This window comes from Ammospiza nelsoni, chromosome 2 (assembly GCF_027579445.1).
Source record: "Ammospiza nelsoni isolate bAmmNel1 chromosome 2, bAmmNel1.pri, whole genome shotgun sequence".
Classification (NCBI taxonomy): Eukaryota; Metazoa; Chordata; class Aves; order Passeriformes; family Passerellidae; genus Ammospiza; species Ammospiza nelsoni.
The window spans coordinates 93373601-93487502 of record NC_080634.1 but is presented as its reverse complement, the minus strand read 5'-3'; the positions used below and the strand labels follow the sequence as shown (position 1 = coordinate 93487502).

The following is a 113902-nucleotide window of genomic DNA, read 5'->3' as shown; positions in this document are numbered from 1 at the left end:
CTTCTGTTTAAAATCCCATGCCTAATGTCCTAACTTTCCATCCCATATTCCTCAGTCCTAACTTTCTGTCACGTGTTCCTATGTCCTCCAAAAAGCTTTTAATCTACTTTTCATTTGCTTCCTTTTTAAACCCTTCTGTCAGATCACATCCTCTGCTCTCACCTGTAAGAGGCTACTGAGCTGGCTCAGTCACTGCAGGCTACTGTCACAGGCAGGATTTGATACTTCCACAATGTCCAGAGAGTTTCTGCAAAGAATTAATAAGTGTGCTGACTGTGGTAGGGGCTCCTGGATGCACTTAAACCCTGTAAATGTAAAGTAAATGTGAAGTGTGTTTTTTTCTTGAAGGGATTATGCATAGACAAATCTGTGTGGGGATATATGTTTTTAATATAGAACAGCTGATACACACTGAAGGTTTTCAAATTGTATCAGACCTTGTAACATGAATGAATGAAACAAACTACTTTGCGGGACTGGTGAAAATCTGGGGGAGAGGAGGCTAATTGGATGTTTTGCTTCTCAGTGAAGAGGCAATTCTCTGCAGTGCTAATGCTAAACACAGGGTTCTTGTTGTGGATGATACAGTTGATTCAAATTGTCTTCGATGTTGAAAGGCAATTCAGTTTGCAGAGGAACTTCAATTATTCCAGTTTGCCCTTGCATTCTCTAGTGTATGATCTAAGATATACCTGCAAGGAGTGAGTAGAGGGATGTTAGGGAAAAAATGCTGAAAGAATCTGACAGTTTTCTTTTGGTTCTTATTGATGGAATAGTCCTCAGATAAGATAAGGTCACGCTGGGAGTGAAAATGTGACAAAACATACATTTTTAAGATGTTACTTTTCTCTTTTATTTCTTTTGCTTGGTGATGAATCTGAAATGGAATTCGATAATTTAAAAGTTGGAGTGCTTTTGGGGAAATTATTTTTTATTTCTGTTTGAACTTGATGATGTTAAAGATTTTCTTCTAAACAATTCTACAATTCTGTATAACCTTTGTTTTGGGAGAGCTTTCTAGTAAAGGCAGCAATAAATAACGAGAGAAAGTCTATAGACTTTTTAAATAGTTGCTTGACTTGGAGCAGTCACTTGGTTACAGTGTTCTGGTGAAAGAGGAGAAAAAAGAAAGGCAAAAGAGACCAATGGTGAGGGGCCAGGTTGAGATGAGGAAGGAAATGTGAAGAAATATGTGCAGGGAAGGGTAAAGAAAGAACAGATTGTAGCAGGGTCTTTGCAGAGGAACATAATAAGAGAAGAAGGTATAAGTTGGAAAGAATGAGAAAATGAGAAGACTAGTCAAAGACTACAAAAAGGAGTAGTAGTAGAAACTTATTTTAGAAAAAGAAGGTAGAGAGTATATTTAATAATGTCAGGTGTAGCATGAAAGGAACTGGAAAGTGAAAGATAACTTTAAACTGTATGGTTCTGATCTCTGAAAAAAGTACATGTACAGATGGAAAATGAAGATTAAGAGCAGGAACAGAACATAACAGGAAATTGTGATAGGAAATTGTTGAGGAAATCACTGGGAGAAAATACTGTAAGGAGATAAAAACTGGAGTTTGGTTTAAGAAAGATTAAATGATGGTAAAGGGAATGAGAATTGTTTTATAAGGGCTCAGTTTGGGGTAAAATGTGGCAGGAAAGGAATGTACTTTTAATTCCTTTACTTAGCCAGCACATTTTTGTGATATGAAGAAGAGGAAAAGAGGAATAGTGGCCAAGTGTGTATTTATGCCTCTGAAATGATGCTGCAGTTAAGTCCTGGGAGGACTGTGCATCTGTTGCCCTTTCTGAAGTGTTCCTGAGCTGTGAAAGACTGTCTGTTTTGGCATATGTAACAAGTTAAGGATTTCTCAAACTGTTTCACAAATAATCTGCTTTGCTTTTCCCATAGGATTTTGTCTTAACCAAAGAGAAGCAGTTATGACTTCAGAAACTGATGGGTTTGGTTTTTTTACTTGAACCTTCCTTCAACGAAAGGTGGCAGCTGTTGCAGAGAAAAAAAAAAAAGTAAATGTAGCTGATAGAGTACTGACCCTTGACAGATGTCCATTTATTTATTTGCATTAAAGGATGAGTATTTAATGACAGGATGTACTGTCACAAATTTCCTTATTCCTTAATTAGTGAATACATAGGTTGTCAAATCTTCATATGAATGAGAAATCTGAAAATTGGATGCTGCTTTAATGTAGAAAGGGCAAAAGTTAAAAAAGACCCCACAAAACCAACCAACATCATTCCACGCCAGTGGAATGATGACCAGTACAAAGGACAGCATATCTAGTTTTTCCCCAATAGATAATTGTTTACTGTTGGGATTTCCTTTCTCTTGTCTGCTTGTGAGAAGTGTAGTAGGCCATTTGTCTTTATGACTACATGACTTTATGACTACTTCTCAACCTTGTCTGCTTCCAGACATGAGGCTACTGTCACACACACTTTATTGTTGAAGCCTTAATTGTCATTCATTTACCAGGAAAAGCAAAGATGAGCCAGCACATTGAGAGCAGCCTTTTGCTGTTGTTATTTTCTGAATTTAGGATTTAAGATTTTTCCACGGTTTTTCCTGACCTTTGGTGTGCCCTTGAGCTTCCATGGATTCTGGTGGGTTACCCAAATGTTCATTGGGCTGGGGCAGGTTCTGTATGAGGAGAGGCTGAGGGAGAGCAGCTTGTTCAGCCTGGAGAAGAGGCAGCCTCAGAGACCTAATGGCAGCCTTGCAGTGCTGCAGGAAGGTTTTTGCAAAGGTGGAGCCAGTGCACAGGGGTGTGTGAGGACAGGATGGGCAGACAGCACACACAGGCTGAAATGGGAGAATTTCCAGCTGAGTGTGAGGAACAGCTTGGGATGGTCAGGCTGTGGAACAGGCTGCCCAGAGAGGTTGTGCTGACTCGATCCTTAGGGTTTTCAAGGCCAGACAGGAGAAAAGCCCTAAGCAATGGAGAGTCTGACCTCGTGGCTGAGCATGCTTTGAGCAGAGACTGGACAGGAGACAACCTGAGATGCCTTCCAGCTTGAATTACCTAATGGATGCCATAACAGAGAGGGAAAGAAAAGAAAGAACATGTTAGAAAATGTCAGTGTTGGGAACAGACTAGCAAATGGGTCATCTGGCTTGCCAGACTCATCAGAAAATGAATGGAAGCTCAGCTCATCTTCAGAAGCTGTCAAAAGGTACCAAACTGATGGAAAAGGTGCTTAAATGTGCAGGTAGAAGTGAAGACTGCTTCAAGATGAAGTTTCTAAGACTGATGCTGAAAGCAGAATGAGGAAGGGCAACAAGCAGCATTGCAGGGTGTTACTGACTTCAGACATTGGTTACACTGGAAATTCCTGTCTGGCGTGGTGATAGTTCTCACCTGGCACCATCTGCCTCTCACTCAGCTTGGACCTGCTGTCCTCACATTCAGTGAATGTCAGGACTTTGTGAAACAACAATTGGAGAAAATCATGATGATTATTGATGCACAGCTTAGCTGTGGTAAAGGCAGAATGTTCTGATGTGGAAGAGAGCAAAGAAGAGAGGCTGGTGTTAATTGAAAGTCACCCCTGTAATACCATTACAAATGCTTTTCTTTGTTCTGCCATGACCTTTTGTTAAATTTTTTGATGTTTTCAACATGTTGAAAGCCAAACTTAAAATTTTGATTTTATTTTATCAGATTGCTGTGTACACATCGTGGTACATTGCTATAAATTGTGCAGTTTCATCAGCCCCACCTGGTCAGAGCATCTGCATTGTAGCATGTTAAAAAGACAGAAAGGTTTCAGACTTCAGGCAAGTTCCTCTTCTTTATTCATGTAAACTTGAGAGAATTTATTAAAAATAAAGCAGAACAGTAAGCACATACTCTTAAAACTTTTAAGTGCTGATTTTTAATGAACCTTGAAATATTTCTTACAAACTAAAATAATGCTAGTGCCAGTTTTTGAAGTGTGGAAAAGTAAAAAGTGTCAAAAATGTGAGGAAATCCTATCCAAATGTGTGTGGTCTAGACAGCTTGAGATCAGCCCTGAATCTTGCATGAGGAAAACTGCTGAAAGAAACAGCTAGAAGAAAATTAGAAGCCTGGAAGATTAATTGTTAATGACAAAGTACAGAATGGATCTTATCAAATGAATATGGGAGGAGATTGCAAATGTTTAGCTGATTAGGGAAACAAAGGCTATGCTTCAGCATATTTAAACCTTTTCATTTCATTGCATTCTGATTTTAAATATGTTTTACAATATCTCCAGATTGTATGTTAAGAGGTTATGAACTATTTAGTGCTGAATCATTTTTGTGTCATCATTACTGACTGAACAGCTGCAGCAAGTTAGACTGTACTCCTGTTTAACAATTTCTTCAATAACCCAGAAGAAAATTTTAAAATATTCTGAAGTATTTTTGGTTAGAAAAGAAGTAAACAATGAAGAGGAGAGCTTAATGTGAATTGTTTGGCAAGCAGGTCATGTCCAGAAATGTTGTGGTTAAACTCCACATCTTGTGAAGAAAGAATTCAAGGTACACTTACAGGAGGAAAGACCATGCTGGAAATGTAGGATCCTAAAAATGACCCAGGGCGTCAATGTAGATTATAACTCCACATGTGTCCTACACTGTTTTGTAAGGAACTAGCTAATCTGAATTTGGATGTGTAGGTACAACTAGTAATAGATTGGAAAATGGTGTTACATCCAGATGCATTCAGTGAGACCAGCAGTGAGCAGCTGCATACTTGTTAGCATCATCATTTCAAAAGGATGTTGGAAAAATCAGGAAATAAATCAGGAAATAAGCCCTTCCCCCAATTATTTTATTCCTAAGGTCAAGATCTATTACTATGAGATTTAAGGAAGACTTATTTTGGCTTGTTTAATAAAAAGGGGGGAAATGCAGAAATTAGTGGATTTGTGTCAGGTCACACAAAAGATACCATTTTAACAGGCTCATCAATATCTGGGGGGATATTTAAGAACTGGAACTTAAAATCTGAGTAATTAAAATGAGTTACCTAGTTCATGATAGTAATAAATTGCTGGAACATATTTTTATTGGAATGATCACATTCCCACACTGGTAATAGTAGGACTGTTATAATAGTAATAAATATACACATTAATGAATGGTGTTATGCCAAGTGTTTCTCCAGAATTCAGTTCTTTTTCAGAGGTGTAGCAGGATCCTAAAAAGGAAATTTTCAGCCCAATTTATGCTCTTAAAATAATAAGAACTTTGGTGCATCCATTGTTATCACTCTGGTAAAAAAACACTGGAAGAAAAGTGAAGTCTTCCCTTTGAGAAGAGTCTTTCTAATCAAATTGAAAAAAAGGGCACCTTTTCCTTCATGCACATATGTATTTTAATTTAAACATAATAATCTTGTTGGAGCTTGAGCTTTTGTGCCTGAAAGAAATGAAGCTTGTGAAGGGAGTTGAGGTGCACAGCAGAAAATACTTTCTGCAAGCATTATTGATGTAGCTGTTACTTTACATCCAATTTCTGAAATAGCACATGGTTAGACAGCTTTATTTGTTGCAGAATCAATTTCTGCTTGACTTTTATTACAGGTAAGAGATTAAAAACAGCTCTGTGAAATGGTGGGAGGAATTCCCAAGTGTAGCAGCAATGGCATCATACGAGACCATTAAGCAAAGACTCAATTATTAATATCTAGCTCTGAAAGGTAGAGGAGGCTTTGAACCTGCTGTAGTCTCATAGCCATAGCACAAAGTCCTTTTTTCTCCACTCATTATTTTAATAACAGACATTAGGATTTTACACTTCAATAATTTACTACTGCCATGAATATTTATAAAAAGGAGGTGTGGAAAGTGCATCTGAAAGCAGCTGCTGTGTTTCTTTTCGCACTGATCTTTGAGCGTTTTATTTAACGCCTTTGGCAGATAAGTCTGGAAACTAAAACTTATTTGATATAAAAATTCATGGTGTTAATGTATTAGTTTCATGGCTTATTTTGCCTCCCCCATGCCTTTTCTCCACTGTGTGGTCTCTGATATTGCCTTCCTGGCCCCTGCACTGCTCCAGAGACATGGACTAACCACCCATCCCCATCCTAGCTGATCTGCATCTAACTTAACTCAGGAACTTGCATTGGCTTGCAATTTATTCTTAAATGTGCTGCCTCAGTTTCCCGTGTAGCCTGATGAGGTTTTTTCCCCATTTATATTGTTTGGTCTAATCAAATACTGCTACTATTGCAGCTGAATTTATGTATAATCTGTGTATATGATTGTATCTACATATACCTAGATATACATATGTATATATTTATATATGTTTTGAAATGCATGTGTATCTCTCTCTTAGGGAATTGGACTCTTGCAGTGAAAGTGCTCAAAAGACTGATAAAACTGTCTGGTTTCAAATTTGAAAACAAAGCTTTTAAATTAATTCCTTAACACACTTTGTGCTAATGTTAGCTCCTGCATAGCAATAATTATTGCTGTGTGTATACAACTGTTAGTCTGTAACACTTGTCAGTCTCTAAATTAACTGTGACTGCACTGGAACTTGCAGCTGCTGCGGTTCAGCTGGCGCTGGTGGCCAAGGTCCTCTCTGTCTTTGGGTGAAGGTGATGAGGCTGGAGGTCTCTTAGGGAGAGGAAATTAATTTCCTCTCTTAATTTCTTCCCTCTCATTGCTGGTGTTTCCTGCTTCTTGGCCTCCTTCCCCTGGATTCAGCTGGTTTTTAGCTTGTTTAGCTTTTGCCAGTCATGCTTCTTGTGCTTTGGGCAGGATGCCCTGCCTGTTTTCCTTCCCATGTGCTTATTTTGGTCTGTATCTCATAACTTCTGTCATTTGTGTTCCTCCAAAGTGCAGCTGTGCTCACTAGATGACATGCTTGTACACAGTGTGGGGCTGTGCCTGCAGTAATTAGTATTACAAAATATTTGCATGATGGGCATTCTGCTATTTAAGTGTGCCTGCATTTGGGGTTTAACTACACTTTTCTACTTCAGCTACACTAGCCACAAACCTTGCTCTTTGTTGTTTCATTTCCAATTTCAATAAAGAAAGGGAATAATCTCAGATGGCTGGAAGTTCAAGAAACATTTAACTTCAGGATGGCAATCTTTGTACTTAGAGAACCAGATTTGGTGGATTTTTTTTTTATGTCAGAATGCATCATCATTTGGTCAACTCAAGGACACTTCCCTTTCTCTGTTTATCCCATCACAGGACTGTGTGTGAAGCTGGTCTAGGCTGTTGTTCTGAAGCTGTGGTTTTACAGGCACATAATCCATAGGGAATTGTTCAGCATATTCCTGTGCTGTGGCTGTAGGGCTGACTGGACTGTGAGCTTGTGCCACTTCATTCACCAGCTCAGTGCAAGCTGTAGATACTAAAAACAGTCAAGCAGAGTCTGCCCTTGTTACAGCATCAAGGGAAGAGTTCTTGGTTTTCTTGGAAATATTTAAATGTTCTTTTTGTAGACAACATTTAACCCATCTTGAACATGACTTACTATTTTGTTATCAAAAGTATTTTATTGTTTTCCATGTCATTTTGGAATGATGCACAGAGGGAGACCTGTGTTCCAGAAAAGATATAAAATTGATTTTCATTGTCTCTCAGAAGAAAGGCAAAGCTGCACTGTAAAAATTGAAACAGGAAAGGCCTGGGGGGGAAAAGTTTTTATATGAGGAAGCATTTTCTTACTGGTTTTGAAATGAAGAATTTTTCTAGGAAAGGCTCAAATATAATTTGTGGCTTTGGAGATGAAATATTCCCTTCCAACTGGGCTCTGTCTGCAAGCTGGCTGGCTGAATGGTGCTGTGGGCTGTGGTACAGGAGGTGTTCTGTTACATCTTGCTTTCTGAAATGTTCCAGGCAGTGAAGGTGTAAAATGATTTCTGCTCTTGAAGGTTTTTGATGTTTGTTTTTGGTTTGTTTGTTGTTTTTTTATGTGCAGTGTTTATTTTCTGGCTGGACCATCCTGGACTTCAGGTAACATAAACCTACTATACAGACACAACAATGGTGTCTCTTTGTATTATATGTGATACAGTCAGACTTATCAAAGCTTGGATTCATTTAAAGATTTAGTGTTGTTTCAGCATCTTCCAGATTACTCCAAGTAACCCAAAATTTATCATTACAATACAGGGCTATTCTACTGGATAAAACAAATAAAACCATCACAAAAACAACAAACACTAAACAACAACAAAACACCAAACAAAAAAAACCCCCACAAATTACAGCCTCTAGTTAAATGCACAGTTTCCTGAATGTAACTGGATGTTACAGCCTTACCAGTCATTTTTATTAGGTTATATACACAGAGGTGAGTGGTACAGTGAAATCTGTAAGCTAGAGGACAGACTTCAAGTTCACTTCTTTTGCAGTCTTTGATTTGTCAACTAAAAAAATCTGGCTCAGCTGACTAGGGAAAAAAGCCAATGCATTGGGATATGGTAAACTTAATACTTTTTTATACATCCTATACAAGAGAGATTGAAAATTTAATTACTTCCTGGTATTTCCAAGTATTGATTTCCTTTTCAAGCTATCTAATTTCTCGATAACCAAGATTTAGTATCATACATCAATTATTTATTATGGTTTGAAAAGTGATTGAAAATGGTTGTTTAAGTCTATACTTATGTTCTTTGAAGGCACAGCTGCACCCTTTGGGGGAAACTTATTTTTTACAATTATTTGCATGAAGGCAGCAGCATCCTGTAGCCATGAAATATTAAGCTATGTACACTGAGAGGAGGATCTTGATTTTTAGGTCTACAGGCCATCCTGCAGTATAAAATGTCTCCTTGCACTGTAATTTATATGGGAACCATAGTGAGAAAATAAATATCAAAGAGTGTGATAATAGTTAAGTTTACTGTTCATACAGTTTCCAGAAGTGTCTCTGTTGCTGCTCAGTCTTCTATTTTCAGTTTAAATTCCACTTTGCCTTCATACGGATCATGAACATTGAAGGTAATTCCAGCTCCAATGACTTTGCACACTATTTTAAATTCTACATTCCTCGTAATGTTGAGAAATTTCACAGCTACCAAGGGATTGCTGTAGCTGGGCTAGAAGGAGAAATTAAAAAAAAATGTAAAAAGAAAATACTTAAATTTTCAAACACTACCAGTTTGAAAATAGCCTCTCCAGTCCTCCTAGGATTGCAAAGATGCTCCATATGTTTCACCTGACGTAAAGAGAAAGAAAAGTTAAATACAGAAGTATCGGAACCCAGGAAATTCCTCTGGCTGCCCTGGAGGACTCGAGCCCCTGCCCAGGGGGCTCAGAGACCAAGACCCCTGTGCCTTTGATTTAGCCCTTGGAAAAAACAATTACCAACCTTATATGAAGAATTACAAGCCACAGAAGTTTTAGTAGAATGACAGTAAATTTATCACAGGGTGAAAAAATAGGTTTTGGGGGTTTTTAGAATGGGAATTCAGGGGGCAAGATGGAGGCATCTGGGTGTGTCCAGCCTTTCTCCTTCTTCTTCTTGGCCTCCATCTTCTGGGTGACGTTGGCATTTTTAGATTGGTTTAGAGTAGAAGCTCACTGTCTAACATAGGTGATATGTATTGGAAAGTAATTGTAAATATTGTACACGTAGTTTTTAGTATATAAAGATAACACGGCCTGGGAGGCAGGCAGAGTGCTGAGCAGACCTCGGCAGGCCAGGAGAAAGAATTCTATAGATAAGATACAATAAACAACCTCGAGACCGAGCAATGAAGAGTTCTGACTCCATTGAGCACTGGGCTGGGAAAAGAGACTTTCTAATTTACCTCGGGGTGACTCTGACCAGCAGAGACACCGAGACAGGAGCAAGGAGCACCCACCTGGGCCTTTTTGCCGTAGTAGGGGAAGTAGTGCAGGCTGAAGGTGCCATTGCCAGGGTAGTAATCCGCGTCCAGCGGGCGAGACTCCTCCTCACCCTGGGAAAAACGAGACAGGAGGAAGCTCTGTGCTGAGGGAATCATCGGGAGCCCCAGGCAAGTGTCTCAGGGCTGCGAAGTGTGTGTTAAAGCTCAAGTTCAGCAGGCTGTTAACACCACTCTTATTTTTCAAATAAAAGTGGGAATCTCCCGCTGGTACAATTGCCAAGAAAAGCTGGCGAGTGTCCTCTGATAGCAGCAGGGAATTCAGTGAGCTGGAGCTGCTGAGGGCCTAAGGGAGCTGCGCTGAGGTGTGACCGTCACTACGGGGAGCTGGGAGCAAACAGCAAATGGTCCCTGCAGCCCGGAAATGCAAATTTTCAGGTGATTTAAAATAAAGCAAACGCGGAGGTTTTCTCCTTAGCATGTCAGTTAGTGAAAGAACTGGCACACAACTGAGAATATTCCAAGTATTTGGGATCTGATTTTCAGAGCTATAAGGGTTTTTTTCTGATCAGTGCTGGAAATGTGTGAGACCCAGCCCTCATAGCCTTACCACATATGTGCAGTTCACTCTTGGTGCAGTGCCATTGCCGGGGTAAAACTTGATAATCTGAAAAAAAAAATACTTTTGGTCATCTTGGAAATAGCTTTGAGATAAAACTGGGCAATCAATTATTTGAGAGCTGAGCTTCAATTAAGGTTTAATATGTTCTTGTGTAAGACTATCTCCAACAAATAATCTAATTTATGTAGGTGAGAAACTGTTGTGCTGGATATTTAGGCAGCAGGACTCGGCATTACCTGGGATGAGCACTGCTGATAAAATCTGGCCTGGCCAGAGCAAGCAGCACTGCCCCTCCTCTGAGTCCAGCTCATTACCCACCCATACCACCTGCCCCTGCAGCCAGGGCTCTCTTAAAGCAGTAATTGTGTATCACTTAAGGAAAAGCTGAATATCCATGCTCTTGATCTTATCTGTCTTACAAAACCTTGGTTTTGGCAGAAAAACCCTTGAGTTGGTTTGATGCTGCAAAACTAGTGGGGTTGGTTGCATCCTGTAGAGGCAAAATTAAAGGAGGTTAGGCTCCCTGGTCACTATCCACATCTTTTCCCTGCTGGGGATGGCACCCAGTCTTGCTAAAGAAGGCATTTCTGGAACGTGCTTGTTTCACCAGCCAGAATCAGGGGCACAGCTCCCCTCTCAGTTAGGGCTTGACAGATTTTTGGAAATGCCTAAGGTGCAAGCCAAACAAAAAATACAGTGGTTTTGTCTATCAGAAACTGGAGGGGAACTTAAGTTCTTCAGTTTCTACTGAAACTGAATCAGAAGGCTCAAAATTTCACCTAAAAAATATAAAGTGCTTATGCCTTTGTCTACATCCTGAAAAAAAAATTAAAGCATTGAAAATTCCATTTATTATTTTCCAAAAAACGTGTTTGTGGTTTTCCCTGAGAAAAATATCCACCAGGTTTGAATTTTGGTTTTATAGGTTCTTCTGAAGATTTTCTTTGCCGCCTGGAGAAATAAGATGTCACCTCTCTGAAACCACATCAGTTACTGCCACATCCTGGTGCCTCAGCTGAAGGCACAGGGCTGGGGTATTGCAGGAGGAAACTCTTCTAGTGCTCGTTTGTGGGATGAGAGCCCTGCAGAGGCACCAACTAAACTAAACCTAATCTAAGCTGTAGAGAGACCACGTTCAGACACTATGGTCCTATTTTACTTTTGTAGGAATGGTGAAAAAGTCTGAGGATTTCCCTGGTAACTCTAGTGGTCTGGCAGGGAACACCGCGTGATTTTTGGTTCCCAGTAGAAAGCAGGTTTAGAACCCATGGCAGCAGAGACACAGCAGCTTCCCAGTGGAAACTCAAGCTACTCTTAATTTTTTCTGCTCAGCACCTTGACCTTGTACTTACTCTGTTCATTTTTATAATAAAACAGGGTTTTCCTTCTGGATATCCAAAAGTTGGATCTGTGATGCCGGAGCAGTTTTGAAGCATGTCTGAGGTGAATTTGCAGGATAGTTTTGTGTTATTTGGGCCATCAAAGGTGTCCTGGATGAAGTAGGTATTATTGGTGCAGTTGATGTTCAGATGCTGAGCAGCTGGTGTATATGCTAGATGTGTGAAGGAAGAAAGAAAATAAATCCCCTCTGAAGCTTTTCATATGCAAATTATGCATCACAACATCAGGCTGGAGATTCTATCATGGGAGACTGGAACAAGGAAAGCTTAAACTGTTTAGGGGTTTGGTTCAGTTTTGTTGTGGTTTGGGGTTTTTTTTGGAATATCCAAGCAAAGCAAAATAAAAGAGATCGAATTGAGTTAAGACTAGCAGCTTGTGTTGATAGTGCCATATAAAATAAATTTCAAATATAATTTTTCTCAATATGTGTGTGAGAAACATGAAGAATTACAATATTAAGGCTCAATAGGAATATGCTAAGACATGAGCAGGCAAATGGAGCACATAACCTACTTTGACTATTTCCTGAAGACACCATGCATTATGAGATTTATTATGGCACTTTGATGTTTGTAGTCATAGACAAATTAATTAGATTAATTTAGATGAGATTAATTTTGAAGACCTTTTGTCCTCCCTCTTCCTTCAGACTTCCTATTGGTCTATTTTATTAAGGCTGTTTAGGATTAAGCAAAGTAAAAGCCCTAAAGCAGAGCCTGGATTTTAATAGATGTGTACATACATTTGATTTATAGATTCATGAGGTGATTTGCTCATCCCTTTCAGAAGATGCACTTCCCACTCAAAATCTGTGATTTGAGAAGGACAAATGTAAAATGGAGGTACTGACGTAAGGTTCTCTGACCTAGTATTGGAGATAAGGCAGCACCTTTCTTCAGTATCATGCAAGAAACTTCATTTTTACCTGTCAGAAAAGTGTGAAGAGTTGTCACTAAACCTTCCCAGGTTTTGTTGTCCGATACGTTGTAATAAATTCGCAGTCCTCTGTCCCCATAAACATCGGGTCGTAAGGTTACACCTTCAGGAGGAGGAAAGGGGAACACAAAGCAGAGGAGAGGTGCCAGGCACAGATTTGTTTATTTTAATTGACAGTACCAATTATACTGCATCAAGACTCATTCTAAGCATATAAGATCCTTCAGTCTTTTTGGGGAGGGTTTAACCATGTTCAGAAATCACATCAGCTTTGAGTTTTTCAACCAAAACCCTAAAGCCTGTGCTGCTGCTGAATTATTTTCTTTTCAGATATATCCATGCTGTTACAAGAACAGCTTGTAAAATCTTTCCAGAAATTGCACTGGATTTCCCCAGGACTTGTTAGCAAAAACAGTCACGTTGGGTTAAAGAAACAGATCATACAGCAGCATGAGAAACAGCTTTTGAAAAAGCCACACATAACATGTCACAGGAATTATTTTCCCAGCAAACACCAAACTTGCTAAATATGGGAGTGGAAACTTCAAAATACAAAAGCATCTGACAATCATTTTTAGGGCTGTTTTTTTCCCCTCCCATTGTGGAAACAGGCCATTGGGGTGGGAAGTTTTAGCAGTGTATGGTCTCTGATCATCTCCCCTATCTCTTTTCATGTCCCACAAATCTGAATTCCTAATCCCACATTTTCATATTATTTTTACTTTCTTGACTACTGGCACAGCACATCCTGCTGGCAAGGTATTCCTGCTCTCCCAGGGACTTTCCATGGTGCTGGCAAGCATGGAGATACACACCCCAGGCTGCTCACCCCATCGCCTCTACATCTTGCTGGGCACCCCAAAGCCCTCTGTGGTGCTTGGGGGTTTGGAGTAGAACCTAGGACTTCCCCAGGGACTGAGCCCTGCCCATGTGGAGAGAAGGTGACCTGCTACAGGCAGGCACTGATCGTCCCAATAGCAAGATGAAATAAATTTATATCTATATCTATCTATCTATCTATCTATCTATCTATCTATCTATCTATCATCTTCATTTCCCATATAATATATTAATAAATAGATTTATATATAAATATATCCATGTATCAATACGTAAATAAATGTGCAGATTTTCTTTTAAAGCCTGAAAGAGTTTTCAGGCAGAAGTTAAACTTTGCAGGGGTTGTGTGGGCAGAATTGACCTGATGTATTCCACGTTGGTCTGCCCTCAGCCCTGGGCTCTGGCAGTGCCTCTCAGCCCAGCCCAGCCCTACACAGCTGCCGTGGGACCCTGGCAGTACCTGGGGATTTCAGCTGGTCCTGGTAATCCGGCTCGTAGGGATTGATGGTCCTCATTAAGCAATAAATGGAGAGTGCGAACAGCCCCGACATCACCACGTAGAAAGCCAGGTAGTAGAGGCTGATCCACACTGTGGAAAAGAATAAGGGCAGAATTTCAAATTTTGAGCAAGGTTGTGCAGTCCTCTCTCTGCAGCCAGGATGATCCTGCTGTCTCCTTTTCACCCTTGTCCCCAGGGAAGTTCTCCCTGTAAAGGGACAGGCGCTTTGGAGTATTTTCTCTACACTCAAAAAATATTCTTCTAGAAAAAATTGTATAGTTCTACAAGGATTTTTGAAGGAGCTGGTGCTGAGCTCAGATTATTTAAAGCTTAAAGGTTATGTGGCATCTTGAAGTAGTTTCACATACTAAGATAATTTATCTACTTATTACATAAGGACTAAGCCACACAGATGATGAGGTGTTTCTTGACAAACCCAAGTTGCTCCTTGTGTTGTGTGGATGACAGATGGCAATACTTCAGGCATGTTGATTTTAGACCCATATCATTTCACTGCCTTATACAGCTGAAATCACCGACAGCAAGATGTGCCATCTTGCTACTTTATTCTGCTGTGAGATAATACAAGATTGACGTTGTGTTTCTGTCTGGATGTGCATGAAGTGTCTTACACATGGCTGGTGCTGTACAAGCAGCCAGTGGTTGTTTTGGAGGGGTGCTATTAGAAACCTCTACTTGTAATCATAGGTGTCTTGTAGCACCTTCTTCTCTACCAGCTGGAAAGGCTGAGATTCCAGTTGCATCATCTGTCAAATTCTGGTTTTAGGAGTAGCCAATAAACTACATGCACAGGCAGGAAAAAATCACCTGGAAACTTGCAGCTACTCCTACAGTCTGTGGGAAGAGTGTGGATCTTCCTTACAATGGCCCTGGCCGCCCTTCCCAGAACATAGATCATAATACAGATCAGCAATGTAGACACAAGTTTGGCTGTGGGAAAGGAAGCTCAGCTGAAAGATTTGCTAGTATGAAATACATGCTGGTATGAAATACCTGCTAGTATGAAATACATGCTAGCATGCAGTGATAAGAAACAAGATCTACTGAGCAGACAGTAATTCAGAAAGGAATTTCAGAAAAACAAAACTCGTTTCCAAAGAATTGGAAAAACTCACCGATTATGCAAATTTCTCCATGTACCTCAACCCCCTTTTCATTAACAAGGTCAAAACCACCCTGTGACCATCACCCCTAGCTACTAATAATTTTCCTGTTAATGTGTTAATTTTTTTTGAAGTATTTTGTTCAAAACCACTTTAAAATGATACATTTGCAGGAACTACATGGATCAATGTTTTGATCTACTTGATCCAGCTCACAGAGCTGCCCAAAAAGCGGCTTAGAAGCACTTATGAGAACTGCTGGCTTCAACACATTTACATTGTGTCCCACTCATTAGGATGACATCCCCCTGCCACAGTTTTTAAGCATACCAGAAGGAAGAGAAGAATCTTGCACATGAAAACCTACCCCAGTTAATTAAGGACCTTCCCATGAAGAGCTTTGTTTCTGGATTCCAGACAAAACGACGGAAATCTGCCATACGTTCGCTGCAGGTCTTCTTCTCATTTAAAGTTGCCATTTTCTCAGAAAAGTTCCCAAAAATGGGTCGTTTGTGGAAACTAAGAAATTCAAGCAGTGCCCAGACAGTCAACCAAGAAAAAGACTTTGGGTTTTATACCTTCTTTTCCACTGAAGGTGACCGAGATTGCTTCCTGTGCCAATGAAAGCCCCTGCTCACCACTATCAGCCTTTATAAAGGGTGCTGATAGTGCTGGCAAGGAAAAGTTTGTTCCTATCAAATGCCCTTCTCCTTTCTCTTGAGTGCCTTAGCAGGTCAGCAGAGTTACGCATTTTGCCAGTTGCCCGCAGGGTTTGTGATAGACTCTGTGTGATAGCTGTTATCAGAGCAGATAAAGCAATGGAGAACTTGTTTCTCTCTGTGTTTTCTTTTTTTTCTTTTTTTCTGAGTAACTTGCAAGTAGTAGATACAGTTCTCCTAATACAATGTGTAGCCATTTGTTGGGACATAGAATATTGCAGGGTGGATGGTTAGAAAATAAGTAATTACTTGTTAAATATGCAACTCCTTTTGGGATCTCTCTGCAAGCAGACAAGGAGGTGGTTGGGATTTACTAAGGGTGCACCACATCCACCAGTCTGAGACAAGTGGACTGGTTGGCAAACATGGAGGCTTTCCAATTCCACATCACCCAGTTTGACCTCAGCAGAGCTGGTGACACAGCAGCCAGGTGGGGAGCTGTGCTTTGGCTTGGGAAGGGCTGGGGGATAGATGGCAACTGCGTGACAGCTGGAACCACAGTGCAGCACTCAGCACGTGACATCCAGCTGCGACCAGTATGGAGTGGCATCCCTGAGGGGCCAGTGCTGACACTGGGACACAGCCCAGCTCAGTCAAGCCAGAGTCACAGAATCACAGAATGGTTTGGGTGGGAAGGGACCATAAAGATTACTTAGTTCCACCTGCCCTGCCATGGACAGGGACACTTTCCACTCGACCAGCTTGCTCAGAGATCCGTCCAACCTGGCCTTGAACACTTCCAGGGATGGGGCACCCACAGCTTCTCTGGGCAATCAGTTTCATTGTCTCACCACCTTCACAGCAAAGAATTTCTTCCTAGCATCTGATCTGCACCTGCTCTCCTTCAGCTGAAGGCCATTACCCCTTGTCCCTGAGCATGCAGTAGGAGTCCCCTGTTTCATATCACAAAAAGTCCTGGTGAGCTGTCCCCTCTTCCAAGACACAGACCAGGGAATGCATGCAAAAATATTAATTATGTCTTCAGTGAGATCCAAGTGGCAGCATGAGGGGCTCAGAGGGGACACTGGGTTGTGTGCTGCATTCTGTGTGTGTGGAGAGCCTGCTCCCAAGTCATGTCTCCTTCATGGACTTGTCCCCTGTCCCTCCTCTGTTTTGCAGCAACAAAGACCATGAAGAGAAAAGGGCCATCAAGAGCAGAACCTTCATAAGTGCAAGAGTTCTGAGTGTAGAATTTTCCCATTGGGAACCTGGGGATTTTCCACCACCTTACAAGCAAGCTGACTTGGAACTTGGTGAATTGCCAGATGCTTGGCATGGCTGAGCCATGGGCAGCATCCATGTGCAGCTGTGACAAATCTGGGATTCTCCTGGAAAGTTTGTGCATGAGTGAAAATGAACACTGCCTGCCTGAAGTGGTTCATCAAGGTAGGATGGCGCAATTGCTGTTCCATGGGCTCTGTTGAAGGGCTCCTGGACACTGCAGTAATTTGTCAGGGCACTTGTTACTGACCAGTGGGCAACTCTTCATGGCCCCACAGGAGGGCTGGTCTAAGCTCATTCTTGCTTTATAGTCCATTAGGATTCATCCAGTGCCCCCTTTCCTCACCTGCCCCTGCAGGGCTGTCCATCAGTGTCCATCCTGCCACAATGCCCTGGCCTTGTGGCCATGGCAGCCAGCCCTGGTCCCATTGCAGTGCCAGTCCCTTGACCCAGAGCCTTTTGTTGTGTTTAATGTACCCCAAACTGCTCGAAGAGGGACTAATGTTTGCTTTCCTTGGCTGGTTTTTAATGCCTGCACCAGTGACCTTGGGCTGGCCACCAAAGGGAAGGACAGCAGAGAGGGAAGGTCACACAGGAGAGAGGGAAGGTTGCTCAGGAGCCGGGAGTGGCACAAGGCTGCAGGTGAGACTTGGCCTGGCTTCCCCTCCTGCACAGCCCAGGCATGGCTAGGGCAGGGCTAGGCAGGATCCACTGCACATTTTCTCTCTTGCTGACCAAGGCACCAGCAAGACAAAGTCTAGGCTCAGGGAGACCAAGAGGCTCCAAAAGAAACCCTGGAGAATGTGTTTGCAAGGGTCACACTGCTGTGACCAGAGGTAGCTGAATGATGTGTACAAGCAGGGAGGTGAAGCCCCTTCCTCTTTCTGTGGTTTACACAATTAGCAACATGAGTAATAAGCTTGAAGGCCACTTTTGCAGCACTGTGCCTGAAAGGTTAGACCCAGGCAGAGATGTTATCCCTTGGAGATGTTGTCCTGAGCAGACCTGTGTGCCAGCACTCCCTGGCACTCCAGGCCTGGCTTTAGCCCAGGCTCCTTACATGCCACAGCAGCTTGAACTGCTCTAAGTTCACCCAGCACTGACTGGGAACTCGGTGTCAATGTTAATAACACATTAACTCTGTTTGCTCATGATAAGGCACTTCTAGGTTCCTCGCTCTGGTGGGGGCTGTGCAGGAGGTGCTGGTGGTGGGGAGCACCAGGAGAGACAGGTCACTGCCTGAAGCCTCACTGCCAGCACTGTGATGGGTCAGCCTCCTGAAGGAGCTGTTCATGCCTTGGTGACTCCCCAGTGTGCAGCACAGGCTGCCTCAGCTGGGAGGAGAATCCAGCCTGGTACAGCAAGCTGTGGGGGAGGATCCATGGGCTCCCTCCCTCCTGTACCCGGGGGTTGTACACTAGGCTGCCATTGGAAGTTCATCTTCCTTCCATGGTAGAAATGAGGTTTATGCCTTTGCCTTTGGCCCAGGTCTGTCTTCGGTATTAAAAAGTCAGAAGGTGACTGGACCTGTCAGGCTTTCTCTGCCTTTGTCATGGGGAGGGCAAAAATTTCTCCTGCAAGTTTTCTGAAATAAAAAGAGTAGCATGTAAGAGAGACACAGTCCCTCAGGCAGTGTGGCACAGTGAAGGAACATTCTTTGCATCCAGCTTTCTATTTAGTTTCAGAGTCTGAGGGGTGATTTTTTTGTGTGTGCTGTTTTTTCCTTTGCTGCATTGTGTCTCACTAATAATCCCCCTCATTTGCTCTCTCCTGTATTTTGCAATTTGACAGAATAAAACACACTGGCATTTTTTCAAGCTAGGGAGCACAGCATTTATTTTCTGTCTGAAATAAAGACATCTGATATGCAGCCTGAGCAATTCAGGGAAGCAAAACTGGGAAAACATCTTGGAGCTGAACTGAACTGATGCTCCCACTGTTTTCAGCCTCAGAGAAAGCAATAAGAGCAAGGAGGGGTATTGGCAGTAGTGCTATGCTGGGTTTATGATAGCACAGCATGATCAGGCAGTGGGAAAGGCAAAGCAGCCTCTCTTCAGGGCTTGGCTGGTCTCTGCTTTTCTGTCCTGCTCTTGTTTGTCAAGGGCTGCAGACCCCACCACGAGCCTAGCCATATCCCTCTGCTCACCCTCTGCCTCCTGGGAATCCAAAAGAAATTACTGCTGTGAAAAATTGCTAAACTGACTGCAAAAATAAACCTAGCAAAGCCCAGTGGTGTTTCTTTCAGACTGCTGTTTTGGGACAACATACTACTGCTTATGGTGTATTTCAGATGATGGCAAATTAAACACATTGGGAACATTAAGCATCCCATTAAACATCTCCAGCAGTTCTGACCTCATCACCTTCCACTGAGGGGGTATCTGTCTGCACAGGCTATCACAGGCCACTGAGTTTCAGGTGGTGTTGCAAGAAAACAAGCCACGCGCCCAGCTGAATGCCCATCTGCAAAAGTGCACCCTAGCTCTTATTACACTCACAATCTTGTTTGTGGACAAAAGGGATATTCATCAATTAAAGCCAAGAATTTATTGATAACATATATGAAATTTTTAGAGTCTAATCATTATTACTCCAAATCCAGCTGTTACAGGAAAGAGTATCACCTAAAAACCATACACACATTTTCAGCCTCTGCACTTTTTTCTTGATCTTGCATTCTCCCATCCCCTGCTTCTTAGGGCCCAGGGGTGTTGTAGGTGGCAGGGACAGGTAGAGGCAGGGACATCCAGAGACATCCCTCAAGTGGCTCAGCCTTCAAACCTGGACTTCTCCAGCCTGACCTCACCATGGCTGTTGTGTCACTGTCACCTTGTGAGATATGGCTCCCCTCCCCTCTTTTGCTCCTTCCTTTATGCCTCCCTACTTCAAAGACTGTTGAGATACTGCTTAGCCAAGTTATTAATAATTTAATAACTCTTCAGTCTTACTTCCTAAGCCAGTTAACTTAAACTCTGTTACTGACATTTTCTTTTGAACTCCTCTCAGCTTGTCTGTGGCTTGAGGGTAAAAAGGTGTCCAAAATTGAATGGTGCTCAAGATGTGTCCTCACCAACCTCAAATCCTCTAAAATCCATGGCAATGTGCCCTCTGGCTTAAGTTTACTTTGGGATCTGGCCTGAATAGAAGAATACTGCTTTGTCAGCTTGGTAGCATCATGTCTCAACATGAGCCACTCAAAATTATGTATGGATGTTTTGTTTTTGGTTGTTTTTCTTTTTTTTTTTTTGACACAGCCTTCTTAAGTTGTATTTAGAGGATGTAACCCGATAGCCAAAGTGAAGACTCCCTGACCATGGTGGAGCCTTGCCAGATCCTGGTGAGAAGATAACTGGATTTTTGGTCACACATTCAGAGCCTGGTCCTCAGCAGGCACAGAAAGCTCCTGCCCTGCCCAACACCACAGGGAGCCCAGCTCAGGTAAGGAGCCTGGAGCTGTCAGGGTTTGCCTGCACACAGCAGGTTTGCAGAGCCTTTGGCTGTGTTGGTTTGCACCTTAACTCTGCATCAGACTGTGCAGGGAAAGGTCAGCTCCAGCCAGGTGGGAAATCAATACCAGTGGAAAGCATTTTATCAAGCTGTGGGTGTTAAAATGCCACTGGGAAAATCTGCTTTTACAGATGCTCCTCTTCATTGAAAATTTTCTTTAAATATGCATGGCTGATTCCTCCATTGATGTCAGTCTGATTAATACCATATTTGTTAAAAGATAAATCCCCACAGGCCTTATTTCCACTACAGATAACAATCAAGTTATCAAGTATATAAATATTTAACAGATTTTTTTAATACATATATATATTATTTTGTTTTTTCCAGACTGATATCAGGAAGGACTAGAAAATGTAGAATTATCTTCCAGTACAATCACAGTGGCTGTTCAGCTGTTAATGAGCTCACTTTAGCATGCACACATCCTTTTACAGTCCTTGCCCCTCTGGAGCTGCTCAGTTGTCCTCCTGGCTTTGTTACAACAAACCAATGCTCTTTTTATTGCTGTGGCTCCTGTCACTGCATAAAAAGATACTTGGCTGAACAAAGTATTCTGAGCTATCAAAAAGCATATGGACTGGTGCTATGCTATAAAGGACCCCAAACTCTTTTTTTCCCCCAGATACTCAGCTCTCACTGCCTCTCCCCACAGCAGGGGTGTCAGTGGGGCTGTGTGGTGCTGTCCTGCACCCCTACAGGCAGCAGCAGCACTGGGGTGCTGGCATGGGCAGCCACCACAGCATCCCTTGGGGGCTGCCCATAAGGATGGATCAGGGGGATCAGATCAGCCCCAGGGTGATCCATGGTGACCTGCATATCACTGCACAGCTCTGGAGACCATGGCCAATCTCACCCTGCACTTCTCCAGAACAGGGACATTTTTAATGCTAAGGGCCATTTTTAAATGGTGTCTAAATTATTCAGGAAACAGCAAAAATAATGCATTCAGTCTTCATCCGGGCACAGAAATATTTCTCTGACTTCAGTAAATGTTGGTAAGTGGGAAAAGATGATGGAGACTTTTCCTGATAGAGTAATTGTAAGTGCTAAGATCCTCAAGGGAAAAGGAAGTGAGAGAAATTTGAGGGCAAGGGCTGAGAACAAGCAGATTTTAATATCAGTTTATCTCTGTGTTGTACCTGCTTGTACAGGCATTAAAGCACCAGCCTAAGCTACCCTGTCTTCTGAGAGAATCTTATCTATAGCAACCTGGCATTAAAAAGGTATACAGTTAAAGATAAAATAGTACTACTTTTGGCTACTTAGCTACAGGACTTTAAAAAATGGGTCTTCAGAGAGACAAGGTGAACAGTTTTAATGGAGATATTATTAATTCAAATGTTGTCTGAATTAACATTTCAAAGGAAGGCCAGAAATTAGAAAAATTATATAGAAATTATAGCAATTATAGAAAAATTACTATAAAACTGAGTGTTTTACTAAAACAGGTTAGGAGCATTTACAGCACTTTTATGTTTACCTGTCATCTTGCTGGGATTGGAGCATTTCAGAATATGGTTATGCATTAGAATTTCAGTATCAGTACATCTTTATATTGATCTGAATGCCTGGGATCAGCATCCATAGTGGATGATGACACTTATGAACCCAAGGCACCCTTATGAAACACCACTATTTAGAATTTACTACTGCTATAAGCAGAAATTGTGGAGTTACTTGTGAATGCCAGGCCTGAGTCTCAAAATATATTCCAGTTGTTATAAAGAACTTGTTTTGTTCCTAAGCTATAATACTGTCTCAAAGATGTATTCATTGCATTTATAAGTTGCTGTGAATGTGTAGCTAGACTTATAACTTCCTAGAAATAAGTATTAACATTGGCAGGGTGCATGGCAAAGATCACCAACCACCTCACAAAACAATGAACCTGCTTCTTATCTGAGACCTACAGCATTGCCAGAAAGCCAAACTTGAACCTGAAACCCTCAACTGAAGAGAAAAAACAACGGATTCAGCCTTCAATCTACCCCAATGGCTTCAAACACCCTGTCTGAGACTCATGACACAGAGTTCAGTGAAAATCCCACTCTCCCCTCCTGCTGGGTAGGACTCCTCTTGCTGAGGGAATTCAGTGAAGTGAGAGACATCTGCATAATGACAGTTCTCACAAAGAGAGACCACAGAGTTGTTCATTGGCATCTTTTAAACAAAGGAGCCTAATTTATCTTTTTAAGTATTTTATACAAACTGCAATCAACCAGAGGCACACAGAGATGTGGCAGGTTTACAGGGGATGGGGAGGATGACACAGACACAGTGGGCATTCATGAGATCATCAAAAAATTATTTTGGATAGGGTTGTGTTTGATAATTCTGGAAAGGCTTTTTTCAGCCCTAAAACACACATGTCCAGAAGCAGATTTTATCTAGCATTTTTACTTTCCTCCCTGGCCAGATTTTCATAATGTTCTAAAGCTCAATTCCAAGCTCAGTTCTTCAGCTGTGACAACAATAGCATCATTCAGTGCACCAGGCCAACAGAGCTGAGCAGGCTATTCCTTCCCACAGCCCCAGGACAGCAGCCCCCTCTTAAGTGGAGGGGTACAGGGCAGAAAATCTCACTAATGACCTTTGATTGCTGTGTCCCTGTAAACAGCTGCTTTTCCTCGACTCAGTAAGTCACTGTAAATGCCAATATTGCAAAATGCAGTTATCAATATATGAATCATTAGCAGATGGCTCTGAGGATGGGTGACATGATATGGAGACTTTCAGGAAGAGGTCACAGGACCCGACCTGAGGCCACAGTACTCCTGGGGACACGTAGCACTGTGCCTGCCTGCTGGGCTCCAAGGCCGTGCTTGGGATGCAGCTGGGTGGGTGCAAAGGCTGTCAGCCACTCCTGCACAGCATGGCTGGGGTCTGAAGCTCCACAGCATTTTGCTGCTCCCCTCCAGTCTCCCAGAACTACTGCACCTGAGATTGTTTTGCAAACCCTCTTATGTTCCAGTGACTCCATTTACCTCAATGCACATGATTGCCACTTTTTCCTAAGCTTGGATTATTTCCACAGAGGTGTTTCTGCTGCTGGACTCGGGGAGGCAGTATCTGGCCACTGCTGAGTGGATGGAGAGAATGTTCCCCTGACCTTTGGAGCAGCAACCTGGCCCACAGCCCTGACTGGAGCTGCAGGGGCTGTGCTGGGGGCTGCAGCATTTCCTCACATGCCTGTTCTTCAGTGCAGAGCCACAGGGACACAGGGCTCAGGGCCCTTTGCAGCAAGAGGCACCCTGATTACAATGATCACATTACACCTATGTGGCCAAAAACTGGGGAAATGTGGGTTATTTCTGATTTCACACGTATCCTCAGGGACCCACAGCTCTGGTGAGTTTTGAAAGAGGAAGGAAAGCTTCCAATGCATCTTAAGGATAGAAAGAGTGCAGTTTGGCTGCCTGATGAAGTTGCTTGTGCTTTCTCTTCACTTCTCTTACTGTTGCTCTGTTTCTCTCCTGCATTTCATCATCTCCTTCCTTGCCTCTCCCTGCTGTTTTTACAGCTGCTCAGAGATCCTGCTGCTCATCCAGTGTTCTCTCCCACCACATATCCCACTGGTCTTTGCCTTGTGCTGCTGCCAGTGGGGTGCTTCTGACAGGGGCAGCTGGCCTTGTTCCTGGGCACAGCAACCATCTTCACATCACACGTTGCTGGTGGTTGCTGGTTTTGGGGATTTCCATCTCAGCCATATTAACTGTTCCAGGGGCAGTGAGAGCCCAGACCACAGGGCAAAGTGCATCACCTGTGCTCAGTGGGCAGTGTTCCCCATAAGCTGCCACCCAAAAGCCCTGCACAGAGGATGTGCCTGTGCTCAGCAAGTGAGAAAATGCTTTCTAGGCTTATGATGGAAAATGCTTCTTGTCTAAGTGCCTGAAAAATATGGGCTCACCGAAACTTTGTCTTATTTAGAAAGTAATCTAAAAGAATTTTTGGAAGTATCCAGAATGTTCCTAATTGAATATCTATTTATATCCCCAAGAGTGCACTGCAGGACTCACTTACAGATACCAGCACTCATCCAGAGCTGCTGCACCCCCTGGACATGCTGGACAGAATCAGGGTAGCTGTGTTTATATGTACACACCCACTGCTGATTCCTGTGTGGTGTCATTCCACTGAAATGCCAAAAGTCTAGCTGGTTGGATTCTATATTGCTGGAGGTATGGGAGGGGGATTATGGATTTAGTCTGACATCACTTCTCTATTTATGTCCACAAGGAATGCATGCACATGTGTCTGGACCTTCTGCAAATACATTTATAAATCAATGTCATTTCAGCCAGGCAGACAGGACAATCAATATTCACTCTCACTCAGTATCCTGGACAGCATTGATCCCCCTTGTACCTGCACAATGGAGACTAAAAGCTGAGCATGTGTGGCAGCTGCTAGGAACTGTCTTTCAAGCTGTGTGCTTTAGGGATGCACATGTGCAGTTGCACTGATCTGGAGGATTAAGGGGTAACTTGGTGAATATAGCTGTATTTATATATATATATATATATATATATATATATATATATAAATATATAGAGTATACCTTCCTCCTAGACAGTGAGAATGGATGAGACATCATGTTATAACCTACTGTCACATCTGTTACCTGGTATTGTTCTTCCAGACCAGCAGCATTAGTGAGAAGGTGCAGGGTGAAGAAGAGCAGATGGAGAAACCTGTCAGGTAATTTTTTTCAACATGGGAATTGTAGCTGCTATGGGAGGACCTACCAGCAAAATCAGACCTGCTTCTGGAGGTGAGGGCCTGCCTGTACAAGTGACCTCAGCACAGAGCAGGGAGAAGAAAACCAGATTTTTGGTGCTGGTGTGTTTGACCCTTAATTATTGGTCACATCATAGAAAGGACATGATTAATAGAAAAAAAAATCTGTATACTTATTAAAAATTGTACAGTCCTTTTTTTACAGTGAAGCTGCTTTTACTGCTGCTTAGGGAACTTTACTGTCTTAAAGCTAGGAAATTTAATTTCTCTGGAGCTAGGTATGAAGTACTGAGTATCAACATTTTATGTGCTTATGCTCTCCTTGAGAACTTTATCCACAGTTTTTCCATTCAGTTGTAGATAGCTTCTGAAACTGTAAGCTATGAGCTCACTGACAAAGACTGGGTAGAGTTTCCTGGTGTGTGTGGTGCAGCAAGGAATAGGGGCAAGAAGGGTGGTTTCTCTAGCCTCCAGCAGCAGTGTGAAGCCATATGGAAAGGGGAAGGAAGAGCTTTTCAGGGACAGTACTGAAAGCACAGCCTCTCAGCATCCCTCTTTTTGGCTCTCAGGGTTGCTCCTGAACAGACTTTCCTGTTGCCAGACCAAACCAATACAATCAGTAAATAATGCCAGTCTGACTATTTGAGGAGCAACCTGAGCAGGGCTAAAAGGTGTCACCAGAGCCCGTATGGGGTACCAAATGAGCTGAGCATGATCAAATGATCTTTGGATGCCAGGAACGGGGCTTGGAGGCTGGGATGAAAGGACAGTCTCCCTAGCACACCTACTTTGCTCACAAATTACCTTTAGGGTTTGTCGCAGACATTTCTCCACAGAAATCCTTTTCTTTCATATTTCTGTGTCTTCGGGAGCCAGAGGCCCCCGAAGAGAAGGTAAACAATTATTATCAGCTGCTGTGGAATGCAATAGGATTCACCTTGATTGGCTCATTTTCTATGTTTATAATTAAGGGCCAATCATCAGTGCAAGCCAGGGGACTGAGTCCCTAGACACAACTTTGTTGTGGATGCTTTTCTATCTATTCTTAGCTTAGCTAGCAGCTCTGCAAACCTCTCTCTATATTCTTTTTAGTATAATTATAATGTATTATATCATATATTAATAAATTCAGCCTTCTGATCAAGATACAAGATTCACCGTCTCTCTCTCACCAGCAGCGACCCACTCAGGCCGCTGTAATAAGGGTTTTTTGTACCAATGGTTTGCAGAAAATCTCATAAGAGCACTGTGGATTTTCCCCAGCTCAAGCGGCTGAGCCTTGTGGGGATTCATGATCCAGCACCCCCAGAGAGGGAACTGCTCTGCATCCTGAGACAATTCTTCAGTAAGAAACAGAGGGCACCCCTCTGGCCCCATCAAGCCCCACTGTGTGCCGTGGGGTTGGAAGCTCTGGAGCTGGTTGCTCAGTCCCTAAGCTCAAGCAACCACCGCAGGCTGGGCTGGGGGTCAGAGGCAGCAATGTCTGGGCATAAGGTGTGGACCCAAATGACTCCAAGGGATAAGCAGCCAGATGGACACTTTCATCATCTGAATCAGTGGTGATGACCCTCTTTTCAACTGGTCTGTGTCTTTCTGAGCCCAGGTGACCTTGGAGCCCACAAACAAAATGTCTCTGCCAAGGCAGCCCACAAATGATCTGCATATTGTGTGTATAGGTATTTTTCTATCCTTTGAAGCTTCTGCCTGACAGGATCACTTGCTGCCCTGTGCTGCTTAGATTAGAAGAGACAGCTGGCAACTGTTCCCTGCTGGCTTTCTTACTGCCCCTTGTGCTCTTATTGAGCTCCCTCAAGCCACCCCCTCTCCTCTTCAAACAGAAGAGCCCTCCTGGATTTATTGGTTTCTGGGTTAGAGGCCTTTCAGTATCTTTGATTATCCTCACTGATGATGCACTGGTGCATCAGGAGCATCTTCACATCTTTTCTAATTCTGCTGTAGCTTTCTGGATGTGGGGAGAAGCACAGAGTACCCAGCTTTAGAAACATCTGCCCCTAAAATCAATGTGTCTGTTCACTGCAGTATTACTGGTGCCTGTTGGCCATGTACAGAGCAGAAAGCAGGATACATCCAGGAGGGGCAGATATTCAATCCCATTAAATCCCAATAAATAAATGATACATTGCCTAGCAGAGCAATCTGGGCTATCAGATGTCCTTTCATTATGAGGGAGTGTAAAGCCTTCTCTCCTGCTGGGAGGAGGGCTCCCTGCAAGCTGCACTAACATGGCCTGGGAGGTATCTCCAGCTGCTGTGTGTCACTTTGCTGGGCTCTGATGGGAAACTTCACCTCTCCCTTCCTATACCTCCATAATTTCTTCAGATGAGTTACATTTTTTTCAGGACATTGATGAAATATTTTGTCACAAATCAGCATATTTGCTTTCTTTTCAGGAAAACATCCATTATGCCGTCACTTCTCCTCAACATATACTATATGGACTGTGTAGGGAAGAAAAACCATCCTCTTCTTTATAGTGGGATAAACTGAGAAGCACAATCCATGACAAAAGAGGAAGCAAACTGACTTTTTACTAGCTATCTCTTTTCTGGAAGGGCTTGGTTGTAAAATCTCAGCAATTGATTCTTGTAGGGATCAGTGCCAGGGTTGCCTTCTGAATTCTGTCTATTACAGTTGTTCACAGAAGATCAAAACTGATTTTGCAGATAAAAGACAAGTAAGCCTGGACTGTTCCAGGACACCCATCTGTTTGTGAACTGATTGGAAGGACAGGAAGTTCACCTATGTGCAGATTTGATGCTATTTGTGTGAATGGTCCATCTGGGTTTTTGAAGCTAACACTCCTCAGACAAGCTGCTCCATGATGAGCAGAGTCAGCAGTGGCTGTTCCCCATGTTTCTCTCCCTGTTAAACATCTCTGGTCCTTCCCAGTGTGATTGACCTCTCCTTGAAACCCTTCTGCAGTGAATGCATTTGCTCCCTCTCCCTTTATTGTCCAGTTGCTTTTTCCCCAGATATGTTATCCTTGAGATTGCCGGCCCCCTGCAAAGTGTGATTACACTTGGCCACTGGGTTCAAGTGCTCTTACAGGGAGTTGATAGGCAGCACAACTCCATAGGTTCCAGCTTCAGGAGAACCAAGGACAAAAATCCCCTGGAGAGAACAAAAAGGAGAAAAATAACCTCATTTAAGAAACCTCAATGCATTCATTGGTTAAAATCAGAGCCTTCCCAGGCAGCTCCCACTTAAAGGAGTGGAAGAACATCCCTGCATTGAAGACAGAGTTATCACATGAGGCTAGACCTTTAGATGTTGAATTAACAGATATGTTATCTGAATACCAGCTAATAGCCTGCAAAAGCAAAGGGTCTAACAATTATTCATAACATAGAGACTTAAAAAAACATGACTTTGAGGCCTCTGATGTCAATTTTGGAGACCAAAAGAATGGTAGGCATATTATTTAGTGGGACCTCAGTTTCAAAGGGGCCAAATCTCTCCCAGGTTTCAAAAGGCAGATTATCTGCATGGAGGAGTTTCATTTATAGCTGCACATGCAAATCCCTGTACTTTATTTACCTCACCTAACCCAAGCCCACCACCCCTGCAATGTGCGGGTGTGCCTGTGTAGAGGCTGGTGTACCACACAGTCCTACCCCTGAGGGCTCCTCTCAGTGTCTGTCTCCTCTTAGAATGCACGGGTTTGATTTCTCAGTTCTGTCAATGTGAGTCTGGAACCAGGGTCCAAAAGACCAGAGCATTTCTGCAGGTGAGCTCAGCTTCTCAGTGACTGGCATTCCAGGAGGTAGGTATCTCTGTTTTCACCCAGAAAAAAGGGCAGAAGATCTCAGGTTTCTTCTGATACAGAATGAAGACTAATTTTTTCCATGCAGCTGATTCTTGCTTTGAGGCCTTGGAGCCTCTTTCTTCAGTGATGCCCCTTAGAGCATACAATGTATTAAACTAAGGTTTTCTAAAGGAATGAGATATCACCCTAGATAGTCTTAGAGCTTCTAACTGGCAACCTAAGCAAGCCAGCATTATTTATAAATGAAGGCAAAGTAATTGATAGCAGCAGTACAGACTTGGTATTCAGTTTCTCTGTCTGAAATTTCTGGCATTGCTGTACTCAGCACTGCAACTCAAAGCTGGCTGCCACAGGGTATTTAGTGATCTAATAAGCAATATTAATTTTATTTTCACTGAGTATTTGCTATCTATTTGTGTAGCATACTGGCAGTACTTAGGGATCTGAGGTATTTTTGCTCCTCTGGAGAAGTCTTGCTCCAGTCTTTCTTGCTTGTTTCCCAACTTCCAGACCAGTTTCTTACATGGCAGATGCTTGCCAGTTTTTCCCCTTTCATGATCTGTAATATGAATAGAGGGATTTATTATCTCTTTCATTTATTCCTTTACTCTGCTCCAGACTCGAAGTGATGGCCTAATGATTTTCCTGGCAAGAAGATCTGTCTGTTTCCTAGGATTTTAAAAGAGAAAAGTATTTACTTCAATGACATTAAGGCAACTCCTGTCTGGCTGTGTGGAGGGTTGATGTGAGGGTTTTTAGAAGACAATAACTGCATATATGAAGCCTTTCTTAAGAGTGCATTTCATAACCTGTGACATGCACTGCTTACACTGTGCCAGAGCCTCTGGACCACAATTCAAAATCATTGCTTCAAATAACATCTGTGGGCTGGCAGCCACCACTGCATTTTTGTATTTGCCCTGTTGAGGACAGACAGGGCAATAATTCCCAATCTGTAGCTCACAGTGACTTTGCTGTTGGGCCTGCTCAGCTGTATGAGGACTGCCACCACATGAAGGTTGTGCTGGTTCAGAAACCTCATCCACTATCACCAGTGCTTGTAGGAACTGCTTCTGCTCTTGGCCAGTGCTGGATTGCAACAGAGTCAGTTTCAGGAAAGAGGTGAGCAGCACTATGATGCGTGGAGCCACCAAAATCCCCCAAACAATCTGTTGCATTCAAGGACAATAGGAAATCATTTGGGGTCTGGAGGCAGGTCAGTTGCAATTACAGAGTAGCAATGCAGAAGATGGAAAGCAGATAAGGGAAGAGATGGAACATGATCTGAATCAGTTAATAATCAGATAGAAGGTACAATTAAGAGTGACTGTTCTGTGATGCTGAGTGGAGGAAGGGAGATAATCCAATTCCAGTAGCACTGCCAGAGCACCACAACACTCTGCCTTCCCTTTATGTAGACAGCAGGAGGGCACTACCAAATACACATCATCATTATAGAGAGTGCTTATTTCTCTCTCATTCACTGTGCAATTCATTAAAAAGTTATCTTTTACTTGCAAAATCACTGTAAGTTTGGGGTCAATTTATGTCTTGCTGAAAGCACAGTTGCTATTTGAGGAGTTAAAAAAGCAGAGAATTTATTACCTGTCTCCCACCTGCCTCTTCCTCAATCATTCCTATAGCATTCTCCTTCCCTGCCAAGGTCTTGTCCTGGCCTCTTGTCCTATATGACACTTGGTCATGTCTGTGCCTGCCCTCACACATGTACACCCTAAACATCTCAGAGGGTGTTCAGCCACTTGTGTTATGTGCTCTGAGCTGAAGTCTGGGCATCTCCCTTTGGCCAGGGTTCAAAACTTTTTAGTGAAACACCTCCCAGAATGCACTCACAGGCAGCATGACTGCTTCAGCCACATTTCCAGATGAAAAAATCAAAAGTGAAACCTCTTGAGTGAGCAGCAGCAAGTTAAGATTTTCATGTCCCATTTCTTTTCTTTCCATTTGTATTTCTCCTTGGGTTTAGGCTTTCTAAAGCAGACTCTGGTCCTTTTATCCTCACAAAAGAAATCAGTACATGTTGGGTGCTGCATGTACAGCAAATAAGCAGCAGACTAATTCTATGTGAATGTATGAATTCTATGTAATTCAATGTGAAAAGAAGTTTCCACAAAGAGCTGTCATATATAAATAAATGGAGGGGTAATATTTAGATTAAAAAGCTGGCATCCTTGCTTGGTAAGGGAAATGCAGGATGCTGTATATGTAGTAGAACATTTTTTATAGAATAAGAAAATTGTGTCTTATACATCAACAAGCAGCTTCTAGATAAAAACTGAAAGTCTAAGTAAGAAGTGAAAAATGTAACAAAATATTCTAGAAAGGAAAATTTTTCATGTTAAATGCTTCATGTTTTTATTTATGTCCACTATAGTTGAAAGGGCAATAAAAAGGAAGACACAGATATCCAAAGTAGAGCTGAACACCCAAATACATGCACATAAAGGATTTGCTCATAATTAAAATCTCTGAAGGCTGGCTTAGAATAAGCTTTGCTGCCAATAGTCATAATCTTCCAGACTGATGAAGACAGTTTTGTTAAAATGTATGGAAGTTCTCTAGATTTATAAGGATTCTGTAGTAATTAAAAGTATTGAATGTTTATGTTCAGAAAGAACTACATAAATAAATCCAAATGTTTTATATTTTTATTTGACTTTTTCCAAAAGTTGTTTTCATTGTAGCAGGAACCTTGGTCTCATTTCTTGTTTTATTCCTATAGTTCATATTTCTTTAATGTAAGTTTTCAAATTAAATGGTTTTTTTCCCAGTGAGCTGGAAAGGCCTCATGTTTATCTTAGATAACAAATACATACATGATACAAGTGAGGAATCTGATGCACACATAAAATTTAAATAAACTGAATGTTTCCCCATGAGCTTAAGATCCTTCAAATTCTGCCCAAATTTAATTCAGACCTCTGACAGTGAGTCAGTCCAGGGACTTTTGTGCAGAGTGTATGGAGTTAGACCTTCCCGCACAGCATTTCAAATGTTGAGCACACCAAGGAGGGACCATGTAGAGTGGTTTATACCCCCCAATGTGGTTTCATTTCTAACCCTTTAGCTGATTCTCCTCACCCTAAAAGAGCATTTAATACTGAGCACTCAAGACCAACTTAAAATGGCCAAAGGAAGAGAAGTAATTTGTCTTTGCAGGCCAGATTTTGCAGTCACCATTTCAGATGTAACACAGAGACATCTCACACTGGAAGGGACCCATAAGGATCACCAACTGCAGCTCCCTGCTGCTTGCAGGACTACCTAAAACCAACCCATATGACCAAGAACAGACATTGCTTGACCTTTGGCAGGCTTGCTGCTCTAACTACTGGGGACCCTGTTCCAGGGCCTGACCACCCTTGTGGAGGGATAGAATGTAAGAGAATAGTGCAGAAGGTAATCTCACACCTGAGGAGTTGCGGCTGTACTAATCACCAAAGTTTAGGAACAGGCCTGCCCTTAATAGGCCACAGCTGTGTCCAATAAGAAGAAGAGTGCTACAAAAGAGTGGGTTAGCTGGTTAAGAAGAGGAGATGGAGTTTGTTGGGTGTACTGTGGAGAGAAAGGAGTCAGTGTTGTGAGGTGATGACCATGAGGAATCGTTGAGAAGGTATGGGACCTTTGCAATAAGATAGCAATGCACCCTCTCAAAAGTTCCATGAAGAAACTTTTCCTAATCCCAATTTCCTGAGAGCTTCATTCCATTTCCTTGTGTCCTATAGCTGAGCAGCAGAAAGAGGAGCTCAGCACCTCCTCCTCTGCTGATCCCTTGAGGAAGTTTTGGACTGTGCCAACATCACTCCTCAGCCTTGTCTTCTCCCAGCTGAACAAAGCAAATTACCTCAGCCACTCCTCTGAATCTGGCAAGGCCTTTCACCACTCCTGGTCACCCTCCTCTGGCTGTGCTCTAATATTTCTCCTGTCTTGTACCACAAATGAATGAAAATGGGACTGAGTTTCTGCCCAGAGATGCTTGTGCCAGAGACATGTTCTGAAGGCATCCAGGAGAGAGAAGCTCTTGTATTTCTGTATCTCACCACAGCCAAGGGTTACTGAGGGCCTGAATCAATAATCAATGTGTTCCTGTTGTTAATGGACAAACCGTTGTCCTGTTGCTCTCAGATATCTGCTCATAAGAAGGTAAGATTTGAGGAAATAATTGCCTGCAGCTTGCAGAGAGGTTTTCCCATGTGCTGGTATTAAATAACTTTCACATTAATGCCACAGTTTATGAGTGACTTCTGTTGGTGTTCTAGCTTAGATGTCTCTGAGTGCATTCAGGAGACCTGTGTTCAGTCTGAACCCCGAACACCATCAATATCTCCCCTGTTTTGTTCTGACCTGTGTGAAGTTCTGGTTTCCAAAGCTTTAGGCTTATCTCATTTCATTTTGCTAATCTGAAGTGTGCCAAATTCTGACATCATGTGTAAAAGCTCTAGTATAGAGAGAGGACCAGAATTAAAATCTTGAATTATCCTTAGTGTACTGTCAGAATAGAGAGCCCTTGGAACATGGAGTGTGCATGCCATCACACTTAGCAGGAATTTGGATGCAAAGGAAATGAAATATAAAAGCAGACTTGGTTTAGGACATAAATGCTCTTGAGTCACTAAAGAGTAGCATTGGAAGTGTGCATCTTCAATCTATGATCAGGAAGCCCTCCTGGGACAAGAGTCAATTGAATCAGTGAACTTGGTTGTTACTAAAGGAGTTGTGCTGAGAGAGGAATGCCTTTTACTTGAAAGAACCTAAATCTAAATTTGACAGTGAAATGAAGACTCTTTTGAGAGTTTTATGAAAGGACAAAGCAGTAAGAACCTGTTGCACTTGAAATAAGCTGGAATATATAGACAGCTTGTGATCGCATCTAATTTGGACCCTTGTGTAAGATTTAAAATGAAGCCAAACACAGCATGTTTGAGATCTGGCTATTCAAATGCAGAAAGCAGCTATTTTAAACTAGGTTTAGTCCCCTTTCTATCTTCTGCAGCCCAAGAGATGCAGAGAACCACAAAGCTGCACTCTTACCCAAAATCAGGGCTCTTTTTTTGGTAAAGATTGAGGCAATTCACTTGAACTCAATGATCTTGGTGGTCTTTTCCAACATAAATGATTCTGTGATTCTAATTCAGGTTCCAGTTTCAAGATCACCTGGGTTGTTCTTCTTAACTGCTCAATGTGTATCTTCTATTACGTGTTTGTAACTTCTGTGTGGGTTTTGGTTTGCACAGGTGCTCAAGAAATGGCTTTTCTCTGAATAAACATGCAGATTGGTAGGCAAAGAATAGCATATGGAGTATGTCCAATTGTTATTTGAGTTAGTCTTCAAATTTTTATTTTCCCGGGCAAGGTGCAAAGGCACAGGGGCAGGAGCAGGTATGTTTGTGCAATGCAGGCTGAAACCTTGGATTTGGGAGCCATTAGGCTATTTCGAATATTAAATTTTATCCTTAGGATTAATTATGGTACCAAATATATGTGTAGAACTTAGGGTCACTTAATGAAGAAAAAGTCAAAGTAAATTCAAAATTTTACAGTTAAAAGAAATTGTATTTGCTGTGAGGCCGGCTAAGGACTTATGGTATGGCTCATGCTTTTATGAATCCAACAGCAAATTTAATGGGACATGTGCGCATGCCTGTACACATATTTAAATAGAAATAGATATGCCTATATAAGGGATTTATGGTAGTGTGACAGTTCTAGCTGTGTGAAATTACATTTCATTACTAGGCATTTTTGAAGCCTCATCTGAACCCTGTCCCACTTGTCAGTGTCCTCATGGTCAAGTGTGGACATTGTCAACTCCTGACACTTCTAAACTGCTGCTGCCATAGAGGCTGGACAAGAAAAGCCCTCACATTATCATGAGCTCTGAGCAAATGCTCCTTCTCCAAAGACATATTTTTCACTCATTCCATCTTCACAATGCTTTTCTGCCTGTCCTCACAGCCTTCCCCATCCCTGCCAGTGACTCAGGCAGCAGGGCAATACGGTGTCCTTTCCTTGGAGTCACAACATGCTACAAAGCCAGGACTGAAGGCTCTGTGCAAATGGAAATGGAGATTCCCACCTTTATAGCTGATCTTCTAAAAGATGGCACAGCTCCTAACACCAAGGTACTACTGCTCATGGAACAGCAGTTACAAATAATTGTCAGGGACGTCAGAAACTTACTGGTTAGCTTCCAGACTCTTTTGTGTTCTGCTACCTTGGTAGCAAGGCAGTGAAAGCTGCCCTTAGCGTAGTTTAAGTATCTTTGCAAAGAGCTGCCTTTTCCTACCACCATCTGCTATATATACCATACCCTTTAGATCCTGCTGCGAGATGGTTCATGTTCTGGATGACCTGCCTGGATGCCTCCAGGCCTTTGCTACAGACCAGTAGCTCAGACATTTGCCCAGTCATGCTAATAAAACTTTATTACTTCTCTTTAGACAGTCCTTTCTGTATAGATTGTGAAAATAAAAAAAGCTTTTAAGATTAGAGGACCCAATTCTGCACTGAGCTGTGTTCAAGGGGCATTTTACACACCCTTTAGACAGCCTCTGAACCCCACTGGCCACTTGAAGTCAGAAGAATTTGCCACTTAGTTTGAGGGATCTGCTTTTCTCACAGTACAGTAGAGTTGGTGCGGAGGTGTCCATGCAAGTCAAAGGGATGAATTGTAGGGCAGGACATTAAGTAGATATCTACTAGGTTGCTGTATCAAGAGTTTTCAGTATCTATTTCAATGGCTTCATTGATAACAAAAATAATTTTTAAAATAACACTTTCAAATGTGACCTGAAAAATATATATAGGAAATCAAGATGTTACAGAGCTGTGTGATAAGAGATCTTCTCTGTTTTATAAACTCAGAGTTTCACAGAATATGGGAAGATACAGCAAAACATAATAATAAAGGCATGACATAAGTTATTTATGGACACTGGATAATATCCATGTTGTTTTTGGAAAGGAAAAGATAGGTGGATGTTAGCATAAAAAAAATATACAGTGTTGTATTCTTCTGAAAGTGGCCAGCATCTTTTTCTAAAAGATCCTTGCATTATTTGCATAACAAATCCACTGGGAAAAAAAGAAAATATGTTTGAAGATGACTTACAAAAACAATTTAAAAATAGATTTATTGCAGTTTTATTTTCCTTATCAACATACAGAAAATCTCAATTCACAGATAAACAATCATAGTCTTGTAGATCCTCAGGAAAAAGGGCCGGGAATTTGTGAATCATCTGTTGCTGTTACATTTATGCTGGAATCAAGCAGATGCAGTGTCTAAGGGAATCAGCCTGGAAATTGTGTCTTGATGAAAATCTGGGAAGGACCTGTAAGGAACCCTGGAGACAAACCCATAGTGGCTATTTACCACCTTAAGTCCCCACTCGTTTCTAGGAACTGTCATGTGACTGGACAAAGTTAATGTGGTATCAGATGTTAACCACCACCCACGATCTGTGAGGCAAAAGGAATGTCCCATTTATCATGGAATCTGCTTACTACCAACAGTCACCTCACCTCCAAATACAATCTATTTTTTCCTTTAAAAGTCTGTGAAATCAAGCATGAACCTGGGCTCCATTTGCATGTTTATGTTCACAGGTGTTTCAGTGTATCCAGCCCACACAGCTTCACCTCTCACTCTACTTTTCCCCCACCTGTATTTCAGTGACTTTTTTTTCATTGACACTGAAAAAAACATGATCTCCTCCTCTCATTCTATTCCTCTTATGTATCTGATTTCATACATCCAGAGGCAAAGAATACCTCTTGTTTTGCTAGCCAGAGCTGTAGTTTGTCTGCTGAGGAGGAACAGCACAGCCAACTAACACAGGGCTCTCCTCAGTGGCAGCACTGAGAGTCCCCAACTCCTCCTACACCATGGCATTTTGTCACATTTTGAGCTGACCCTCCCACTCCCCTGTGCAGAGCTTTATTCCAGGGCAGCAGAATGTTCTCCACAGAGGCCAAGCAAGACTGAAGAGCTTTGATTTTGTCCTGCTCCTTCAGGAGCACCCTCTTCACCTCTGTGCAAGATACATCTGGTGACTTGAGGGCTCCATCTCTGGGGGTGCACAGACAGGAAAGGGGTCTTATTACTGACGATGCAAGCCTTGCAAACAGCAGTCTAACTCTTGGTCATTTTAATCCAGTCTCAGCATCTATTGATGGCTTAGATCTTCTCAGCTTAGAGAGGTTTCTCTTGGTTTCTTGTGTGTGCTGCCCTGTCCAGTTGAAAATACTGTTTTTGTGGTCTAATCACACAAGGCACAGGGACTCTGCTGCTTAAATGACAGCTCTGTGGTCAGGGGAAGTGTCTGTGACTGACACTCAAAGGAAACAAAAAAATTAGGGGCAGAAGAAACATAGAAGTGATAAGTGCTTCCTAGACTGAGTTTATTTCTATTATCAGCATCAAAATGTGATAATTTCACAGAGTACTTTGGACAATGAGAACAAAAGGCAATAGAGGAAGACATGTACCATATTCCACTTAACCATTCTGAAAATGAGGGCCTCCCAGCTGTAAAAAAAAGGATAGGGAAGGGCCAGAGAAGGAGAACACTATTAAAAATCTCCAAATAAAGTTTTCTGCTATGCTTTTCTCCTTTGTGAAACACTTTGGGCTGCAGTGGCTCTACATCTTTTGTCGTCTTCTTGTATGTCTAAACATCCATGGCAGCAAGCCATAGTCCATCTCCTGTCCAGTTAAATCTCCTTGGCACCAACTTTCCACCAGCTACTTTTAACTCTTTTTCCTTTATTGTCAACATAGCATTTTACAAAACAAAGTACATGTAAAACTCTGAACTGCTGCTAAAAGTGTCTTAGCCCTGACAGTAGAGAACGCATTTTAAAACCTGTCACCTTTTTAAATTTCAACCCTACATCTCCTCTGTATCTCCACAAGGAGCCCATGTCACCACATGCACCATTAATTCTAGTACTTTCAAATCAAGCAGAAGAAATAAACTAGGCTGTAGCCCTTCCTTTGTGCTGCCATAATGAACCAAGCTAGGCATTGGGAAGACAGAGTGCTGACATTTTAACTTTTAATGGAAGAATTTCTTTCCCACAGAAGTATCAACAGGGAACAGAGGATATCCTCCCTTTAAAGGCCAGGTTCCTCGGGTGATTTTGAGCCAGCATGGGTTCAGTCAAGTGGGGTGGTGTAGAGGTGACTCTTACAGGACTGAAGGTGCAGCTGAGCTAAAGCAGTGGCCACTGTAAGTCACTGCTCTAGCTGAACAACCTTGGATCTGACACTCAGAACCCACCTAATGTTTGCATGTCCTGTACTGTGTCCAGCTAAATTCCAGTGATTCATCTCATTCACTGCCTTATTCTGTCAAATGACCAGGAATCCTCATCCCTCCAGCATCACACAATGTCCTTCAGGAGGACCCAGCCTCCAAGTCAGGTTTTATGGTCTCTCTTCTGTTACACCTTGACATCTTTATTAATTCCTAAACTCAAGCACAATTTTAAGAATTGGCAAGCTGCTTCCCTCATACATGAAAGAAATGCTGCAGTTGTGATCTTTCCAATGGATGTGAGTGCTGTGAAAATGCTGAAACACTGGACTGCAGAAAGAGCCTGCCATCTTTTTCCCCTCTAAATAGGTGGGTGGTTCCTAAGGACCCTCTGAGAGGGAGAAAAAGACTCACTCAACGTCACTGGGATACCTCTCCATGGCTGGTAGATCTTCTTCTAGAACAAGCTTCCAAGGCTGACCCACACGTCTCTGCTCACTCTCTGCCTCTTTCCCATCTGAGCCACCCTACCACATTCTACAGACTTTACAAGACATTTTTGATTCAGAGGAAGCTGCAGTGCATGTCAGAATATGGCTCTAATCCCGTATTTCATTGTCCAGAGTTTATGAAGAGTACAGTGAGTTCCTGAAGTTAGAGGAGTACATCAGTAAAACAATTAGGAGGTCAGTTTGACAAATGTTGCAGTACATTACAGCTCTTGAGGGGTTGTCAGTGTGGAACTTGGCTCTTGACTCTCCTCATTTTCCATTAAACTTGTAAAACTGCCTGTCAAGGGAAAGGAGATCTTCGTAAGTGAGACTTAAAACTCAACCAAGCAGAGCTGCTCAGAATATATGGTGGAAACAACCTTGCCTGGTTGGGACAAGTGGGGCATGAGGAGCTCTTTTCCCTCACCAAGACTGTGCTGAACATTGTCCTTGACTTGGTGTCACTACAGCAGACAGGGATGGAGGGCACCTGACTAAATAAGGCACCAACTGACATGAGAAAATGTACAGGGTGTCTCACTTAATTCTGGGCTTCAAAAAACTTAATTTGAAGGACAGTATAATTCACTGTGCTATCAAAGGAATTTTTTAAGTGCTAGGAAAAATAATTAATCAAACTTTATGTTAACTACTTAGAAGTGTAATCAAAATGATGCCTGTTATAAAAATTTCATTAGTACATCTGCATTACAGATTGATTTATTCTTTTGGTGATGGCATAGTTTTGAAATTTAAGAGGCATTTTCCAGAGGAGTTTCCTCATGCATTCCACAAAATTGATGATCTGTTCCTGTTTGGACTGGTGTAAATACCTCTATGTAGACATTTCTACATTGTTTTTTTTCTTCAGTCATGCTTCTGATGTGCTATTGTTAGTACCTGTCAAACACACCTTTATTAACCATGTTGCAGAGGTACATATACAGCTTATATAAACTTAGGCTCTATCAGTATGACAATATTTCAAAATACTTCAGGTACTTCAATATTTCAAGTACTTCTCTGAAAACCTTTTCTTTACTTCAGTTTTTAGAGATTTGTTGTCTTGATAAGGCTATGAGCTACAGCTCAAGAATGATCTCCAGTACATTATCCACACTTTTCATTACCTAGCTTTGTTAACAAATAAATTACACAATGTCTTTTGGTATCATGTAGCGATTGTTTGATTGATGCTTTGTTGGGGTGTTTTTGTAAGGGCCATGTACCTGTCCTCAGGAATATTCTCCTATGACTTTAAATATACCTGACATTCAACTTGACTTTTATCTTGCTCTTTTCGGTTTGCCTCTTGTTCCCATTGGGGTATCCCATGTCTTCACACAGCACACATGGAGATCCTTGCCACACATGCTGTGGATGCTTAAAGTTTATAGAATTCAAAAACTGACTGCAAAAATTAGTAGGTGAAAAGTGTACTGAAGGCAATTAAAGAATTTAAACCTGCTTTTGACAAACATATACGATGAATGAATGTGTCATTTACTTATTTCTGATGCCTCTTAACAATGCTGTAAATAGCTTTACCTTTTCAAGTCCCTTTTAAAGAAGCCAGGCAGAGTCTTTTAAATCTTGTGTTAATAAAACCCACCATGGATACTGACTGGCACCAGAAACAGCATTTTTGAAGAGAATTCCCCAGAAACTGTCTTTTAATAGCCATATTTTAGTCAAATATTCAGTGGCCATTTATCTCAACCTCAGGGCTATTTCTGTTGCTCCTTTCACTTCCTGCATGATTCCCTTATGCTGCTCAGCTGAACTAATGCAATGTACTTCTCAAGGGACTGTACCACTAACCATGCCAATAAATACTATTTATATACTATGAACCAAGGAAATTTACTTATGGTGTTAGACTTAAAATTCAAATTTATTTTGAAAAAGAATTGTTTTGAATGTGGAGTGACCCACACTGGAGATATTCAAGAACTGTTTGGATGCAATCCTGTGCAATGTGTTCTAAAATGATCCTGCTGGAGCAGGGGGGTTGGACCAGGTGATCCACTGTGGTCCCTTCCAACCTGTGATTCTATGAATATTGCCCAGTCATTTTGCATCACCTTTAAAGAAAGATGTGGCCCACAGAGTGTGATGACACAGAGGCTAGAGGGAAGCAAAGGGAATGTCTGTTAGCCTAGAAAACATGACCTGAAAAGAAAGATCAAATAGATTGATCATGTTCAAAATAAAGAAGAAAATACTTCAGGAACACACAGGATTGAAATCTCATGAGTGACCAACCTCATTTCCAAAGAATGCACTACCACAGAGTGATGACCTGTAGGAAAAAAGGCAAAAATCCTTCAAACCTGCAGTGTGCCACAATAAAGCAGGAGAGGAAATCAAGGACATGCTGGAGGCCTTCAGGCTTAGTGACAAATATGTCACAAACACACATACCCTGTACCTGATGGTCACCCATACTTGCAGCTGTCCTCTCCATGTTAAGATTTTTCCTCGAAAGGACCCCATTAATGTGTAGACATCCAGACAGATTTGCTTCACTGCAATGCTTTTGCCTGAGGAATCACCTTACCAAACATCTTGGTAGTCTGACATGATCTAGCTTTGATGAACCATCATGTAGCTGACGTCATTTTTCACTTACCTCTAAGAATTTTCTCAGTCAAAGTAACAGGGCATGGAGTTGCTTTCCTGTTCTTCAGCAGTGTCCAATAACAATGCTTCAACCCAAACTTCACTGATTTATCCAAAGTGTTGCTCAGGACTTTACAAGACAGATACCAATTTTTTCAACTTTTGGGTTGTGATTTTCCAGGACTTGCCACAAGAAACAGCCTAACTTATGCTAACACCATCTTTTAGATTATCTTGCTTACTTTATTCTCTCTGTAAATACTCTCACCTTAATTTGTTCTTTTCATTGAAAACTGAGGCAATGTATTTATTCAATATTTGGAACAGCCTTCATCTCATCCCTGACATTTATCCACCACATATCTTGATTCTTTGAATAATTTCTATTTGTGTAGTTGAAGAATTCTTTGCTATCTGTTATCCTTTTCTTTGCAACATCTGGTTCAGCTAGATTTGTATCCATTTTTTTTTCTCTGATCCTGCAATTTCCAACCCAGCAAACTGTACTTCTATTTCCTGTAGGTCCATTCATTTTCAGATAGTTACTTATCCACTAGCTCCACAATGACTCTTGATCTATTCCAACCTCTTTTATGGGATGTAAATGCTATACAGGATATTCCATTTTGGATTTAAAGTAAGTCCATGATTCTTCCATGCTCAAATGCTAGGTCCATGCAGCCTCATCAATAATTTTTCATAGTTTCTTAATGTTTTCCCTCTGATATCCAAGACTGTAGGATATTTTTGTAGATCTGTTCTTGGCTCTTGAGAAAGTTGCAGTAAATAATGTTAGTCATTCATCAAAGACTATTTTCTATGATCAAATTATTTTTAAAGGATTTATAATATCTTTATATTTTACTGAAAATAATTTTAGAACAGCTTCCCTTTAGGCTGTTGAGTCTGAACAGCGAATGCTGGTAAATAAAAGGTTTATTGCCCATCAGACCCAATAATAAATGCTGTGTATGGTCTTTGTTTTGCATCTGTCTAGGGAATTGAAGTCTTCCCCAACCTTGCTGTTATTTACTGTTGATGAAAACTTCTATTCATAGCCATCCCCAAACCCAAGAGTCTTTACCAGATTTTGGGACGTTTGTATCACTCTCATCCACTACCACTTTCAAACAAATTTGTTATTTTCACCATTACCATCTCTGTTTTCTCAATCTATTACTTCATTAATTTCTATTAAAAACTAGTAATTAATAGTACAAATATTACCTCTACCCTATTTTTTCTCCTTTCTTCTACCTCTTCAGGTTAGAGGATGCAAAGAGAAAAAAGTGGATTTGTGTTTGGCCTTAGCTCCTGGCTTACTTATCTTTATACACTACAGGAGTAGTACCTGAGAAAGCTGTCTCTTTTCATCTAACAGCTTGGGGAAATCTGCCAAAGACTGAAGAACTTAAATACATATGTGTACATATACATTTAGAAGTTGGAACAGAAGAAAAACAATAATGTTAAGTAGAGTTGTGCCTTTTGCAAGGGGGAGAACACAACATAAGCAAAGCACTTGGCAGCCTATCAAAAGCACTTTTCACAAAAAAAAAATTATGTTCTCTGCTATAGGGAAATCAGGCAAAAGGAACAGCGGACATCAAAACAGCACAATGCCTTTGGCTATTTCTTCTCAGTTGTTGCTAGACTCTTGCAGGCAGAAGTCACACAACCCTGCAGTAAGTAGCACTAGAAACAACAGCTGGCAGTTCCTGGGCAAGATCCTGACAAGAGTCAGAATCTGCAGAAGGAATAAAAACTGAGGCAGTGAGGTTGAGAAATTGATAGACACCATGTAAGAAAAAGAACAACTCTGTTCTCTTGACTACTGACATTTCCTGTCTTAGCCTACACCTGCCTTAACCCATGTCACTGAGATGCCAGCTTTAGTAATTTACTCAGTATTTTTGATGCTGTTGAATTTTATTTCTGATTTTTATATAGAAATATATTTTTTCAAGTGAAGAAGAAAGCTGAAAGGACAGTTTGGGACAATTCTGATCTCTACCAGGTGTCAAGAAGAAATCCAGACGTGCCGCCAACGCTGAGACACGGGTAGGACATATAATGAATGAAGCAGCTGACGGCTGCAGAAGCCGGGTCCGTGCTTCCCCCGAGGGCCGGCACCGGAGCCGCGGTGAGCGGGGCTGGGTCGGGCTGGGCGGCCGGGTCCCCCCGCGGCGGCGGCAGCGCCGCTCGCTCCGCCCCGGCCGCAACCCCAGCCCGGCCCCGCCGCGCCCCGGGCAGCGCCAGCGCGGAGCCGAGCGGAGGGAGCGCCCCGGGAGAGGATGGTCCCGCCGCCCGGCCCCGCCGTGCCGGGCCCGCTGGCCGTGCTGGACCCCACAGGTGAGCCCCGGGGTACGGCGGGGCTGGACGGCCGGGCTGCCCCGGGCTCGGCGCCGCTGCCCCGGCACGGGACGGAAGGGACGGGACGGGGGCTGTGCCCGGGCTGAGCCCCGCAGAGCGGCGGTGCAGGGGGGCTCAGCCCGAGATCCCGGCGCCGTGCGCGCTGCCGCTCATCCGCTCGTGTTTAAAAATACCGGCTCTTCTTCAGAGCTTTCAGTGCGCTGGGCGAATCCCTCTGCTGGAGGTTGAACGTTCGGAGGAATAGCTTGGTACGGGACGCGGACGGGAAATTGATGCGGGAGCCGTCGTGCTGGCCGCTGGAGCAGGCGGCGGTGCCCGCAGGTGCGGGGCTGGGGACAGGTGTTGGGTTTGTGCCCGTCCTCCTGGTTCTGCTAATTGTATGGCTTGTGTTTACAGCGTACGTCCTGAAATACAAACACATAGGCAAAAGAAAGGTCAAGTATTTCCTTATTCCAGCGGAATTTGTTAAAGTTTAGAAAATACAGAACTTACTGCTGGCAATCACTCTGTGTAACATTTGAAAGGATAAGCAGAGACTTTGCTATGCACTTAACAGCTAAGTGAAAAATGTACCAGATCTTAATTTTTGTCTTAAACTTGGAAGAAAAATTATGTTGGTGTTGAAAATGTGGCCGTGGAAGAAGTGCTGTAACTTAAAAACATTTTCAGGTAGTCATGAGAAAAAGAAGAATCTGTATGCCAGCTTTAAACTAGTGATTAGCTGCTCATTAAATTATTTATTGGTGAAACAATTGCTGCCAGACAATGAGGTCATAGTGATACTGCATGGTATCACTTACTATAGCCATACTACATAGTGTATCAGGGCTTGTGGGATTGCTTTTTCATTTTGTTCACTATGGATATTTTGTAGTAGAATTGTAAACTGTTTCCCATGGTCTTGACTATATAATGCACTTGTAGAAGCTTACTCAACAAATTAATGAAAAAGGTAAGAGATGAGCCTGATAAAAGCTTCTGTCTTGTGGCTTGAAATGAATGCTGTTGCATCTGGTTTAATTAGTTCAGCACTCTGGACAAGTCAAGCATTTAATCAGAAAAGGGAAAGTAATCACCAGCAGCAGGTGTGAGCATGTCTTTTAAGCATCTCAATCCGTCACATTTAATTTTGGGACGCAATGTAGGATTAATTCAATTTCACTGGCATGAAACAGTTTTTAAAATACACAAAACTGTAGTTGAGAGAGAGATGGCACTGAAGTGAATGTTGCAGCAATTAAAAATTTATAATCTAGCTCCAAAAATCTCCTCAAAATTTTCTTAATAGCAGCAAAACAGCGGATACATTTGGTACTAAGGTTTGGCTGTGGTGAATTTCCACTTAAATTATCTTTTTCTGTGAGCTTAATGCCACTCTCTGAAATATGTCATAATTTTTAGTAGTATCCATTACCTAATAAAAATGCAGTATTTTTTTTTCCTGTTACAAAAGTTTCCTTCTTTTTCTCATGGTAAGATGCTAATAAACATTGGTCTGGGGCATTACTTGAAAGAAATGTTTCCATTTTGATCACCATAACTAGACCAAAGAAGCAGGTATGGAATTATATAGTGCCAATATTCAGCAAATGTGATTATAATCCCAGCTAACTGCTATGTCCTACAGCGACTTTTTTCCTCACCAAAAATTATGCCACACTTTTTAACTTTATGATGTCTGAAGATAGATTTTAAAAGAAGTAGTGAAGTTAGCAAGGTATAGTTTCTTTGGTCTAAATGTAGACTTTTTAAAGTTTAGTAGCAGATTGTATGGAGGTTTTCCAAGGTGGAGAGATGCTGTTTCATTCTATTCTTTCCTTCCCTTGGCCCCTGGACACATTCTGTGCCATGGGCATGTTTCATCATTAATTAATTCATTGCCCTCTTAAACTCACTCTTTGCTTTGTTCAAATCTAGACCCTCCTATTCATGATTAGACCCACCACTTGGCAATCTCACACATACCCTCCCCACAAAACCATTTATTTTTCCGTTGTCTTCCTATAAATTTAATTTAATCCCCACCCATTGCAAACAGAGCATTGTAATACAATTTTGTTTTCTGGCAGAACAGGCAGAAGTTTTTTCTGAGTGCAGCAGAGTGTGGACGCTTTTTCTTTTTGCTCTCTGGAGGGTGGTGTCAATTTCCCTCCTGACAGGCCTTTCTCTGTCCCAGGGAGGCAGCAGTCTGGTGTCTCCCTGCCTTGTCCTGGTGGTGTTTTCTCATCTTCCACTGTGGAAGCAGTGCTCAAGCAGATACTTTTCCTGAGAGATGTTTAGTGAGCAAAGCAGAGAGTGTTTCTGTGACTGTTCCTTTTTGTGCACAGTTTAGGTCTGCACCAGGCAAAGCACAAGCCTGTCATGTGGAAGTTCTGTTACCTCTCTAATTTATCTGTAGTGCCTATTGCTGCAGTTAATACTGCAAAAATCTCAGTGCCCAAGGCTTAGTCAATACTTCACTGGCCAAAACTGCTGAAGAACATTGCCAATAGATGTTAATAACATATTCACACCCTCTATTGACCCCAGCCTCAAGCTAATGCTAATAGGGATAGGAGAAGGTTTCTTGCTACAATCTTGGTTTTTGGTATGCTAAATATAAGAACTTAAAGTTATAATTAAATTGCATTAAGGTCCAGACTAGGAGCTTAATAATATTCATACCAATCATTGCTAAAGAAGTTGAAGGTAATAAATGTCAAAATTATTCTGAGAGTTACTTCAGTACTAAAAAATTGGAAAGCGAATAGCCTCCATTAACTGTTTCCTGCACTCCAGGAACACTGGTGTTGGGAGAAAATTCAGGCTACGAATATTGACTGCAGTATTTCCTCTGCTCTTAATTTAACTGCTGTTCTTGTGTATGGCCAGCCTTCAGTCCAAGCCTTGCCACAGAGTGTCAGGGAAGAAGGCTGGGCCAGGCACGCTGCCTGAGCTGGAGACAGGGCTCCTGAGTCTGGCATGGGGCTTTCGCTGGCAGGTACATGAAAAACAGACCCAAATAAACTGCATGGCAGCTGCCACAAACAGCAGTAAACAAAGGCTTGAAACATCTTGGGAGCCAACATGACTGAAATTGCAAAAGGAAGCCTTTTAATTGTGGGAACCCTTTGCAGCAGTAACTTCTGAAGATATTAAGCGGCTTTGCAAATATTGCATTGGCCTCCCAGTGTGCTGGTGGCTTATATGCATGTAATTATCCATACTTTGATGGAGCAAAGATTTTTATTGTTGTGACTGTTACTTTTTTTTAAGGTTTTCTAAGCTTTCTGATATTGACATTCTTGCAGTGAATTTTCTTACACACTTTCTATAAATAACTCATTGTTTTGCATTCTTTTATGGAGGAAGAGAGAGTTGATAGACTGTTGGTTTGACCAGTGTCATTGGAGAGGTGTTACTGTCACCCTTCAATCTGCTGTCTCTTTTAGAAAACTATAAATGTTAGAGTTAGAAAATAAACTTCTTTTTTTTCTTCACTTTGAGAACAGCAGTGTGAGCTTGGGTTCTTTCGTGTCCTATAGTGACATGTGACTAATAAAAATGAAACAGCCATTATAAAAACCAATTTAGGCTGATTTCTATCCATCTTCTCTGAGCATGTGGAAGTCTTTGAGAAAAAGAATAAGACATGTGCCAGCCTCTTCTCCAGAAAGGGCCTTTCTGTGCTCCTGCACATAAGTCATCTCTCCTAAGGGTGGAGTTCATAGCTAATGATGTGGTTATTTATCAGAGTTTCCTAGACTATGAAAAGGGGAGATACAATTGGATATTTGCCTCTATTTTGAGATGCAGATGGTAAAAGATCAATAAATATGAGGGTTGAAGAGTATTGCATTCATAAATTTCTTCTGGCATGTGTAAATTTCAGTGTCAAAATGTAGTTCATACCAAAAAATGTCCCTACAAATAATGACATCTTTTTCTATTCTGTCTCACTAAATCCACATCAGATTTTTTTCCAATTACAAATAAGAGCATGCTTTTCCTTAGACATTTTCCAGGAATTCAGGGCGATAAAACTCATGTATTTCATTATTCATAATCAGAACTCAGGAGGATGGGTTGGACCCATAGTTTATCTCCATCCAGTTTTATCAACCTTTGCTAGTACAGGTGCTACTTTGAGAAAACTTGGCTCCTCAGGCACTTTTCAGTGGTTTCAAGAAGGCTTGGCTGAGGAGCATGTCCCCCACTGGCTTTGGGAAGGTTTGTGTTCCTATGTCCCTTTAGAGTATGTCTACATTGCAGCTGCAGGTTCATATCAGAGGATATGAGCCCACATAACCCAACCCACTTCCAGTCTGGCTGTCTTGACTATCATAAAAACATAGAAGAATTCAGGTAGGAAGGTACCTCAGCTGCAATTTCAGCCTCCTGCTCAAAGCTGGGTTAACTATGAAGTCAGGCCAGGTTGCTTAGTGCTTTTTCTGCTTGAATCCTGAAAACCTCCAAAGCTGGAGAGGGCACAAGTTATTTGGGAACTTGTTCCAGTATTTGACCATCCTAATGTTGATTTTTTTTCCTCCTTATACCCAGTCTGAAACACTTTTTTGTGTTTCAGTTTGTCTGCTGTCTTTTTCCTCCTGCTGTGCACCATGATGAAAAGTCTGAGTCTGTTCTCTTGACAACAACCCAAAGGAATTGGAAGGCTGCAACTAGCCCTGCCAAAAGTCGTCTCATCTTCAGTCTGAGCAAGCCCCATTCCCTCAGCCTCTTCTCATACAGAGAGAGCCAGCCCCTGACCTTCTTTGCAGTTCTCTGATGAATTCATTGCAGTTAATTTATGTATTTCCCTATACTGAGGGCCCAAAACTGAGTGCAATATTGTGTCATCTAAAAAGTTCTGAATGGATGGGTGTAGTTGCTCCTCTGATCCACTAATGATGCTCCTGTTTGTACAGGATTCTGTTGCCAGGGCACACTGCTGGTTCACGATCAGCTCATCATCTACCAATACCCCCAGGTCCTTTCCTGCAGAGCTGCTTTGCAGCCCTGCAGTCCCTGACCTGCATCATTGCAATGCACTGTTCCTTCCTTTGCTCACAACTTGGCATCATGTTAAAAACCTTGCTAGAATTTAGGCAAAAGACATCCAATGCTCCTCAAGTCCAGTCTTTTTGCCATAGCTGGCGCCTGGGCTGGTCAGACATGACTTGGCTCTGGTAAATCCATCCTGAGTGTTGCCAATCACCTTTTCCTTCTGTGCCCCGAAATGTTTGAGAAAACTTATTCCACCTTTTTGGTCCCAGCATCCCAGGAACCAAGGTGATGTTGGTTGGTTTATAATTCCCTGAATCTTCATTTTGGCCTTTTTAAAAACAGGTAGAGCATTTGCCTTTCTTCAGCTTTGGGGATTCTTTAATCTCCATGACTTTTCAAAGATGGTAAGGTATGGCAAGGGCATCAAATATTATATACAATCTGGAAGATATGTTGAATGAATCATTTTAATCTGTAGGAATGACAGCTGATTTGGGGAGCTGCACATCTGAAATCTACATTTCCCTCTTGGCCATGTGAACCGTCTTCTCTGAAAGAACCGTCTTCAACTCAACACACTTGGTGAAAAACTGGTTGCTAACAAAGAACCTCTCTGCTTCCATGTGCCCAGTGACCCTCCATGGATTAACAGGGAATTGCCAGAGGAAGATAGCAGAGACACAGGCTGGAGGAGAGGTGTTGGGCAAGTCTTAGGAATTAATTTTTTATCATTACCAGGAAAACTTTGTACATGCAGGTGAAAGAGACTATTGTAACTTCAATAGATGGTATTTGTCTTTAGGAAAGTGGTTTGTATTTCATACTAAAAGACTGGAATAATTTTGACTCATTGTTCTACTGGAGAAACGTCAGCAAACACAACTTGTTATTATATATTCATTTTTTTCCTGACTGAAATTATTTGACTTGGTTTGCAAACATCACTAATCTAGTCTGGCTTTTGAACTATGAACATTTAACTGAGTTATGTGACTATAAAATGGCCACAAAACTCAAGTGACTCATTGCAAATGGCTTTGGCTTTCATTTTGTTTTTCCTGCATTTCCCTTGCTTTTGCTTCCAGCAGTGCCCCCAGAGCCTGACCCACACTATCCTACCTTCCCCTCTCACCTCCTGCTACCTGCTGAGGGCTGCTGCCTGCAGGCTTCAGTGAACATCACAGTCCCTGCCTTCTCCTGAGGCTGGGCAGTCAGGCAGCTTCCTGAGAACACAGGGGACAGAGACTGGCCCTGCTGCGGCCAGGCTGTGCTTTCTCAGGAGCTCCATCCTGCCCAGGTGCAGTGTACCATGGCATCGCATGGCCCAGTGCTACAGGGTGATCCTGCACACTCCACAGTGAGAACACCAAAAATGAGGACCACAGTTTGATCCACTTGGGTGTCTTTTGTTAGTTAGAGTCATGTATTAATGGCTTTTTTAGTCATACACAAGTCTGTGCTGTGGGCTGGGGCCCTGGTGTGAGTAACCTCTGGCTACAGCTCAGATCTGCCTCTGGATAACCAGGTTAAGTGCCTTGGAGCAGGCTGCAAGCTGGAGGTGAGTGTGCTGGTTTTCACTTTGGGGTATCTGGACCCAAATCCCAGTGAGACTGAAAGGATTTCACTGAGCAGCCTCTGCTGGAATATTCTCATGTATCATTACCTGATAAACTGTTACAGCTTTGCTTCAAGGATACATATTTCTTACCCCAGTAAACATGAAGAGCACATTCATTTTCATGATAGCATGCAGACCGCCTGCTAATCTTGTTTAAAATATTAATTTTTAAGTTCAGGCCAGATAGAGTCAAATTGGCACTTCACACAGGTAAGAATTTAAGGCCTGCAAGATCTCACCAACGTGAGCAACAATTAAAAATGTTACTGAAGACAAGGCATAATTATCATTGTTATCATCATAATTATCATATAATTATCATTGTCACTGACTTCCAGTTCAGTTTAATAAAAACTCATCTCATGTCAGTACCCAATGCATGAGCATTAAGCTATACTCTAGCTAACTCTGCAGGTTTTAATTCCTTCTGTTTTCTGGCAGCAATTTTCCTTAGTGGGAGAACAACAGAGGATTATCTACAGAAAAGAGTAACAAAAGAAAATCTTTCAGAATTTTGTATTTGTTCTGCAAAGATTGCAATTAAAAGCTCTTTTTCTTTTTTCCTCTCCCCCCTCACTCCCTACAGGACAGTTTGCAAAAAGGAAGAAGACTTCCCTTTGGTTCACAGTCGCACTGCTGGTGGTGTCTGTTTTCATACTCACCATAGGTCTGGCAGCTACCACACGAACAGAAAATGTTACTGTGGGAGGCTACTACCCAGGCATTGTTGTAAGTAAAAACCCCATTTTAGAATATTAGCTACATCCAAATAAGTGATTATCAGCTGTAAATGGGAAGCTCTGACTGATTGGAAAAAAAAAACCAAACCCATTAGTCCCATGTCATTTCACAGGAGAGAGATGCTGCTTTGTTTTGATCTAGTTCTACTGTGTTGTAAGGCAGGGGGGTAAACTATTTTTCTGAAGTGCCCCAAAGGGGAGGCTTTTAGGGAATGGAAGGAGTTCAAGACTGCACTGTGCTGGGCTCAGGGAACTGTGTGAAAACCTGTGCTAGACTCCCACTGGTCTCCATTAGAGGTGGGTGTCTGTGTGACTGGACAGTAGGCACGGGATAGATTTGAACAACCCTTTAGAAGTTTACTGCTTTGGTGGAAGGAAGAGCCACTCCACTCTTGTGTCTGTGTGCCAGGAATTCTGCTGTGTCCACGGCAGGGACAAGTGGAGGCTGATCCCTAACATCCTTTCTTGCAGGCTTGCTTCCAGTTCTCTCATACAAGATCCTGTTTCCAAAATTCTTAGTCTTGTTTCTGCCTTGGGAACAGACTGTTAAAAGCCTTCCTGCAGTGGGCACAAGGTTCACGCTCTGCCTGCTTTGCCCTGTGGTGCCTCTGTGACTTCTGGGGAGGAGTAACCCTGCCAGCCCCTTGCTGGTTCAACCCCCAAGGCCCTTTCTGATCTCAGGAGAAGGGATCAGTTATATCCCAAAGTGTGTAAATGCCTGGAGAAAAAAAAAATATACCTGGGCTGAGTTTTAAATACGAGGAGTGTGAGCAGCAAACAGAGAAGGGCTGGGTCAACTAAGGGGAGGTAGAGGTGAAGGAGGAAATTCACATGTTTACAGTAAGACACTGCTTAGGTGTGTGTCTCCACTACTGCCAAAGTATGTTGTAAGGTACCATAATTTCTTGCTCTCTATGGAATGAAATGCCCAGGGAAGAGGGATATGGATCTTCTAATACTGTGCATACATTAATAATTTGTGAGTTAGAACTATTCCTCCTAAACAATTCCTCTTACATCTTAGTGTTATGTTGAGAGCAGGACTTTGAGAAAGATAATTTTAGGACAATGATCTATAAGGACTGGTGTTTTAAAAATAGAGCAAAAAGCAGTTCCAGGAATAAGTCCTCGACAAAATGATTTTCTCTTTCATTAACCTAAAATAGATAGATTAATATTGATAAAGCTCTCTTCTTCCAAAATTTGACATAAAATCTTTTGTAAGACCACATTATCTGCATTCATCCCTAGAAAGAAGTTTCATTTTTAAACTGCTGGTTTTAATAAGTAATAAACCCATGTGTACAAAACAGGTTATTTCAGCATTTAGTTTCTTGTAGGAATAATGCAATGTCTACTCACTCATCTGAAAAACATCACCTGCTAAAATATTGTTTGAAAATCTTGTTTTCAGTATTAAATAGAAAAGTAAGAATTTATTAGAATGCTTTGGAAACAAAACCTGTTATTAATAATTTTCCTTCGTAATTGCCAATGTAAATGCCATCAAGATATTAAATATAACAAACATTTAGCAAGAATTTAAAGTGCTGTGCAAATCTTACATGGTATCTTGCCAAAAGCCGGTCAGAGGTGTGTGACAGCACTGTTCTGTTTCTGCCTCACTGCCAGAAGTGACTGACTCCAGTGCAGCATTGGCAGAACGACTGTCACAGAATTGTAGAATGGTTTGGGATGGCAGGGACTTTAAAGGTTAACTCACCTCCTTTGCCATGGACAGGTACATCTTTCACTAGACCAGGTTCTCAAAGTCCAATGCAACCTGGCCTTGTACACTTCCAGGGATGGGGCACTCACAGCTTCTGTGGGCACCCTATTGCAGTCTCACCCCCTTCACAGTAAGGAATTTCTGCCTAATATCTAATCTAAACCCATCTTCTTTCAGTTTGAAAGCATTTCCTCTTGTCTTGTCTTTGTGTTTTCTTGAAAGGCACCTTTAGGATTTGGAAGGCAGTAATTGGTTCTCCTCAGAGCCTTCTCCTCTCCAGGCTGAACAACCCAAACTCTCCCATCCTGCCCTCGTAGGAGAGGTGCTCCAGCCCTCTGATTGTCTTTGTGGCCCTGCTCTATCCTCACTCCTGCATGTCCATGTCCTTGCTATGCTGGGAGCCCCACTGAGGGCACACTCCAGGTGGGATCCCAGCAGAGCAGAGGGGCAGAATCCCCTCTCACCATCATCTCCTTCAGAATGACCTGAATATTCCTCAAAAAGTGCTTCTCTTCTCTGCTGACAGTAGAGGGAGCTTGGAAAACCAGCATAGCCCTGATCCCAGATTCTCAGATACCTAAACCGGGGGAGTGAATTTGTCACTACATATTTAACTGCTGGGCTCAGAGAAAAGCAAGAATATAAGGACAGACAGTGTTAATTTAAATTTAAAATGAAGTCTAGTTCTCATAGACTTCAGTAGTAAAATATTAATTTCACAGCTGGTAGATGAGGTGAAGCCTCCACTGCCCTTAGGTAAGCAATTTTGGTCTTAAAAACTATGCAGAATTAATTAACCCTGCCTTGAAGACACCTATGAAGATGAGTAACACTATCCACTGGTAGAGATTTACTTGTTTCTAGAAGTATTTACAGAACAGGTCTTCAGGGTTAGATCCATAATACATTTTGGCTTCTACCAAGTTCCCACTGGCTTCATGAAGAGTTAAGTGCCTCAATTTCCCTGCATATGTGGTCACTTGTAATTTGTTTTGAAAAAAAACTTTTTTCTAAATACATCTTTATAGTGCTAGGTATTACCACACTTATGCATCCAAAGTAATTGAACACAAAATATTTCTGTGTGAGATGAGTTAATATAATATTACTCTTTGGAAGGTGTCTGCATTTAGTAGACTACTGCTTGAGCATCTGTTTGGACTGCATTTTTGGAATGATCTGCAAAGACAGAGTTGGAACTGCTTCAGCCTCATTTCCTTACAAATATTGTTTATACTTAAATATTTAATGTCACTTCTCTGTGACTACTTACTGTATTATTTTGTTTGCTATTTCTATACTCTTTCAACAGGGTCCCCAGCACCATACTGACCTGGACTACTCCCAGAGCTCCCAAACAGCCTGTTGTCTAAAAAGACAAAAACTAGCTCCTATGACCCTAAAACAATTTCAATAATGCTGTGGCTTTCATCATGATCTCTGTGATTCTTCTCCTTCTGATTTAATTGTTATTGTTCTGTGTTTGGTCATTCTCTTTGTTCGCATGGATATTACTCATTTTGTGTTCCCTGCATCAGCCATAAATGAGGCTTTATGGATTGTTCCTGTTGGAATGAAAAATGGGGCTTGGAACCAGATGTCATTTTGATGTAGTTATCTTAATTTGCAAAGTTGCTGTCCCCTGAACAGAGTGTCCTTGCTCGCTGTTCCAAGTGTCTCTACTATTTAGCTGTCAGCATGGGTGCACTTGCCCACTCCTTCAAAGTCTCTGCTCTCAGTCCTTGAGCCTCCCTTTCACATAAATTTCCCAAAGCACTCAAGAGCAAATCTCCTTTCCGTACAGTGGCTTTCCTGAGAGCGAGTGACGGATTCCTCTGGTGATACCGAGCGGGCAAAGTGCTTGCAGGGATTTGCTTTCTGCTGTGAGCAGCTGTGCGGAACAGCGAGGAATTTACGGGCATTGCCTAAGCCCTTGGCTGGGACATGTAGTCCTTAAAAACTTCATTTGTGCTTGGAGGAGAGGCTCTGAGCTCGGTTCAGAGGCCTCATTACAGAGTGGGGCTGGAACTGGGAATCCAAGGAGTTTCTACTGCTCCAAACCTTCATGAGCCCATCACAAGGAGGAGGCTTTTCCTACCATCCCAATGTTGAAGCAACACTGGAACATTAAGGCCAGCTTACTTCAGTGTCCCTTCCTCCCCTCTCTCTCCCTCCTGTGGCTGTACTGGTTCTTTTAGCATTGTAGCAAGGATTTTTTCTGGGTTGTGTGATAGTGTCTAATCATTAAAATCAAACAGGTATAATTCTAAAGGTTTGAACTTTGGGGAACACGTTAATTTTTTGAGAAAAACTGTCTGCAATTGCCTCAAGCTTTGCAATTTTCAAAAATTATGATGTGTGGACTAAATGTAAGTGGGTTTTTTTCTCCTACTTTACTTAGTTTTTTGCTTTACAGTGTGTAAAACTATACATGACAATGGTAACAGTAGTCAGGTTATATAGTCTATACAGACTTCTGTTTCTGCATGACAAATTTTGCACTGAGCTATGAAAGACCTGCAGTCCTGGCCATTTCCCATTACATTGTCTGATTTATGTCCAACAGTAACTTCCACCTTTTCCCTTGACCACCCCATTTAGCCCATCTGTGGGGTGCATTAGCTCAGATATCACTGTGTGTGTTGGTATGTTGTCCAGATAAGCTGACCTCATGCATTTCTGTTGGTTTTGTTCTTTGCCTTAGCTTGGCTTTGGATCTTTCCTAGGGATTGTTGGCATCTACCTGGTAGAAAACAGAAGACAAATAGTAAGTAACATTAATTTTAATGTTTAATTACATTTTAATTTAATTTAATTTTTCTTTTTTTTTGTATCAGATTGTATTAAATATGAAAAGCAGAGATTTCCAGTTGACTTAAAACTGCTTCAGCCTCAAAGTGTTAGTTATTTGTGTCACCACTTCTGAGAAGCTTTAGAGAAGCATGAATGGGCCAGTAAGTTCCTTTATACAAGGCAAAACAAAAGCAGTTTACTTTGTTGTGCTGAATTTACTTTCCTGCTGGTTCAGTGAGTTGAATTGACTGAGGGCAGAATCACTTAAGTGCCAGAGCTTGGCCAGGACCATCTAACTGGGAAAAAGATGGGAAGAGAGCAAAACAGCAGTTTGAGCAGCAACAAGTGACATGAACAGCTCCACCCTAGCAGATGATATCCTGTCCCAGAAGTTTGTCAGGAACACTTTCCTGAAACAATATTTGTTAAATAGAAGGAAAAAAATTCAGAGCTCTTGCTGTTAAGACTGCCTGGCTATGTCAGACAGGATCTGAGATGCTGTGTGATTTGTTTGTAAATTTAGCTTGGCTTCCCAAATACTTTGCTTTTATTTGTATGAGGAAGTCATAGAAAGTCTTTGGGGCATTTGGGTAAAGGAGGGTGTAAGAAGGAGGAAGGAATTTGTAGGAATTCTTAACAATTTACTTTCGCTCTTTGCAAAAAGTAACAATCTTGGTTGAATAACAGCATGTCCAATGGGCACTTCACAGTAGACTGATTATAGCCAAGCATCATGAAATATGATTAATTTCATAATGCAGAGCTTTCCGTGGTATAAATCAAGAGTGGTGTTAAGCTCAGAGGAGAAACTGATGGATTTAGCTTGCATTTTACTAATAAGTAACTACTTTACTTACAAATAGTCATAATATTACTCCTTCATAGTATATCACTCTTTTTTTTGCATTACCTGTAAGTGTCAGTAGTGTATTTGCAAGAATTCCCTTGCTTTTAACTTCTGTTTCTAGCTGGGTTTCACAAAGAAATAAGATTTATAAAGCTGTGATATTTGTCTCTTCTTTTTCTGTTCTCTCTTCCATTTTTTGAACATGTTGTCCATGTTCCAAGCAAATTCGGGAGGGAGGTAGAAGCTTCAAAGGTGTGCAATTCCTTCAAGTTTCATGAAAATTCACAAGTGGGTAGAAGAGAGAATTGTGACTTAGTTCCTCCACAGTGGTAAAGGCTGCAATGTCAGCTCACCACTATTTAAAAGTAGAGAATCCAAATGGGACATGACCTGTGAGACAAAAATCCGCAGTAGGTCAGGTGTCACTGATTTTGCTACTAACAAAACAGCTTAATTAAGAACTAATGCTCCTGGTTTCTACATCAGAGACCAGGGTGAACAGCAGGGTCCAAGTTGCAGGCTCAGTGCTGGGCAGATGAAAATAGCTTTATCTTCCACAGCATTCATACTACCTTACTAACAGGCGTAATATTTTAGGGTTGTTTGGTTTTTCACTTTTCTTCTAATCTGCCTTGTGGTTTTCTATGCTTCTGTCCTTAGCAAAAGTAAAATGTCTGAAAAGCCAAAAGGTGGCAAAGCAGCAGTTAAAGTATGTATTCCTTGACATGTTGTGTCATTTACACGGGGACTGTGGAGACATAAGTGTCCAGTATGCTTGGGATTAGTGCCTGTTTGCATTTCCCAGCATGGAACAAGGAAAACCGCTTTCTGCTTATAACATTTACAGATTATTTGGCTGTTGGAAGATTGGGTTTCTGGGGAGTAGACTAAGAGAATACCTAGAAATTTTAATTATGCATCTTGCCTTGAGAACCATCCACAGTGGGTTTTTTAACACTGTCTTTGCTGAGACTGAGCTGATGGTTTTAAAAGTTTTGGACATGACATTGAAAGGGTTTACAATGGAAGGCAGTAGCTACTCCTTGGGACATAACTGAGAATATTTATTTGGAAGGGTTTAGGGCAGCTTTAACACATTTGCAACCATCATTATAAAGATTGAAAGTAACACAGAAATGTAGAATAAATGTTGTACACCTATACCTAAAAACTATATGCATTGCAGCAGGACAAAAGGGAGTGGAAAGGAAAAGAAATTGCTTACTCAGTTAATTCTATTTTAACTAGACTACCTTTGAGCAGTTACTGCAGTATAATTTGAATTTAACCCATGTAGCTCTGACAGTTATCTGGCCCCTGTAATGACTCAGTAGTTCATTTTTTATTTGTTATTTCAATTGACAATGAATGCAAAGTCAGTTTTACTAGTGGAAAAAGTCTATTTTAAATTGACCATTCTACTTAAATCTATTTCTCTTTTTGTCTTGAAGTTCTATTTCACTGTGACCTGTCCATTTTAAGTCCAGGTTCTTTCATGGTTGATGAAATGCTAAATGCAACATAAAATATATAATGATTAGCAGAACCAATACAGCAAAGTCCCAGCATTCAGTAACTGATGAGCGCAGAGTTTGAGAAAGAACAAAAGTACAGTTAGGCAGAGTGGACAATGGTCTGTTCTTAAAACATAACATTAATAATGTTGCACTTCTTTGACCTCCTTCTTGGCATCCCAGAGCCTGCAGTGGGAGTTCAATGTGCTGACCAAGGTATAACTCTTAATTCAAAGGAACTGCTGCTTGAAGAAGCAGGCTCTGCCTCATTGACTAGCATGATTTCACTTCAGCTCTTAGCATTTGTGCTTGGCTCTGATATGCAAAGCTTGGCAGCAGCAGAACAAAATTTCCCTTTGACTGAAGATTTGCACTGATTTGGGATGCTTCTAACTGGCAAACAGAAGGCATTTCAAGCATAATGTGTCACTGTTCCTTTTTGTCTCTCTTGCGCTCTGCAAAGCAGGTTATGGATTGAAGGGCAGTGCGTAGCTGGGTGTTGTTTCATTCCAAAGACACACTTAGTCCAGCCAGATGAGTGAAAAACATGATACTGCCTAAATCAAATGGATTTGATTGTAAGACGTGAAGTGTTCTTGCTTGTTTGCTTGCTTGCCATCTCCTCACATTACAGTACAAAGTATTTCCAGTTAGGAAGTGAATGCTGAAATTACATGCAGGAGTGGGGAAGGCTGGGTATGCAGGGGGCTCCTGGCAATAGAGTTGAGCTGAGAGCAGTGAGTAATGCTGAGGGAGAGCTTTTTCTCCTCAGAAAATATGTATTTTCTGAGGAGGTGGCACGAGCTTGCACCCAGAAATGAATCACTCCCTGAATGTGCAATGTCGATGTGACACCATGCAGTTTCAGCTAAGCCTATGCATAAACCGAGCAATGGCTCACAGCTTCCACTCACACTTCTCTCCAGTGCCAGCCTCACCCAGCCATAGTGTTTGCAAGGCTGAAAATGAGCACCCTGAAGCTGTGGTGCCTTCAAGAGCCATGGGGAGGTTCAAGAGCAGCATCATAGCTGCCAGGGTTTGAATGTTTGCAGTATCACAGTGCTGCCTGCAAGAGCCCTCACTAGGGCTGTGGGAGCTGCAGTGAGAGCAGCACAGCTGTGGCAGAGAGCAGACAGGAAGGGCTTGGGAGAAGGTACAGGAGAGAAAAGGACACAGGGAGGATGGGGAGGGGTCATTGGAGCAGGAGTGACCCATCATGAGATGGTGAGTAATCACAAATCCTGGTAATTAGGGTGGAAGCAGCTGTGTGAAGCAGGTCTGACACCCAAAGTCATCCACTGCTGAGGCTTCCTCATGTTTTCTTCATGCTAAAACATTTAATTTTCTCACTGACATGTCTAGGATATACTCACATATAAATCTAGTGCTCAGCCTGGTCCTTGACTTGTTCAGAGAAATGGAGGCAAAGCTTCCAACAAAGCAGAATTTGAAAACATGAGGAAGGTACAAACATGGAGCTCTGCACGCAGACAGAAAAGGCAAAGCTATTTATTCAGGCTTCTCAAGGGATGCTAACTTTAGGTGCCTTAATATGCTTGCTTCCCAACAAGAGTTAGATTGTGAATGAAGTGTTGAAAAGACACTATAGCTGAAGTTGGAGAAACAAAGCAATAATTTTCTTTTCTGTTTTCAGTTGATAGACTTCCCTTACAGTGCAAGCATCCCTGTCCTGCATTGACATTGTGTGAGGTAGGATTTTAGTATAATCTCTGATTATTTTCTTAACCCCGGACTTTAGCTCTGTTTCAGAATAGAGGATTTTTTTAAGCAGGTACATGTGTGAGCCAACCTTCAGAAGAGGCAAACCTCTTTCACTTTTTTTCAAAACCGATATATCTTAGAAATTGCCCATCAGAAAATGCCCACTGGGCATTTTATGTAAAGGTGATGGTTATTAATATATACACCCCCCAAAAATACTGCTATATATACACCTAATTAGCTCTCTTCAAACATGTTCTGTTTCACTTGCTGTTTGCAAATCAAACATTCTGAAGAATTGAGCTTTAGTGCAGATTTTGATCAAAGATACTAATTACTGATTGATTTCATATCACATATTAGGCTAATTAAAGCAGCTTGTTTTAATAAAGAAAGAAATTCTGAAATTCTGCAGATCCCCTGAGGCTATCTTTGATGTTCCTTTGCAAATAAATGGAAGAAGCCTATTGCAGAGGAAATGCAGAACATGTAAAGGTAATCTTTGTAACTACCAAGGTATTATTTCTCTCCTGGTTTAGGAGTTTCTGGCAAAGTTAACAGCACTTCTTTCTTTCAGTGTTGATTTTCTGTATGCTGATATTTTACACAGTTCTGAGAAAAACAATTAATGCTGAGGTAAAAACATTAAGAATGGAAGATATTAGTAATTATCCTTCTCTTGTTTAGCACCTTTGAAATTATTGAAATGGAAAAGACCTACTGATGCCTTTTCAGGCATAAATGTGTGCTAGGTTTTGTGGTGTGATCTAACTGCACATTTCAGAAACAGACAAGATTTATATAAAGATAATCAGAATAGGTTGACACACTTGAATGAGCTCGAGTGGGTCCTCTTTATGAATCCGCATTTTTTCAAAATATAACAGCATCTTATTAGCTGATAACTTCAAGTAGCTTATTCTTTGAGAATGTCTTCCTGCTCTCATGACTAGCTCTTCAAGACTGTGATGAGGTGCTCTTCAGAGGCATCTTGTTCTCTCCTTAGGTTCTGGAAGAGACCTTGAAGGGTGGTTTACACTACATTCTGGAGTTGTAGTTAGCTAAAGTGTGGTAAGAAAAATCCTGTGTTAAGTGACAATTATATTTCTCTTCTATAATATTGAGTATATTACAGAAGATATCATACTAGAATTCTGTGTAATTTCTAGTTAAGAGCAGACCAGCCTAAGTGTAGATGGCCCATAAGCATGGTGAAGTCTTGGGTATTAGCTGCCTTATTGTGCAGGAATCAGCATTGAGGCCCCTTTTAACCCTTTTTAGAAGGGATTTGGAATGTGGTCTATCCATGGTAGGTCTGGGAAATCTGTGTTATTCCCTGTAATGCAGGAAAATATTCCACAAAAACAGGAGTAGAAGTGAGATTAATAACTGGAAATGTTTTGAAGGCTAAGTTATTTCAGCTGTAGAGGAGGAGGATAGGTGATATATTGGTGGGTATGAAAGCACCTTCCAAAATGAAGACAAGTAAAATTAAAAGAAGAAAGTTCTGTGGGCAAGTAAACTGTAAAGAAGTGGAAAAGTTGTTTCTAATAGTATAAAATTATGAGAGACATTTTTCTATTATTAGTGTTATATAGTCCATGAATAAAGACCAAGTAAAATACTTTGGATTTCTTTATGCAGTTCTTTGACCTTATGCACTTAATGTGAGGATTTCCAATTTATAATAAATGTAAATACCCACTGACACAAAGAGCTCTTTTATCTTCCTTCCTTTGCTCCTTCCTCTATCTTGCTGACTCCTTCTGCTCCTCTGCCCTGCCCTGGCTAGAAATACTCTGCACTGGTTAAGTGAGTAAAAAGGTTCACAGCCAAGTGAGCATCAGACACAGCACAAGCTAACTGGTGGGGCTGCATGGGTAAGGGTGGAGAGGAATCTGTGGAAGGAGGGAACAAGACTTGTCCCTTTTGCCAGGAATAATCTGTTATATCAACTCACTGTGGTGTGAAACCATCATCTAAGTGTTGTCAGTGAGTGAAATGCCTGAAGATAGATAGCATAAATTTCCCAACAGTGTTGGAGAATTTTGAAGTTCAAAGACTCAAAAATAGATGCTTTCACTGTGCAATTTATGAAAGGAGGTGTGGGAAGTGTTTCAGCTCTTCCCTGATCTAGTTCCTTATGGATTGGCATTTCATATTACATGTCTACATGTGTATGCTTTCAGATTTTACCAGCACAGATTCATCAGCTAGACATGCAAATATTTATTTATATGTAAATATTTTAATATAGAAATCTAGTATGAAATTATAACCATGTAATACCTAACCTGTAATATATGCTCACACATGTACATTTATGAATTTACAGCTGACGTGTCCTGGAAAATACCTGTAATAATGACAAAGGGGTCTATGCCACTGTGCCACTGACATTATGTCTTTATTTTGCAAAGTGCTTTTTACACTCTTCATAGATGTGTGTGCCAGGTTGTTTCAGCAGTAATGGGAAGCACAGTCAGGTCTGTAGCAATCTTTGTGCTCCATCATCAGGGCTGTGTCTGACACAGCTAGAGATGACACCAAGTACCTCCACCTGCAGCCCAGCACTGCAGTTCTTCCCTGCCACACAGCCCTCTGCTGGTCCACTGGTTGTACCAGTCTCAGGTCTTACCCACCTCAGGTTTCTCACCTCACTGGAAGACAGAAGTGGAATGTTGGTTACAAAAGGAGAAATTTTGAAAGAGATTCTTTGGTTTCTATTTGGAGAGCTTCCTTGGCAACAGGAATTACTTTAGTTTGCTTTGCTTCTGGAAGCTTAAATTCAATAGAAACAGAAAGATGCATACCTGTATGAATGAAAATGTCTCTCCACCACCAGAGCTTATTTCCAATACTGAAGTCTTTAAAGGCTGTCACCATTCTTTAGAGTCAGAGACTCAAGCCACAAAGTCAGTTTAAGTTCTCTATCTTATTAAATGGCAGTCTTTTGGGATGTGGTTCCTTTCAGATCTTGCTTGGGAACAGCACACAGGATTAAGTGCATAATAGAGCACTTCTTAACTGCCAGTTTGTTTTCTTGTGCTGTTTATGTAATGAAAGCATTTCTGTCACACAGCTGAAAACAAAAGTAAACCTGATGACCCATGAAATGTGTTTGTGGAACAATGAAGATGTCAATTACTCTTCCTAGCAGGCAGGATCATGGGCTAGAAAGTGTCCGTAAGGAATCTAATTTCTGGTGTGTGCATGGTGAAGAAGGTGAGGTGGGCTGTGCCCTGTGGAAAGGACAGGCAGTTTCTGAACCTCTTGTGGAAGAATTAGCACAAATTAAATAGCCGACATCCCTGATGGACAGATACAATCTTCCAGACCCTGCAGGTAGAATTTCACCACCAAAAAACCTTGTAATTAATGCATTTCTTTAAAGAGGATGTGTGTATGCAATTACTGTTCAGGGAAAGAGGATTTGTCAAAACAGACTTTGGTGTAAAAACAGTTCTTGCTGCTCAAACAGTCAGCTCTGACAGTCTCAATCTGTGTAAATTCCACCATTTTTTATCAGGAAACATAAACTTTTATGACACATGGTATGCTATATATTTTTGGGTTATTGTTCTCATACCACCCAGAACAGCTGTTTAAGTGATGAAATGACCTTGTTCCAGCTTAATCAATAAAAGAGCATCCATAAAAAGAAATATGTGATGAATTCCTATAATGTCAGCACTGTTAATCAGTGAATCTAAATTTGTTTCACTTTTGTTCCCTTTCCTTTAATGCTGTGTTTAGCTTTTTCTTTTAGAGTGAATTTGATGTCCCCAAGTGTGTAATAATTTTTAACTGTTCTTATCTAAGTGCTTTTGTTGATATTTCCCAAGAGGAATTCTTACCAGGTTGAACTGCCTACTGGACTAAGTCTTGATTAAACTGGTTCCAAAACCATTAGCATTTCTCCAGCTGTGAATCAGGGTGATTTTTTTTTTCTCTTTTCTGTGTAAGGGTGGCCAGAGAGTGGCACTATCTGGAAAAGCACACTAGACTGAACTGCCCTGAGGAGCCCCAGTGCTGCCCTACATAACAATAGGAGTCTGAAACAGAGGAAAGGGGGCTGATCGCACACCTGATTTAATGGGATGGAAGAAAAGTAGAGCAGCTATTGAAAAAAATATCTCTAAAAGGAGTGAAAACACAGGAGCAGAGCAGATGAAGTGCATCTCCTTGAAATAAGAAGATCAGCCAGTAGGGGGGTTGGATCAATTCAGACTTGGGACAAAATACAGCAGTGCTGTTTGAATGAGTTGAGTAAAGCTGAGATGTGCTGCTGCTAGAAGGAAATCAGGAACTGCAGTAATGGTTACCAGGATGATCTGTGGTTCTAAGATGTTGTGAAGGCTGAAAAGAGCATTATGGATAATAAAGCTAACCCTGCACCAGGAAAAAAAAATCCTTTTTTTTTTTTTGTTTCCTTCTGTTTCTTCTGTTAGAAAATGTAAAGCAAGTTCAGTTCTGTTTCATTTTTTTGAAAATTGTTTTAATAATATCTGTTGGACTCCAGTGAAGTATCAGATTCTACCAAAATCCCAGGAGACTTGATAGTGCATCATCAGTGGTGGCATTTTTAACTGAATCAAGACAAGCATTTTACTCATCAGTGAATTAATTATCTTGAATTTAATATGTGTTCATTTACACATAAATCATATTAATTCTCTGATTGCAATGTAATGGTGACTCCAGTTTCAAATTCTTAAGTGCACAGAAGCTTCTTGATATAGGTTTTTATTCTGTAGAATGGTCATTCTAGTAAAGATTTGCTTTGCTAAAACAATTTGAAATAATTTCCTAGCTATTTTAAGTCTGGTTTTGTAGCTGATATTAGATTATGAGAGAAGAAAGAATGTATTAATCAGCTAACCTTTCCCAGTAATTTTGTTTCATATTTCGTAATGGCTATTGATTGAATTCCTGCCAATCTTTCATTGCTTGAAGACAAAAATATATGAAAATTTGTCTTTATTTCATATAATGTTTTTCACAGAAACTGTGTCTTCATATGTTCTTCAAGTTAGAAAAAAAAGACAAGATGAATTATAGAAAGAGTAAAGCAAATGCCTTGGCATAAGTTAAGGATTAATGCTCAAGACAACATTTCTAGAGGGTGAAAACAACAGAGAGACCTAGATCAGGGAACTATTAGAACTAGCATACAAGCCTTTTATTTGGACAGTACAATGTTAGGGCAAAATGTTTCCATGCTACTTTTCTAGAGATAGTTTTGAACTATGGGCTTTCATGCCCTAAAGGGAAATAGCAAGCAAAGCTGGCTGGGTGAGCCCTCCTGCCCTGGGTGAGCCCTCCTGCCCTGGGTGAGCTCTCCTGCCCTGGGTGATCCCTCCCTCCATGTGTGAGCCCTCCTGTCCTGGGTGAGCCCTCCTGCCATGGGTGAGCCCTCCCTCCATGGGTGAGCCCTCCCTCCATGGGTGAGCCCTCCTGTCCTGGGTGAGCCCTCCTGCCATGTGTGAGCCCTCCCTCCATGGGTGAGCCCTCCCTCCATGGGTGAGCCCTCCTGTCCTGTGTGAGCCCTCCTGCCCTGGGTGAGCCCTCCCTCCATGGGGTGAGCCATCCTGCCATGTGTGAGCCATCCTGCCATGGGTGAGCCCTCCTGCCATGGGTGAGCCCTCCTGCCCTGGGTGAGCCCTCCCTCCATGGGGTGAGCCATCCTGCCATGGGTGAGCCCTCCTGCCCTGGGTGATCCCTCCCTCCATGGGTGAGCCCTCCTGTCCTGGGTGAGCCCTCCTGCCATGTGTGAGCCCTCCTGCCCTGGGTGAGCCCTCCCTCCATGGGTGAGCCATCCTGCCCTGGGTGAGCCCTCCTGCCATGGGTGAGCCCTCCCTCCATGGGTGAGCCCTCCTGCCCTGGGTGAGCCCTCCCTCCATGGGGTGAGCCATCCTGCCATGTGTGAGCCCTCCTGCCCTGGGTGAGCCCTCCCTCCATGGGTTGAGCCCTCCTGCCATGGGTGAGCCCTCCTGCCCTGGGTGAGCCCTCCTGCCATGGGACCCAGCACAGCCATCACACAACCCCAGGTCTGTGTGAGTGTGCTCAGATGCTCCATTCCCCTATCTCCATAACAAGCTGCCACAGCAAGTGGTACAAGAAAAGTTCCCAGCAACTTGAGCAGTCTGTTCATCTGATCGGTAAAGTAGTCCCTGTCTTAAAGATGTCTGTGTGTGCCTCTAGGAGCTGGAGTAAGCAGGCTAAGGACCTGTGCTCCCTTTTGTCACAGACATATTTTATGGAAAATCCTTTCGTTAGGATCTTTTCTCCTGAGAAGCTGAGAGCTTCAGCTTCTCCTTGCTTTGCTGCTTTGGAATGTGATTTGGAGAATTGTTTACCCAGCATGTGAAGTTGTTTTTACTTGATGACCAATGACAACCACCTATGTCGAGGCTGTGAGCAGTCACAAGATTTTATTATCATTCCTTTCCTTTCTATTCCTTGCTAGCCCTCTGATTAAATCCTTTCTTCTATGCTTTTAGTATAGTTTAGTTGAGGCAGAGTGGAAATCTTCCTAGGTAGAAATCCATTTTGATTTAAGTAGAATGTACATATTTGAGTTAAGTCTGTAGCTTACTGTGTAGTCTGACTGCCTGTTCTCTTGAAGGGCCTGTGCTTGGAGGGACTGCTTCAGCCAAAGACAAGAGATAAGGAGGGAGAGGAGGGGCAGACAGAGCAGGGCAACCAGACCCAGGAGTTCCTTCTGAAGAATTAGTAGCAAGTGTCACCGAAATCAGTAGAATGAATATGTATGAACCTATTGTGAAATTGCATGCATATGTATTTGAGAGGGAGATAAAAAGAGATCTAGAGTTCCCAAATGTACACATGTCATTTCAAGAGAACAATTCCCAAATGCCTCCAGTGCTGTAATAAATATACCGGCTTTACAACTTTCACAAAAGTTGCAGAGTTTTGTTTATCTCCGCAAAACACAGTATATAATTTTATTTTAATATAATATATATAATAATAAATCAGTCTACTGAAACATGGAGTCAAGATTTTCATCTCTTCCCTCGTCCTGGGACCCCTGCGAACACCACCACATTTGGTGACTCTAAATGAGGAACATTTTCCTACACCCTTTCTTTTCTTACTCAGCTGTGCTGCATAAACCTGCTTGGGCTGGGGGAGAGCCAGGACTGCTCAGTCACCCTGCTGCACATTTCCCATCCTTGGATACTTCTGCAGTCCCTTGCCATTGTGTGTAGCCTAAATCATGAACTATCTACAAAAGCTGAGCAGCAGTACCACTGGAAGAGAAAAAGAGGAAAACAATGTGCCTACTTTTTTACATGCCTATGTCTGATAAAAATTAACTGTGGACTACCTAAGGTATAACAAAAGATATTGCAAATCCTGCCTTTCACAATTTTCCCCTTCAGGATGTGGGGAAAGGAAAAAAAAAAGATACATTTTCCAAACGAAAATGCCACTTTAATTTTGAAAGTGGATTTTGATCTTGTTTTTTCTTTTTGGCATAATAATTTATACCTCTCATGTGGTTTCTGTATTCTTTTCCCTTTTTTTATCTAATTATTTCGACCTTTTTATGCATGTGAGGTTGCTTAAATGTCTCACGGGACTTTTCTCCTGCCTGTGTTACACCAACTGGCCTTTTCATGTTGCTATTTTTCCTAATTATACCTGACACGATACTGGGAAACAGCAGACTTCTTCACAGGCAGTAAAACAAAAGTCTCCTTGACCACAAACAACAAAATAACCCCAGTCCTTATGATTTATTCATTACAGATAAAACCTAGCTTTTACTTTGATAATCCCTAGGACTGTAAATTACATGGAACAGGTGAAATAATCTATTAGTTGCTGTCAGCACTTCTGCCCCTTCCCTTCTGTCATGGCTACATGGTGTCACCTTCTCATTTGCACTGAATGTAGTGCTCATCTCTCTCTGCAGTCTTCTGATTTAACTCATTTGAGGGAATCAGTAGTTTCTGCCTGTGGAGTGAATTTCACTGGCTTTCTGTGTGTTTGGGTGGGCACAGGAGCTGGGATGAAGGGATGCAGCCCTTTGGGACAGAGAGCAGGAGAAAGGGCTGGACAGAAGGGAACCAAAGGATAGAGGAAGAAGATGCCCTTTGAGTTGGCAGTGAGCAAGCAATCACACAGGCTCAAGTCTGTGCCCTGAGGTGCTATTTACAACAGAGAGAGGGAAGGAAATCTGAATTGAAGATCTTTGGTTTTGCTGATAATATTGAACAATATGACTGGACTTGCTGAATTCAACAGTGATAATACTGTGAAAAGGCCATAGGTTTCTAGTTTGGTCACTTGATCTAACAATGAGACTTAATCTAAACATACGACAACACAATCACAGAATCACAGGATGGGTTAGGTTGGGAAGGACCTTGAAAAGATCACCTAATTCCAGCCCCCCTGCCATGGACAGGCATACCTTCTGCTAGGCCAAGTTGCCCAAACCCCATCCAGCCTGGCCTTGGACAGTTCCAGGAATGTGACATCCACAGGTTTTCTGGGCAACCTATTCCAGTGCCTCACCACCTTCACAGTAAGGAATTTCTTCCTAATACCCTATCTAAATTTTCCCTTTTTCAGTTTGAAGCCATTCCCCCTTGTCCTCTTACTACATGGCCCATATCAAAAGTTCCTCTCCAGATTTTTTGGAGGGTTCCTTTAGGAACTGGAATACATAGTTTGGGCAGTCATGAAAGTTTTTCACCATTATGAATTCTTGTGGTTGTAACCAGTGCACAGCTATGACTGGAGTTGGCATTAATGAATAACAAACATGATGTGATCCCATCTCCTGTGGTGTGACAACCCTCCAGCAGAGCCTCAATTACAGCCATGCCATTATTTAAGAACCAGCCTATGGAAAGAGTATGTTGTCAGGCTATAAATTGTGGAGCATATTACCTGGTTAGTGAGAAACCTCCTAATTATCTCAGTTGTGAAAACTGTAGGAGTCTTGCTTGTGCTTCATTTTCATCACAGCAGCAAAACATCTGTTCTAAGGGCAGGAAAAAGAACTGGCTCTTGTGTGAGAAGCAGCTGCACAGGAGAGGGCATTCCAATTAGAGAAAATTAATTCACAATTAAAGTAGTTACATACAGGCCCATTTCACAAGACAGGCAGTGCTTAGTTGACAGCAGCATCTGAAATACAATGCAATGCAATGAGTTTAATTATCTTAATTTTGCAGGCCATTAATCTATAGACCTGCTGAGGTACCATGGTAACAGATGCAGCTCCTGGCTGAGATTGTTTGTTCCAGCTCCCTGGTTGAACCAGGGTGAAAAATCATTCTCTGTTTTGGATTTGTGATATGAGTTTTTGTAAACTTCTACTCTTACATCATCATCATCATCATCATCCGCATTGAAAAAGTGCAGCAGATTTATTTAAGACTACAATTCTGATCTTAGGGTCATGGGGAAATCCAACCAGTAAAAAGGACCACAGAATTAAACTGTAGTTTGAGAAATATAATGTTAGGGGCAGCCTACAACAAACTGCCCCGTGCATTTCTTTTCCAAATACTTGAACCTGTGTGGGAATAAAAAAGGTCTTTACAAATCTGTGGCATTACGTTTACACCCCCTTTTGCAAAGACTTGACTTTGTAAAGCAAAAAATATTGAGTGGCAGTGGTTGTCAATTTACATCAGTCAGGATAATTCTGATTCCTTTTCTGCCTGAAAAAGAATCCCAGGGAGGCTTGATGAACAGCTCAGTGCTTGGAGACATTGGAGGCTGTGCAATGCAGAAGTACCCATTTAGCATGAGGGAAGTGAGTCTGTTAGATGTAATGCAACCTGCATCCAGTACCGAGGTGATTTTGAGAACAAAAATCCATGCATTTTTCAGTCTCATATCTGCTTGGTCTAGATCAAGAGAAGGAAGCATCTCACGCAGCATCTGGTGCTAGAAATGACTGTCATTACCTGAGAAGTTGTGCTCTTTGGTTGAGGATAGGTTGAGGCTAAATTAGAATGATGAGGAAACCAGGGATATGCCAGAATTGAGAGTGTAGCTAGCTCCCAGAAGTATCCACAGGGCTGTTGGAAACAGCCAGACAGGTGCCAGCCTGTAGCCAGCATGTGCTTCTGCTGAGGAGCAACGTGGTTTTGGGTGGGTCTGCTGGCAAACATTGGCTGCAGGTCTGTGTGTGTCACACCAGGGATGTGGCACCATCAGTGTGTCATTCAGCACAGAGTGTGCCTGGGGACCTGAGGTGAATGTTTGTGTGCAGTGTGTACATGAGAGTGTGCCTGCAGCTGAGCTGGCCTCATCAAACTCAAACATCCTCTTGGCTCTGCTCTCTGGCCAACTCTTAGGGGAATCCTTGTGGGATACGTAGCTGCCATCTCCCTGTGCCAGGTGCATTTCTGGCAGCTGAACAAGAGTCTGTGACCAGCATCTCTGGCCACTGTGTGTCCCCTGTTGCCTTCACTACTCTCACTTGTGCAGGAGGGTGATAGTGCAGGCAGTGGTGTTGTATGCCTGCTGAAGGACAGGAGGTTCTCCAAGACAGGTGAATTCTGAAAAAAAATGCAAGTCTTTTCTGAAAGAAGCCGGTATGCAAGAATTTAGCAGTCCAGCCTTTCACTGGTTTTACTTTTTAGAGCATTTTCATAGTTCTGTGACACAACTGAAGATAGATTACAGCTCTTTAGTTAACACTGTGTACAAAACTCCCTCGTTCCATGTGCTGTTTTGTTCTCCTTTTTGCTAAAACCCCTCTGTTAAACAACCGCCTTTTGAGTTTGATTGTTAGGCCCACACAGTACAGTTTTCAGTGTTTAATAGCTGGTTTTACGTCTCCCTTCTAAATAATCAGATGATTGTATTCTATACAAGAGCCAGGAGTAAACATGTTCTGATGGCAACAGCTGGAGAGAAGCCTGGCTGCACATCAATGGAATAGCAAAAGCAAAACTGTTTCTTGAATAACTGTTCAAATATATTGCTATAAATAATGAATAGCTGTCTTGACAAAACATAATGCTGTTGAAAATGGAGATAAGATGATGTGATGGATCAGTATTTATTTTCTTTAAAGTGTTATTTCTTATACCTGTCAGCAAACATTCTCTATCTTTAAATGAGTTGCATTTCTTCTCTTTCTAGACAGTCCTAGGCTTGTGAATTCACTGCTCCACCAATCACCTACTACTCAGGAAAATTAGCTTTTGAATTTGCAACAGCTCTTCATTTGGTTGTCCTGGCAATTTTCAGAAGTAATTCATTTTGTACTTTCTTAATAAGCAGTGAGAGATTTGAGAGAGAATATAAATCTATAATTTTATTTTAAGGAATTTTTTAGTGGTGCTCTTGTACTGTCACTTCTTTTGTGGTTCAAATGTATATAAGGCAGTTTCAGTCATAAAAAGCTCTCAGTGTCATGTTCTGCCACTTTGGCATCATGATAAATATTACTTCAGTCAAGAAATGAAATTGATTCTGAAGGGACTGCTCACTGAAGTAGTTGCTAGTAGTTATGGATAGGAACAGCAGGCTGTAAACCTTTGACTTGCACACAATTCCTTGGAAGCATAGATGTTCTCCAACATGACTGAGGAGTGCAAAGCTCCTCAGCTTTTTTCTATAGCTCCTTTCTATACTGTGATTTACTGCACCTTTTTATGTGGTCTCCTAAGGCTATATGGTGAAACTGAAAGGCCAGCACACTCATTAGGTGATTTAAGCTATCTCAATGAGTGGAAAATGTTGGTTTGGGGATTGTAGATCATCAATAAATTGTTCGTGTGTGAAATGAAAAGCCACCTTGAGGTCAGCTTTCATTAAATTCATCTTGAGCTCAGGCAATTTGGAAACACCTGGCTTAGCCCAGTAATTATTTGACTGCTATGACTTGAAAAACAAGATAGAGGTATCAGACAATAATGGCTTAATCAGAACTTTTAAACACTACTGTTTTTTCAAATAAAGAGACCAGGATCTACAGCAAATGCAGCTGCCACAGGGCAGCACAGCCCTCTACCCTGCAGTGATAGGAGTCCACAGCCTTCTCAATCTGATGAATTGCATGCCAAGATCTTTATACAACCAGATTCATGGGACATGACCTTCCACCCTGGAGAGCCATGGGATAGCAGAGGTTGAAGCCTGAAGCAGCCAACAGTGTTTTCCTAGGGTTTCAGCAAGAGGGAGCTGGCTGCAGGGGGAATGCAGCAGGCTCCCAAGATCAGCCAGTACCATCTACCTCAGCCACATTTGTGTGTGCCCCTTTTCTCCCCATGCTGAGGATTCCAATTCCACAGCAATCCCTATGTCAGTGCTGGCTCATCTCTGACTGTATGAGACATGAGCTGAGGGGAGATTTAAGGAGTGTGTCAGAAAGCATTGTGATTCTTCTGCTTTTAAACTGTACTTTTTGTGAATTCTCCAAGAGCTCTTACCTCCATGTGGGTGATACTGCTTTGATCTGTGCATCCAAGCTGTGGGCTTGTATGATTGTAGTTTCTTACCTGCCCAATATAAATATTTTTGAGAAAATCAACAATGCTGCATCCCCTGGGAGGATTCACATTGTGCTGTTCTTAACCTAACACAAGCTAAAGAGTCAATTTTTCAAGTGATTTAGTGATGCCTTATAAATTTGTGAAAATGGCATCTAGGTAATGCAGATTTTGTATAGGCAAAAGGATATATGAACTGTATGGATACAATTTTTGTAATCTGTATCTAGGCATTTCAGGAATACATGCTGTGAAGGAGCATTTAATAACTAGTAAATAACAAAAAGGTTCCACATTCTTAACTGAATCCCTTTTGATGTGCCCTATCAAAAAAAGAATGCTGTTCTGTCAGTGTTCAAGAACTTTTTTCTAATCTGTTGTTGTTATTAACTATAACTTAATACTGTTGTAAATTAAAATCAACATATAGGATGTTTCAAGGGGTTCCTCTTGGGACTTTGCCTGAGAAATGCCAGAGACATGAGTAGTATACATTACATTGTATTAAAAAGCACAGCCAGATAGTGCATATTAGGTTCACCTGCAGGAACTCACTCCTTCAAACTCAGGATGCAGAGTCCCCAGCATCACAAAATCCTCTAATCTGGGAGAGGAAGAACTGTCAGGTTCTCTCCCTCATCTGATGGCACTGGGGCTAGCAAATCCAGGGGAGTGCCCTGCCAAGTGCACAGTTGGTGTTTCAGGGCTTTGTCTCACCTGGCTCACAGCACTGCACCCTTCAGATGTGGCCTTGGAAGAAGCCAGTGTCACCTCAGAAGTGTGTGCCAGCAGCACACTGACTGGTCCCTGGTGGAGATGCATTCCACATTCTTTCCAAGTGCTCTGCTTTCTCCACAGTGAATTGGGCAGGAGCTCATGGTGTCTGGGGTTGTTCTAGCCCTGCAGTTGCTGTCAGAGCTGCAGCACAGAGAGCAGGGGCTCAGCATGCCCAACCTGTACAGCCTTTTCCCCCCAGCCCTCCATACCACCACTGCTTATGCCAGAGCTGTGCTCCAGCTGTGCACCATGTGCAGTCCTGTTGAGAGAGAATTAACAGTGCTTAATGAATGAAGCAGTTTGGGAGGTAGAAGGAGGTCTGAAGCTATGGCTAGTAGGTTGATGAAGACATTGTGCTGTCTGTGCTGCAGCTGGGACACTCACTGAGCTCTGCTGTGCTCTGCTCTGTCCACTGTGAGACTGAGGGCCAGGTTGCAAACTCCAACAAGGGTGGGGGCCAAGGCAGCACACCCCAGCCCTTCCACAGGTACCAGTCCTCTGAATCTCTGATTTTGTTGTGGCATAAGCTATTTGGGATGATAAAGGATTTCTGATCATTCACAGGCTAGTTATTAACCTACTACAGATGCCTTTATCTATTGATATGAAATACTACCATGTAGTAAAGCTCCAAGGATTTATGTATGCCAACAGGAAGATTACTTTTTACCATGTCCCTGTGGAAGCACTGCTATTTTATTAAGTAAGTTGATTTGGAAGAAATCACCATTGAATTTAACTCTTGCAGCTGACCTAATTTTGTCTTGAAAGATTAAAACTTTTCTAGTAGGCTTGATGGTCTGTCAACTCAGCATCAAGAATGTCTGCCTTTTTACTAGTGTATGACTGTCATCCTGATACATGATCTAAAGTGAATTACAGCAGCAGGAACCATAATTTCAGAATACTAGAAATACTAGTGTAATTGTTTTATTTAAGGAATTATACTGAAAAGATTGCTCAATCTATTTTTCTCTTCTCAGCTGGTGGCCTCCATTGTGTTTATCAGCTTTGGTGTTGTGGCAGCCTTCTGTTGTGCAGTAGTTGATGGAGTGTTCGCAGCACGACACATAGTAAGTGCACTGATTTTGTCATCTTTCAATTTTGATTAGTTATGTCATTTCTAGCAGGAAAATATTTTCTTTTGGTTTATGTTTAGCAGTATATTAGGGGTGTTGATAGATCTTGGTGGAGATTCCAAATAGAAAGGTGATATAAAAGATGTCATGAAAGGCATGCTAAAAGGTGTATCTGCTTAGAAAAGGAAGACATTTCAACCACTACCAGAATTTGTTTCCTATTGTACAAAGGCTTTTTGGGCACAGTAAGGATTTGGAATGCAACCAGTGATGAGCACCCTCACCTGATGGGATTTGAATATGCTAGTTTATGTTAGAAATGTGTTGTTTGCTGTTCTATCTTTTGTGATAGAATACCTAAAAAATCAGTCAAAACCGTAGATTTAATTGAGCTTTGATTTCCAAAATCATCAGGAAATAAGTAGTCATATGTGTTAACAGACATTAGAGGTCAGATGGAGTATACTAAATAATACAGCATGATAGTATACAAGCTCTCTCTGCTATGAAATACCACGAGTCACTCATCTTTCTGCTTATGTTCATTGAGGGGCAGCATAACTCCACTGGCATCAGTGAGACCCTATTGAATTTCTGTTAGCAAATACTTCAGAATAATTAGGCTTTAGATCACCTGGAGCAAAAAGTTATAAACTGATTTATATTTTAGTGTTACTGAAGAGGGCTTTAAACCAAATGTGTGTTTCAGAGCTTCATATGCATGACACAAGACAAAAAACATCTATTGGTGTAAAAAGCTGAGGTGTGCAATGTGAGCATGGGTAAATGCTCTGGATTGTAGTCATGTTTTGTGGTATACAGACCCTGCATGATGCCAAAGTGGCCTGCTTTTTCTTGGATTTACCCTGTAGCTGGTCTGAATGATACTTGATTTAACTGTTCTGGTTAGCAAAGGCCCAGGGAGCCTTGCCATGGGAGCTGCTTAAAAGCAGAGGGGAGCAAATTCCTATTTAGATTCCCTGCTCCAGAACATTCAGTGGTTGTGCCCTGGAAAACCACTGATACTTGTTGAAATTTTGGACCTGTCCTGGAGAGGCTGAGGCAACTGGGGTTGTTTAGTCTGGAGAAGCAGAGGTTATTTATCTGAAAGGAAGTTACAGTGAGGTGAAGGTCAGTCTTTTATGCCATGACCCACTTGCAAGTTTGAGAAGAACTGGCCTTAACTTGAGCCTGGGGAGGTTCAGATTGGATACTGAGAGAGTAGTTAAGCATTGGACAAAGTTGCCCAGGAAGATGGCAGAGTCACCATTTCTGGAAGTCCACGAAGGCATCTGGATATGTCACTTAGGGATATGGTGTAAAGGTGATTTAGGGTTAATGATTGCACTGTATGATCCTGAAGGTCTCTTCCAACCTTGAGGATTCTGTGATTCTGTAATTTCCCAGGAACCTGACTTGTTTCTGTCCTGATTTAATGTGATCATTAGGAAGTGTTCAGATGGCACTTGTGCAGTCTTACACGTTGTAACTGCAGTGCAGCTGTGCAGCCACAGCCCCCCACTGCTGAGGGTAGACACAGCTTCTCTGAGGTGAGGTCCTGTGTCAGGGGACAGTTTGTGTGCTCAGTCTCAAGCACAGACACAGCCGTTGCGCCTCACCCCTTTCTAGGTGTTTTCAGTAAGAGAACACCAAGGCACAAAGTCATTGCACCCACCCAAGAAAAAAGCATTTTACAATCTGGAGTGCAGTTCTGTATCTGGGTAAGTCAGTGATTGGGTATGACTGCATCTCCTGTGCAGAGCTGGAGGGTAGAAGGGGCTGGTCACCTTCCATCCATTCCCAGGAGTGCTGGAGTTGTACAACCCGGTAACATGATCCTGCTTCAGTCACATCTTGACAGCCTTCATGGAAATCCATGACCAGTTATTACAGCGACCTGAGGAGGTCGCTGGGGTGAGAGAGAAGGACGAGAATCTTGTTTCTTGATCAGAAGGCTGGATTTTTTGATATATGATATATAATACATTATAACTATACTAAATAGAACAAAGAGAGAAGTTGCAGAGGCTTGCTAAGCTAAGCTAAGAATAGAATAGAATCTCAAACAAAGTTCTGTCTCCAGGGGATCTTTTTTCGAGCTTGCTTCTGTGATTGGCTCTCAATTAAAAACATGGAACATGAACCAATCACAGGTGCATCCTATTGCATTTCACAGCAGCTGATAACAATTGTTTACATTCTCTTCTGGGGCCCTTGCTTCCCAGAAGATGCAGAAATCTGAAAGAAAGGATTTCTATGAAAAAATGTCTGTGACAACCAGTTGACAGGCTTCATGGAAATCCATGACCAGTTGTTTACACTTGGGCCTAGTTCTGTTTGTCACATCTGTATCTTGCTGTCTCTTTCACCTATGACAGAGCAAAGAAATACTAAGTAGCACTATTTGTTGGAAAACTAATTTGCATTTCAGCATGATCATACTCCCTTCAACTCATTCTCCTCTGTCTGATAAGGAACTTGATAGGATCAGGTGAAGTAAAGGTGTACATCACCAAGTTTCTCTGACTAACACAACTGGGAAGGTCTGTAGGGATGATAGTGTAAGTGTGCTCCCAGTTTAATTTACAGGAATGGTAGGGCTTTATCAGAAGAACACGTGCCATGCAGACTACAGTGTCACTGGCACTGTGTTACATCCTCTTTGCATCACAGCTCATTTCCTTCAGGAAGAGCAGCAACACCACATTTAGTCCACTGCTACAGGCAGTACCAGCCTTTTTCAGTCCTGGCTTGTGCTGTTGCCATTTTGTCCACTGCCTTTGGGGCACAACTGCTGAAGAGTTGGAGTAAACTGTCCTCTAGTCATGGAAAGGACAAATTCAATGTCAGAGCAGGTGCCTATACTAAAGCCATCAACTTTTTGTGAGAAATGGTAGTTGAAGCCAAGCAGTCTTCAGACTGACTACAAATACAGCATCTTTCACATCAATTCGGAATAAGAAATGTGTCCCCCTTTTTTGTTTTATTTTTAGCTTCATTTGAGCTGGAAAGGATGTGAAGAGGACAAATCACATAATTGCAGATTTTTCTTAGTATGTGCCTGCAGTGGAATGGAGGCAATTATTGTTGCACATTTTCTCCTGCTTTTATAAAACTGTGAATAGAATAATAAAATAGTTTCCTCTGTTTTATTTCCTTCCCAAGAAGGCATGAAATTGACGAAAATTCTTCTAGGAAATGGATGTATTTCAGAAAAGAGAGGCTTAAATTATTTAAGACTTACTTTGCTTTATAGAAAGGTCTGGATCACACCATTTATAAAATTAAAAACACTGAAGGAAATGTAGCTTGATTTAAAATAGCAGTAGCTTATTTAAGAAATAATGCAGATATAATTCACCTTAAAAAGAAAAAAACAACCAAACCAGAATCAAGAAAAATAAATCAAAGTTGAAATTAAAGTGCAGTGATGTTATTTCAGAAAAATATGGTGATTAAAGGAATTTATGTGCATTTGTGTTTGTTTCAGACATTTTGTTGTTTAGTGGATGAGAACAGTCCAGTTGTTCTAATGGAGATCATTCAACAATGTCCTCCTACCACACAGGGAGATTCCCTGTCCCACCGCAGGTACAGGTTCTCTGCAGTAGCTATGATCTCCTATTCATGACTGCAAGCCTTGACCATTGCCATATGATCTTTAGTTTTGCAGTTGTGCTCCAGGTGGAACCTAAAATAGCCAACAGCAAGAAATCCAGGTGTGAAGGGAAGAAATTGCCTTTTCCAACCGCGTTTATTCTGTGATTCTGTGAAGAAAAAGCTGGGTGCTCTGGAAGGCAGAGTTACTTGTCCATTGTGACATCTAAAATGCACACCAAACCAAGCAGTGTTAAGTTGTTCCTCTTCTTCAAAGACACTTCTGTGTGACAGTGATTTAATTTCATTTTCAGCTGACCTAGTTTCTTCCTCTTGACAGTGATGGCTTAAGGAATTAATTAAAAAAGAATATGTCGTCAGGTACTAAGCCCTGAAATGTACTTGAGAATGAACTTAGCTGAACTAGAGGATACTGAAACATTCCTAGATTCAGATCTTCATTCATGTGGTTTGAGTGCAGCTTGTGGACTGCTGAAGTGTATCCGCTGAGTAATTACCTACCCATTTTGTAATTTAGAAATTAAATTGAAATATTTGCCTTCTCTTTATATACATAACTCAAAATACTATTCGATAAGATGGGCATTATGTAAACTCACTTTCTCTGAGGCACAGAGACAAGGCAATGGGAACATGGAGTCTTTGATCTGTGGAATGCTCTTGCAGATTGAGCTCTGGTTGGTAGAACTCCAAAGCTGCTGTATTAAGCAATGTAAAGCTGGCAGCCCCAACCTAGTGAACAAATAACTACATTATAAACATGTTCTATGTGGTGAAGATCTGCTGATTTCTGTGTTAAGAGCGGTTCCCCGGCAGAGACATAGAGACCCCTGCCCAGCAGTGATCTGAGGGCTCCCAGCATTGGCCTGAGGGCTTCCAGCAGTGAGTAAGGGCTCCCAGCATTGTCCTGTGGTCTCCCAGCAGTGATCTATGGGCTCCCAGCAGTGGCTGTGGGCTCCCAGCAGTGATTGAGGGCTCTGAGCAGTGGCCGTGGGCTCCCAGCAGTGGCTGTGGGCTCCCAGCAGTGGCTGAGGGCTCCCAGCAGTGATTGAGGGCTCCCAGCAGTGAGTGAGGGCTCCCAGCAGTGGCTGTGGGTTCCCAGCAGTGGCTGTGGGTTCCCAGCAGTGGCTGAGGGCTCCCAGCAGTGGCTGAGGGCTCCCAGCAGTGACTGAGGGCTCCCCGCTGCTCTCTGAGGCCTGGGCCAGAGGATGCCGGTGCTGCCGTGTGTGCCCTCAGGAGCCGGCAGCTACATGTGGTGTTTGAATGTGCAGTGGCCGAGGATATCCAACCCCTTCCCATCTCTGGAGCTTCTCATGCAGTTACAGACACTCAGGCAAGGACTGCAGCAGGGGTGACTGGCAGCTTTGCTGGCCACTGCTGCATTTTACTACGGGGTGGCTTCATAAGCCCATGGCACATAACACAGGCCACAGTCTTGCACACTGCAGGTCAGATCCTCTAAAAGCCATTTGAAAATGTTCTGAGCGAGCCTGTTGGCCTTCCAATTGAAGAAAAAAACAAATAGTTTTATTCCATGTCTAATACGACTCAAAGAATAATTTCTCACTGGAATTGAATTAGGTAGATTCTCTGGAGAACAACTCTAAAAGCATTTTGTGTTCTCCATGTTGCCACATGAGACAAAATTACACCTAATTACTTTTAATTCCATTTCCATCCTGTATGACTCATTAATGTAATAGCATGGCATAGCATATACCATCAAAAGGATCAACAGCAGCATGTCCAGCAGGTCAGGGGAGGTGATCTGCCCCTCTGCTCTGCTCGAGTGAGACCCCACCTGGAGTGCTGCATCCAGCTGTGGAGTCCTCATCAGCAGAGAAAGGACATGGATTCCTTGGAGCAAGCCCAGAGAAGGGTCACACAGATGATCAGAGAGATGGAGCACCATTCCTACAAAGACAGGCTGAGATAGCTGGGGTTGTTTAGCCTGGAGAGGAGACGGCTCCATGGAAACCAGACTGAGTCCATCCAGTACCTAAAGGGGCCTATAAGAAAGATAGGGACAAAATTTTTAGCAGGGCCTGTTGTGATAGGACAAGGTTTTAAAGTAAAAGAGAGTTAATTTAGGTTAGATATAAGGAAGAAGTTTTTTACAATGAGGGTGGTAAAACACTGAAACAGATGGCACAGAAAGGTGGTAGGTGCCCCATCCCTGGAAACGAATTCAAGGTCAGATTGGACAGGACTCTGAGCCTGGTCTGGCTGAAGATGTTCATTGCTATTAGATGGACTTTAAAAGTCTCTTCCTACCCAAACTATTCTGTGATTCTCTGAAAGGCTTTGCAATTGTATTTTTCTTTTAGCAGAGTGAGTACTAAACATTTTTAACTGAAAACTAGTACTAGTTCAGCAGTGATTTTTTTGTTGATGGTCCACTGAGCATTGTTTCATTGTGAACTTCCTAAATACAGAGTGCTTAAGTTTGCAATCAGTACATTTTGATGCCAATGGTCAACTGTCCCACAGTATTAATTCCAGTACTAGACCTTGCATCTGACACTGAAGCACAGATTCTTAGGGCACCAGCCATTTACAGGGTGGGATTAATTCTTTTTTATGCACTTAGTACGAGGGTTGGAGCAAAGGAGGATTCTTGCAACCAGCTTAAGCCCATCTGCCAAGAGTTCTCTTTTGTGCTGAAAGACAACCCCATTCACGCGTCCAAATGCAGCTGACAATACTTTAAATCAAAGGGCAAATACTTTGAAAAAGAATTTTCCTGGAGGGCCTGAAGAGCTTGGAGCCTGTTGTACTATCATTTTTGTTCCTGTTACTCAGATGTATATTTCCTGTGAAGCACATTATAGCTTGGGAGTGTCCAGTCCTGTGAAAGGTAAATTAGTCAGAGGTACATAAGCAAAAGCCTGAAAACAGAAGTCAGAAGGACATCTACTAGAAGAGAAGGTACTGACATCACAGAAGAGTTTCAGACCACGCCCACAAGCTATTTTGAAGCCAGATTTGAACTGGACATATAATGCTAAGCTGTGTTGATGTGAGCAAAGTGGTGGGACTGTGTGGAGTTTGGTCTCTGGCTTTTATTTGGCAACACAGGAATAGCCTGTGGGACCACTGCTAGATTACTGATTCCAGCTCTGGTTTTCCTTGTTGCTTTGCCAAAGACCTGATTGACTTGGAAAGAGTTTGGAGAAGAAAAATCTGAAATCTGAAGTGGGAGCTTTTAGAAAAAGTACTCAGAAGATTGATTTGTTTTATTTAACATAGAAAAGGTTGACAGGTAAATTGATTATGGCCTTTCTAAAGTATCTGTGTAGTCAAATGTTATCTGATAGCAGATGCCTTTTAGTCCTTCACACAAAAACAAAAGAAGTGCAGTGAGTTGAAGTCAATGCTAAAAAGATTCAAACCATGAAGCAGACATGGTTTTGACAATAATGAATTATGGAAGCAGCTTTGTCAAGGTTATGGATAATCCTCCATCACTGAAATATCTGAATTCCAAGCTTCTTTTTGTGTAATCTTACGAAGCATATCCAGAGGTTATGAACTTGAAGCATATGTCTTGGGATGAAATTATTTAGGCTTTGTTATTCAAGAGGTCATTCTAGAGCAGGGTCTTCAAGGAAGGCTTCTGTGAACTATTTTTACAGTCAGGTAGAAACTCTATTGCCTGTTGTAAAACCTGTCTGTGTGGTGCCAGGACCTGTCCTCTGCTAGAAAATGTTTAGGATTTGATAGACTAAAACCACTTGAACATGATTTATCAATCTTTCTGATCTAGGCTAGCTGATCTTCAAATCAACAGAGGAAATGCAATCTTTAACATGAACATAACTTAAAAACTTCTCTACTAAAACCACCATTCCTCACATACTGGATAACATACAAGACAACCCAATGATGAGTACATTCAATATATTTATATATATATATACATATATATATATATGAGTACATATGTATTGAATATATTGGATGCATCCAGGGATTTGTCAGCAAAACTGCCATCTTGCTAATGTTTTCTGGTCTAGAACACAGATGAAGGGATTTTGTACCCACAAATATTCCTCTGTTTCCAGACAGGTATTATGTATACAGCCCAAATATACTGACATTACAGAGGAGCTGGTAGTATGCATTATGGTTGCCAGATATTTTGCAGTAAGAAAAATAATGGCAACCATTTTTATTTTTGGAGAACCTCTTATGATTCCCCCTCGAGTTTGCAGAGCCTCTCACACTGGCAAGGACAAAGCTCCCAGTTTACACAGTGCATTTTTTTTTTTAATCCCTGAAATTCCTTTCAGGTTTAGCCAAATTGCAAATTCTTTAAAATCCTTTTTTTCCTTTCCTGCTGTGACTGGTTCTCTAGAGGGAGAAGGGCTGGTATTGTGCCAACCAAACAGAAATGTCTCAACCATTAGGCAGCACACACACTGTGTTTGGATACCAAAGAGGAATTCACTTTTTGATAAGAAGGGAAAAGAGGGGTTTGGGTTCCTTTCCCATCTGCCCCACTGTAGAACAAATGCCTTCACTGCTGACAAAACCAAGGATTGGTCCAGGATTCCAAAGCCCCCTGACATAAACACCGATCCATTGGCTTCCCTCTTTGAGATGTAACAGCCCAAACTGAGATCTCTCATCAATGCCTTTGCTTTAGTCATTCAAACTGCAGCAAGGCAGCTTTGAGGGAGGAGTTCTGTGAAGATGCAGTAAGACCATCTTTCTACAATTACATGCAATATGGAGGGAGGAAGACTGTTCTTTTATTTTAAAATGGGAATTTGTACTTTGTGAAAATGTTAATGCGTTTGAATATTTGAAAGTTAATGGTTAAATGCCACTGCCATTTAATTACATGATCCTGTTGCACAGAGACCACAATGTCAGTGTACAACTGGGCAGAATTTTTAGTGCATAGGGCTTGTAGCAAATCTGGCAGTTCCAATCTCTTTGACTCTGAAAGTTTAATTATTTTCTTTTAGCTTTGCTTCTAGTGTACTTAGATAGGGATGAATTCCATTGAGTATATTGTAAATCAGCTCCAGAAATAAGGAAATAGGATAGGGAAATTGTACACATTTTACTGATATTAATAATCATATTATTAATGCTAGAAATAATATGAGAAAGTGAGAAGGATTTGATCCAAATTTAAAATTACACTGGTATTTTAGTTCTCACGGATTATAGTCTTCTGCATTTGTACATAGATAATGGCTTCTGCATCTGTGTGGCTGCTATACATCCAACAATCAGGTGAGTGGCAGAGACAGCAGAACTTGTTCAGCAATGCAGAATAGTAGCTTGGGTCAGGGGAGATTTATTGTCTACTTCCATCTTTGCTTCCTTACTGTGCAAAGCACGGGCCATGATGGAATTTATGCGAAGTGTACAAAGCAAGTTAATTACACTTTAATCCTCAGAAAGGTGGGTGACTGGGGCAAAGGGCTTGCAGTCTGTTCTGAAAAGCTAATCTACCTCACTCTGATGGGCTGTCAGCAGAAGATAATGTCCTTTATTGTTTCCTATTCTCAGAAATGGTTCTAGACCAACAACAGATGTTTCTTTTCTATGAAAAAATTTCAAAGCTTCTACACAGACATATAGAGGGAGCGAAAATAACTACCTGCAGACTTCAGATCGAAGCAAAAATACTTAATAGTTTTTTCATCATTTCTCAAAGGAAAAACATTGTTTTCAGTTGCCCAGTGCAGAAACTAGTGGAGTTAAAAAAAAAAAAAAAAAGAAAAAATAAAGGCATTGTTTATTCATACGGATCTGAAGTCCTTAAATTCTACTAGAGTAAAAATTAAGGGTGTAATTAAGGGTGTTTCAGTACGTTGCAATAAGCCCTAGCAAAAGGTTTTATTTGTTTCCCCTTTAAGAAGAAACCACAATTAGTATGAATAATCATATCATAGAGCAGGAATTTCTCTCTCTGTGGGTGGATGATTATTCAATTGCATATAACATCCATGGAAACTATGTTCCCAGGTACTCAACTAAGTTTTGATTTATGATTATTTATGGCTCTGTTAAGAGCTTATTAAAATGTGTTGCATCACTTCTGCTAGATTTTGGAACTTCACACTTGTAATATATTTATTTAGTCTTTTATGATGAATTCCAAGAAGGTAACATACTTAAGAAATTTTTTTTACCTAATCTGCCTAAAGTTTTCTTGTACGGCTCAGTGCAGTTCTCTCCACATTCCCAGCCATCAGTATATCCAGTGACTTCTTCTCCTCTGGAGCACTGAGCGCCATGTATTACAACATTTCTAAGATCTTCTGAGATGCATGTGAGCTTCAAAATGACAAGCCAGTGGAGATGGGGAAAAGCTAATTGTACCTGAGCAGTCTGGGCATTCATGAACCATTTCACTAATTGTTTAGACAATTTTATTTTTAAAACTCATGTCTTTTCATTCCTCTTGAAGTTTCTTTCATGGGCTTTCTCCTCTATTACCTTTTGGATCCCAGTCCTTCAGTTCCTCCCATTTGGATGAGGCCAGTCAGCCTGGCTGACATGTGGCAGTGGGGATCTCCCTGTTACAGGAATGATAGGGACCTTTCATAGCAAATTGCTGGGCATAAACAGCTGCTTTCTGGCTGGTTTCTGCTCAATAGCTAACATAAAAATGTCATGCATAAAGTTGTTATTACATTAATCAAATATAGTAGGGATATTTTGTGCCATGCCCTGAAAATTAAAACCAACAAAAAACCAATGTTTATTAAGCCTCCAGCATTTTATCTGTAGATTTAGATACTCAATATATTTATATATTGCCCAATTAGTGTATTTAGTGCAGCCTCTTTTCCTTCCCTTTGCTATAAAACAAATCCAAAAGAGTATTATAAATTAAACCCCTGTACATTTCAGTCAGCAGGATATTCAGTATTTCAGATGCCTAAAGGCTAGTGTCTTCCAAAATGACGCTTGTTGCAGTAGTATACTTAGAGATTTATATGAGATTAGTGCAGCTGGTTAAAACATGGTGCTCATAATGCCAAGGTTGCCGATTTGATCCCTGTGTGGGATCATTCCATTCATTTAAGAGCTGGACTTGATGATCCTTGTGGGTCCCTTCCAACTCAGAATATTCTGTGGTTCAGTGATTTCTTGCATACTCTGATAGCATTAAGGCAAGAGGAAGGAGATGGAGCAGTTTTTCATGTATTTGAGTCACATTACCAGAAACAGAATAAACAGTTCTTGCATTCTTGTGGAAACGTTAATTACTCACACGGCACAACATCATTACAATCAAGACAGAGCAATCAGTTCATATAACAAACCCTATAATCAAAGTAATGTAATCAATGGAAGTAATCAACTATAATAAGCAATTAAATACCTAACTGCATCAAGCAATAACTAAAATTACAGCCTTGAATAGTATCAGCTAATTGCATCATTAGAAACTTGTGTAAAAGCCAGTGGTAAGGCTTAGAGTTTTTAACTAGACAACATAGCTATTGCAGGTGTTGTGGGAAGGTCTATAGCTTCATCCTGAGAGACGCTGGCTAGCAAGACTTGACTAAAGAAAAGCAGACCAGGCTTGGATTTGCTGTATTAAGGCAGGAATAGGCTTTCTCACTGGAGCCTTGGGTGGCCTTATCCGCAGAGCAGCCAGGGCAGCAGCGCCCAAGCGGACACACACCGTGTCACTCAGCAGCTCTGCACACATGTCCTTCCTTCCTACCACCACCTAAGCCTGCTCAGACAAAGGCACTGCAGGCACTGAACCTCCTTGGGAATGTGCAGGGGAGTCAGCTCCCATTTCTTTTGCCTCTTCCTCTGCACTCCATCTGCTTGTGAAGGCTGACAGGCCTTTCCTCCCACCTTCGTGCCACGGAGAGTGTGGCCAAAAGTCGTTGAGAGAAAATCACCTGTTTGAAGAGGTCTTAACCTCTCCTAATAGAGAGATGTATCCATCTGAGAACAGACCTGTCAGTCCGCACCAGGAAGTGTCCTGTCTGTGCCCATTGTCCTACAATGGGGCAGCTCCAGCATCTGGAGGCTTTTCATTTGACTGTAGCAGTACTACCAGAGCACAAACCTCACCAAAATAAAGAAGAGTAAGACTAAGACTACCACTGCAAAGTAGAAATAAATAAAAAATCAGCGAGGAAATATAAAATGAGACAGAAGCATATTTGTGTGGTTTTCAGCCATGACAGTTTACAGGTATTCTGAATATTTTATTGGTTTGAAAGACCTGAAATGAATATGTGCTGCTACCAAATGTTAAGAGAAGAGGATTCAGTAGGATCGAGTCTTTCAGATTAAATAGAAATTCTAAAAAGAACCCCTGGAAATGTGAAGTAAATCTAGTTTGTGACAGTAAAGTTTTAAGCCCCACCAGCTGCTTTGCCTATTTTCAGCACTGAAGTTGGGTTGTTTCGGCATAGCAGACAAAATAGGCAGGGTCTCTAGGCTGGAGTGCAGCATTTCTAGAAGAAGATTAGCTCTTAAATTCATGCAAGGCAGATGTAGAAGTGCAAGAAGGGTAAGTGCTGTCTGCAGTCTGCAGTGGAATTGCTCTCATGGTGTGACCTCACCCAAAGAATGTAACCAGATACCCTGGCGGCTGCCTCTGAAGTGCTTAAACAACACTGGGGATGTATTATTTGCACCAGGGGATCACTAAAGTGCTGTAGTTACAGTAGCAGTATGGCATGGACAGAAGCATGTCTCTGTCTAACTCTGCCTTGCTTTGAAGTGTTTGATCAACTGTACATTTGGGAGCCCTTAACCCCTAAGGCATAGGCAACATGTGTAGAAACTGAATTAACACACACTATTCTAGGGCTTAAAGTTTCTTAATATACTTTCCTAATTATTGTATACATTTTGAAAGAAAATAGCAAAAAAATTGAAAGCATTCTGTTCCTGCCAGTTGGGTCTGTTGCAGCCCTTGGCAGAAGCATGGCCTTAGAGCTGGGCTGCTGCACTCACACAGAACTGTGGGAGTCCAGAAATGGCTCACTTTTTAGCATTCTCCCTTCCAAATCCTACCCAGCATGCACTGTGCACACCCTGACAGCCTGGGGCTTCCCATGTCAATAGTCAACATGATGGTATCGAGAGAGCAAAACATCAGAAAAAGTAAGGAACAATCACAGAGGAGGAAAATGGCTGAAATGAAGAAATGGAAAGGCCTGGAGGCCCACTTGAAGTGAAACAGAACTGACACATTTAGATTCAAAAGCTGATTATGACCTTGTTGGCTATGTTAATAATTCCAGAAAAAAAACTGTCTTAGTGCATGGTCAAAAGGTGAAATAGGAAGGGATTATCATAGAATGGTAGAATTATCTAGGTTGGAAAAGACCTTTTAAGATTATGAAATTCAATGTAAACTTAACACTGCCAAATCCAGTAGTACATTTAATTTTCTGATCATAGCTTTACTTTCCCAACTTCCTTAATAAAAAAAAAAAATGTTTGTTTTTATTACAATTTCTGTCTTTCAATCATCTCTCCATAATGACCATGACTTTATTTTCTAGCACCTGGACTTCCTTTCAGGGTCACAGTGGTTTTTAAGCCTGAGGTTTTATAGCAACCACAGCATTCCAGATAGCTGCCAGCCAAATGCTTACAGCCAATTTATTATGTGGGTTGAATTTCTTTGTGAATAAGAGAGGTGGAGATGCAATGGCAGCCTCTTTAGAGTCCCTGGCACTGACTGAAAGAGCACATCCTGGCAGAGGGCAGGAGCTGATTGCCTGGCACTCCCATAACAGCTGCCCCAGCTATTGAAGGGGGGGAAGAGAAGCTCACTGAGCCCCATGGTGGTGCTGGGCAGCCCAGGACATTGGTCTGTCCAAGGAGTCAACATTTCCTGTGGGAGCACATGATGTGTCCTGCCCTGAGGCTCCTGCTGCACACTGAACTCTCTTCCTCTCTGCTCAGCTGCTGTCTGAAATAGAAAGGTTTGAAACTAATGATATTAGTTACAGAAATAAATTTTAATGAGGCATGTGAGGAAAACTATGTTAATAACTGTATGTAAACAAATAGTTTACAAAACAATCTATATGTAACTATATGTATACAAAAATTTTATATCTCATGAATTATGAGTAAGGCATTCTGTTGGACTACCAGGTAGTTAAAGATTCTTTAACAACACAAGAGAAGATACAGGTCTTCAGGAAACTAGCAGTTTTAAAATGGTTATTTTAATTAGTTAGTTTTCTGGCAGTTGATGGGGGTTCAATAACTAGAAATACAGACTTGGAGATTTCAGGGGGTATTGTTTCTTCTTTTTCCATGTAACAGTGAAATACTGCAAGATAAATTGTTTTCTGAAATGAAAGCCATTTCTGCTTCAGAAATTACAAACTGAAAACTGAATTGTAGGTTTATCTGCCAGTGAATAAAAGCCCAAAACACTTTTCAAAAAAGCCCACCCTTGTTTCTGATTCTAGAGGGGAGTGGTGATGTGCTCTATGTGGGAGTCACAAGGCTGGGGAGCAAACTGAGCTGTAAAATGTTTTGTGCTTCAAAGCTGACGCCCCCTCACTGCAGTGTTGATGATACTGGCCTTAGACTCAGAAGTTCCTAACACTAAAGTGGCCAGAACCAATATGGAAACTGTTCATAAATTTTTTTTTAATTGACATATTTCATTTGTTTGTGATTGAAAGCAATTTTTGTATTAATCACTCCTGTGAATCCCTAGGATTTTCTAGCAGTCTTCCTTAGGAGAAACCCTTCTCATTGGGAATGCTGTTGGAAAAGATGGAGAAATAGCCCTTGGTCAGAGGGATACAGGAATTACAAAAGACCTGTAGCATTTCCTCTCATTGTTTGTACAGGGTAGGATCCAACCAACTTAACTTGGGCCTCCAGACAGTGATCCAGTCTGCCTGCCTTCCCAGGCTCCTAATATGTTGGCCCCTTCTTTTAGGAGCTTCTTTATCTTTGGTCTGAAAGCTCTCAGGTTTGTGTGCTCCCATGTGCCATGTGCTGTCAGCCAGTGTGGGGCAGACACAGATAACTGTGCTCCATCTAGCCCCCCAGAGAAGCATCAAAGCTAATTACTAATAACTTCTGTTTGTTCATATTTGCATGACTGTTTTGAGAAAGTTAGCAGCGAGTGTGATCTTGAGGGGAATGATAATCTCCAGAACACCCAGCTGTTGGCACAAGGCTGAGCTGGCACTGAAGGGTGATGTTTCAGTTTGTTTTTAGGATTAAACTTGAAAAATCTTGGCAGCTTTCCCTCTCCTATTCATTGCTAGCTTTGCTGTAGATGAAAACAAGCAAAAACAGAGAATTAAAACTTGACACTAATGAGACACTGAAAACATTATTCTGATTTTGGACTCCTCAATTTTATCTATATTCATCTCTTTCATGTGACCAGGATGGTTCCTTGCTCCCCAGGCCAACTGGCATGGTGAAACCCACGTCCTCACTCTCAAAGTCTCTTGGAATGTAAATGGCAATGTCCAAATTACTTACTGGGAATGGTTCTTGGCCCATACTAATTTACAAACCATGCCCAGAAAATATTTTGGAAGAGTGATAGTTTGCCCAGGCCAAAGCCATCACCAGCACAGTTCTAACAATTTAATAGGCTTGATGCTTGAGTTTCAGCCCTGGGAACATTCCCTGGCACTGATCAATCTACACCTCTCTTGATGCAGCTATGGAAGCTAAGACTAAATAAATACTGTAATTGGAAAAAATTAGCCCTCACTGTATAATTATTTCAATAAATTATTAGCCATGTTTTGTAAAGTATGGCATACATTTCAGTCTATACAGTTTAAGCTATATCTGCATTTTCTGAAAGTGAGCTTACACTTAAGGGAGATGGAATTTTCCCCATGTTATCCAAAATATATCTGTTCTCCAAGGAAACAAAAACTGGCATAGAAAAAGCTTCTTTCCATACCTCAGCCTAGAGCCCTTCAACCTCCCCACAGTCATTTTATCAAATCCACCAAAGATACTGTTAAAAAAATACTTTTCTTACACAAAAAATGTACTGCAATGCTCCCACCATCAAAGACAATGTGGGGTTTCTGTTGTATGCTCTTAAAATAAAACAATCAGCCAAACCAAAACCCTCTATATTTGGACCATTCTCTTCCTTGGCATAAAGCCTTCCCTCTTGTCTGTCTGTCACTCTCAGGTTTTAATACACATACTAGAAAAGTATTGAAATAAAAAAATTCAAGAAGAGGGAAGGCTACAGTTTGCTTTGTAGGGTTCAAGGCTGAGTAGTTCTGATTTGTCTGAAATTAAAGGGAAGTACTGAGTATCCTGGGTTTTGGGGGGTTTTCTGACACATCTGAAAACTTAGCTTGATGGCATTCTGACTGTACCTGCTTGGTATACACAAATGTAGTTAGCTAAGAAATCATCTTTTCCAGTGCTCAGAAGGATTGAATAAAACCTGTCCATTTTTCTTTTGCACATAAATAAACAAACCCAAGAATACAACAACATTTTTGTAGAAAATTCGTCCTTCCTTACCAGCCTATTTTGTCCTGTGTGTGTATCAGCAGAGCTTTTAGCAACAGAACTTTCCCACCTGCCCATTTCTATTTAAAGGAACTTACTCAAAGAAGCAGAGAAAGGGAATACATTATGTGTTATATATGAATATGTTACATTAGTGGGAGGTATTGCATAGCTCTGTCTCAGTAATAGTGGTTGAGGAAGTTCTTGGTATCAAATGATACTAAATTAGTTAAAAAGAATATTGTTGTTATACACTTTAGAGTTACTCTTAATAGATGAAATGTATATATATGCATACACACACATATATAGTATTTAACAGTAGCTCTATCTCAACCACTATTGCTATAAGCAGTAGAATCAGGAAGAATCAGGGACTGGTAGGTATATACTATATTCATACACAATCCGTTGTGAGCAATGTGAAGTATTTTAAGACCAATCTGTTAGGAATAGTTTTATAGCTTTAAAGTATGTCTCATTTGCCTTTGGTAAGAGACACTCCTATAAAGTCCAGCGGGTGTTTATGTGGTGTGACATACTGTTGGATAACTTTTAAGCACTTTTTAATATCTATGTGGTGCCTTATTCATATAAACACCTCAGTAGACAGACAGACCACAGCAGCTCTGTAACATGAAAATGGAAGCTTTTACCAATGCAACATTTTGGCATCCCCAGTGTACCTTGACTTAAAAGCTGTGTGCTTTAGGTGTTAAATTCTGTAAGTGTCTGGACAAGGCCAATGTTATCTAATCTTTGTTATTTTTGTACACTTGATCATCACTCATTTATTTCATTGCATATAGAGATGCATTTAGAGAATGGACTGAATGCAGAAGACTGGCTGTATCAGTGCAGCAAGCTTGCTGTTCAAAATTAGGTGCATGAAGGAAGGTTATTGTTTGTCATGATTGTGCATGCAAACATAATAACTGTATTCAGTGTGGTCACTTCCAAGTCACAGCTCTGACCTTTTTGCTGGACATCAGTATCAAGCCATAATAGCTGGTATGGATTAATCAATCACCTCTTTCCTCAGAGAACAGTGGTGCTTCCAGTCACAAGCACACTTGGATGAAAAGTGTGCTTGTCTTTTCCATTGAAGACCAAAGCCATGAAAGGACCAATTTCTTTTTTAAGAGGAAGAAAGTGTAAGAGGTAGAAAAACTGTGTAAGCCAAGAGATCAGGGCCAAAAGTGAGGATCTTCCTGTATTTGATGGAGGCAGATTAGACAGCTCTCTCACTGCCTTTAAGAGCAGATAGAGGTTTCTGAGGGGAGTATCTTAGCATAGGGTCAGACTCAGCCTCATAGTGTGATATGGTGGAGTCACTCATCAGCAACCTGTAGTAAGATGTGAATGCCCCGAAGGTAAGGCCAGGGAGCATCTGTTTGCAGGTGCTGAACTCATACTTTGAGAGAACTTGTTAGTCTGCTCATAGGCTGACATAGACTCTGACCCTCTTCACAAAATCAGAGTTGCTGAGACTGGGCAGAACCTTTGGAGATTTCTAATCCAACCACTTGTGCTTAGAGCAGTGTCAGCTAGCACAGGTGGCTCAGAACTGTGTCCAGTTTGAATATCTGCAAGGATGGAGACTCCACAACCACTCTGGGAAACCTGTTACAGTGTTTAATCACCCATAGAATAAAAAAGGTTTCTTCTTATGTTTAAATGGAATTTCCCATATTTCAGTTTGTGCCCACTGCATCTTGTCATTTTTCTGGACATTACTGAGAGAAATGTGGCTCCATCTTCACTTCCCTATCAAGTATAGACCCATAGTGATAAGGTACGTGGGAACCTTCTCTTGTCTAGGCTGAACAGTCCCAGCTCTGCTTTGCTTGTGACAGATGTTCCGGTCTGTTAATTCACAGACCATGTCTGTGGTGTCTCTCACACTGGGGAGCCCAGCACTTTACCCAGTATTCCAGATGTGTCTCACCAGTGTTAAAAAGAAGGAACACCTTCCTGGGCCTGCTGGTGGTGCTCTTTGTAATGCAGTCATGAATACTGCCGGCTTTTCTTGCCACAAGGACACATTGCTGGCTCTTGTTTGACTTGCTACCCACCAGGACCCTCTCTAAAGCTGCTCTCCAGACACTCAGGCCCTGCTCTTTTCTGGTGCATGGGATTATTCCTCCCCAGGTGCAGGATTTGACATTTTCCTGTACTGAACTTGTTGAGGTTCCTGTGGGCCATTTCTCCAGCCCAGGTCTCTCTGAATAATGACGCTGTCCTGCGGTGTTTCAGCCACTCATCCCACTTTTGTATCATCTGACAGCTAGCAGAGGCTGCACTCTACCCATCACCCAGTTCAGTAACTGAGATGCTACACAATATTATCCTAGCAGTAACCCCTGGAGCAGACAACTATTAAGTCACCTCCAGCTGGACTTCAGGTCACTGCTCCCAGCACTATGACCTCAGCAGTTCTGCCAGCTTTCAGTCCAGCTCACTCTCCAGTTATTTAGCCCTTATTTAGCTTGTCTGTGAGAATGAGAGACCAATGGAGGGATTAGTGAAGATAAAGATCCAGAAGCAGGTGAGCAAGAAGCTCCACTCATCCACCAAACCAGTCACGTCCTTGTAGAAGGTCAATAGGTGGTTCAGACATGACTCTTGCTTTGTAAATCCATGCTGACTACTCCAAATTGCCTTCATGTCCTTGAGATGTTTGGAAATTGTTTCCAAGATTATTTGCTCCATCCCTTCCCTTGTAGCTCCCTTGATTGTCTTTCTTGTCATCCTTGAAGATGGGATGTATCTCCAGCCTGCTTAAATGTTCTCTAAACTGATCCCCCTTTTGCAAGGGCAATTCTTTCTTGTACCAGATTTTCCCACAGGTCTCCACTGTAGACCAAGGCAAAGAAGGCACTGAATACTTTGATCTTTACCATGTCTTTGTACTATGCTGCCTGCCTTATTCAGTAATGTGAACACATTTTCCTGATTTCTGCTAATACACCCAACAGAAGCCCTTCTTCCTGCCCTTTGCAACCCTTGCTGGACTGAATTCCAAGAGAGCTCTGGCTTTCGTAACCCCATCTGTGCAGGCTCATATAACTTTTCTCTTTTCTTCCCTTTCCTGCTCTTCTCGTAGACTTCCTTTTCATGCCCAAGTTACATCTGGAACTCCTTGTTTATTCACACAGGCCTCATGCTGCCTTTGCTTGATTTCCTGCTAGATGGGATGAACTGTTTCTCAATTTGGAGGAGATGAACCTTGAATATCAACCCACTTTCCTGGGGCTCATTGCTTTCCAGGACTGTATCACATAGGAGTCTTCCAAACATATCAATGAATAAACCAAGGTCTCCTTTCTTCAAGTCCAGAGTTGGAATCCTGCTCCATCCTCTCTAGATTCTGAACTCCAGCATAACATAGGGGCAAGGCTGCCCTTGACCTTTACATCCCTGAGCAATCTTTCCTTGTTTGTAACTATGAAGTCCAGCAGAGCTCCTCTCCTCGTCAGCTCCTTGTTCTGGCAAAGAAATTGCAATCCTCTTAGACCTCCCAACCAGAGCTGTCCCTGGAAGTCATGGCTAAAGGCTATTGCTTTCCCAGGACTGTGGAAGAATGTTGACCTAGTTCAAGACACGGCATGCTGTTTGTGTGGTATTTGCTTTTCCTCTAGAGAAGAAGAGTTACTGAAGCTTTTTTTACTTACACTTGTGTAGTATAAATAAATATTTTTGGATGCAGGAAGCTAACCTTTCTCTAACCCTTGAGAGTTGGTGTCCAAACTTGCTTAAGTTTGCTGGAGTAATCAGAAAGGCAAACAAGCTGATGGAGAAGCTTTATTCATTGATCTCTCTGCATTCCTGCATAGCTCTGCATTTTAACTAGTTATGTATTTTGGATCAGCAGATTTATACAGTTCACACTTAATTATCCAACAAACAGAGAATACTCTGCTTGTGAGCTGAAGTAGTGCAGATCTTTATGCAAAATCTGGGTTATTCCCGGATGGATTTTAAAGCTTTAAAATGCAGTGTAAGTTAATCAGTGAAGATTTCTGTTAACAGCTTAAATAGTCCTTTGTTTGTAAGTTGGTATGGAAAGAGGGGATGGCAGATAATGGGTTTGCATCATCTGTCTCGGTTCTGGTCTGACTGACTTACTGAGGAGCAATGAGTGCTTGAGTACTTCCACAGAATCACAGAATCACTAGGTTGGAAGAGCCCTTCAAGATCGTTGAGTCCAACCCATGCCTTAACACCTCAACTAAACCATGGCACCAAGTGCTACATCCAGTCTTCTTTTAAACACATCCAGGGATCATGATTCCACCACCTTGGGCACACAATTCCAGTACTTTATCACTCTTTCCATAAAAAACTTTTTCGTAATGTTTACCCTGTATTTCCCAGGGAGGAAAGGCTGTGTCCTCTTGTTCTGTCAGCTGCTGCCTGGAGAAAGAGACCAACCCCCACCTGACTACAGCCACCTTTCAGTTTGTAATGAATGACAAGGTCACCCCTGAGTCTCCTTTTCTCCAGGCTAAACACCCCCATCTCCCTCAGTGGTTCCTCACAGGGTTTGTGTTCCCAGCCCCTCTCCAGCCTTGTTGCCTCCTCTGGATGTGCTCAAGTGTCTCAATGTCCTTCCCAAACTGAGGGGCCAGAGCTGGACACAGCACTCAAGGTGTGGCCTGACCAGTGCCCAGTAGAGGGGAAGGGTGACCTCCCTGCTCCTGCTGGCCACACTGTTCCTGATCCAGGCCAGGAGCCCTTGGCCTTCTTGGCCACCAGGGCTCACTGCTGGCTCATGTTCACTCACCTGCCAACCAGTGCCCCCAGGTCCCTTTCTGCCTGGGCACTGTCCAGCCACAGCATCCCCAGCCTATAATGCTGCAGGGGGTTATTGTGGCCAAAATGCACTTGGATTTATTAAACTTCATCTTATTGGACTCTGCCCATCCATCCAACCATTCCAGGTCCCTCTGCAGAGCCCTCCTACCTTCCAACAGATCAACAAATGCTCCCAGCTCTTCATGCTTTTGAAGGCACGGATCAGGACTAGATAAGCGATGGAAAGTTGAAAAAGTCTTTTTCTTTTTTTTTTTGCAAATAAGTAATTCCGAGACTGCTTTGGGATAGACATTGGATCACAGAGGACTAAAGGTGTCAAATCCTCCCAAAACAAATATGGTCTAGTCCTGAAACTGACTGAGGTATGCACCCTCCAGGCTTCAAAGTGGCTGTTTGCCAAGGTCAGAAACACACATTTTCCATCTGGCCAAGGATATTTCATTGTGTTCTTCCCTTATATCAGTTTGTGGGAACTGTTACAAGTAAAATATGAAATATGAGCAGTGAATGCATCTTTTGCAACTGTATAAATGGAAAATAAGGCAAAACCAAACAATGTAAATTGCTTTCTCTTTATGCCTTAATTTCCTTATTATTCTTTTTTTTACTTCTGGGGTTTGAAGTGTGTGTTGTAAGTGGAATACTCAGACTATTATCTATTTGACTTTGTTCTCACCATGGACATTGTTGAAATTCTTTAAAATTTCTTTCAATATCTTGAAAACAACCTGCAAAATAAATCTTGGTTCTTAGGTAAGAAACTGCACCAGAAAAAAGAATGACTGGACCATTGTCAGAGCAGTACTATTTGACGTCGAGTGTGGTTAAATGACGTCAAGTGGTTAAATGCCAGAGGTGATGTCTTTTAGAGAAAAATAGATGATCCTCACATAGCTTAGAGGTGGAGTGAGGATGGAAAATGTAACCCTGAGGAGAGCCATTCAGGAAGGAAAGCCAACACAGGGGATGTAAGCCTTTTACCCAAGTGACTGCACTGCTTCAGCTCCACAGAGCTGTAAACATCCACATGGGGAAATGTATACAGTGCCTTCCACTTCCTCCAAACCAATCACTTTTTTGGCTGTTTTTCTCTTTACAGGAACCCAGACCTCTGTATAACAAAAGATGCCAGTTTTATTCAAGTGGAATAGGATTCCTATATGATGCCTACCAGACTGAGGTAAACAAACTCACCTCATTATGTGTTCATTTCTGCTGTGCTGTGGAGGAGCGAGGGAGATGTTTGAAAGCATGTTTGTGCATGTAGATCATGGGTAGACAGAAATGCCACTGTTTTTCTCCCACAAGTGGCTCTCTGCTTGTCCAAGCTTCTGATAATTTAAAATCACTACAGTCAGTGAGGTTTTGAGTCATCATCAGTGTTTGTATCCAGTACTTTACTCTGGGGTTGGAATAATTCCTAGGCCATCCATGCTGTAGAATAACTGTCTGGAACGTGTTGTCACATTGGCATCTTCCTCTAAGAAGGCTTTTGTAGACTCCAAGTGGAATAGGAAATATCTAAATTAATCCATCTGTATCATCCAGAAGACTTCAAATCTCTGTATTCATCCAGCACAGGTCAAGAACATCAGTAGTTTGAATGCAGCATTTTTATTATCTCAGTGACATTAGCATGGTCAGGAAAGTGCCCCTATCCAAATGGCTCGCTTCCTGAGAAGTCCAGAGTTAGTTTCTTTTCCTGTTTTATTATTGTGGTAAATTGGTGGGAGTGAATAGAAAAGTGAAATGGTATAAACAGTGGTATAACTTTCAAGAAGCCAGTTGTTCTTCATCATCATTCCTGCCATGGCTAAGAAAAGGTGTATGGGGAATGGTGCCAGTAATATTTCTAGAAAACTTAGTGAAGTGTACTAGCAGGTTAAGCAGCTCCTTAAATCTTGGAGGACGCTAGGGCATCCTGCTGTTGATTCCAGAAAATGTATGGCAAAAATATTTCACTGATCTCATGTAAAAGACTGACCCAGACAAACTTCTTAAATGTGACAACACCCTTTCCTGGAAAATTTACTCCTTCCTGTTCTAAAGTGTGCATGCACACTCAGATTCAGACATGGCCTGAGAAATGCTTCTGATTCCTGTAATGAGAATGTGGTTGGTGTCCCACTGACCACAATTCCTTGCAGGTGACCCCAGCCTCAGGCTTCTGGCCAGATGGTTTTCCACAGCTCTGCTGGTTCTGGGAATGTCTAAACTTGGGCCACCCAGAACTCCTTCCTCTATTCTGGAAAAAAACCAAACCCCATATCTTTTAGAAGTGTATATAGTTTCTAGTAACATTCTTGTCTGGTTGCTCACTGATTTAGAGTCAATGTATACTAGTTCAGAGTTAGGAATTCATAGCATTTATACTTGGCTTTTGCTTTTCCAAAGGTTGCCAGGTAGTGAGCAGGGGGCATGCTCTGCATGCCAGGCAAACACTTAACTAGGAAAGCAGATTGTTTACTGACTGCAAGTTTCCTTTTGATTGACATCTCTCACCTGTAAGTGATCTCTAGCTCATTTGGTCTGCCTGTTTCAGTTCTCTTTGCTCAAAGCAGAAAGAATTTGATTTACTGGCAATTACCATGACAGGAGAACATATCTTCAATTGATGCTGTGGAGATAATAAATCACAAATGTCCAGGACATGAAAAAGGTGTGTGTCTGGTCACTGAAATGAAATAATAGGTCTTGACATGCAGAACACCCACAAATGGCCTGTTTCCACCACCCTTGCTCACACCACACACCAATTTGTTTATTTTGGTTTATCCACCCTTCTCCTAAAAAGGAGTGTCTTGTTCTATGCATGTTTTAAAAATGCAGTGATAAAAATAGATGACTACAGTAACTTCCTCAGCCAATATTATGTGTCTTGTAGTGTAGAAGCAGCCAAAAACATGTTTAAGGTCATGCTGATCTCCCTGTTTTGTACTTTTAGCCTTCTCCATTAAAACAGGCAGACTGGCTTTATTAATGCTTGGAGAGAGAAAAACTACTTTTATTTCCTATCAGAAGTGGTCCCCAAACCATGCATGAGAACAAACCACTTTTTAGCAGCCCATTCCATCTTATAAAGCCCTCCTATCCCAATCATGCATGTGTAATGGCAAATGGTGTTTTAACTCTGCAGATCCTAAGCCAATGTCACTGCATAGAGGAGGTCAAAACCAAAGTCTGAAGATCTACTGAATGCAAAAGTGTAGGGCATCCCACAAAATGGCTGAGGTAGCACACTGTGCTCCAGGATTGGTTTTCAGCCTGCTTTGAGAAGTAACCATGTGGGATGGTTCAGTCACTGCCTTGATGAGGATGATGTGGTCAGTGGCAGTAGGTGCTCCTCTTGTGCTGACAGCTGCAGCTGAATGTGACTTCAGGCCAGCAAAGCCCTTAGGTAGCCCTTAGCCCTTACTCCAGTAAGTTCAGGCACAATAGAGAAATGGTGGTGAAACAAGGTCCTGTCTCAGGGTGAGGTGTCCTTGTGACAAGTGGGATGTTCCTGTATCAAACTGTGAGCTCTTTTTCCAGATTGCAACCTAGACTGAGACTGTCCTTTTATTTCTACAATTTTAGGATAGAAGAGCTGATTTGTATGAGACACTAACCACAGGTACAGCCTTGTTCCTGAGCAGCAAAGCAATCCCAAGGAATCATTTTAATCTCCTTCTAACATTAATTTTGTCACCCATCTTCCACTGCCCAATCAAATCCTGCTAAGGACAAGTGTGCCAAGTTGGAGAGCAGTTATGAGATGAACTTGCTCTGTTGCTGAGTGTGTGTGTGTTTAAGGTTTTCCTTTTTGCTGGGAACAAGCACATGAGGAGTACAGACTTATCAACAGTGACAATTTTCATACTAAAAGGATACACAGATTCAGGACTTAGGAAGTGAGAAACATCTAGTTTAACATCTCTTGTGAACTAAGCCAGAGCTTAGCCTGAGTCTGATAAACTTGTCAAAAGTATGTATTCCTAAGCATGTTCCTTCTACTTTTTCATTGTGAATTTTCCAGTCAATAATATATTTTAATTGTATTTTGTGAACAAAATAATTCTCAGTGGTGGCAGAGATTTTTTTTTTCCTATCAAATAAAAGCTATAGAAAGAATGTATTTTCTGACTGCTAGCTTTTAAAACCTGACGGCTCTCCAGGATTTCAAAGTCAATAAGCTAAAACTCTCAGGGAAAAAAAAAAAAACAACCCAAAACCTTATATATAAAGTATTTCAATTGGTCTGTAGTGCCAAATAGAAATAATTAATGCTTACCATACTTAAGGAGTCATTAAAATGATTTTGTGTCTGGATGGAGAGTGGCTTACGTGTGCCTGCCATTATTGTTCTAACATCTGTCCATCCCTGCAATTCTTCCTCACATAAATAAACCTTTTCAGTTTTGAATTTGAGAGCCTGCAATAAATGGTACTTATTTGCTGGAGTGCTTGGATATTTTCTGAATTATTCTGTTTGTGGGTTTGAAGATTATTCTTGCTGTTATTAATAATTACTTCCTTCTTCAGGAGGGTTTCACTGAAAGGGGAGAGCTCCCCTTTATTGGAAGCTGTTCAGATAAATTGGCTCCCTTGCCATTTCCCCACTATAACAACTGGTTCTCTTATCCACTTCAGTGTTTGCTGTAGTGTCTCTCTCCAGACCCACAGTCAGCTTGTCACAGCTGTAGAGCTCTGAGGCTCCTGGCTGCACCCTCTGGGTCTCAGCAGAGTAGCACCAGGCTGTGCAGCAAAGTGCTTGAAAACTCTGGCAGCCCTGGCTGCAGGCTGGTCCTGGGAGCTCTGGGCTCCACAGTGCAAATGCCCTCAGACTCAGGACTCCTGTAAGCTCAGGGGTGGCCTTCTGGCTTCCAGTCATGAATTCTGGAATCTCAGGATCTTTCTGCACAACAGGTAATACAACCTGACAATGTTGTAGTAGCTGGGTTTTTTTTGTGGTCAGTACAGTAGGATGATTCACACAACAGTGAAACATTGAGCATTAAAGTAAGTTTCTGGTTTTTGGCAGGTTACATGTCATACCTTAAACAGCAGGTGCCAGCTGAAAGTGAAGAGTAACACATGCTATTGCTGTGATCTGTACAACTGTGAGAAGTAAGTACCTGTGTGCATTCTATGGCCTCTGAGGAGTTCTTGGCTGGTTGTCCTTGTAACTGGCAGGGCCTGAAGAAGTAACACAGGGAGCTTGTATGCTGAGAAATCCAGTTTCTCTGCCCCTGAAGTCCTGATGCCAGTACAAAGTATGTCAGGAGTTGTTCATTAGTGTTGGTATTATTTAATTTTCTTTTCCTTTGAATATGTCCATAACCATTTTGCCATGTCTTCAAAACTGATCACTCAATTACTCAATTATTATATCACTGCTCAGATATACTGTTGGTCTGGCAATGCATTTTTCCCATTAGATTTACTGAATCTTCTGCTTGGCTCATCTTACTGTCATAGAATCACAGAATGATTTGGGTTGGAAGGGACCTTCAAGACCATCTGGTTCCAGCTCCCCTGCCATGGGCTGGGACAGGCTGCTCAGAGCCTCATCCAACCTGGCCTTGAACACTTCCACTAATGGGACATCCACAGCTTCTCTGGGACATCTGTTCCAGTGTCTCACCACCCTCACAGTGAGGAATTACTTCCTAATGTCTAAATCATCCCTATTGTTTAAAACCATTCTCCTTTGTCTTACCTGATCTTCTATACCATTTTACCACATACTCTCATGCAACCTCTGCAACCCTCTACAGTTCAGCCACAGTCACTTTTCCTTCTTTCCCCCTGTGTATTTCTCATCCTTCTTCCTTCCTACACCTATTTAATTTTGGTTTTGCCTCCTCTTCACATACTAGCAGCCCTGAATAACCCCAGTCCTCTGTAGGACTTGGCTAGTGTGATGCCAGACATAAACATTTTATGTGTAGGGAAACACGGTGGGAACAGTCAAGCTTCTACAAAAGGCTTCTGCATGAAAAGGTAGCTTTTAGCCAGATGATATCTCAACTAGAGAAGTAAAAGAACATTTGGGACTAGAGGGAGGTGATTTATGCAGATGGCAGACACAAAGTGAATGAAGGTCTATGAAATGATTAAAATCCTATGTAGAGTCTTTTGCTTATGTAAGAAATGTTAAATCTGGACATGATGGAAGTGTACAAAACAAGTGGGAAAGGTAGAGAATGCACAGCTTTGGTACCTTTTCTATACCAGACAGATAATGGAACATTTGCAATGCAGTATGTGAGAATGTTTCCTTCCATGGTACACAGCTAATGTCTGCATGTTAACACTGAACCAACCAGCCCAACTCAACACAGAAAAGAACAGGACTGTTAAAGGGGTGAAAGTGTTAGGAGTTGTCAAAAAAAGTGACTGAAACTTTTGCTTAAAGTAACCTTAAGGAGAGATCAGAATATTTCCCTTTCAGATGGAGATCCTCAGTGCCATTTTTCTAAGACATTGAGTTTGTTTGAAACACTTGGGACTGCTCATTGCTGTGACATTATCCAATGATATATTAAATGTATATGTTCTGCTATTGTCCACATTCTACAGTGGACAGAAAGATCTTATGGCACTGGCATGGACAAATCCAGGGTAAATAAGCAGTCATGCTGCTCTGGAGACTTGGAAATTCCAGTTCACAGGATGGCTAGAGAGAAGTAGGAAGAGGCACAGGCCCACAAAGTGATTTGTTGTCGGCCTAGAATAGACTGATATGAAGGCAGGATTGTAAAATCAGATTTCCCCAGCCTCATGGCAGCTGAAGCTGTAGGTTTATTTAGTTAAGAAGGGCTCATGGCAGGGCCCAGGTGAACTCAACAGTAGTGGTTCTTCAGTGCCAGAACCATGACCTGAAGCCATTAACTGGATATTTCCAGAAGTTACTCTGCCTGGCTTGGTGCTTCCCAGAAATGTTGTGGACTGTTCTGCAGAGCTTTCCCTAACCACACATGCACTGGGGATGGGGGAACAGAGGAGTGAACACAAACTGCCCACTTCTGGTTTCCACCATAATCTCATGGCAATTTGGCAATTTCCTAACAGTGGAAAAACAGGCTTGGCATTTAAAAAAACCTTTCCTACTCAAATAGCTGCCCTAGAAGATCATTAGTGGGCTCAAATTAAGGTAGGTACTGGAAAGGACTGCAGGAACCTGTGGTTTCAAATTTTGCAGTAGGATATTTCTGGCTTTTGGCAAGACAATGAGGTGTAACTTCACCACATGCCTGATTTACAATAACCAGTGTGTTGTAGAAATATGAATAAAGATTTCTGGATAGTACAACCCAAGTGTAAAGACATCTTTATACTGTACTGTGTTGAAACCACAAACACCATAAACAAACGTAGTTAGCTGGCAATATCTCCCTTCCTGTAGCTGAATTAATGCTTTAGAAACTTGCCTTCCCCAATTTTTGAGATGCCAGCAGATTTCTAGGTGAGCTGGGTAAAAAAGCAAAGCTAAGCAAGCTTTATCTGGTAGCTAAATGGAAAGGGCAGCCTCCATAGACCAAGATTATGTCTCTATTTAGAGACACTGAAGAAAAAATAAAGGTCCATGCTAGTAACCACCATCAATCGGCCAAACTAGGGTTGGATTGCATTTGATGCTGGCCTTAGCAGAGCCAGTTTTTCAGCAGGGCTTTCTCCCGTTCTTCTGAGCAGTTTTTGGTGGGAGCAAGGGTGTAGTACTTTGCCAAAGAGGAAAGCAAGCAGGAAGGATCCTGTATTGTGTGCAAAACCATTCCCACTGCAGTGACATTGTCTCTGCATTCTCTTTCAGTTCAGACCAGTCCTCCAGCTACTATGAGTTTCTGGGTGTGAGCAGCTGTCAGGACGTGCTCCACCTGTACAGACTGTTGTGGTCCTCCACAGTCCTCAACATCATCGGCTTGTTCCTGGGGATTATCACTGCAGCCATTCTTGGGGCTTTTAAAGACATGGTAAGGCTCACAGTATTTTGCCTTATGTGAGGACTTTCTGTGTGTTGGCATTATCAAATTAAGACCAAGGAAGTATAAATGTACATTCAAAGGAGATGCTTTGAATATGTTTCCAGGGTGTTGTGGGAGTCTGGAATGTGAGCCACCACAGAAGGTACCAAGAGTGTAACCCAGGTTCTTGTTAATAGCTCCCTTGGAGCAGATGAGAATGAAACAACACTAAATGTCACTGCTTTTAAATAAGCAATGTAGGGTTTATTATAAACCAGTTTGGTTGCAAAGGAAAACAGCTATAGAGCCGTTTTGGTGGTTATTATCTATAGTAATAAAAGATTAAATAATTGCAACATGAACGTGCAACAACATCACCCAAGGACACACACAAGGAGAAAGAAAGAGAGAGAGGACAGGAGCATGAGGATCTCACCACCCACAAGAGACAAGGCTTGGTTGCTGTGCAGTCTTGGTCCAGGTGGTGGTCGCTGATCGCATCTGTCTGGTGGTGGAGGAAATCCTGAAGAGTGGTGGAGAGAAATCCCCAGAACAGCATCTGGTGGGTCTGTATTCACTCTGGTTCAGGTGGGAATGCTCAGGTACCTCCCGCTAGGCGGAGAGCTTGACATAAGAATGTGAATTATGGGATGCTTTGGGAATCCTTGACACCTTCTAAGATAGCATAGCTGCCCATCTAGCAGCAGTTGAGTCAGTTGTGCCCCATCAGTAGAGATAAAGATGACACAGGCAAATGTCCTGAATTCCCTGGTACTTCCCTGGGGGGGGGGGGGGGGGGGGGGAAGAGGGGGACCCCCACAACTCAGTGGTTTGTGTTAGAGACCACAAGTTAGCATGACAATGGGAACAATCCATGTCCACAGGATCCAGCTCTTATCTCACTCACAGCCCATCATTCACCCTGTGCCTTATCAGATCAGAGGTTTAGCCAATACACACCCAAAAATTCACCTCCTCCAGCTCAGCTGAGCGCCTTGGGGTCTCAGCAAATGGAGGAATGTTTTGAGTCGTTGTCCCTTAACAATTCAGCCTCTCTCATGGATTTATACCTTTAGGCAAAGCTGTTGCCAGCTGTTCACAGCTAAGTGGGTCAAGCCCAGTCAAATACATGAATGGAAGAAAAATACCACAGCAGTGTGAACAAATGCTGGCAATTCACTTAGTGGCATATGTTTTTTCCCTTCTAATTCATCACTGAATGTGTGGGCCAGCACGGAGTCTGAGGATGCTAATTTGTGGCTAAGATGTAAAAGTCAAGTCCTACGTGCTCAGCCTTGTGTAGTTCATTTCCCTAAGAATGGGGTGAATTCTGAAGTACCAGTTAAATTTTTATTTAAACAGTTGTGTGCTCGGACACTTCAATATCCTCTTTTGTTTCACTAAGGAATGCTGCCTTGTAACTACTCCCTGTGCCACACCACCATGCATCACAGCATTCAGAAGAGACTGTGGAGTGAGAGGGATTCTCCAGTAACGTCCCTCATTTGCCTGGGTTACTGGCACGTTAAAGGCTGGAGTTGCTGTTCCTGGGATTATCACTGTCAGTGGCCCTGTTTGCTAGAGCAATGCCTACAGACCAAGCAAGGGGCTCATGATTCACTAGACTTTCAGGAGAGTAGTAGAACTAAATGGGCAGAGGCATGGAGATGGAGGTGAAATGCAGGAACCAGAGGGAGGTTTGACAGCAGCATGGGCCATCTTAGATCCATGATGTGTCTGGTCACTGTTGCAGAGGAGAAAACTGAATAGAAAGATGGGTAAAATGAAAAAAGAGAGCTAGAGCAGGCAAGAGAAGGCATGAGAGATAGCTGAGAGATAGAGCAGGCAAGGGAGATGAGCTGTACATCAGGACAGGAGGGGGAGCAGAGTGGCAGGATGGGACTGCTCGGAACTGGCACCCAGTCAGAGCCAAAGATCCAGTCAGGCCTGATGGCCTGACATCTCTGACCCCCCAGCATTCCTTAGGAAGCATGCCCAGGCTGTCTACACTGTGTGCTGGGTGCTTAAATCCATGTTTAAAGTAGAGCAGGGCCATGTGAATTTTTTGAAATTCACCTTTGTTAAGGGTTGCAACATTTCCTGGAAATATTCCTCTGTCCAGCTTAAGCTAAACAAGCGCCCTGAGCTGTCTCATGTAAGAAATGTGCAGCAGAGCTCTCCTTTATGCAGGGGACTCCTGCAAGGAATTGATAACAGATTGCAGCCAGCCACTGAAGACTTGCAGCTGCCCAAAGGGAGTAGAAAACAATTTTCCCATCTTAATTCATCCCTTCCCTGTGAGAGGAGCAGAAGGGGAACAGAAACAACCACAGTAAGAAATGAGGAGAAGAGCAGCTTGCATGTGGAGTGAAGGCAGCTATCACCTACAGTAAGTTTTTGGGAGAGCACTGCAGCTTAGTGCCCCCAAAATGTTTCTCCTGCCTCACAGATGGGTGTGAGTGCAGCTGTAGGAAGCATGCAGAGAGCAATCCTGAGTCCACCTAACCTGTCTTGCTCAAACCTAAGCTTACATGAGATTTGGGCTGAGGCTGTGATACAGCTCTGTGCTTTGCAGGGCCATCACTGCACTGCTGGTGAGGAACATCAATCCAAGGAGATGTTCCTGGGAGAACTGCAGTGTCCATGATCTGGCACATTCCCTTGCTGGGAGGCAGAGCCTGGGTCAGGGTCTGGGTCCTCTGACTGGGTGGCATAAAACCATGGAGAGAAATCCCAGCAGCAGTGGATGTGCAGCTTGACCCCAGGCTTAGCTGGAGTGAGCCTGTCAGGGCTCCAGCTAAAAACCTCATCTGAATAAGCTGTTCAATGTCTCCACTGAGTGTGAGCAGGAAAAGGATGTTGTAGTTCAAGGGAAAGATGAGTTTGTATCAGTCACCTCAGCTATGCTTGTGAAAACCTTACTAAAGCAGCAATCCAAAATGCAATGATTGCTCCTTGCTCCTGCCTCTGCTTTCTCAGGGTTCTTTTGAGTTAGTACCAGAAATAGTTTGCTAATCTGCTGCTCCCTTTCCTTACAAAAGGAGTAACTCTTGGGGGAAGACAGGGGCCAAGAAAACATCAAGTAGAAGAGGAAAAGAAAGGGGCATGGGACTGAAATAAAGAGGGAAAAAAACCCTTTGAAGTATGTGAGAGAACTATTTACTTTGCTTTAAGATGTCACCTTCTCACATAAATGCTCACTGGCATTTTGCAGGGAGAACTGCAAAGCCCCCTGAAATGCCTCACAGCATTGCTTTGGGATTGACTTCCAGAAAACACAAGGCCAGGCTGACTAGTCAAACAAAAAACATCATGTTTATCTCTGGGGAATGCTGGCAGCCAAACCATGTTACAAAGGGGAGAGTTTGCAAAATAGTGCCCTTTCCTTTAAACCCATCAGATTTCCTGGACAGAAAAAAAGTGTTGTTTTGGTTATTTCGGCTTTTCTTTCTTGTGACAAATTCCCTGCAGACCCTGGGCGCTCCCCTGATCTCCTTTTAAGATATACAGCATGCTTGGATATAAGACATGGAGGCAGTTCCCTTAAAGTCACCTCTAACAAAAAAGCAGATCAAGATATTACATCAAGAGATGTAGTCGAGGTACCCAAAATGATAACACACTGTGATTATTTCTTACAGAAGCTGCAGGTAAAGAATTACATGGAACATTTCACTTGCTGATGAGGAGTTAATGTAGAAACTCCCTTCCCTGTCCTGTGTTCATTTGATGACTTCTTGATGTTTTTCTGACACACCTTGCCAAGGAATCTGCCTGCCCTGAGTTTAGGGCTGCATTAGTCTGAACTACTGATAGTCCTAAAGGGGAGGATGGGGGGTGGGAAGGGGATGCTTTTTAAAATTTGTTTTAATTAATCTCCTTCTTGCAGTCCTTAAAGGAATCTGAACAGATTAAATAGCATTGCTTCCTTCACCCTGCTCTAAAAAGGAAAGCAGAATGAACCCCTCATGACTGAGCTACTTGCCATGGGTTCATGGCTTAGCACTCATGCAACTACAGGTGCAGTCTGATGTGGAAAGAAGCTGGAGGTCAGACATAAATGCTCTGGCAGGTCTGTGTGAGGCCAGTGAGCTGAGTGAGCTGGCACTGTTAGCACTCCTGGCTAGTTCATAGCTCCTTATCTCTTTGACTTGGGTGTTGGTGCAGTTTAGAATGTCTCAACCCACCCTTTGGGTGAGTAATTTAATACAGAGTCATTACTGGAATACTTGATAAAAGCATCCAACCAACTTCAGTAACCATGAATTGTTGCTGGCCCTGGGCTGAGACCAGATAGAATGATAATAAGGCACTTTGAATTAGTATATGTGGCGTGGATGACTCCCCAAATTTGTCTTCTAGGACTGTTGAGATGTTCATCCTTAGCAATTAGAGAGCATTGCTCTGTGGGTGGATGGAATGTGAGAGGACTGAGAGAGGTCCTTAAGAGGAGAAACCAAAGGGGGTCACACAGCAGCACCCAAAGAGACCCACACCAGAAAGCTGGTGACAGATGCAGAACAGGCATCTACATTTCACATCTGTGGGTCAAGTTTCTTGACTCATTTATGTCAGAGGGATCTGATTTTATCCCTCCTCTGAGGAAGGAAGGACACCCTCTGGGGCTGTACACTGGCCCCAAACCTTTGGGTATGAAGCAAGCAGGTTACCTGCTCCTCCCTACTCCTGAGGCAGTGTCTCTTCCCCAGCACATCCACACAGCAGGGCAGGTAGAAAGGTGGGTTCCTTGCAGATGAGAGTGTTTTGAGGAGGGTGCCTTGAAGATGAGGGACTTTTGCCTTCTCCTGTGAAATAAGCTCTCTGCCTTTGATCCCAGCCTTTCTCCATGCCAGCTCCTGAAATGCCAGATTTCCCCAGGAAGCTAAGGCCTAGATTTTTCATTAACCTTATGTGGTACATCAGTGACCTAGATGATGTTCTCCATGTACAAACACAATTAATATACCTCTTTCTCGATCAGAGAGATCTCACACTATCTCCAGAGGGTGCAATGGTTTATATCTCCCACTGATAAATCTGAAAGGAAGTAAAAAGAAAAAAAAATCCTGGCTGCTGCTTTCAGCATTTGTCTGGCAACTACCATATTTTATAATTTCAGTGAAAAGAAAATTCCATGCTCTCATGTGGAGGAATCTGCTAACAAAAACAAAGGAAATAAAAGAAACCACTGGATTTATCTCGTGAAAATATTTCACAAAGCTCTGTTGCTCTGCTGTCCTTCACAAATTGTTATATAGCACAAGATTTTAGGGTTTAACACAAACCCTCTTTCACATCCAGCTTTTGATCTTTCTTCCTGACCAAGATTTTTTAGCTGGTTTAATGTGAGCTATTACTTCTTCATTCAAACTTCATTTTGCATTGTAATTAAAAGACATGCCATAAAGCCATGAGAGAAGGATCTTCTGCAGTAGGAATGAGGTAAGCACATTGAGAGTGATGCTGGAGAGCCAGCAGCAAACTCCATTTCCCAAGTGAGAGTGAGCTGTGAAAGAGGAACAACTGGTCTGTAAAGGGAGATCTAGGTAAATCTGTGTAGGAAAGCAGAGAAAAAAGACTTGAGGGCATCAGGTAGTTGCCATTGGAAGGAGCCAGCAGTAAATGGTGAAGGACTTGGTGTTTGGTGCTGAATGAATAAGAAGAGGCAGCCAAAGCTGTATGCTGTGCACTTCAGGTTGTCTTGGATCTGGAGCCCTGCCAGTGCTTCTGTAACTGTTGCTAGGGAAGCACCAGCAGCCTTTTTCCAAGGGAAGAAGATTAAAATAGCTGTGTGTTTTTACTCAGAAAATTCATTCCGGATACACCCTCCTCCCATTCTGTCTGCTGTTTTTTTGTGTTGGTATTGTGTTGGAAAATAGAAAGTTGTTGAATTGTTGCCTGTGTTAGGAGCAGCTCCTGCTCCAGCCCCCTCTGCACTGTACTGATATTTTGTTGTCTTGTGTGCTCAACAGGTACCTCTGTCCCAAATTGCCTTCAGTGCTGCACCTCCTCCCCAGATCCTGTACAATCCTGCCCAGCAGATCCTGACCTACGCTGGGTTCTGTCCTTCTGCAGCAACAATTTCTACCTATTCCTCCTACCCACTGCCTCTCCAGGTACAGTACAGACACACACCCCTCTCACACACCACAAAAGCATTAGCTGCTACTCAGTGCAAACTCTGCAGAGGAGCTCTTAGCTGGATCCCAGCTCCCAGGTTTGTCTGTGGGATGACTTAGTCTGTGCCTAGTTTTCTGCTCTGTTCTCAGACCTCAGGATTTCTCTGGTTGTCCTTTGGACTCTCACCTGCTGGTGAGGTAAGAGTTGCCAAGAGTAGACAGAGAAGGGGATAGAAACACATAAAATTAAGCTGAAAATATTAATGTAAGTAGTCATGAGGATCCACTGTGACTGTTCAGTCCTGTGTCCACTGAGAAACAGAAATACATTGCATTTTCCCCAAATTCTTATCTGCGCTCCAAAATAAACACTATTATTTCCCTAGATTTCCACTTTTTCAAATAAGTCTGTTCATTTATCTTCCTTCACTTTCATAACATTCAGAGGCAGACACCAGGAGCTGTTCCCAAGTCAGGAGAGGTTAGTAAGAAACACTGGGATCCACTGGGATTGTTAGTAAGAAACAATAGGAAAGCTTAACTCTATTCCTGGGGAAAAAACTAAAAGCAAGCCACCTCCCTGTATATATGAACTCATTATGTTGCAGTTTGGAGAGAAGTAATTTCTGCATCAGTATATGAATTTTAAGAAATCAAAATAAACTTATGCAGAGGTACAACTCATGAATGATGGAAGCAGGAATGATCAGGAACAGCCAGAAGCTTAACTGTCATCTGCTTCCATTGTTTGAGAGCTGTGGGCTGAATCCATAGGGCTGGAGGTCTTCATGTTCCATCTCAGTGCTTCAAGCTGCTGGATTCAGACCTTCACAAGCCCTGCTCAGATGGTTGTAGTCCTTAATCCAAGTCTGGGTCTGGGATTCATCTGACTGAACACAGCGGCTGTTGGCATGTAGGGATCTGAACTGCCTGATAATGAGATCAAGTAGCCACCTGTCCCCTGCTGCTACTCTGAGAAGGTCCAGGTTCAGGTCCCATTTCCCTGGGTCACATCTGTAGGGACATCTGGGATATCCCATGGCATCCCAAAAGGGCTGCACACTTAGATGTGGGAAACTGAATTTTTAGCTGTCCACAGATTAGAAGTCCCTGACTGAGCTAGTCTACCCTTTAGAGTCACCAGTGGATTATCTCAGGTTAAAGATATATGACAATTCATTCCTGTCCTTTGCTGAATCCAGTATCTCACTGAATAAATGCTGGCCAGAGAGGTGAAGTCTATCAAAGAAATCAGCCATATGGCAAAAAGAAATGGTGATAGCAGGAATGCATTTTGAAAGGATGTAACCAGCATTTCTTTTGTTTACTGTGACATGTGCCAACAAAATAATACAGTTCAGCCACAACTAGTCTTGGTAACAGGCCAGGCAGCTGGGCAGGTAATGGTCCTGATTAGCTGGGCAGGGACTGCTGGTGATGACAGCACTTACGGGTTGTGCCACTTATTCCTGCTAGAGAGAACTCACTGCAGAAGCAATTCCAGGCAAACAGATGGAAGCAGTGGTTGCAGATTGAGAGGGGAGAGAAGCAACAACTCTGAAATAAATAAAGCCCCAAGCCAACCCAAAACCACAACACCTAAGTTTGGAGGTGATGTATCTAGCAGGTGTGTCAGTGTACCTGCACTGCCTCATAGAGTTAAAGGCCATGAACAAGCCTTCCTGTTGAGATCTCCCCATTCTCACTCACTAAGTCACTGTGTGGTACAAATGCAGGACAACATTCTCCTTGCCAGGAGGATTTGACCCAGTAGTCACATGGAGCCCCATGGAGGAAGCAAACACCTTGGCATGGGGTCTGCCAGCCCTGGACAGCTCTGAGATGCCATCGTCCAAGGGCAGCCCTGGCCCTGGCCTTCTAGATTGTGGATATTAATTTTTTAGCAGCAGGGAACATCACTTGCCCAGATTTTTCATTTCCCTTGAAAAAGATCCATGATTACTTTATCTCATTTTTAAATTCCAGGCACTTTAAGTTCACTTTAAAGTCTGAACTTGAGGGGAACTGAGCCCATGTCTTCAGCTGAAGCCCACAGACTGACACGTGCTGTCATATGAGAGGAGGAGTAAAATCGTCATCCTCTTGAAATCAGTGACAAAACTTGGTTTAAAGCAGTAGTAGGATTTTATCCAGAATATTACTCCCTACATGCATTCTTTTGTGTTAATGAACCCTGTTTGTTTCTGAAGATAGGCTACTTCCCAAGCTCTATTTATTTAATGTGCCTTTTTCAGTCAAAGCCCCATCATGCTGACTGCCAAAGAGGGAAACATGTGCCCATCTGTAAAATTTTCTCTTAAGAGGAATCTGCATTTGGCAAATAATTATGCAAGTATTATGACTGAGATTAATTACATCTGAGGTAATTTAAATTTCACAGTGAGGCCTGGAAAGGAGCAGCTACACATAACCTAATCAGTCAGTCAGGTGCTGTGCCTCACCCAGGAAGCCAAGCATCTTTTCCTGCAGAAATTCCTGTTCTGCTCTATTGCCTAGCTGTCTGCACAATGTCTATTAAAAATGACTTGGATTACAGATGGAATCTCTTGTTTCACTAGACACCATCATTGCTACACTTAAGCAGGTGCTTTAGAACTAAAGTTAATGTTGTGCTGCAATGCATGTGGAATTTAATCGTGGGGCTTATTATGTAACACATGGCAAACAACACAAAGCTGTGATGGGGTTGTAATCCTTTACTGAAGAAGTTATTTTTCCTTGTCTGATACAGCCTGCCAGCAATTTTCCAGGAACATCATCTACTGACATTTCTTTATCAGAAGAAACTCAGCCTCCATCTCAGTCCAGCTCCAGCTATGGTCTTCCCCCAAATGCTCCAGCCCTCTATACACCAACTTACTGCTTGCCTGGGGAAAAGCCTCCACCATATGCACCATAGAACAAAGAATTTATCTTAGTAGCTGGTAGGCTTTTCTTTTGTTTTAAAGAAACCTCTGGAAACTGTGCTGTGCAGGCAGTAGACTTCCCAAAGGAGCCCAGCACAGAGTTACTGCCACTCTGCTTTTAGCCACGTCTCCCGGTGAGCAGGGCAGAGCCCTGGAGCTGTGAGGGCAGGCACATCACCACTCAGTGTGCCTGCAGGCAGATGTAGTAGAACTTTCTGGCTACTGTAAGCATGAGATGCTTCCCTCCCAGTCCACTGCAGAATAGATTTTCTTCAAGAGGAAAAATGACGAAAATACTCCAGATATGTGTTCTGCTTTCATGAACCAATATTGAGGGGTTTTAGACTGTGTTGTCTGAGTGGGTAGCTGGGAGCTCCCAGAGTCAATAATTTTGGTTAGCAAGAGTTTGTTTGCTTGTAGTGTTTATAACTCTTCTGGTGAAAGTGTTGTACTAATAAAGTGTGGCAATTATTTTACAATAAAGTTCATTGTGTATATTTATACTATTCTAAGGCTGTGTATATTTGGAAGGAAAGGAAAACAAAAGAACAGAGGAAGAAGTACTCTATCAAATAGTTTCTCTTTTCAAGTTTCAGATAGAAAGGCTAATTCTATTTGTACTGTTTTAGCTGAACTTTTTGCCATTCTGGTCTTCATAATAAAATGTCATGTTAATGCACTAAAAATACCATTTCCAGATGTCTATTTTAGGGTACACTTTAGTGTTCAAATTAATTCCTTTCTAGTCAAAAGAGCATCACTAGAAAAACCATTTTAGGTTAAATGCCTCTTATTTATTTTTAAGTTAATCCAAGACCTAATGCAGGCATTTCACCATGACTGAAACAGAGTGAATGAAAGGATGAAAGGAATGAAGGGGCCCAATTCCTTTTTTAATGTATTTATTTTCTCCAAAGGCTAAGCAACAATACCTTTGGCAGCGCCACTAACAGGAAAAAAGCCATATCCCTGTTGTGTGCACCCTGCCTCCTCACATTAGCTGGGATTCCTTTTGGCACACACCTGCCTTATTCTGGGACAGGGGTACTTACAAACAGCACAAAACCCCATTTAATGCTGCATCCTTTCACGGCATTTTGCTCCTGCAGGAAGGGTGTTGGTGCTGCTTGCTCCATAGATCTTACAGTCTAGACAGCAATGAAGCTCTAGAAATTTCCTGAAATGCCAAAGAGTAAAACAGGGAATGGAAGGTATTTCTCATTAACATTTTAAGCAGCTGCTCTCTATTATGAGGATATTGAAAAAAACTAAATAAACAAAACCAGCTTACTTGACAGTTTCCTTTGAAAGAAAGGGACACCATCAGACCTGCTTAAAATGGAAAAAAGAGTGATCATCCTTTTGCATAGTACTTTGCAACTTGCAAAAAATATCTGTTAATTCATGTGTTTTACCTCAATGTATAAAAAGCAGATTCAGTACTGATACACATAAGAAGAGAGATTAATTTACATGGACCATAAAAGCCACCTTTTGTTCAATTAAGGTTTTTCTGAGATGCAAAGTTTTAGGCCGGCGATGAGGTGCCTTACTCATCTTGTTGACAAGGTGAGTTATATGAACATGGCTGAGAAAAACAGAAGTCAGAAAAGAGATCATTTGTTTTGTTTTAAACATTAATTTAATGCATCCCAAATGCTTAGTTCTTGTGCAAGTGCATGCTGTTAAAAGCACAGTCACTCTGATTATGAAGTAAGTAAAGATACACATTTACTTC

The 113902-nt window shown here is 42.0% G+C and overlaps 2 protein-coding genes across 2 annotated transcripts; one reads left to right on the top strand and one right to left on the bottom strand.

Moving 5' to 3' along the window:
- Positions 1-8894: 8894 nt before the first annotated feature.
- ATP4B (ATPase H+/K+ transporting subunit beta) lies at positions 8895-15704 on the bottom strand. The gene is made up of 7 exons (XM_059466872.1): positions 15593-15704; positions 14063-14191; positions 12752-12865; positions 11778-11977; positions 10414-10470; positions 9822-9911; positions 8895-9053 (listed from the first exon to the last, which is right to left on the bottom strand). Exons 1-7 carry the CDS (start codon positions 15702-15704, stop codon positions 8895-8897), a joined length of 861 nt encoding a protein of 286 aa, XP_059322855.1.
- Positions 15705-43884: 28180 nt separating this feature from the next.
- TMEM255B (transmembrane protein 255B) lies at positions 43885-112623 on the top strand. Its single transcript, XM_059466493.1, has 9 exons — positions 43885-43942; positions 51151-51293; positions 55738-55800; positions 74164-74253; positions 96275-96355; positions 100196-100281; positions 102968-103127; positions 109091-109234; positions 111990-112623. The coding sequence occupies exons 1-9, from the start codon at positions 43885-43887 to the stop codon at positions 112155-112157; spliced, it is 993 nt and encodes a 330-aa protein (XP_059322476.1). The 3' UTR covers positions 112158-112623.
- The last annotated feature ends 1279 nt before the right edge of the window (positions 112624-113902 follow it).

Bases quoted from the DNA above. Each gene is read 5' to 3' on its own strand.
- ATP4B (XM_059466872.1), bottom strand. From the start codon at position 15,704: ATGGCAACTTTAAATGAGAAGAAGACCTGCAGCGAACGTATGGCAGAT. The intron at 12,866-14,062 runs GTACTGCCAGGG...CTCCTCCTGAAG, and splicing joins GGACCAGCTGAAATCCCCAG to GTGTAACCTTACGACCCGAT. The intron at 9,054-9,821 runs GTGGGTGCTCCT...TTCTCCTTCTAG, and splicing joins ACTACGGCAAAAAGGCCCAG to CCCAGCTACAGCAATCCCTT.
- TMEM255B (XM_059466493.1), top strand. From the start codon at position 43,885: ATGGTCCCGCCGCCCGGCCCCGCCGTGCCGGGCCCGCTGGCCGTGCTG. The intron at 43,943-51,150 runs GTGAGCCCCGGG...CACTCCCTACAG, and splicing joins GGCCGTGCTGGACCCCACAG to GACAGTTTGCAAAAAGGAAG. The intron at 100,282-102,967 runs GTAAGTACCTGT...ATTCTCTTTCAG, and splicing joins GATCTGTACAACTGTGAGAA to TTCAGACCAGTCCTCCAGCT.